Raw genomic sequence first — 101,164 nt, 5'->3', positions numbered from 1 at the left:
GTGTATATAGTTGTCGCATAATGTGAACATGGATAATAAATTTTAATCACGAGAAGAAGTATTTGCGACTACTGCACAGCTTGAGGTTGAGAGAGAGGATATGAAAAATTTGTTGAAACTTTTAACAAACAATGATATATGGGCAATACCTATTGTAAAAATGTTTTATTTAACACTGCTCCCCTATTCTTGTTTTAAAGTTTGTTTTTACAATGCAACGATTATAAAGGAAACGAGATTTTTTTCGGACTCTTGCTATACTCTTTGAGTTTTTCACTCTGCAGATTTTGCAAACAACTTTTCGACGCTATTCCCAACACCATTCGAGAATATGTTTACAGTAGACAGATCTACTTTCCGACACCATTCGTTATTGCACCTTTTTGGACTACCAATTTTTAAGTCGGATACGAAACCTGCGCAATTTTTACCGGTGTGTATGAAGCTTAAGCGTTGATTGTATCTGAATAGCAAGTTATAAATTAAGGCCAGGTTTTACCACTGAACTATCATTTCGTTGGCTGGGCGTTAGAGAAGCGTATCATTTGAGACGCTGGGAAATTTTCATTTCTGTCTGTCTATACACATGACATCTCGAAAACGAACTAATCTACAGCCTTAAAATTGTGCACGAAGCTTCATTTCTATATAAGGAACACTGAGTTTGATTATGGCGCATGTCACTCCTTGGTATTGGGCTGAGCGTTAGTGAAGATTTTTACATTAGTCTTATATCCAAAGATAAAGTAGCAGAATAAATAAATTTGTAAACAAACTCACTATACTCACAAAATGTTTTAAAATTTTGCATTATTAATATATGTAGCCTATTTATTCCAACACTAACAACATTTTATGATGACGTAGTGTCATGACATCTCGAAAACGAACTAATCTACAGCCTTAAAATTGTGCACGAAGCTTCATTTCTATATAAGGAACACTGAGTTTGATTATGGCGCATGTCACTCCTTGGTATTGGGCTGAGCGTTAGTGAAGATTTTTACATTAGTCTTATATCCAAAGATAAAGTAGCAGAATAAATAAATTTGTAAACAAACTCACTATACTCACAAAATGTTTTAAAATTTTGCATTATTAATATATGTAGCCTATTTATTCCAACACTAACAACATTTTATGATGACGTAGTGTGTAGACTTGTATTAATTAAACACCGGTATGAAATCCAAATTTAAAGTACTATGCATCAAATATGAAGTATTGTGTGACAAGATATATAGAGAAAGATTTAATCTATAGACTTAAACGTTGCATGAAACGTCAATCCTACATAGACAAGTATGAGCTCTATAACGTTGCATCTCCAGCCATGAAATTTGGCTTAGCGTCGTTGAAACTTATCTCTCAGTAGGCTGAAAATGTCTCTTTTGTTTGCTGGGGATGTAAACTTTCTTTGACGTATGATTGTCTGTCGCTCAAAGAGTTTCAGTCAATAAAGTCAATCTGTTAATAAAGAAGTCAGCTATAAACTTAAAATCTTGAACCTCAGTGAAGCTTGTTACACGACACGTGATGTAGCATACTACTCCAAGCTTGTTCGTTTATCATTTTAAATGACAACCCATTTGTACACATTTCATATAAGAATAATGAACAAGATGTAAAATTGAATACACATCATTCTCATGGCAAGTGATGAGTATGGTAAAAATGAGTAGTGAGAAAAGGTAGTTAATAATATTTAAGGACAGAGTATTATTAATGATACTTAGAGGGAAGTTTATTTTTTTAACGTGGAGAGTAGGATTACTATGGCGACGTGACTGCGAAGATGAATAAAGTACGATGAAGGCACAGTAAATTAACTATATTAGGAGTGCGGCAGAATTACATGAAGAGTCGTAAAATATTGTATTCTTTAGGATATACGGATACAGGAGAGGAAAGGATGAAGCAAAGAAGCACAAGAGGCTTGAGTACTTGAGGAACAGTAGTAGAAATTAGAACATTAAAAAAATCAAAGTTATGGTATCGTATCTTTTTTAACTAAAGCGGCATAATATATTACTTATTTTTGAATTATTTAACACTTCAACTCCCAAGCCGCACAGTTTCTGGTATTGGATTGTGCAGCACAGTCAGCATGCCAGAGCGTGTGCATATTAACACTACTCAGGTTATTAGTATACGAGATTAATAATTTAGCTCCCAAGCAGCACATGTCTAGTATTGAGCTAAGCAGTAATAACAAGCACAAGTATAATAAGCTTGTAAATGCTCTGGGAGTGAATGTGTTAAGTTTACAATGTACAATGATAATAATTAAAAATAGAAATAAAAACAAAATAACCAGCTTTTTGTTTGTAGTTTGTTTTTGACTATGGAAGGTTTGTGAAAAAACAGGATTTTCCGGACATTTGCCATCGTTTAGTGATACAACACAATCAGTAACACTACATTTCGAGATCTGCAGTCTGATATCTTCTTCAGGTAAATGATTAAATTAATGCGTTCCAAAACGCTCCAGAATGTTTTGTTTTCTTTAACTTAGTTTATAGTCACGCATTAGTTTGCCATTTACCTGAAGAAGAGATCATATTGTAGATATCGAAACGTAGTTTAATTGTTTGTATTGTATAACTGAACGATAGCAAATGTCCGGAAATCCTGTTTCTTTCAATAACCAGCTCATTTATCTTAAAAAGTAGTATTAATAACAGTAAAGATAGTAGCAATCAAGTTTTCAAATACAGAAAAGATTAGTTGAGATAATCTGATTTCTAGTCAATCGAAAAATGAAGCCCAAGAAAGAGGATACTCTGACTACGGCGCTGGCAATGTGGTCCGATGGATTTAATTATGACGTCACTTTACGCTAAGATTTCTTATACACTCCACTCAGCCATCTTGACATCATCTTTAAAATTTAATATACTACTGAGGTAATTTATGAAGATAATAAAGAATAATGGTGTCAAGTGAGAACCTTAAGAGACACAAGAAAGGACACGAAAAAAGTACTGAAAGGCTTCTCTCAACTCAACGATAAGTTGACGGTTTACGAGATAACTTGCTGACAACTTCAGGAGGTATCTACCACCTTTGTAGTGGCAATTAACAACCTATAGTGTACCTTTTCGAGCGCTTTCTAATACATAAATACGGTGAATTTGACAGGATATAACGGAAGCAGACATGATATATTCTTGAAATACGAGATTTCTTGTACTAACAGATTTGTAATATTTCATCAGTCACAAAGAAACTCGTAATGACTATCAGGTATACATATTGTTCACCAGATAAGAGTAGATATGTTTCAGAGCGATTGTTTCAAACACATTGGCCATAGCCGTCTGTGATTTAATTGGTTTATAATTTGCATCGTTGGCTCTTTCGCCATATTTGAAAATTGGCATGACAATTGGCTTCAAGACAGAGGGAAAATTCCCGAAGTTAGGAGTGTTGAATAAGGTAGCCAGATGAGCAGCAAGAACAGGAGCACACAATATGACTAGCGCCTTCGGAGAAATTTTGTCTGTACCACCACTCTTGGATGGGTCAAGGACTAACAGCTTTTTCTGGATTTGACTTGCAGATAAAGAAATGATCGAAGAAAGAAGACGACACTAACCAAAATCAATAGACTGCACAACAGTGTTTTATCACATAAAATAGAAGGAAATGCCAAGTAAAGAGTTCATACTTCCTAGAAGGATTGTATGCCTCACTTCAAAGGACTGTTCAAAGTCAAAGGTCGATGTAGTAGAGGTAAATGTAAGACTGTCATCTTGCGACCAAACTGATTTAATACATTGAGGGAAACTCTCGTTTATTTTCCCAATATAAACTTCATGACATTCAGAAACCAGAGCTTTACATTCTCTTTATTTACTGGAGAACCACCTGCGGACGTTTGATACAACAGTTTTCTTTGCAGGTGTACTCTGAGATATGATGATTTATTATATTATGTATTTTATTTATTATTCCATAAAAATGTGGAAGAGTTGAAAAATCTGCTTTAGCCAAACACTGCATCGAATCAGGACACAGATCATCAATTAAAAATCTAAAATTAATAAAAGAAGTAACAAAACCAATGAACATATAACTTGGGAAACACTACACATAAACACAAATAAAGAAAAACTCATAAAAAATAAAGAAGGCCCTATTGAAAATTCCAGTCTTTTTTCTTCTCAATGTATTCAAAAATTATACTGTAGCCATATCTAATTTTTCATACTGGCTGAAATATTTCTAAAATATTTGTATTTGCATATTTACACCATATGGTATTTTAATTGTAATAAAGATTATGTAAATAGTATTTGTGGAGTTGTCTAATGATGAAACTTTTGATTTCGAAAGGCCTCGTCCGAAAAATAAATAAATTGGGAAAGTATCAATATAAGTATAAATAAGTTTGACAAAAGTACTCAGTATTGAAATAGGCGGGTGAGTTATTATTAGCACGTATGGAATTGCGTACAGAAATTTTTGAACCTCCTCTACGATTCTTCTTACTGGCCAGCCTAGTTCGGCCATTCCTGAAAACAGTATGATTGTTGAAATCCTAATTCATAGGCCTAATTGCTACTATCGGGGCAGGTTTTATGTATAAAACTATTTTTCTCGTTTGATATGGCTTCTGGAACTTTGATCTCTGACTCCAGAATTATGGGTAAAATGTGTAAAACATGCCATTACTGGAAAAGGAATTACTAAGACCTACCACAAATTCAGCCAACAACTGTACATCTTGAGAGCACAACTCTGAAAGTGGTTGGGATGATATGGAGCTCCATTGTGACGACTATTAGTAATAAATAACATCATAAAATAAACAATAAAATAAAATAAAAAAATACACAAAGGTAATATATTAATACACGAAATATAAAACCATGTTTAAAGCTACCAGTGAAGGTCTAAAGCCATTGTTTGAAAGTAAAACCCGAAACGAAATGTTTGAAAGTATTCGGCCTATGAAAACGCAGCGTGGCAAACCGTGCAAACGTGACGACGATTGAATTTTCTGGTTCTGACCAGCCGCTGCATCATTTCATGATAACCGTAAAAATATAAACCATTTTACAATCGTTGGATTCATTAACTTGTATAGCAATGATGAAATATAACTGGATATTATCCAACTATTACAATGATGCCAAGAAAACATTTTGCGATCTCATAAAGCCAAGAAAAAAAATTATAAGCAAACGTATACCAACATTTTTTCTTGAAAAAAAAAAAACAACATTCACAAATTTATAAACTATGACATAAGGAATCTTGTTCTTTTTGTATTAAGTTATTAATGCAATCCGATGACGAATTTTAATGGAATAAAATTTAAATGCGATGTACGGTAAAACATATCTTTACTTTATCATTCCAGCTGAACATCAAATTCACCACAGCCATGTGAAACTACTAGTAGTTGATCTTCCTCAGTTACTGATAGGAAAGATGAGCTTTGATTTTATTAGAATTTTCCAGTAATAATATTATCCTGGTGCACTTTTTACATTTCAGGCATTTTTCTGCCTAGTTTTACTCTTTTTAATACAATTTACTGACGCTTGTTTTAGTTTCAATTAGAGTACAGTATTTTTGGACCTTATCGACAGCAATGTAAGATTTATTTCCTGTGTTTTAAGTTTCTGATGCTAGAGAAGTAGTGCAATGCAATTTGTATATGTAAATAATTTAGTAACATCTAACATAGTTTGGAAGCCAGGAAGTCACTTAAATATGTGATGAAAAAAATTAGATCCAGAATGTATCTTTCTAGCACGTCTCTGATTACAACCTTTGTACTAAATTGGTCTCGTTGAACTTTCGGAGCGTTAAGATTTATTTTTTAATAACATTTCCATTAAGAATCCTGAACAGTAAAATCCGGCTAGTTTAATAAATAACAATTTGATTACTCGTATTATGGAGAACACACATTAATATAGTAGTACATGAATGTTATTACATATCTAACTCAGTGTAGTGGGATTCTGTTAATTAAGTAACTGTGAGAATTTTGGTATATTCAGGAGTTATCCGATCAGAATGGATTTAAACAAGCCTAATTATTCTTTGCAGCCGTATTCGATTGCATTGTAAACTGGAGCTGTGGGTGTGGAAGTTTGTATATATGGCGATGGCTAGTTTATTTTTAAGATTGCTACATAAAAATTGCTTACTTTCCCATAGCTCAATCCCAGATCTCTCACTTTTTTGGTGGGCATGCTACATCTGCGCTACTTCATTTGCGTCGCTTTTTGCTATTTCATTTTGTATTTGGCCGTTTCCTTAAATCATATGTATAAGTAGGCTAAACCAATATAACATTTTTAAAAGGATACAAACATACGTAAGACAATATGTATATTATATAGTACACGTAATTATTCATTTGAAATTTAATAATGTTTTGAAATTCCCACCTGAAAAATTTGTTAACTCTTCAGATGGCTGTGGTATATTTTCAGCCAATAGCATTTCATGACGTCACTACGTCTTCTAACAAAGCTGCCTTTCCATTCGTTGACAACGTGAAACATCGCACTCTACAACCAATAGGAATCCGTCATAAACCTACCGCTCAACTGAAAATCTTTACTCATCACATGACCGACGATCACTTTAGGCCATATTTGACAGTGGGCTGATTACTTTGTGCTGTGAAGTGTAGTGTAGAATAGTTCTGCAGAGTCCTCCGAGCCTGTAAATACTCGCTAAAAAGTGAAAATGACAGAAGAAAATCCAATGTACGCACCCTTCTTTGGAGTTATGGGGGCTGCCTCAGCAATTATTTTCAGTTGTAAGTATCATTTCATTTCTGTCTGCTACGATTATTGATCAATAAAAACCCAATACTCGACTTCTAAGAATTGTGTAAATCTACTTTCACAATTTATATTGTTTAAGATTAACAATACCTACTTGGCAATTTAGTCACCATTTCTAAGTGAATCCAATTTTGTCGCTTTTGTAAAATTTGCTGCTATTAATTAATAATTATTTCCTTGGCTCAGCAAAGGGTTAGGCCCTCCCTTTTCCAATCCTTCCAAGTAGGTCAGTTGAATAAAAAGAGGTACAGTAATTTAACAGTTAATTTTTCCATAACAGTCTAAATCTTCCCTTCAAGGAAATCTCATTCAACCACAAATATGACAAATACAAATGTTAATTTTTTCCCCCAAATCTTACCTCTATTATGTAGCTTAGTCATATTTGATTGGACAATTCCCAACATGCTGGATTGGTATTTGGGAAGGGAAAGAGTTGGTTTGTAACATATGAACAAATCTTAAAGTTAGACTTAATTGGATTGTGTTTAAATTCATATATAATCTCAATTATACCCATATTAACTTTTTACCTAATTACAGTGTCTAGTTGCTTAAGCCATGTGCCCTCTTCTAATGCATTACACAGGCAATTGAGTCAATTTGTAATGGTTGGTCGAATTTAAAATTAGGCTCTTTACAGCCTTTTATATAATTTTATACTAATTTTGTCCACCACCACAAATATCAATAATATTTCTCTAGTTAGAAAAATTTAGGTCTATTTATTGTATAGCCCAGACTCAAGAAAAATTTGAAGTTATCAATAACAGTTGAAATGAAATGAGATATGTTTATCAATTTCAGATTAAACTTGTAATTTTTATTTGTTTCTGAAAACGTAAGCATATTAAAGATATAGGGTATCTGAAGAATTAAGGACCTTATAAAATATATAATAATAGCTCATGGTTAAAATAAGGATGTCTTAAGTAGGTCTAAATTAACTTTAAAGTAATTTTACTTCTCTCTAGCATCTGTTGAGCCTAATAGGCCTATGAAATTTAGTCATGTTTTTTATTTTGTCGCCATCAGTATGAGACTGCTTCAGCTTGCTCTTATGGGCTGAGACATTAGTGTTAGCCCTAGTAATTTTTATGAATATATGCTAATTTAAATATGACTGTAACCTATGTTATAAATATATTATTAGAGTACTCGGGATGGACATTTCTACAAAGCTATTAAAAAGTATCCTGAGCTATGTTTGGAGGGCTATCGCTGAATGTTTTGTTATATATATTTTGTGCCATCAGTTTGTTGTCTATTGTCAAATATGCAGTTAACGTAACTGTTGCAATGTTAAGTGCCTATAGGCTTTTGTTAATTTTTAGTTTGAAACAAAATGAAACTGGAATATTTCTCGCTAAATTAGAATACTATATGACGATTGACCTAAGTATTATTTGTTGCAAAAATGACCTGTATACCTGTTTCAATAAAACATTAAATATGAGTAAATTTTAAATTTCGGTTCTCTTTTAGTGATTTTTATTACTGACATGTAATTTTTTATATTTAGTACATTTTTATTATCGTTTTTTTAATTCCAAAGTTAAAAAATTTATTTGGGAAGCAACATTGGTTTTGTCATCACATGATAAATAAACTTTTAAACTTACTTATAGCCTATCTATGGTTTTTATTGTGTGTAGAAAAATTATAAAAACTTGTTTTTATTGAAATTTTCCTTAATTAGAAATGACTGTAAAATAAGTCTACAGAAGCAGAAATAGTTTTTCCACATTACAACTATATTTTTAAAATAAAAATTCAGATGAATAACATTTTTAACATTCTAGTTTTCTGTGTTATTGGAATTTTATGAATACTATTTTTGTATCTGATTTTACACAAAACTCGAACAAGAGAGTCAATCCATACCAAGTGGTCCTGCATGCACTGGTTGATAGACCATCAGAAAAATTCAATATTTTTATATATTTTATAAGAGCGAATTCTCTTAAAGCTGGTAGTTAAAAGATTTGTTTTCACTTGTTATAGGCCTAGTTCTATGTTTACAAAATGGCGGCCTTTTTGTGTTAGTCTGCATGTTACTTTTGAAGGATAGAGTATGATAAGTGAACTCGGTTTTTCGTATCGATATTATCAAAAGATATTTAATTATTATACCCATCGACATAATCAACCAATAGTGATTAATTTGAAAAATAACTAAACCAACTGTATACACATTTTCATATTCTAAACACAATTTGTTCTATATATTTCTTTTAAATAAAAAAAGATAGTGGGTAGGGTACAATAAGCGGATCCGGTTTTTATATCGAAATTGGCAAACGAAATTACTAAATCATAACCATTGATATAATCAATCGATACTGATTATTAATTTTGAATTATTAAAGAGTCTATATCAACAGCTGTAAACACTTTAAAATAACACACGTAAGGTAATATTTCAATTGTACATACATAAGTAATTGTAATTATTAAAAATGGCAGTCAATTTTAGAAAACTACAATACATTGCATTGAAAGATGATAAGACATACATAAATAAAATATATTGTTTTTGTGGCTTCAACATGTTGGACCCGTACCGAAAACCCCATTGTGTGAAATTTGTGGGAAAGAAACAACTGTAACTGTGAGAGGAGCGAATATGGTCGTCTTCAGTTTTCCTAATTTTTGTTATAATAATTTGTTTGATCACTATAAATATTAAATTCATATTTTAATTTAAAGCATATGATTGTTATTGAGGACTATAGATACTTTTATATCGATTGATAGACTAGGATTTGAGATGCGAATATTAGGTATCGAAGACTACATTCTTCGATATAAAAAACCGGGTCCGCTTATCGTACCCTACCCAAGATAGTTAACTTTAGAAAACTATACAGAATAACACTAAAAGGTGATTTACCAACTGTGTTTTTCTCGGTTTCAGGATGTTTGTTTTGTTGTTACGATTTCTTTATTATTGAAATGTCATTTTTCCTATCACCTGTCTTAATTTTATCATTTGATTAATAGTCATGGTTCCTTTATTATAAATGACATTACATCATTGTTTAAACTGTTTCTATTAATATGAAACGTGTGACTTTAATGTAGTATTTCGGATATGTTGATATCGATTGATAATTCTGTTATTCGATATATAATTATCTGTGATTTTGTAATGAGCGATATAAAAAACTGGGTCCGCTTATCGTACTCTGCCCCCTTTGAAGTCACTATGGTGAAGACTATTCATAGATTTTCATTGTTATTTTATCCCTGTTAGCTATGGTGCAACATCTAGACATATTTCAACGTAGCTTTTCCTGATTGGTTAGATTTAGTTGTGTAACAATATCTGTATATAGTCATTGTTTATTTCCTTGTGGTGCTAATGCGTGATGTTTCTCTGCATATTTAATGTAAAAATTTGTGTTGTGAGTATAACCAGGGTGTCGAGCAGCCTTGAAAATCGGGAAGAGCGGGAATTATGCTTGAATTATACTTGTATTTTGTAGAAAATCAAGAGTTTTGATTTTTTTAGACAACATATTTTTATAAATATCTTGAGCTAAAACAGTTTACTCCATTTGACCTTTGTTTCGTTTTCGTGTGATACACGAACCATAAGCACATATGTGGACGTGACTGTGACGAGAGAAAGTTAATGTCATCATGGGCTGTAGGGCTGCACGATTGAAATTGTTAAGTTCGGAACGGTTGGATTGTTTAAATCGTTCGAACTCGAGGTTCCATATAACGAGTTGAATTGCCATAGTCTGCCACTGCCGTTACTAATGCACGGCGCCCACTGCGACCGGCCCGGCTTTTTTGTAAAGTTGAAATACACGCAATCAAATGGACACCCGTCCACTGCGGCCAGCCCGGCAAAGCCCAGCCCACCCCGGCCTTTTTGTGAAGTCAAAAAATACACGTAATCAAATGGATACCCGCCAACTGCGACCTGCCCAGACCAGCACGGACCGGTCTTTTATACTCTGTCCTTAATGCATACGATCAAATAGACACCCGCCCTCGGTGAGCGGCACGGCCCGGGAAGACTCTGCCCACACGTCACCCGAAGAGCCGATCGAGGCCGGGCTGGGCTGGGCAGGTCGCAGTTGGTGGGTGTCCATTTTATTGCGTGTATTTCGACTTCCCAAAAGGCCGGGCTGGTTGCAGTGGGCGGTGCTATGCCGGATTGAGTCCGGCCCGGCCTTTTGTGAAGTCAAAATACACCCAATCAAATAGACACCCACCAACTGCGACCGGCCCGGCCCAGCCCAGCCCGGACCGGTCGCAGTGCTTAACGCGAATGAAGATATTGAAGCAACAGTTTGATTATGTTCACATTGATGTGAAATTGACAGAATACAAACGAAATTTGGAAGTAACTCGCTCTCGTTGCAGTCGCCAAAAATAGCGTCAGTTTAGTAGGTTTGACGAGAGTTGGTATTTGTATATGCTTGATGTTAAAGTAATTTTGTGTTCAGTGCCGGTCATTTGTGGGTTAGTAGTTAGTTATTGTGGACATTTGTTATCAAGTTTTGAACAAGTGTAAAGTAAGTTATATGCAATTTTACGTATTATAAAAACTAATTTTATTCTTGCCATTGGAAATGAATGTTGTTCAGTGCCGGTCATTTGTGGGTTAGTAGTTAGTTATTGTGGACATTTGTTATCAAGTTTTGAACAAGTGTAAAGTAAGTTATATGCAATTTTACGTATTATAATAAACTAATTTTATTCTTGCCATTGGAAATGAATGTTTATTAACATTTTCTTCCATTCTCAACCCAAGAGTGGCTAAATAACCTACACGACTATATATTGTATTTATAATATTCACTGAAGAGGTTGCCCAATTCTTTGAAACATAGTGATGAATATTAAATGTTTCAATTTAAGGTAATTAACATGCCCATTGGAAAACGTGATCATGTGATCAATTATGGTGTACAATTGGATGCCTATAGGAATTATTTTAAATTTATTTGAGATATATTATTAATACAACACTTTTAGTAATCTAGGTCTGTATTTACCCTTGCAATACTATTAATGGTTGTTATCATTTAACTTATTGTCAATAGCCTTCTTATTTGTTTAAATTAACTTGTGCAATGAGTAAAGTAATTGCAATACATCGTTAGTAATTCAAATGTTAGAGTTTTATGAGTTTCACACATGTTTTCTAAAGAGTAAAACTTTTTCTTTGACAAATTTACTTTTTAACACAAAATAAATTTGTATAAAGGGTTCAACATTTGAATAGCCCATGTTTTTCGACTTTTTGAATTTAATCCTTTTTTACAAAATGAATATTAATATATTTTTATTTATTTTAACAGTTATTTTGTTTTTATGAAACTTAATTCGCCTAAAACTAACCTAACCCTCAATTGGTTTAGAATAGTATTGGGTTTGATGTTGAAAGTGTAAGTAAAACTTATTTAACTTAAAAGTAAAACTGTTTCTTTACTATCCTGTGTTTTTGAGGGTTTGTTTTCAGACTTCAAATAAAAAATCTAAATCATTTACCTATTTGGATATTAAAGTGTATTTGTAACAAACTGTTACAATATAAACATTAAATTAGGCTTTGGTACTTTATCATAATTTTTTATAGGCCTACAACATTATTTTACTATTTTTTTTTTAACAGTAACATTACACTGAAATTCATTTTAAACTAAATCAAATGCCACATTAAGCATAGTATTGTTTAACCCTTTAAGGACCAACCGTCTGGTTTATCGCCAGCAGTGAACTATGCGAAAAGGACCAACCGTCTGGTTTATCGCCGGCGGACTTTTCATATTTTTTAAGAGATATTTTAATATTCTATATATAATAAGTATACTATTTTTCTATTCCCTGTATGTTTTTTACTATGATATAAAATTTTAAACGTCTTTGGAATCATCAGCTTGGTCAAAAAAATATTTTACGGCCATGTTGCATCGTAATGTTGTCAGAGTACTTTGGGATTATACCGACCACACCCAGACATGAATCGTTATTTGACATTTTGCTTCTACTGATTACTAGATTAGCATAGAACAAATTTCGTCAATATAAAACAGGAATTGTCTTATCGCAAACCCCTCCCCACCCTCAGACAGAGGTCAAAGTCGAACGGTCTAGTAGATAACGTGATTGCAGAGTCTCGCCGCCCGTTCAGCTGGTGCGTCGCTTTGTTGTACTTCCGTGTTTTATCCCTACATTTCTACAAACACAAAAACTAAACTCTTTATTGGAAAAAACACACACAACTTGTTTTTATGTACCGTGCAAAAAACTTAAATAATCATGTGATGCCGCGCGGCCTGCCGTAATCGGGATTCTCGAGAAAGATAAGATAACAGCGACAACAATACCGATCACAATACCTGGAAACGCTTGTTGATTGATGGAATGTTAGTTCTGTTACTCAACTACATCGTTTTATAACGTTCTAAGTTCATTGAAAAAATTTTAAGCGTTGGGGCCATATAACGGAATCTGACCCCATTAACAATTATTGATAATCGTTGAAAGTTTGTAATTAAAGAGTTGTTTTTTCGTTCTATCATGTTTGTTTCTATAAATGTATATTTTTGTGTTCTTCATACTGGTGTGGTCGGTATAATCCCAAAGTACCGAATAATATCCTTAGTAGCCTATAAGGTTTTGTATGTTAGGCTAATGCTGAAAAGTGTGTTTTAACCAGTGTTACAGAAAAATTTAATTCATTTACAAACTTTTTATTTTTTATTCCAGGGCTTTCAAATTTTGTACAGTTATAGAGAATTATATGTAGAACGAATAAATACCATTTCCCACAGATAATTTATTCTTATTTTTGGTAGTTATTGAAGATCAAACTCAATTTTTTAAATTTTTTTTTCTTTTTTTTTAAACAGATAAATTAAATTGTTTTTTGCTATATAATGACTTAAATTTATTTTTTCACAATGAACAGTTTAATTATAAACATTTTAAGCCTAAAACCAAATCTGTACAGTAATTAGTTATGAAGATATGATTTTTCTCTCAAACCCTTGAAAAATCGCACATTTTTAATATGCACAGTTCTTGGAGCATGGCCAGAAAAACGAAAAATTTTTCTTTGCACATGTCAAATTTTGGTCTGGTCCTAAAAGGGTTAAATAATTAAATTAACATATTTTATAGGTACGATTAACAGTTCAAAGTTTTTGAACATAAGGAAGTTCAATTATAAGTTATAGGTTATGAAAACAACCTCATTTACTTTAGATTTTTCAACAACGAATTATAAAATGTTGTTAAAAATGTATAAGGACATTAATAATTTAAAGAGGGCCTACTATCTTTGAGCATCGTCTAATAAAATGTTGTTATTAGGCCTTACATATTTGAGAAATCTTTATTTTTACATGGAAAGTAAACACTATTTTGTGACTTGATTTTGGCTTGTATAATTGTTAGTTACTGATAAAGAGCCAAAAGTAAACCGCGATTTTAGCTTTGAATTTTATAATTTTGAGCCTTGAAAACCTTGAAATCTACTTGAATTTTAGATTTGGTCTTCACTGGACACCCTGATAATGTATACTATCTTAATTGTGATTGTGTCAGAATGGATAGAAAAAAAGCATTGTTGTATTTTACTTCGTGATTTCAATTTAAATTGTTCTATAGTAGTGGCCAGTTAGCCATTGTCCTGCTACGTAGATTAATATGTTTAGGTGAGTTAGTATTTTAGCTCTCAAGCATTGGGGATCAACCTTTTGAAATTTTATATTTTACTAATCAACATTGTCTCAAGGGATGTTTTTTGTTGGTCGCCACATCAGTGCTGGGCAGCATTGATAATGCTATGTTAATACTGAAAAATAAAGTGTAGACTGAATAACCCACATATTGCAAATCTAAAATTCAATTTTACCTAAAATTAAAAACTTGAGACTGAATTTTAAAGTCAAAATTTATGCTACAGTTTCATATCATAAAGACCTTTTTGTGACAAAATTTCAATTTTTTACTTGGTCCCCCAACAGAAATAAGTTATTACTGGTCAAAAATCTTTACAAAAACTCAAAATTAAAATAATTTTTAAAAAAAAACTGTGATTTATGAAGGGTTAGTATTTTACTATTGATGTTGGTTTCACGGTATGTAAACAACACAATGTGGTGTAACAGTAAAAAAGCTGAAGGTTGAGAGGTTGTTCCTTCTTACAAAATTTCTTTCTGAAATTTTAATTTGGTTAATTTTTGTTCAATAACTTTAAGTTCTTATAAGTATCAAAATTATATGTAGCTCAGTAATTAGTTATTTAATTTGTTGGTCAGAGTGTAATTAATTTAATTCATTTGAAACCTAGGGCAGTCTATTGATGAATAATTTAAAAAAACCATAGATGCATGCAAATGCCAAAAATGGCATGCAGACAAACACAAAATTGGCCACCGGAAGGAGTGAACAATAAAAAATCTTTGTTACTATTATCGGAATGCCACTATTTTTGGTAATGTCTTTTGCACTGGGGACTTAAAAAAAACTTATTTTTAATTTTATTTTACTTTCGTGAAAATGATAATCTGTAACTTACCTGCTTTCTGTCTCCCTAAAGGAAATAATGTCGGGTGAGGACGCCACTCTGTCCCCATATCCTGTTGTTATTAGGCTGTTTAAGTAGGTAATACATATGTATGTATTATAAATTTGCAAATTTAATGATCACTTGTGTGATCTTATATAGTATCTCGAGGGATGTTTTTCTTTTGTCTACCAGAAAATGTGGAGTGCCTGCACTGATGGCCAGGGGCATTTCCGATCAGTGCTTTCTGTAAAACAAATAATAACTTTCTTCTGTACTTAAATCGGTGATTTCATTTGACAGGTGAACTATACAAAATTACCATTAAGACACTTTTTATCTATACTATAAAAACAAAGAAATAACATTTTTAAATAAATTTTTTGCTAATTTTTAACAAAATGTAATCCAAATCAAATGCTGACAGTTTTGTATACATTTTTAGAAAATCAATTTTTACTTTTCACTTTGTGTGGCTCCAATGCTAATATTTGGAAATAAATGTAGCATGTATGTAAAACCTCTGCGTGTGTTTGGGAAGTACTTTTGTGTAGATTTTTCTGTTTTCATGACTTCATGGAATTCAAACTTAAAAGAAGATGAAGAGTTTTTTTTTTATTTAATTAAAGATGTTGGGGATCTTACAGGACCAAAACAAGGCCTTCTGGAGAAGGTTATATGGCCTTGCTTTACATTAGACAAGCGGCATAGTGTTTAATTGTATACTTGACAATTATTCTAAACTATTAAATATTTTACCAAACAAAAACTAACAATCATTGCCAACATTACCTGCTATTGATATTACAGGTAAATAATGATAATGATGGTTTAGGTGTTGTAAATGACCAATACATTTAGTTATTTCATGATGAAATTAGTATTGAGAAAGAATTACTGTGTAAACTTTCACATACAAATGTTTCTGTCTGTTCAAATTGTACTGTGTGCGTAAACTTTATTACAATTTTTGAACCTGTGTGGTATTTTCTTTTTCAAGAATTTTTTATGCCCAAATTAAATTTTAAACCATATACAGGTAGTAGATGTTATTTATCCAATATTGAAGAATTCATTAATATTTTCATTTTAAAAACGTAATTTCAATAATCATTGTTAATTCCTTCAGGAAAAATTTACAAATGTTATTGTATGTATAGGCCTAATTATATTAGATAGTTGATGGCCATAATAAAAAAAATACTGTAAAATCTATAAATTTAATTTTCTTTTTAAACTTTTTTCCTCGTTAATATAATTATTGATAATTTTTTGTTAGTTTAAACGATAAAGTAGTGTGAGCTATTGAGCTTAAAGTTAAGGAATCGTGTCTGGGCAGATTGGCTACACTTTGTAAGAAGACTCTTTGTTGAACTGTGGCCAAAAGTCCATTAATTTGTTTGGTCAGAACCCAGTTGCTGTGGTATGCTTAGCTTGTGGGCCATTTGTCTATTCATTATCTTGTACCCTATCTTGTATACAATATCGTATCTGTGCGGGTACTGTCGGTTAGTAGTAATAGGTACATGTCTAGTTTATTGTAGGTTCTGTAATAAATTATTTTGTAAATTTAAATGATTATGTATGCAATAGAGAAAAATATTATTAAAAAAAAACAACCCAATAACCTTTTAGCCATTTAGTTATTTGGATTTTCAAGTAAAGTTAGCACCTTTGTGACACAATATTTAACTTCCCTTACTTTCAGACAAAATGTACAAAATATCTTTGCACTTACATGGTTTATAGCGTGAGTAATTTTGAAACTTGAGCATAAAAGTGTTGAAATCATCAATCAGAATTGTGTGGGTAAACCAGTGACTCAGACAACTGGGTGTGAGCTGCCAGCCCACCATGTGATAGGTCACCACTGATAAGCCACTTCACATAGTTTCCTGTAGTGGACAGCAATAGCAGTGTAAACTGAGATTATCAGAGTTCACAAATTTTTCCATTACTGTATTATCAGTACAGTGACTAACTAAGAAACGTTTGTTTATAAACGTAATGTAGTATTATAACCCATCATTGTAACCGAATGGCTCAGTAAAAGAAAAATTAGTATTTAAAACTGTAACAATGGAAATCTAGGATCACCAAACAAACTTGTTTATTACTGCTTTTGAGCTTTGAAAATAAAATAACACAGAACACATAATGTAATGTTAAAATTGGGAGAAATGAAGATTAGATGTAACAGATATTTTACAATAATTTTTCTGTTTGTAATCTTGCATTTTTCTTGCCTCCAAAGGTCCTAAGCGTTGAAGATAGTGGTTTTACACAATTTTGAGAAATATAAGTACAATAACATTGCAGAAACGGGTGTAATGACAATGATTGCAGAAAGTTATAAGGCATTCAAAAATAAGGTTTTTACAGTGGTAGTACTTGCACATGGCTTTGACAAGGTTGTTAACCAGTATCAACTAATAAAGTGTTTTATTGTGGTGACAAATATTTGTTTTTGTAGAAAGTGTTTATTTTGGATATTTCACACCAAACAAACATGACATATTATTGTCAAGGAATTTTTCATTTTACTAATTTTTCAAATTTCTTAATGTTTTATGATGGCCGTCATTCAAACACTGGAGAAGGAATGGTTGTATTTCCATTACTATACATATAGAGCAAAACTAAGAAGAGAAGGCTTCCTTGGTTTTGTACCAAGTATGCGATATGTTTTGTAGTATACAATAACATTGATTCTTTGTAAGTATGGTTTTACATACATGATATTATATTAGGTTGCAACTAAACCAAATCCAAGTTCTAAAAACATATTTATATTCTTAAAAACTACAAGATTTATTATCTAAGATGTCAAGATCATGGAGTTTTTAAATATTTATTTTAGTGTCTTAGAGTATATTAATGTGTCAACCTTTAGTCCCGTAAGCGCTACAGTACAAGCAAACTGTATAAACAGTTCTTGCATTTGTAGTTTGATAATTATATATCACAGCCACATGTGAAATTCACTTTTCTTCTAACTAAGCCGGAAGGGATATTTAAAAGGCATCTAAATTGTCAGCTAGCTAGAACTAGAAACAAAAGTAACTGATTTCACGTATTCGGTAAAACAATAATAATAAAATTAGGTATGCAAAATATTCTTTTATTTTCTGATGCAAATTTAAGACCTTGTACAAAATACATTTAACAACTTCCCTTAATATAACTGCTGAGTCAGTGTTACCACTTCCATTAGCATCAACTTAGAGGACTCATAAAACATTAAAAGAGTGGTATTATACTCCAATACATCCAAAGTAGGCCTTTGAACTTTTTACATTTTACATTGAAATTCTTTATCAGAGTAACGCGTTACATTGTAACGGGTTTAATACTTTGGCTACCATTATAAGTATGTTACATTCTCCAGTGGCCACTCATTATAAATTGAGCCCGATGGTGGATGGAAGATTCCAGAGCCATATTCACTGTGAGAATACACAAGAATGGTTTAACCTTGTGTTGGCCTTGGCCTTGATGTCAGTAAAAGTGGACTCTGCCTTTCATCTCGGCTTGTGCCCATTCATACCATCTTGCAGTGGATTGTGTCACATAACTGTCCCGCACTGAGTGTGCCACTATAATAGATCTCTAATAAAACTGTATAGATCAGTGGTTAGTCACCAACAGTTCAATCATTAATATATAACGATCCTGCTTGCCCAATTATTACCAAACTTAATCACTTAATTTTGGTTGGCATTGATTGTTAATTATTTAATTTCTATCTGTTGTGAAATAAATACTGCTCTAGTTCAGGTTTCCAGCTTGTAGGTATTGGTTTTATGGACTTAAAATAGGATCTTTAAACTAGAAACATTATTTTCATTTTTTTAAGCAATCCATTTACAAACAATCAATCAGCCTTAGTATTTTTGTTGTTAAATTTAAGTTAAAAAGTGTTTGTAGTCTAAGTCAAAATTCTAATCAGTGAACTAAACTAAATTGTGTTTGCTTAGAAATAGAAAAAATTGAAATTACTAAAGTGTAATTCCTTTCAGCCCATATATAAAAAACTTCACTGTCACTTTGAAACAATTTATTGGATAAAATATTCCTCGATTCATGTATCATTAAACTTTGGGAAATATCTTAGAATTAAAGAAATTTTACTATAGTAAAATTAAGTATTAGATTTAAGTGTTAATTACACTTAATTGATGTCAATTGAACATCTTATATCTTTTAATACCATTGGTTGGAAACCATCAACCATTGGTTGATGGATTTTTTTATACAAAACTAAAAACCTTTAAATAAAACCAGATGAATGTATCATTAAAAACTGTATTTATTAACTGACTTCAATAATATTTTTTACTGTGTTATGATTCAAAACAAAATAGGAGTTTGGTTGTGTAGGTAAATATAACCAAAACAAGATTTATAAAGATACTTGACTAAATATTAAACACTACAGTTCAAAGAGACCTTGTGTTCAAAGAAAATAAAACTGATGCCTAAATGTGTGGGTACAAAAGTCAAAGTGGGTACAAATGTACAGAACTGAGTGAGTCAGGAGAGCTGAGCTAAGCTGGCCTGGGCTGGGCTGTAGTAGACTCCTCCATTAAGTGAGATGACTGTACAAGCAGTTGTCCGTAATTACAGGCCTGTGCCTCACTCTGGTCCTCTTGAACTCTGTAACTGGTCTGATTAAATCCAACCTCTCCAGTCGTAAGCATAGGTACATCAATAAACAAGTCAAGTTCTGTACATTAGCGTTGCTCAGATACATCATTTCAGTAAATCAAATTGTTAGTCTTAGTTTGTATCGTATAACTTGGCGTTAATAAAGGCACTGGTTGTATTAAAAAATTGATTACGTCATTAGCGAAGTCAGGGGCAGCAGTATAATAAGTGGCCACCGCCACAATCGAGATCATCAAATGATATCCAATCATCGATGTTCATGACCATCCAACCATCTAAAGATACTGAGAGGAAAATGTGGGAACAAATAACGTAATAGATATTTCAAAGAACAATGTAGTTTTCTTGTTTTAAATCTTACAAATTAATATAACAAAATTAATATAAATTATTTTTAAAAAATTATATAAATTATAAATCAAAATGCACCTTTTGTTTTTAAAATATTTAAAAATACATTTGAGGCTAACATGTGCATATTCATTGCCATTGTTTTTCTGTCACTAATCTACTCACTACATAATCCAAATGACAATGACATCACTAGCCTACTCAGTACTTAATAAACTTAAAAAACAGCTGGCAATGATTTTGAATAGGTCAATGTTGTATTCGATAGTATCAATAATCATGATTCGATTGTGATGGTGACCACTTATTATACTGAACCCCAATCAGTAAGTCGCAGTGTGTCTTTTACATTGTAGAAACAATGAATATTACTAACTATGCTGCCAATGGTTATTTTATACAATCCATATTATTTTCACTTCCATAACATAAATTATGTTAGATTTTGATTAGTTTCATTCTTTCGTGTTGATGTAAATACCAATTAAAGACTATGGGATTCATTTAATATAGCCTATCATGATTAGTTGTAAATTAATTATCAGTTATTCTAGTTAATATAGTTCAAAGAGGACAGTTCAAAGAGGACTGTCAAACAACAAATGTGGAAAATAGTTTACCGTAAAGCTGTAATGTAATGTAACACTACTGCTCCTACTTTCTGTCTACAAATCTATTATTATATTATTCCAACAGGTATATGTACATTTTACTAAGGCTTAAATCTCTAGTAGCCGTGTCCTTTTCCCCATTTTGCAGGTTTTGCTTTATTAACCTAAATTTAATAAAAATATAATGATATAGCCTATATTATTAACTGATCTCTGAACTACTCTTTTCTTCAAAATTAATTGAAATTTAAATCTCGGTAATTCTAAGCAATATATGGGTCAACCTCGATTTTTTCTCATATTACAATATAATGTTCCAATAGTCAATTAGAAAAGGAAATGTCTAGAATTTCTTGCCGGAAAGCAGTTATAGGGAGCAGGCAACCGCCAGACGGTCATATATTGCTTAGAGTTACCTATTAATGATCAGGGGCACTGACGTGATCTGGGCTTCAAATTTGGAACTACTCGAGTAAATTTTTTTTTCTAAAAGAGCAAGCAGCGCGAAGCGCTGCGCAGCGGGCAGGCATCGTGCTTGATCCTTTTTTTTATTACAAATTTCTGATAAATTGTTATTACATATTACAATATAATGTAGGTAATGTATGTAAAACAATTTTAAACACATATTACATGATGGAAAGCAAAGTAAACCAATATAATCCGCCCAATACAAAATCTCCATAAAAATCTGGTAAAGGAATCTGTGTCATTCCTTTGGCCTGAATCAATTCAGTATATACGAAGATCACGCACGATGCTTGCCCGCTGCGCAGCGCTTCGCGCTGCTTGCTCTTTTAGAAAAAAAATTAACTCGAGTAGTTCCAAATTTGAAGCCCAGATCACGTCAGTGCCCCTGATCACTAATAGGTAATTCTCGCGGTTGCCTGCTCCCTATAACTGCTTTCCAGCAAGAAATTCTAGTCATTTCCTTTTCTAATTGACTATTGGAACATTATATTATAATATGAGTTGCCTGCTCCCTATAACTGCTTTCCGGCAAGAAATTCTAATCATTTCCTTTTCTGATTGACTATTGGAACATTATATTGTAATATGAGAAAAATCGAGGTTGACCCATATATTGCTTAGAATTACCTAAATCTCAAAGTACCTGCACTTCATGAATTAATTTATATCAGTTATCTTTTCAGTCTACTCTAGCACCGGTTTTACAATTAGGAAATATTCACCAGCACACACAGCATTGTCAACGTTTAAATCTTGACAAAAAACAATTTTGAAAAGCAATAATTTTGTTAGTGCTTTTTAATAAATAATTGTTAATTGTCACTCCAACATTCTGTTCTGTTGCAGCGCTGGGGGCGGCGTACGGCACAGCCAAGTCCGGCACCGGTATCGCAGCCATGTCGGTGATGCGGCCGGAGCTGATCATGAAATCCATCATCCCCGTCGTCATGGCGGGTATCATCGCCATCTACGGCCTGGTGGTGGCCGTCCTGGTGGCCGGTGCTCTGGAGCTGCCCTCCGCTGGCTACACCTTATACAAGTCAGTGAATCCTACTCTCTCAATAACTGGCTCTATTAACTTAAATAAATGAGTGAGTCAAATACAGAGGAAAATGTAGTCAAGGAGCATTCAGATGTCGATTAGGTGACTTTACCACTTCACTAAGAGTTAGAAATGTTGTACTGATGGGTGTAAGTGTTATGACACAAACCCATGTGATGGGTCAGTCAACCTGTGCCTCTCATCTGGTTATCAGATATTGTGCTTTTGCTTTGCAATTATTGTTGCAACACCAAGTATTGATCTTTTCCTTATTACTGAAATTGTTCTGATTCAGATAGGGCTAACATGTTGTTATTAAACTATCGGAACAATAAATCTTTTAATTTTAATCAATAAAAGCTCCGGTTACAGTTAATGTTGTCAGAATAATGGATTGAGGCCAGAATTTCAGTGAGTGAGATGTGGATTATACACATCAGTGTCTGAAAATATTGTGAATAAGAATGAAAATACATATTGGTGTCATCATTAAAAATGTATTGATGTATTTTGTAATAATAATTTATAAAAATTCCTTAAGGAAGCATGGAAAGTGAAATGAACTGTCAAATGAGTGAACTAATGCTGTAACTGGTTGTCACCTTATGACATAACCACTCTTATGTAAACAGTACACTCATTGTTTTCTTTATGACTCTTTGACACAGTGTATTGTGTTTGTAATGAATTAGAACGCTGTCATAAACGACTAGTTTATTCTAATGTAGGGATGAGTTGACGCTCTCTTAGTAGGTTATGAAGGTTATTATTTTAATAAGTACATTCTTCCAATCACAGTCTGTTGGATCAGCAGCTGTATTTTCTATTGTGAGTACTTTGTTCTCATGTAAAATAATATAAAAATACATAAGGCCTGAGAACAACAGTCATGCTTTTTAATAATTTGCAATTAGAGGCATTTGTAAATAGGATTGACCATTTCATTCTCATTAAAATATTTTTTTTTTATTTCTATAAAAAAGGATTTTTACAATTTCTTTTCGGATTAATTTCAGTATGTTATTTTTATAAGAACATGAACGCCAGAAACAAAGCTAGCTGTATGTTATTTTGCATTTAGAATAAATTAGAAGAGATTACAACTGGGCTGCAAATTGTTAGGAATATTTTACTAATGGCACTTATATTTTTTCTTCCTTACTTATATTACCTTTATTTGACAAATTATTTTGTTAATATTTGTATTAATATCAAATAAAAATAATACTCCAAGTGCCTCAAAAGTCCTGTCCCCCTATATCAACTTTTGAACACAAAATATATCAACCAATATCCATGGAGGGATCCGTATAAGATTAAGAATCATGGGTTTTTGGATAGATGAGAACTTAAACTCCCCTAAATGGAGGAATTGCAGGACGAGTTGCAATTCATTCTTAAATATAAACCCCATTCAGGTGACATCTCATTTTATATGACTTTCTAAAAGGAGAACAATATGACCAACCAGAAGTATCTACATCAATCAATGGCAGCCTGTCAAAATTTTAATTTTAAAATACCCTAAAAATTAATCATAAATACATTTTTTTTTAAAGTAATGAAATTTTTATCTATGATACATGATCTAATAACTGTTGCTTAAAATGAAGTGAGTTACTGTCTACCAATTTTATCCATGAAACATGATCTAATAACTCTTACTCAGAGTGATGTTATTTGGGTAGAAGACTGTCTGCCAAAATAAACGCTAGGATCACATATTTAGAAAGAAGTGCTATGTATCTGACAGTAGCAGGCGAGACCTAATGCTATTGTTTGTGTTTGACAGTCAGCCAGAATTACACACAACTGTTCCAATAGTACAGTGACTGCACCTGCAGCTTATCTACTCCCATCATGTAGCACAATCTTCATTAGTTCTGCTTAGAACATTGTGAATTGTTTATATAATTCTTTCTTACAACAGTTTTGGTTTTTGTCAAAAAACAACTGTTTCATTTTAATAAAAAGAGAACAACACTATCAGAATAATTAATTTGGAATTTTAAAATTTCTTTAGACTATTGAATAAAAAACAATAAATAAACTAGAAAAATGCGGCTTTGTTTGCTATTTGAACCTTTTTAATAAGAGACTGATCTTATAAGCCTTATTCTGCTCGTCCTCATGGGCCATTAGCCTTTACAAGGATTTTAACCAAGCAGAATAAAGGAAAGAGTTGATACAGGACAACTGTAGTGTTCAGTGAGTGGGTGGCAGGATTTTCTGTTGGTTTCATCCAGTATACCAGTTTGCAAGTAACTGACTGGTAGCCTCATTTTTGTGGGAGTAGCTCATCTATTCTGTATGATACTCTTAACTCATTGTCGTGTGATGTGTTACAGGGGATTTCTACACCTGGGGGCTGGGTTAGCTGTAGGGTTCAGTGGGCTGGCGGCAGGCTTTGCCATCGGCATCGTGGGAGACGCCGGCGTGCGAGGGACTGCTCAACAGCCTCGCCTGTTCGTCGGTATGATCCTCATCCTTATCTTCGCTGAGGTGTTGGGTCTGTACGGTCTGATCGTAGCCATCTACCTCTACACAAAGCAATAAGCCTGTGGCCGTCGTCTCATCATCCCCACTACCATCTGAATTTCATTGTTTTGATCGTAGGCAATTTAGAAAGAAATTGTACAACCTGGAAGCAACAAAAAATGTTGGAGGACTTGTTTTTTGAAATGGTGATTTCACATCATCAGATGACTTGCACAATAATTTATTTTAAATTAGTTTTTAACTTTATTTCATTAATTTTTTTCAGATTCCGGATCAGTTCTTTTAAAACGTTACTTTCATTGTTAAGGAACTTAGAACTAAAGTTGATAACCCATATCGATATTATTTCAGTGTGAGTACATATTGCTATTTTTGTAAATATAGTGGAGATATCCTCAGTAGACAAGCAGTGCTATGACCCGTGGTAGCTTTAAGCTTGTGTAAATTAATCTGAGCCGAGTTACAAAAATGTATTTTTATGTTGTACGTACAATTTAAAGCTGTAACGATCATAACCTTCTTAGTGTAATGTAGGAAAATTCATATAGCATTTGAAGTGTAAAAATCCTGAAGTATTTGTTAAGTGGATAATTTATGTAAACCAAATGAAGGACAGACGGACCGGAGCTGTACTTCGAAAAAGACTCTGTAGAATTAGTGATGATCGGTTCTGCGGATTGTGGCAAGTTTCGGGAGCAGATTATAAGGTTAGAAGCTTAGAGTGTTTGTAAGCTATGAATAATTTGTACATTCCATATTGTGTAAAAACCCTAATAAAGAATTATTGTTACGGCCTTGTGTGTTTGGCCTACTGTTGGAGTGTTTCTGTTCACCTTCACTGTATTGTATACCGTAGCATTGTTGTACTGTGCGTAGCGTGGTGACGTGTTGGGTGGTGTGCGCACCTAGTGTGCGATGACAGCTCCTTGCACGCCATCACTTCAGTTCACTGCCATCTAGTCATGGCCCCGCGGTGACTCAAACTTAGCAACAGTCATGTCAAATAAATTCAACATTAAATTAGGTCATTTTGTGATTTATTATTTTATTTTTGTAGTATGTTATATATAGTTGCCTGTTATTCTTTCTATGCTGTATGCAGTAGGCATGTCAGTCCTGTTATATTTGGTGTATGAATGGATCAAATGTAATAATATTATGAAAACAAAACTGTTAGTATTATTCTTCCTGGTCTTGTCTCTGAAAAGTGTTTAGAGCTTCTTCCCCTCTCAACGGCCGTCTTGATGTTTTTAATGAGTTTTTTATCCGTTTTTTGGTATGTTACTTAACTGTCCTGCTTTTTCTTAGAATTCATTGTTATTGTATTTGGTTTAAAGGTTTAATAAAAAGCTATCTGTTTTTATAATGTGTTTATTCATCCATATTGTTCAAATTCAAATAACCTAATTTTGCCAATTTTTTATGTCTTTGGCCACTTAAAAAATTAATAGTTTAAATAATATTATTTGCAAAACTGGTTTCCCTCATTTAAACTTTAACCAGGTTTTTCATGTGTATGTAATGTTAGGTTATAAAAGTCATTAAATCTATTTGCATTTTGCATTATTTCTGCAATAATCTTATACATTTTATATACTTTATAAACTGTTCTGGTAATCAGAAAAAAATTTTATTTCATAAAAATTGGGTAACTTATAACAATGAATACATGTTATATCAAGTAAATAAATGGCCTAACTGGAAGTAAAAAAATGTTAAGAAATAAAATGTTACATAAGTTTAAAACATTTCATATCCCTGCACTATTTTCTGAAAAAAACTTAATTCTTTTTATACAAAATAATTAACCAGCCAGAGGAAAATGTACCATTTTTTTCAATCCACAAAAAGCATCATAGTTTAACTGATGATCCAACTAAATTGAATGAAACCAGCTAAAATGTGTCTACAGTGACATACACGATTTTTCAAATTTTTTAGTTTAACTTCACATTGAAATAAGATCTGAGTACAACATAATACTGTATAGCACAATACTAGGTGTCTACAGTGCAGAGAAACAGAGGTGGCAGTGAGTTTGTCAATAAAAGGTAAAACTGCAGTTTCATATGAGCAAGACTAGTTTTATCCTGCTGGTGGTCAGTGTGGTTGCTATCAAGTGATTGAGGGTATTTATTATCTACAAACTAATTATATTTTGTTCTCACAGAAGTACACAATAAAATTGGAGTCTTGCCAAATATTGAACAATCCTTTTTTCAAATTAATTAAACACATTTTTAGTGGATGAACAGGGAATGTATTGACGACTGACTTTTAAATACCTTGGATAAGTAACCTTTTGTGTGTATTTTTTAATTGTGATATGCACAGTTATCTAAAACCTACAATTAAATCTCAGTGATGTTGTAAAAGATAAGTGATTGAATTACTGCCACAGATAGCATCTGAACATTTCAGTAAGGCTCATTGCAAATTGCTAGAAGACCTAATAACGTATAACTTTATAGTTAAAAGGCTTCAACATTTTAGTGATTTTTAAACTATATTATTCCTTAACAACATGCATAATTTTGTGCATTTAAGATCAAGCAATCAATATTTAAATTTTTTATTTTCAAGGCCTTTTGTTTTTGTAGAAAACATCTTTGGACCTGCATAATGGAATAAAACTGTTATAAATGAAAATAAAGTTAATATGATTTATAGTAATAATTTTGTTCAGTCATGTGGGACTGAAGTTGTTTCTTCAAAAACAAAATCTCTAGATACAAAAAATTTAATGTAAAAATGTGTTGGATTGTTAGATGTTAAATTCTTGAGAATTATATTTAATAATACAAGAGCATCTGTAAAGTATAAACACACTCGTCACTACAGCAAACTCATAATTGAATGATTGATTCAAAGAAATGACTTATGTTTGTTGTTTTATCAAACTAGGTTTTTGCCTTGCACATTATAACAGATTTTCCAAGTTTAATGTGTTACAGACATTTTTAAATTTATTTGGAGTATAATCAGAAAAGATGGACTAAGAAGTGAGTGGTTTTTGTTTTAGTCTGGAAATGGACACAATATTATATTCCTAGTATTTTTGTGAAAGGAAGGTAACATCTTATACCAAAACAAATAAAAAAAAGTTTTTTATAAACATGTGGTACCTATCCTAAAATTGTAGTTTTCCATATATGTGTTTTTACCTAAAAATAATAACTAATAATGGTTTTGAGTTACAAAATTACTACTTTGTATACTTATTTACAAATTAGGTACTTTGTTTTATAAGAACTAGTCTTATTTATTTTTGTGCAAGAAATGAATCATTTGCATCAATGACAGGAAAACAATGGGCATAGTAAGGGAAAAGCTGGGAAATCCATTGACAAATCATATGAGTGTAATAATTGACAACTGTGGAGCACCACAATTACCATATTCAACAAGTGTAGTTTTAATAGCATTATCCAAGTTTCTTAAACACTCCTCTACTATAACACTTGTAGAGTTTGACTACTATATCCTGGTTAATTAGATGGTCACGACAGTTGATGTCTAAACATCACATTCCAGACATTTCAAAAAGTAAAAAGGTAGGGTTTTGATTTGAGAATAAAATTGTCACTAATTGCCAAGAAGAAGGGGGGGGATATGTACCTTGAAAATCAATTTTTTGTCAGTATTAATCTTTCTTTTGGTGGTATTAAAACTATTTGTGGTTGATTATGCCAACTTCATGGCAGTTAGTGGAGTCCCCTGAGAAGAGTGTCTTAATATTTGAAATGTGTTAGTTTACCCAAAATTGGAAATACACCACTTTATTTGGAACATATGTCCAGTCCTCCATATCAACATTTAACATTAGAAGTGCTATACACTAAATTGCATATTACGGAATTTAAATCCAAGTTTTAATAAGTGCTTTTGACAATTTTAAATTTGTTGTATTTAGTTTGTGATTTCTTTCTTTAAATAAAATATATAATTTAAAAGTAATCAAGGTGTATTTAAAACAAAAAATTCAAATGTTGGCAGAATGCAAAATATTTTAATGCTAAACATCATGTCTTCCCCATGAGCAAAAATTATTTTACAACAAAGACAATTAATAATTCTAAGAGCAACCTAGGTGCTGATAATGCACAGCTAAACAATATGAAATATACACATCTGCATTATTAGACTTCGTGGGTCTAGTTAAAACTCTTCCACCCAGGTAGGCTATCTTGTCCTATTGTTCAGTACTCACGGGTAGCGGGGTTCGACAATTTGCTTTGGAGTGAAATCAAAAAGAGATTGTGTCCATGCTAATATAAAGAGCGTTCTTGTATCTAATAACATTGGTAATTTATTACAGTTTAAAAAATATTAATATATTAGTAAAAAATATATAGCATTTCATTGTTTATCAAGAAGAATACAGTTCACGTGTACAATTGTAGTCAAATGGGGCGTTTTGGGTTGGACTCGGAACTAAGAACTATCAGGTTATGGTTGAGGCAAAAATGACGTCAAACTAAAAGACTTCCGTTGTGTTATTCGTGCTAAGGGTATATAATACAGTCCACCTGCACAACTGTAGTTAACCGGGCATTTTGAGTTACAACTAAGAGATATCAAGTTTCAGGTTACGGAAGACTGTGACGTCAAACGATTAGATTTCAGTTCGTGTTGTTCATTACAAATAACTTTATTACTAAGGGTCTATCAATAGAATAAAGTTCACCCACACAATTGTAGTTAAACCGGGCATTTTGAGTCCGAACTAAGAGATATTAAGTTTTAGGTTAGGGGAGACTGATGACGTCAAACGATTAGATTTCAGTTCGTGTTATTCATTACAAATAACTTTATTACTAAGGGTCTATCAATAGAATAAAGTTCACCTACACAATTGTAGTTAAACCGGGCATGTTGAGTCAGAACTAAGAGATATCAAGTTTTAGGTTAGGGAAGACTGATGACGTCAAACGATTAGGTTTCCGTTGTTATTCTTACATAATAGGTGTAGTGAAACCGGGCAGTAATTCGTATCGAACCAAAGAACGGAAACTAAATACCTAAGCCAGCAATGGCATCATAGTTATACTTTCGTTGTGTTATTCATACCAAATAATTGTATTAAGTATTAGCACTCCCTGTAGAATATGAATATTTCATCCACAAAATTTTAGAAATATCAGGCAATATTGTGTGTGGAAGTTCCTGTTAAGAACGCATCTGAGTCACTGTTATGGTCGCGTCGGCTTGTTCGCCGGGAAACTCCGTGGTACATTTCTTTTTTGCGTTATAAATTTACCGTGTAAAACTTTTCTCACCTCAAAATATGTTGCTATTATTAACTCACATTTCAAATTGCTTTTTATATGAAGTGGTTAAATATAAATTTAATTACAGATATTGGTTTTGTTGGAATTTGTATTGTTGAAGGTCCTCTCTATTAACGTAAAAAAATGGAGTTTTATGTATTATTTTAACGAAACCCACAAGGAAAGTATAACAATATACTTAAGTTTTTTTATCTGTAATTTGAAATCAGTAAAAACTACTTTCTATTGGTTTAGAAAACAATAATCGTTGCATTTTTGTAAACTGACTGAGACTCTAAACCTCCTTTTTGTTGGAACAAATAAGAGAGCTGTAAAAGTTTGAAAATGTCGACAAAAATAGTTTTTTTAGCGCTGCGACTGAATGACGCGACCAATAATTAACTTAACAACATTTATTTGTTGACGCACAACTTTGTCCATTTCATATTTGTTGTATCTCTAATAGTTTCCAAGATCTCGACAGTGTGTGTAAAGTTTGGAATACCCAGTATACAGGGTGGGTCAGATAATGTGTCCTAAACGTATATTAGGAGAACGGTTAGATGTGCCAAAACTGGAGGTCCCTGGTTCGAATTTTAAAGTTTTCAAATATATATCTGTGACATATGGCACATTGTTATAAAGCTCTATTAAGCAGAAACGTTATAGCGAAGTTTGTTTTCCGAAATATTTTAACGTTCAAGATGGCGGACCAAACATAAAAAATTGGGCTTTTACACAAAACCATGAATTTTTTATAAATTTAAAAGTAAAAAGGTGAAACCAGCAAAATCTGCAATAGATAGTTTACCTTTAAAATGATATGTCACACGATCATGTTTTTATTTACTGAATTTTCCCTCCCCCCAAAAGTAAATATTTTGATAAAGGTAAAATAGGCGTATTTCAAAATATTTAAATGGAAGCTTAAGTCATGTTGTACCTCATTTTACATTCAATCTGTGTGTCCACGAGAGAGAGAACTAAACATTATTTTTAATGTTAAACATCATCGCTGTATATTATAATTATTATTAATTTTGTTCTGACGTAAATCTATATCATATGGTACGTAGAATTAATACCTGTACATTAGAAAAAAGAAACGTTTTGGTCCTATGCTTTCAATCAGTATTTTGTTATTTAAAAATAACGGATAAAAATAAAAAGTTTCAGGATTTAAAACTTATTTCCCTATAGGTATGCCCTTACAGCTCAAATAAGATATAAAAACTTTTAAATAGAACTTCTTTTAAAATTACATGGTACATGAATATACAGTATTTTACAAAATTTGGCCAACCTCAAAAATATAACTGTTTTGTAAAAAGTTGAAATGACCATAACCCCAAAAAACGTTCAACTATTTTCAAGACTCTGTTACAGTTCCAGTACATGTGTAGGACTCCTTAGCTGGCCTATCCTGATACTATATGTTCTACGTTACAATCTTGTGGTTACGGCGTTATTGCTCATGGTACTTATTTAAAAAAAAGTATTCAACCCTATTCGAAGGTCACTTTAATTATCCTGTAGAGAAATAGACCTCTGTATAGAACTGCAGTATCAGGAGGCATTGTCTCTGTAACCTAGCTAGAGTGTTGACCTGTCGGTAGCCTCACCCGTCTAACCGGTTACCAAGACCCAAACTTGGGCTCTGAAAACAATCAGCCCATTCTATCAAGGAAAATCCATTCTACGGACGATGGAAGTAAAGAATACTATAACTGACACAAAACTCAAGCATGTTTGTATCGTTAGTCTTGTTATCAGTCTGGCAGAAGGAAGAACGAGGATAATAGCGGTCGTGGAACATGCTTGTGTACGTTCCGTCGGTCAACGATGAACATTTCGAAGATCATTAATCTTATTGATGTGCAGAGTTTTTAGCTTTGCTTATAAACTACAAATTAATCTGCCATGTATACAAAGTACAAGTGGAACTTGGTGCTTGGAAATTCTTTAGGTCGGGCTGGAGAGGAGAAGAGCAGACACATTCAAGAATGCGAGTGTTCAAATATTAATATATGGCCGGTCAGATTGAAGTCTTATTTCACCTTGTAGCATTTGGTGGCTTAAATATTTTAGCAATCACCTCATCAAAGTTAAAAATGATATAAATATTGTCTTATCTTAGGTCACAAAGAGTATTGAAATCTCCAAGTAAATGTTTCTTTTGAGAATTGAATGTACAAATACATTTCTACATATATCGTGGCTGTGGTGGGAAGGGTTGATTCAATGTACAAATACATTTCTGCATATATCGTGGCTGTGGTGGGAAGGGTTGATTCAATGTGAATGCTGGGTTTAGCTCCAGTTTAGATTCCATGAACTGGAGCAGCTGACCGACCTTGGTCATATCAACTTCCAGAGCCGCCTATACACCTGTACCACCAGTACCAGCGGTGGCTGTGCCATCAACAAATCGTATTTTAAACAATGCATTAGTATTGGGACTCTAAAAACCTCTAAAAGTTTCTGAAGTCCTTATGGATTTTAGACGAGTTCCTATTTATAAGAGTTTCAAACTTTAGTCCCAGCAACTGTAAATCGGAGTCTCAGATTACTTACTAACTTGCTTGTCCCAGATAGTAAAGCTAAACAATCGTAGAGAGAGAGACTATAGAAAAACGACTTTAAGTTTCCCCCCGCAAGAACAACGTTAAACTCATTCAGCTTTACGCCCTTATTTTTAGTCGTAGTATAATGTGAGATGTCCCATTAAAAAAAAATAATTAATACGTATCCAGGCGCTTTTTCAGAATAGTTTATACTTTTTTAATATCTAAACGATAAGGCACGAAAGAAACTGAGTTTTCCCGAAATCCTATCGAAATAAAGTAAAAAGCGTTTGGATGCGTATTGATTGTATATTTCAAGTAAGAGTATCCCATAATTTCACGACTAACGATAAGTCCGTAAAGGTGCATGAGATTTAACATTGTTCTTGCTGAACTAAAATCAAGAAAGCTGCCAGAACAGCAGGCCTTTACTGGCCAATTCTCACCCTAACCAGATAGGTAGTTCAAAACCTTGTTATTAAATATTATGTGCGCATAAGACCACACAATACAATTTGAAATTTCGAAATAAAAAAAATGAAATACCGAAGTCTTATTATTCAAAGCGCGACAAGACGGCCAGACCTAGTACTACCACTGACGAGAACTATCGCAGCACTAACGAATTCTGTTGGCTGGGCCTAGTTGCTTACCTCACTGAGACGTCTTGGTTCTGATTGTCTTTGTTTAAAAAAAATATTAATTGATGAAGGATGAAAAAAGTTAAAATGTGCATAGTATTTTGCTTTCAGATAGATTTATGTTTGTAGCTGCAAGACGTTGTAGTCGCAATTAAAATTATTTTAGTTGAACCCAACAAGCACTTCTAAAATTGTGCATTCAAGTACTTTCAAGTGGCATGAACAGTAGGGCCAGTAAATATATGTTAAGCATTTTATGTTAATAATTTCAGAAATGAATATTGATGAAGTGTTTGATCGCTCTATTTATGCATACATGAACAATAAAAGTGTATGAGCAGGAAACAAAATTTCTGCACATCCTTCATTATTGAGCATATTAAAAAAACATTTGCTTTGTAAATTACGAGATATCCTCTTCTTTTAAGGCTAGAAGGATTTACAAACATGTGTTTATATAAAACCCAGTAAGCAATAACATTGAGGTTTATAGCAAAATCGAAAATACGATCATAAATGTTCTACCTAATTTCTTTCTCATATTAAAAAACGAGTAAAGTCCTATTTGTTAACTAAGTTTCAACAAAAAGTTCCACAAGTTGGAAATTACAGTTCCTGGTGGAAACGGCGCTAATGATTAATATTTGATTATAAGATAACCGACGATAAAGAAGAATGCATTATTTATATAGCAAACTGTAAGTAAATCAAAGTGAGCTCTTTTCAGTAGCTTACAGATAGTTAGTCGCATTCTCAGAAAACAAACGAACAAAAACGAAAACAAATCTAGAAATGAAAGTTCAAAACTAGTTTGGAAGGAAATACAGGAAGAAAAATAATTCAAAAGACTTGGTGTGAATGAATGAAACAGTATGCATGATGATTTAGAATAAACGAAGGTGAAAATAGTCAACAACAGACATTAGCGAAACAAAAGAATCAGAGACATATTTGCAAGTAGAAAGTGCAAACGTTAACAGGCTAGATGACTAAATAAATATTTTACTGGCTTTAACTCTTCGCTTGAAATTAACTCTGTATGCTGAAAGTGTATAGGTAATAATGAAATGGAAATTAAAGTTTTTATACAGAGAAGCAGAAGAAAGGTTTTATTATAATGTTAAATGGCACTAATACAATATGAGTTTATAAGGAATGCAAAAGAACGTGAAAATGAAAAACCCACGCTGAATCAACTTATTCAACCAGATTTGACACAATTTTTCTCCTGTCGTCAAATTTCCATAGATTCACTAAGAAAATGAAATTTATGTTAATGAAAGCAGTAAATAAATAGGTGTTAATGAAATGGAAATTAAAGTTTTTAGACAGGGAAGCTGAAGAAAGGTTTTATTATAATGTTAAATGGCACTAATACAATATGAGTTTATAAGGAATGCAAAAGAACGTGAAAATGAAAAACCCACGCTGAATCAACTTATTCAACCAGATTTGACACAATTTTTCTCCTGTCGTCAAATTTCCATAGATTCACTAAGAAAATGATATTTATGTTAATGAAAGCAGTAAATAAATAGGTTTAATGAAATGGAAATTAAAGTTTTTAGACAGGGAAGCTGAAGAAAAGTGTTATTATAATGTTAAATGGCACTAATACAATATGAGTTTATAAGGAATGCAAAAGAACGTGAAAATGAAAAACCCACGCTGAATCAACTTATTGAACCAGACTTGACACAATTTTTCTCCTGTCGTCAAATTTCCATAGATTCACTAAGAAAATGAAATTTATGTTAATGAAAGCAGTAAATAAATAGGTGTTAATGAAATGGAAATTAAAGTTTTTAGACAGGATAGCTGAAGAAAGGTTTTATTATAATGTTAAATGGCACTAATACAATATGAGTTTATAAGGAATGCAAAAGAACGTGAAAATGAAAAACCCACGCTGAATCAACTTATTCAACCAGATTTGACACAATTTTTCTCCTGTCGTCAAATTTCCATAGATTCACTAAGAAAATGAAATTTATGTTAATGAAAGCAGTAAATAAATAGGTGTTAATGAAATGGAAATTAAAGATTTTAGACAGGATAGCTGAAGAAAGGTTTTATTATAATGTTAAATGGCACTAATACAATATGGTTGATTATAAGGAATGCTGAAGAAGCGTGAAAATGCAAACTCAGGGTAAATGAACTTTTTCAAACATATTTGACTTAACTCTTTAACCGTTGTCAAATTTCTGATGTTTGAAATTTCAGCTTAAAAATAATATTTTACTATAGAAAACCTATTGAAATAGTTTATATGGTATATACTATAAATAACACTATTAAGAAATACGCTTGGTACGTGTGAATTAGAACGATTACGTAACACTAATGATGGTAAAATTATTGATTAAGAATAACGATTTTGGATGATTTTAACTTGCAGTACTTCTCCGTATATAGGCAAAATCAAAATTTACGTCTTATTTTATTGGTTTTTGTCATTATTTTGATATGCAACTGACTAATAGAGAAAATATTAAACAATGAGACGTAACGTGTTACATCTGTTTGAATACGCAGAAGTACTCATACATTTCGAAGTCCAGTGTAAATTTGTCTGATCTCTATTTAGTTTACATAAATCACCCACTTCAAGTACTTAGTGTTTCACAGATCACCACAAAGTGCATTGAACACTCCCAGTTGCTAAGGTACACAATCCCAAGTTACATGAATGTATTTTGAGGTTATGTTTCCAACAAAAAGGTGGCACTGACTGTTTTCATGGTAATATGTCAAATTTAGGTGGCCGAAGTGGATAATTTATGTAAACGAAATTAAGGACAAACAAACTTACACTGGACTTCAAAATGTATTGCCAAGATAATTGAAAACAGAAATTTCAAAACGAAATGATGATTATCGTTAACGAATATTTAGCAAGGTCATTAACAACTACATCATTGACTTCTGAACTTGCTTAAAAATTCTAGATGTAAAAAAGAATTTGAAGACAAGACGGCTGAAAATTTTATAATCTTAAAAACATCAAAACAAAACAGTGATCATCGCAGCTCAAACAGAATGATTTAGTATGAGTTTATTAACAATTCTAATACTATACAATATGATACATTTGAGGAAATGAAGAGCGAGAGTGCGAGCAGATCCTACGACTGGGACTTGGTGAACAAGTAGATGGCCACGATCAGCCCGTAGAGCCCGAGTACCTGTGAACACGCAGATCATATTGTTTACTATCCCCTCAACATATATACAATATGATACATTTGAGGAAATGAAGAGCGAGAGTGCGAGCAGATCCTACGACTGGGACTTGGTGAACAAGTAGATGGCCACGATCAGCCCGTAGAGCCCGAGTACCTGTGAACACGCAGATCATATTGTTTACTATCCCCTCAACATATATACAACGTGATACAGTTTGAGGAAATGAAGAGCGAGAGTGCGAGCAGATCCTACGACTGGGACTTGGTGAACAAGTAGATGGCCACGATCAGCCCGTAGAGCCCGGTACCTGTGAACACGCAGATCATATTGTTTACTATCCCCTCAACATATATACAACGTGATACAGTTGAGGAAATGAAGAGCGAGAGTGCGAGCAGATCCTACGCACATCTTCACGCAAAACAAATATATTCTATTTTATTTTTCAAACAGTCATGATAACATAATCTTGTCAACAGACCCTTAAGACCTTGGAACTAACAGGTTTCCTTATCAGCAGATAACAAGATATTTTAGTGAGATAAAATAAACGTCAGAGCAACAATCCATGGCATTTGGTCTAGTCAATGCCTACAATATCGTTTAGAGTAGTTTTGACTCATAAATATTTCCATACATCCACAAGTTGTCACTTTGTTTATTTAATGGTCACTTAAGTTACTCTATTGTTTTACAGCTCTGTTACGGATCTTAAGTCATGCCGCTCAACCCAACCTGGCAGACTTCCAGTCTGTGATACACATTTGTACTAGAGAAATCGATGTAACATAAGTTCAAAGATAGAATCTCAGATCTATACAAAATCCAGACATCTCTTTTATCTATACAGAATCCAGACATCCCTCTTATCTCTACATAATCCAGACATCTCTATTATCTATACAGAATCCAGACATCCCTCTTATCTATACATAATCCAGACATCCTATTATTTATACAGAATCCAGACACCCCTCTTATATATACATAATCCAGACATCCTATTATTTATACAGAATCCAGACACCCTCTTATCTATACATAATCCAGACATCTCTTTTATCTATACATAATCCAGACATCCCTCTTATCTATACATAATCCAGACATCTCTATTATCTATACAGAATCCAGACATCCCTCTTATCTATACATAATCCATACATCCTATTATTTATACAGAATCCAGACACCCCTCTTATCTATACATAATCCAGACATCCTATTATTTATACAGAATCCAGACACCCCTCTTATCTATACATAATCCAGACATCTCTTTTATCTATACAGAATCCAGACATCCCTCTTATCTATACATAATCCAGACATCTCTATTATCTATACAGAATCCAGACATCCCTCTTATCTATACATAATCCAGACATCCTATTATTTATACAGAATCCAGACACCCCTCTTATCTATACATAATCCAGACATCTCTTTTATCTATATAAAATCCAGACATCCCTCTTATCTATACATTATCCAGACATTTCTCTTATCTATACAGAATCCAGACATTTCTCTTATGTATACAGAATCCAGACATCCCTTTTATCTATACATAATCCAGACATCTCTATTATCTATACATAATCCAGACATCTCTATTATCTATACAGAATCCAAATATCTCTCTTGTGTCCACACTTTTTTACACATAATCTACTGTAAACTTACAAATTTCACAATCTTTTATGACATACCAATAATAGATTTGCATTTTTCCTGTTTTCACTTTGAACTTGATAAATAATTCGTATTGTATGTACTTTTATTCAAAGCTAAGTAAATTAGTGGAAATATTGTATACATTAAATGTACCTTTTCAAGGTATGCAGCATAAAACAACAAATTTTAAATAATTCCAAAATGTTCCGCAAAATAAAGATAAAGTTGTTCGTTTAGCAGAAATACAAATCAATCTAATAGCCAAATATTAAAAGTACAAAAATATACTTATACTTTGTGACATTAAAGTCGTTAGTTTTGAACGGAAATAAATGTATCGTAAGCAATATTTAAAATGTACAACTAGGTATATTAAACGTAGAAGTTAGTCTGGAAATTTAATATTTGAAGCTCAACTTAAATGAAAATATTTAATCAAGTATGGTAAATCTTGACGTTATTGTAGAAGTAAGGGCCTGTTCTCTTGCACGGATCGGTTATTTGAGTAAATACCAAATTGCAGTATTGTAGGAAACTTCAAGAACTAACTTTTCAGCTCCAAATTCATGTATTCTTCATCACATTGCACAGAGTGGTCAAGGAGGAATTATATGGCGTCTAATGTCTTCGTCTCTCGAGGTGAAAATCCACACTAGCTGTATTTTCTCCATTCAAAACTTTAATTTTACTTCATTCTGTATTCGATTTCTTCATACATTTTCTTATATTTTTAGTACCGTTCAGAGTCATGACAGCTTAAACATTATGTTAGTTAGATAAAAAAAAGGACAGGAAAACGACTCTTGGGGATACGGCGTTAGACTCAATAGCCATGCATGTATTGGTACATAACATAACCTAGGCATAGTCAAAGATAACTCGACCTTAAGAGGTTATTTTTCAGCTACGACTGGTTTTATTTGTTTTTCATGCACCTCTTATTAAAACTTACATATTTGTATCCCTTTCTTCTGAGTTTATTTACTTTTAAATAACATAGCTATATTCACCAATAACACAGGAACATAAAGATGGAAACCTAAGCTTGATAAAAGACAATTCTTGTTAGTTTGATCAGGAACAAGATGTGGAACAGCACGGCTACGTAACTAATACGGTTCAAGGCAGAGCTGTAAAATTCTAAATAAATAAACGAACTGAAGTAAAATAAAGTAAAGTACTAATTGTAATAGAGACGTTCACAAATGCACGGTCCAATAAAATTTAGAGAACACCGCACAGCACAAATGCTACGATGGCAACTGTCTCACATCTCGCCAATGAGGATCTGGTATCTCACAGCATCCCCTGTGTCGCCAACACGATGGCGGGTACTCTTGTGTGCAAATGACTCCAGCCTACAAATGAATAGACTGTGAAATCCATCCAAGCCAGCGGAGAAGACAAAAAGCGTTTCCCAAAAAGTTTAGAGTGACAAGTCCCGAAGGCCTGGCAGGAAATCCAGAAATATTCGTATTTGATGATAACAAAACATCATCTGAGTCCTCTGACCCTGGATATCCTAGATGTTTTGGCTCATATTATCCTTATATAAGTGGCTTTACTTTCGAGGCGGAAGAGGTGACCTAATGAGGCTTTAGACAGAAACGTCTCGACCAGTTCAATCAGGGCTAAGGATATTGGTTTAGTTTTGTTAGAGCAAGGTTATTCTCTTCTTTGGACCTACGGTAAAACCCATCCTTAACGGATGGGTTTTAGCAGCAACATAACGGAAACGCAATTGTGCTGCTCAAGAGGGTAATAACTTCTTGGAAGCTGATCGAGGACAAGACTCTGCTAGCATGGACAATTTATACATCACAAGGCTAAGAAAGTCATTCTGGAGTCTGAGATAGAATGTGGCATCGCATAAACTTTGCTGGAGGCTTGCGATTCCTAGCAATCAGTACTGATAAAATTTACGAGCATCCCATTCGCTCTTCTGCTTGAAGAAGAGACGTGAAATTCTTATGAAGGAAGTAATTTTCCTTCCCACAAACCCAAGTGTGTAAATAAAATTCCCAATCCTGGCTGGAAGTCCACGATGGTTTTTCCGAGCTGTACAATTTATATTATGATTCCTATAAAAATCCTCTGATAGTTTATCTGACGACCTGGAAGTAGCAATTTCTTCTAAGTAGTTGCTTTCTATAAAACAAACGAGAAAACTTTTAAATAATTGATACAACTATTTTGGTTTAAAAGACAATCTCTATTTTATCACTCCACTTCTTCACATGACTGTAAAGCTTTTCTTCGAGTTTCAGTGTTCAGCGATTCGTGCCTCACGTTCTTGAATAGTAGTTTTTTGGGATACACATCCTGGCTGGTGGAGCCGACGTTTGAGTGAAGAACAGTAACTGGTATTGGTTAAAATATCTTCCAGTACAACCTCATACCAATTTATCTCAAATATAATTAAGTCATGCCACATCACGTTCGTGGTGGTTGTATAGAAAACTGTTTTGTTCATATGGCTGTGCCTTCTTGGCCAGTATATGCCAATTTTGATTCAAATTCATACATACATAGAACATGCAAAGTGGCTGTGAGGAAAAAGCCTACGCAACTTAAGCTATATCCAGTTGGCTAAAGGAGCATTCCTAGCTTACCGTTTGCTCCGGAGGATATCTACGCCACTTTTGGTTGAAATCCCTCTTAACGTTGTTGGGCCTGGACCCCAATGGGCTCATGGATCATTCTCGTAAAGATTTGTTCCGTAGAAAGTTTTTTTTTATTATGTATTTGTAAAGCCATGCAGGGGTGTTGTGTGGAAACCTTTTTTGATCTGGAATTCCACCAACTTGTCTTCAAGTATGACAAGTAAATATCCTTAGTCAATCAATATTCAAGTTAGACATAACTTGGACATCCGGGATTTTTGTGTAGAAAATGGCAATAGCCTTGGTATTGTAATCCCTTCGGTCCAAAGCCGTATGCATATGAAACTGCCTTAGTGACAGTTTATGTCGATTTTGATTTATTTCTATATTTTATAGCGTCGAGAGTAGCACTGTTGAAAACGGGGTTGGCTCTGTGGGTGTTCCTCTTCGACCCAATTACGAGTATCAAACACAATCCTGCAATTTACTTAAAGAGCATCCTCGCGGAATTTCGTTGAAAATTCGCTAAGAACTCCCTCGTGAATCATAATGATTACAGGCGCATTTCTGTATCAATGTAGATAGCGACTTGTATACACAAACACTGTGCAATAGATAGATTAGATATCTACCTAGAATAACTGCATCTAAATGTGTGAAGTTTCTAATAATCGTTTATTTTAACTTTCTACTCATAGTTTTAGTAGTAACCTAAAAATACGTATGATTTGTACACGAGCATGACATACCGTATTTGGCAATACCAATGTGTAATGCCCTATATGATCCTATGGATCATCTCTTCTAGTTAATGGATAAACACTTAATTAAAATTTACTGATAAGACTCGATAAAACAAGAATATCTCGCTGTTGACTCAACCAAGGTTTGTGGATTTTTAATGTACTTTTAAGTACTTTTACCAAGAACGTCAATGACCATTCGTATAAAGGTCTGCGTAGATCTTGCATTTAAATTGATAGTAAGCTTTATAATAGCTTCACCTGTCACATAATGTTCACCTTCACATGTTCACCTTCACACATTCTTGTGTGAAGAACGTGTACTGACCTCAGCAAAAATGAGGATGAGGATCATGCCGACGAATAATCTAGGCTGCTGCGCTGTGCCTCGTACTCCCGAGTCCCCAACGACGCCGATGGCAAACCCTGCTGCCAACCCACTGAACCCTACTGCCAGTCCAGCACCCAAGTGAACCAGCCCCCTGGAACATCCAGAATGTCAACACAGTTCAAGTTTGAAAAGATAGTGTGATTCCGGATATTTGCCATTATTATATGTTACAAAAACTAAAACCACGTTTCGAGGATTGAAATCTACCACTTCTTCAGGTTTAAAACCCTTTAATACACAAAAACGTACAAACTGAACATTACGGTAGCGCACTGCCACTCAAACAATGGCCAATGTTCGAAACCATATTATCCTTTCAAATTATCCATCGTAAACAACAAACTTAAGGTTTCTTATAACTAAAGTTTCATATACAAAAAGGAACTGCAATACCACAAGAAGCAGTAGAATCATATGCTGGCTTCAATTCCTGTATGTTTTTAACTCAGTCAAAGAAGACTTGCTTAGCGGAATACCTACCTGGGTTGTCAAGTTTTGTCACAATATGCTATGAGATATACTTTATCTCCCCTTTCGTACACAAAAAGATTTCTTATCGCTTTAAGAATTCACTGGTCATAACAAAAACTTTACCGATAAGATAAAGCATAATGATAGAGGATAAACATGTGATTGCCTGAGATAGGAGGATCAATTGTAAAACATAAATATAGAGTTACTGCTTCAACAAACAGAGGCGTTGACTTATATATAAAATATATACTTGTATATACAATTTCAGTATCTCGTAATTATGTCTTACTAGAAAGAATTATACGCCGATTGTATTTATTCAAGCGATTGTGGATTTTCAATAACATTCTATCATTAATACTACAGTAAAGTTCTTCATAGTTTAAGCTTTATAATTGTATTCAGAAACAATAGTAATTCTTAAAAGGATTATTTTTTAAAGTCATTATGTAAATTTTGGAACGAACATTGTAGTGTCAGTGAAACAACTTACACATGGACAAGTTTTAAATGATTAGATGTCAACTATACAGCAAATCTTGAACATTTAACCAGCATGTACTCACTTAAAGATGGTGTACTGGCCGACCGTGAGCTGGCCAGCGATGAGGACGGCCACCACCAGTCCATAGATGGCGATGATACCCGCCATGACGACGGGGATGATGGACTTCATGATGTTCTCCGGCCTCATCACAGACATGGCTGCGATACCGGTGCCGGACTTGGCAGTCCCGTAGGCCGCCCCCAGAGCTGCAACCGACAGGATCATTAGCCTACAATATTCTGAGGACTCTTCACAAACCCCTGCCACGTATGGTGTCTAAAATAAACGGTTGTCTAAAAATAATACTTTGATTGAATGAAGGTATATCTTTTTTACCCCATCGTTTATAGTCACTGTAATACGAGTAAGCATTTACGGCTGGAGGAGAAACTAATATTTTATAAACACTCGTAAAGAATTACAGTCCATGAAATCCGATGACCCTGAAGTCCATGTCGTAAAGCTGAGCTGTTAGGGCCAGAGGGGTTGACCCATGTGGTACTCAACAAGACTTTCCATACTTCCTCTGCCACACGAATTATGCAGATTTCAGTTACAATTCATAAGATCTGGAATTTAAAACTTTGGGCACTGAACCACGAGGCTCCTGAACGCCTTTAGAGTATTCATAATACTACCTCTGAAATAACATAACCTCTAAACTATAGTAGAATCACCCATGTGTTGCTTTCTGTATTTACTAGAAACGCCTAGCATTTAGGTCCAGCTTATATGTTGACTATCACGTTAATTCTGAGCTCAGTATCTGGAAAATCTAGCTAAGAATACGAGTATACGAGTATGCAACAGATTCCTAGGACTTGGAGTCAACATCCTATAGCTTTCGGTCTATTGCATCTTCCGTTTTGTGTGTGCCTTGATCTCTTAAAACTCTCATAGATCAACGTTTCCCTGAATTGCAGATGGGTTTTTTTTAATAAGAGTAATCTCGGATAATAGAATGCATTTCGATTCAAGGTGACGGTGCTCAAAGACGGTATCAATGTATCAACTGTTTTTAAATACGCTGATTTAACCAAAACTGATGTTTAAGTCGTATAGAAATTACGTCTAACAAGGATATTCTTTTGGAGACTGGGGGTGAAGCCCAAGGTACTACTACCTGACACGTACGCCTACACACACAAAACACACATTTATTGACCGGTTTAGGCTGAATGACGCGGGTGAACAAATTTCTCTGTCAAATACACAGATACCTTATACCTATCAACTGTAACATGTTTGTTACTACTGGTTTGTACAAACGTACCTTTAAAGTGGTCGTATTTCATCGGTTATGCGACGAAAGATTTCGTTAAAAAGTACCGTTGGAATTTTGATACAAATTTTTAAAAGTTAGCATCTTGTCCAATCTTTTATAATTGATGCAAAACAGCTGATAAAATCTGTGTTGCTCCCAGCTTGTGCAGACCTATACACTGATCGTCCTTACTTCGTTGCCGGATTACGTTTAAAAATTATCGTTGGAATTACTATAAAATTTACTAAATATTTGGTATCTCTTACATTTTTTATAACTATACTGTTTTTTATTTGACTTTAAAAATGTTGTTAATACTAAAGTAAATTACACCATTATTTATTTTACTTTTCCTCTTATGTATAGCTACCTATCTGTGAGGCTTGGTATCTGTAGCTGTACTAGTTCCAAAGATATTATTTTTTCTAAACAATTCAAAACGGCGGCCAGCATATAAACGACACATTTTTGACCTATTATAAGCCATAGAGGTTTGTGACGCCCATTTACGAACATCCTGTACATATTTTATAAATTTATGCGATTTAGAGATTACTCATTGCATATGTCGTTATGACAAATTGACACATATTTTATGAATTACACGTTTGCCAAAGAATGTTAGAGCATCTTCGTTGCCGAGGAAGCAGCTATTTATTAAATCTCTTTTAACAAATTAATTGCTAGTAACTCCGATTTCCGAGGAGTTTAATGCCGTCTGTATTACATAATAGACTTTTATTACCATGTTGTAGATACTTGTATTCCTGTCCAAGTAGATACGCAATTTCTCAAAAACACTATTTACGACTATTTGTAGCATAGGCACACATGACAGAGCTCATCACAAAAAATACAAAAAATACAAAAAACGAACCAAACTTTCCTCTCTCATTACAACCCATTACGTCTCAGACATTTCACGTGTTCTAAAGAACATAACCTTACTATTAATTAATCCCCTCTCAAATCAATTTGGACACACGGAAATCAACTTACCTACATACAGGGTTATCAGTAAAAGTGTTCTAATACTTAGAGATTTTGTTCTACACATCAAAATGAGCAAAAAAGGTCCTGTGAAGGTATGTCCTAAAACTTTTAGTTTTCCGTCCATCTGTCTGTATATGTTTTTTATAAAAAAAGTTATATCTTTTGAACCAGTTGAGATAAAGTTATGAAACTTGAGAATTGTATTAACCTTTGGTAGACCTTTTTGAAAATAAAATATTAACAAAATCCGTTGATCCGTTTCAAAATAGCGTTTGTTTAAAGTTGTTAAAATAAAAACAAAACAAAAACTGTGTAGTTATAAAAAGTTGATAGGATACCAACTATTTAGTCATTTTTATACCAATGCCAACGGTACCTTTTTCAAGAAATCCGTCAACGCTAAGCGAGCACGATCGCTTTATATGTATGCTTGTACAAGCCAGGAGCAACTAAGACTTTTGTCTTTTGAAATAGGCTTCAGCTGTTTTAACAGGTTAAACCAATCTATACAAGATACCAACTATTTTGAAATTTTTATGACAATTCCAACGGTACTTTTTCCAACGAAATCCGTCAACGCATAAGCGAGCACGGCCACTTTAAAAATACGCTTGCACAAGCCGGGAGCAATCAAATATGTCACAGTTAAGAGGTATCAATTGTTTGCTGCGGAGATGCAGAGGGGAATATACTGAATGGAAACTGACAATACTGAAGAACTTAAATGGAAATTTAACATTTTCTGTTACTAACTCTGACTCATAGCCACTTAGAATCCGGCAGTTTAATAAAAGCTCGTGTTTTACTTATAAATTCTACATAAATTAATGCATTTCACTCTCTGATCGCTCGTTAAAGTAACTATGGATAATTATTGTCAAGATTAAACATTTTATGTCAAGCGAGCGTTATTTTTGTTGTCTAACAGTACGAAATTGTGCCATAGACTTGGACGCAACGGCTAAGTTGTAGGTTATGGTGCTTCGTACGAGTATGTTAGTAATATTTAATCTGATCTCACAATGAAACTCAGATTAGATTCATTTACAGGATACAGATTTATCTTATGGTAACATGATTGTGTAGTGTTGTACTGTAGTGTATCTACAAAAAATAAAAACTTCTCTTTGCTGTGTTTCTTGTTTTAATTACATGAGAAACTTAATACGTAGTGTTCGTGCGAAATAGCAGGAAGAAGCGAAATATTTGCAAAGCGATGACAACCGTAAATTGAAAAGTTAATAATAATAATAATTTTCTAAATTTTTCCCTTTTTATATATTCTGTGAGGTAATTAATAGCTATCATTACATTAATTGCGAAACCTCATCGAAATTGCCGTTTGTGAGTTAATTTTTTTTAACGGCGTGAAGAAAAATTCATAAAAATGTCAGAAGTTTAAATTGAAAATCGTTTATTAAAACCCTCAGGAAAGGTTAAGTAATGTAGGTTACTACATTTTTAATCCTTAGAATATTAGTCAAACTGAGTGATAAAGTTCTGTAGTGTGTCCTTTATTTATAGCCCATAATTGGATTTGAAATGCTTACAGGATTTCAGGTCTATGCTTATAGAAACTTCAATACTGTGCATTTCAAGAATTATTTCCTGTCCTCTTTTCATATGTCAAAAATCAAGACATACAGTAAATCTTTAACAAAATATAGTGAAGTGTACCAAAGTAATATGTGATAAAAGAAAATCACCGGCCTGACCTTAATAAGAGCTTACCCAATAAATCATAAAAATTTTGGATTTATTTGAAATTTCGCTATTTTATCCAGGACACTTACCGCAAAGAAATTACGTTTTTGGTATTAGTACTTATAACAATTTCTTTGTTCTCTGTTAAAACAACTTATTTTCGGTATAAATATTACATAATTTACCAGTGGTGAAATACGAAACTTGACTATTATTGAATATTTATATGGTAGTGTAAGTGGACGATAGTTACATTTTAGTGTTACACTTCATGATAAGCCATGTTTCGCTACAACATAAGTATTTTTGAAAAATAATCCCCTTTCAGTAGCGAATTCCACTTGCTTAAGCCCCTTGGGTCCTCTCCTCCTAACCTTTTGTGAAAACTGTTCTACCAAAAGGTGACAAAAAACAAATTTGTAATTATCGTAAAATATATTATTATTGAAGCATTTAAAAAGAGTTTTTATATCTTTTAAGTGATTTTTATGAGAACAAAATCATTAGTGTGATAGCAATAAAAAGACTTGGATTAAATGTTTTCGACCCCTTTGGGTGTTCGGCCCGTAGGGCCCGCCCAAGTGGACCTATTGTTTTAATCCTCCAATGCCGTATAGATTTACAAGAAGGCATACAGAGAAACTGGATCGTGTGATGGCAAATTAATGAATTAGCGGTCATTTGAGATTTTTTTAGAAGAACTCGTTATTTGTGAAAATAAGAGTTTTAAATACTATGCAAGGTATAAACTTTAGACCCTAAGTAGGTTACCACGTACCGCTAAATATGATGGCAGAGGCGGCGCCCATGCTGCCGAAGAAGGGGGCGTATTCGGGGGTATCCGTCTGAGACATTGTGATCCTGGGTCTGGTCCTGGTCCTGGCACTGTGTCACGTCCTCCGCCGAGCTGGTGGCTGGTTCTGGTGTCGAATCCTGGGCAGACGATCGCGGTTTGGCCGCCTATCATATGATTGCCTCACGCGCCATCTCCTCATTGGCTGACTCGAGTATTTCTTGTCATGAGCTCAGACACTCTAGATAACTCTTATCACAAGTATTTACCAATGATTTATTGTTTTGGGTTACAATTCTGCTACAATCACTCGTCGTACTCTTGTCGCTCGTTCTTGGGCTTCCCTGAAAGTGACTTCAGGTCTGGAAGCAAGGTTGCGCAACTTTCGTGGAACGCTTCCTGTGCAGGGTTGAGAGTTGTAGCGTCTCCCAGTGTCCTCTGCGTTTGGCAGATTTGAGAGCAACGAAGAAGAAAGCTCATAGAAGAAAGACAATGATAGAAGTTCAGGGAGCCAAAAAATAAAGCAGCTTTTAAACGTGTATTATTAATACTAACGGTTATCCGCGGCTTCGCTTCGTTATGAGAAACAGGGACACCATGAGATTTTCTTTTAGTGGCATTCCAAGCAATCCTGAAATAAGTGATAATCACTGAAAGATATTCCAATCTCTTGATCTGTTTTATATTTAAGTTTATAGATGGGGACCATGGTGTCGGAGAGTGAATGAAACTGTTTTGAGAAAATTTATCGAATTTAACTCCAATATTTCATTATACTTTATTGATTTGCTCCAAGGATTTCAGGAACAATTGAACTACTTTATTCCAGTGTTAGGAAATTCTAAATATAAGAGGAAGGCTAAATTCGTAGTCTTTAGCTTTCCAGATAACTCAAATTCAAATTCACATTTTTATTCACATACAAAAACAATAACATATACAGCAACTTCTACAATTTAAAATGAACAATTCCCCATGTAGACTACAGGTCTGTGTATGGGGAAGAGTCCATAAATCAGTCTTTTACTGATTAAAAGTTTTATAGTATGGTTTCACTTTAAACAGACTTTTACATCTTAAAAGGTTGGTTTAAGATTGCACGAAATACATTATTCTGAAAATCATATATTTATATATATTCAGTTTAGGCATCGCTTAACCACCATATCTACTGTTGATGGATAAAAACAATTCAACAACACATCCAACAATAATGATTCTTATGTACCCAATATTTCCAAATAATTTGCTGTTAACAGGCTTCTACATAATTTATTGGTAACGCGAACGATTCAGTGTCTCTGCAGCAGCATCACCCAGGTTGAGCAACCACCGACCCACCCTACGCTTGTACTCGACTACACTTCCACCCTCTGCCTCCAATATGTGCTCTGGTAGATTTTTATAAAGCACTTGAGCTATGTAAAAAGAGTTAAATTTTTCTATGGAAAAATTTGGTCTTGGTATCTGATATCCAACCTGTATTTTGTGTCTGGTAGAATAGTTCTGGTGAAGCGCTATAAAGATAAAATCTTTGAGATTTTATGTACAATTGCCTTACACTTAAAACAGGAAACTCATGATATAAAAGATTAGAAGGATATCTGCGGCTTCTTCTCAAAATGATCCTTGTTGTACTTCTCTGCGTGACCTCAAGTGGTTCCAGTACAGCAGACGACACTCCTCCCCACGCGAGAATACCACCACCTATGATGTTAGTTTACTGTAGCTGAAAATGCTAATGAATCAATCCCAAACAAAGGAATGCTTCTGCATGTGTAAAGTTTAACTGACTTTGTCAAATAATTGACAACAAACTAAATTTCACATGTTTAAATGTATATAAATTATTATACTTGTTATTGTTGACTTTGACATGTAATGAACACAACATTTACTGTATGATTATGGATTCAAATCTATAAATACAACGGATGGTGGAGTGTTAAAGGAGTTTTCACGACCAGTATGAAGTAGCTCGGAGGGACTTTACATGGGCCTATGTTAGCTAGGGACCCTAAGAATGTCTGTGTAAAGTTTGAGTACAATCGGTCCAGAAGTTTTACATAATTAACAACACACAAACAACATGAACATATAGACAGACACCGTCAAGTTTTTGTATAACAGTATAGATGCACCCAGACGCACTTTAGTTTGTTCGATATTTGTAAAGGTATTTAGATACAAATCCTATCGAACATTTTGAAATACTGTATACCGATTTAAGTATACAATTTAGAAAAATAAATAAAAAGCGTTTAACTGCGTATTAGTTATATCTTGCCAAACATTACAATAAAATACAGGACGTAAAGAGCATGCGGTTTTTAACATTGTTCGTAGGAAGAACTCGAAGTAATCCCATGCAAGCTGTTGTTCTTAAGGTGAAGAACTCGGGTAATCCATGCATCTGTTGTTCTTTAAGGGGGAAGGAGATACTTCGAGGTATTCCCATGCAGCTGTTGTTCTTAAGGGAATGAAACTCGAGGTTGATTCCATGCAGATGTTGTTATTAAGGGATGAACTCGAGTGGTAATTCCATGCAGCTGTTGTTCTTAAGGGAAGAACTCGAGGTAATCCCATGCAGCTGTTGTTCTTTAAAAAAAAAAAAATAAAAAAAAAAATGGAAGAAATCGAGGTTAATCCATGCAGCTGTTGTTCTTTAAGGGATGAACTCGAGGTAATTCCTGCAGCTGTTGTTCTTAAGAGATGGAACTCGAGTAATTCCATTTGGCAGCTGTTGGTTCTTACGCGAGAACTGGAGGTAATTCCATGTCAAGTTGTTTTTCTTACGGAAGGACCAGAGGTAATTCATGCAGATGTTTTTTCTTACCGGAAGGACACGAGGTAATTCCATACAGCTGTTGTTCTTACGGGAAGACTCGAGGTAATTCCATGCAGTGTTGTTCTTTCGGAAGAAACTCGAGGTAATCACATGCATCTGTTGTTGTATTAAGGGTAAGACTCGAGGTTAATCCCATGCAGCTGTTGTTCTTAAGGAAAAGAACTCGAGGTTTATCCCATGAAGCTTGTTTTACTTACGTGAAGAAAACTGAGGTTAATCCCATATGCAGCGATTTAATTACGGTGAAGAACTCGACAAGTATCAAGGATATATTTTTTATATTAGTGGTTTTCTTCATTTTTCTTAATATTTGTCTTATGTATTCTTCCTTCATTTAGTGTTACCACTTTTGTTATAGGTACTCTTAAATTGTTTTTTCAGTTTAGTGTTATTTTTACTTGGTTTTTTTTCTTTTTAGTTTTTTTAATCTAATGCAGTGTTGTTCTTACGGGAAAGAACTCGAGGTAATCCATGCAGCTGTTGTTCCTTAAGGAAGAACTCGAGGTAATCCCATTGCAGCTGTTGTTCTTAAGGGAAGTACTTCTGAGGTGTAAACCCATGCAGCTGTTTGTTCTTTAGGTTGAACTCGAGGTAATTCCATGCAGCTGTTGTTCTTAAAGAGTATGAATCGAGGTAATTCCGATGCAGCTGATGTTCGTACGGGAAGAAACTCGAGGCAATTCCATGCAGAAGTTTTTCTTACGGGAAGGACGAGTAATTCCATACAGCTGGTTGTTCTTAGGGAAGAACTCGAGGTAATCCCATGCAGCTGTTGTTCTTACGGAAAGAACTCGAGGTTAATCCATGCAGCTGTTGTTCTTAAAAGGGATGAACTCGAGTAATCCATGCAGTGTTGTTCTTAAGTGATGAATTCGAGGTAATTCCCATGTGGCTGTTGTTCTTATGGGATAGAACTCAAGGTCATTGCACACAGTTGGACTCGTGACACTACTAAAACTTGTTGACTACGTCGTCTTCTCTCTGTGACACGTAACGTGCAATACTTTGTCCTGAAACAAAACTGATGTTAAATCAATATACGAACATCTCCATGAGTTACAATTAATATTACCTGTGTAATAAAACTTTGGTTATTTTCAGTAAAGGTTAGGTAATATAGGCTACTTAGCATTAGCGCCTACGTTGTACCTCATTATTGGCACTCTCAAATGTGAACATCAAGAACATCAACAATTATACCACATTTCCTGTAATTCTTCAACTGCATGTAATTAGTGCCGCATTATTACTCATTTGTTACTACTTATTACTCACTTATTACAACGAGTGGTTTAACACATAACAATGCGAGGCAAAGAATGAAATTTTCGGCTAAATTTATGTATTAAGTTACAGAATACATTGGGGTCTACCGATGGAAGTGCTACTCCATGTATAATAATATAATGATGTTACGGCATTTGAATTTTTGCTTTAATATAAGGCATGAATTTTTTAATCCCTCAAAAAATTTGGGTGTACTTGGAGCTTGCAGGACCTTCTCTGATTAAAAAAACGTTACTTCAGTTTATGTGATATCTAATACCTATATACAATTCCTCCGTTTTAGACCTTATTTAAGAAATGAGTACTAATTCAGTCCTCTTATCATTGTGACTAATGATTTTTTATCCTATGCTTTTCATATTCTTAAATTGTGCTTTTAGGATTTCACACCTGAAGAAGGAGAGCAGATATCAGCCGAAAGTACTCTCTTTTTGACAAAACGATGAAAAAGGGAGCATGTTTATGTGTCAATAGTTCGGTACACAAAAATCTCTTACACCAGCTGTTATATTACGTTACCAACGAGTGTTGGATGGCCAACATATTAAGGCGGGATTAACAGTTCCGCTGTTGACATGCACGCTTATTATCCAGCGACTGTCTTAGAGCAGAGGGAACGGAATTTGCGTTGTGTGAATGAAGGAAACATCGGAACTCTACCGAAAAATTCCACTAGAGGACAAATCGGCCGTTCTTTTTAGTTTAGGCCAGGGGTTTCATATTTTTTTTTTTTCTTTTTTTTTTTTTATTTCATTGTTTTTTTTTTTTTTTTTTTTTATTTCGTTCTCTTCTTTTTTTTCTTTCTTTTGTTTTCAAATTTCAAGTTTTTTGTTTTCTTTTTTGTTTTTTTTTTTTTTTTTTTTCTTTTTTTTTTTTTCTTTTCTTTTTTCTTTTGTTTTCTTTCATGTTTTTTTTTTTTTCTTTGTATTTTTTTTTTTTTTTTTTAGTCTATTTTTTTTTTCTTTTTCTCAAATTTTCTTTTTTTTTCTTCATTTTTTTTCTCAATTTTGGTTAGTTTTGTTTTTGTCTTCTTTTTCTGTTCTTTTTTTTTTTTTTTTTTTTTTTTATTATTGTTTCATATTTCATTTTCTCATGTTTTTTTTTTGTTTGCGTTTTTTTTTTTTTTTCTTGTTTTGTTTTGATTTTGTTCTTGACTTTTTTGTTTTGTTTCTCTTTCATTTTTTTCTTTTTTATTGTTTTTTTTTTTTTTTTTTTTGGTTTTTTCAAAATGAAAGGACCATTTCCGGGTCTCTTTAACTTGATTGTGAACAATGAATGAACTGTTATTTAAGAATGTGACGATTTCGATTTTGCGTTGTATTCGACCAAAAATAATAATCTTTGGAAGAAAAATTAATCGATTTGTTATTCCATCTTCCATTTCGACATCCGCAGTAAGGGGTTAAATGACGGATCTTATTCAGTTCAGCAAAAAATATTCTATTCAGTACGGTGGACATTATCTTGGGTTCCAAAGCTCAAAAAACAATTTACACCCTCCCCCGCCTTAAAAAAGGGTTGTGCAGTTTTGTTTAAAAATTGTTCTACAAACGAACATTCGTACACATACCTTAGCTAAGGTAGCGAAGGGTTGATGCAGTACGAATTGGCTGAGTCAGCCCAGTTCACCTTCCGCTTACTTACCACACAGATAGTCATGTGCAGAAAACACGGTTGTTTTACTGTGATTTGGGATCGGGTCTGAAACACCGTAGTGCACCTGATGAGACAACGATAAGACTTCTTCATTTGGATTACGATTGCTTGAAGACCATAGTGTCTCTTGTGTCGAAACGATGTAAAGAGTTTGTTATGAGCTTCTGCGTCGCCGACTCTTGGATCTCTTTAGATGGACGCTGACTACAGACTCCAGAAGCCAAGTCTGTGACGGACGCTGACTACAGACTCCAGAAGCCAAGTCTGTGACGGATGCTGACTACAGACTCCAGAAGCCAAGTCTGTGACGGACGCTGACTACAGACTCCAGAAGCCAAATCTGTGACGGACGCTGACTACAGACTCCAGAAGCCAAGTCTGTGACGGACGCTGACTACAGACTCCAGAAGCCAAGTCTGTGACGGACGCTGACTACAGACTCCAGAAGCCATGTCTGTGACGGACGCTGACTACAGACTCCAGAAGCCATGTCTGTGACGGACGCTGACTACAGACTCCAGAAGCCAAGTCTGTGACGGACGCTGACTACAGACTCCAGAAGCCAAGTCTGTGACGGACGCTGACTACAGACTCCAGAAGCCAAGTCTGTGACGGACGCTGACTACAGACTCCAGAAGCCAAGTCTGTGACGGACGCTGACTACAGACTCCAGAAGCCAAGTCTGTGACGGACGCTGACTACAGACTCCAGAAGCCATGTCTGTGACGGACGCTGACTACAGACTCCAGAAGCCATGTCTGTGACGGACGCTGACTACAGACTCCAGAAGCCATGTCTGTGACGGACGCTGACTACAGACTCCAGAAGCCAAGTCTGTGACGGACGCTGACTACAGACTCCAGAAGCCATATTTGTGACGGACGCTGACTACAGACTCCAGAAGTCAAGTCTGTGACGGAAGGTGGAATGGAACTGAACATTCGTATTATAAAACATCGTCCTTTTTATGAAATGTGTGTTTTTTTAAATAAACTAGAAGTACTTTAAAATGAAATACATGAATTTTTAATAACTAAAATATGACAAAATTATTAGTGCGCACTTATAAGAGCAATAAACAGCCTCTAGCCCGGACGTAGTGGTGGATCCGCCACTAATTCTACTACTATCGTGAAAACTAAGTTGTGTTTTTACAATGCAAACTGGTTTCCCCTATGCGAAAGCTACATGGAAATGCACATCCAATCATTGCTAAATACACTACACGCAAGATTGCATAACTCTTGCCTTATCTGAACTTTGTTACTGTGATTTTATTTTCATGACGTTTGATTTTTAAAAAATGCTATCACTACTATCTATACGATAGTTTTGTTCCCGAAAAAGAATATCAGAAATAAACCTTAAAAGCTCTTATGAATATGTCCATTAGATGCGAATTAGTTAGAGTAGAGACTATTTCAACAGTTAGTCGGACGAGATTTCTGTTATCAAAACATACTGTATAGGATTTTCCATTATTACATTAAACAAAAATCTATTTGATATTCTTTGAAAGTAAAAAGATATGCATCAATTTAATTTAATATATGATTTTTCAGGAAATTTCAAATTTTGTCACATTATGTTTAGCACGAATGTTTATTTAGAGCATCATAAATTAAGAATTAGCTCTAAATAACTACCGGAATCATGTTGCGTTAAAATATATTTGTAAATTGTAACATACGAATTTTTTTTGAAAGAACAGAAGGATTCGAATAACCCAACGAGTGACTAGTTTTAGTGCAGTTTTAATTTACAATCACTCCTATAAAGTCGCGATTTAGAAAGTGACACGCCCAGACACGCATACGCACACGCACGGACTCTGGCAGAGAAAGCGAAGTTGTGCCCGCGTCATTTGCTTTGATATACGTCGCCGACCTGTGTAAAGACATCGGGTCTTTTGTGTTATGACGCGTGAGATATTACAGCTTTTACAAACCCAATTAGGTAGGAATCCTCACAATTTATTTACACTGGTTCTAAATGCAACGAGCTCGCCAGAAGTTCTTGGTTTGTTGGGTTTAATAATAGGATCCCCACAATTTATTTATATAATAATGAAATCCTCACAATTAATTTATACAGGATTGAAATGAATAAATCTCACCAGAAGATCGTGGTTTTTTTTGGTGTAATACTGGCATTTTGACAATTGATATAGGATGTAAATGCAGTCGAGCTCGTCAGAAGTTCGTGGTTTGTTGGGTGTAATAATGGAATCCTCTCAACTTATTTATACAGTAGCTAAAACAGTCGAACTCATCAGAAGTTCGTGGTATGTTGGGTGTAATAATGGAATCCTCAGAATTTATTTATATTGGATCTAAATGCAATCGAGCTCGCCAGAAGTTCGTGGTTTGTTGGGTTTAATAATAGGATCCCCACAATTTATTTATATAATAATGAAATCCTCACAATTAATTTATACAGGATTGAAATGAATAAATCTCACCAGAAGATCGTGGTTTTTTGGGTGTAATACTGGAATCCTGACATAGGATCTAAATGCAGTCGAGCTCGTCAGAAGTTCGTGGTTTGTTGGGTGTAATAATGGAATCCTCTCAACTTATTTACATAGGAGCCAAAGCAGTAGAACTTGTCAGAAGTTTAGGTTTTGTTGGGTGTAATAATGGAACCCTCTCAATTTATTTATACAGTAGCTAAAACAGTCGAACTCATCAGAAGTTCGTGGTATGTTGGGTGTAATAATGGAATCCTCAGAATTTATTTATATTGGATCTAAATGCAATCGAGCTCGCCAGAAGTTCGTGGTTTATTGGGTGTAATAATGGAATCCTCACAATTTATTTATATAGGATCTAAATGCAATCGAGCTCGCCAGAAGTTCGAGGTTTGTTGGGTGTAATAATGGAATCCTCACAATTTATTTATATAGGATCTAAATGCAATCGAGCTCGCCAGAAGTTCGAGGTTTGTTGGGTGTAATAATGGAATCCTCTGAATTTATTTATATAGGATCTAAATTCAGTCGAGCTCGCCAGAAGTTCGAGGTTTGTTGGGTGTAATAATGGAATCCTCTGAATTTATTTATATAGGATCTAAATTCAGTCGAGCTCGCCAGAAGTTCGAGGTTTGTTGGGTGTAATAATGGAATCCTCTGAATTTATTTATATAGGATCTAAATTCAGTCGAGCTCGCCAGAAGTTCGAGGTTTGTTGGGTGTAATAATGGAATCCTCTGAATTTATTTATATAGGATCTAAATTCAATCGAGCTCGCCAGAAGTTCGAGGTTTGTTGGGTGTAATAATGGAATCCTCACAATTTATTTATATAGGATCTAAATGCAGTCGAGCTCGCCAGAAGTTCGTGGTTTATTATTTGTTGGGTGTAAAAATGGAAGCACGCAGTTGAGGAATATGTACTCAGAAAGTTTAGTTTTAGTAGAGGTCGAAATGAGAGGGAAGCAAGAGGGTTACATTTTTGAAACTTTAATCGATTATCAGATCATATTTTCTTCTGAACTTATTTACCTTCTCTTAGATGAAACCTTCAGAAGCACAAGCAATAATAGTTGTAACGCCGCCAGACAACTGGAAGAATAGACTGAATGTCGCCTTTTAGTCGGCCTGTACATGACTATCTGACGCTGATTTCAAATTTATATACGTATCTGACGATTACTTGCAAGTGTGTCAATATGAACAAATATTATGTGGAAAATAATAATAATTTAATATTTTAAACCTTTTGATATCCCCATCAAAACTAGCGTGGCGTTCTTTAAGTGAAATTCCTCTACCGATTACAAGAAAGACTACGTTGCTGCTTATAAGGTGGAAATTACTCTCAGCTCCTACATTATTTTATGTTAATAACTTAAAAGGTACATTAGTTGAAACCTATCTGTCCAACAGACGAAAAATTCTTAATTGCTATTTTTAAATAAAAGTACACATTTTAATAAATTAGGTAAAATATATTTAAATTTATAAAACAGTAGGATTTAAATCTAAAATAAAAAATTAACCATGAAAAAGTAAAAATATTATAGTTTTAATTAAGATATAACATTACACTTTTAAATAATTTTTATTGGAAAACAACACAATGTTTTCATACACATAATTACGTGGAAATTATTGAAACTTGAAATAAAAATAGCAATATAGTTTATTGTTAAATTGTTGTTGCAATGATCCAACTTTATAAAATGTAACCGTAAGTAAATAAGAGCGTTAGGGTCATACACGTGTTTAAACTATAGTATTTCAACTCAGCAAGCTTTTGAATTTAGAACCATAACGAACCATTTATTCCGGAACACAATCTGACAGACACTACGTCCACCCCATTTCTGGTGCGGACTTCCGGAACGGAGCGCATAGAGCGTTCGGATAACGGTGCAATTGACAACGGTGCTAGTGAACATTCGGTTACGTTCGGCAAGGTTCGGCTCGTCGCGATCGCCAGCCAATACACGTTCGCTTCAGTCGCTGTAATGTCCTCCATTTTGTGCCGACCTTCGTTACGAACAGTTCCAGAACGTTCCCATCCATTCGCTTGTTTACAATTAACGTCGGTGTAACGTGTTTTCTAGTCGTTGGCTATGTAGTGTCCCGAGTTCTCAGTGAAGCGACTAAATCAGTGTTGTTTTTTTACGGAGCAGAAATGAAAGCGAGGTGGGCTGACGCCAAAGTGCTGATGTTGATAGAGGAGTACAGATCGCGGCCATGTTTGTGGAGTCCTTCCCATCCGGAGTACAAGCACTTGACTGTGAAGAACGAAGCGTGGAAAAGCCTTGCTGAAGTTTTCGACATCGACGTCGAGGACGTTAAGATGAAGATCATGTCTTTACTGGCTTCTCTGAGGAGAGAGCGAGCAAAAGAGAAAAACAGGACGAGAGCTGGAGAAGTCTACAGACCTCGGTGGTTCGCTTACAAGTCACTGGCCTTCCTCAGGGACAGATTCAACTCCAAGGACACAAGCAGTGCTAAGGTAATATGGTTTTTTTATATAAAACAGAATCTTATTTCAATTCTAGTAGGTCCTATGTTGATTTGGACATGGGAATATTTCAATGTCATATACAGGGTGATCGGTAAACCAATAATCCCTTACATGTACTTCACGCGTTTCTATGACATTGAACCATTTACTATGACCAATCGTAGGTGCCTAAAAACTAAAGATTCGGACTAATTTTTGTCTTAATGGTTTCAACACAAATTGTGTCCGCTATATAGTATTAAAACGGGCAATGTTGAACCTCTATACTGATAAGGCACTTTTGGCGTCTTTGCAAGGTGTATTAATAAAATTTATTATTAATAAAAACTATTAATAAAAAATATGGGTTTTGTACTTACCCCACCACGTTGCATACAATTTTATTCACAAGGAACGCTCTTTAATTTTATATCATAACAATAATTATTTATAACCATTTAGACAGTCTTCTAATTTGTAAAACAAATTTTATCGTTGAACTAAAATTTCAAGTTTAGCCCTTTGAAAAAAATGGTAAACATTGAAAATATAGTATTGTATGTAGAGTTTAATATATACAAAAATAGTTAAACGTACATTTATAAGAATTCCAAGTACAATTTATATACTTTTATTTGACGAAAGTAAAATTTGAAAATTACTAAATACCCACTTAGCTGCAAAAATGTGTGCAATTTCTTTCATAATTCGAAAAATAAATTATTATCATAAAACTTATTATTTATTCATTCAAACTTCAAGAATATGAGTTAGGCACAGGAATCGTAATAATTCTACTACATAAATTTGTAATTTTATTTTTACTGCTAAATCTGAAGTTTAACTTTTTAAATAAAACGATTACTATAAAACAATATAATTTCTCTAAAATAAATTCTAAATTTATTGAACACATAATATAAAGCTTGCTACATTTAAAGTGATTAAAATGTATGCATTTAAGTAGTTTGGATGTAATGTTTTATTTCAACCTAAATTATATATAAAATTATACAAATTTACATATTGCATACATTACATCGAAAATATAAAACAAACACTAAACTATCTGATTAAAATATGATATAATGTAGAGTTGAATTTAATATATATTTATTGTCATGCCACATATATAGAGACGTACGTAACTACACAGTTACACATACGTAGCTGTGCACTCTAATCAATTATCAAACACAAGAGGGATCGACTATCAATATAAAGTAACAATATGTTCTATGGTACATGAAATTACTGCCCTATATTATAAGAATTTACATATAATAACTGCAATGTATAAATAGAAATAGCCGTATAACAATAATAAAATATCTAACTTCAACAAATATGTAACTATAACACTACAGAAAAGATTTGCGTTCCTTCAGGATATACAGATGTTCATAAAAGTCAATAAGTTAAATTTAATTTTATATAATATATGACTGTATGAAAACAAAATGTACAAATTTATTCTATACATGCTATATTAAGACACACATTTGAAAACTAGGATTTCAGTACTAGGCCTGTAATTTTGACAGCAACGATATGGATGGAAAATGTTACAATAAATACTTTGATGTAGGGTTTCAAATAACTTCTAAAAAACTAGAACGTTACAAAAACTAATTTCACCTGACTGCTCTGGCCGTCCAGCCGTGACGCCGCCTTATTCAACAATCTATATTAAGGATGTATATTAGCGTATACGTGTATGAATTTATATGAAACCATTCAAGTAACATACACAACATACACAATTTACGACGATTGTAAAAATATTATAGCGTGGATTTATCACAAAACGTGTTCTCCATCTGCAGTATCGACTTGAGTTAGATCCTCTGGAAATTGTATCATCTTGAGTGAACATTGATGCCGCCACTTAGAAGTACGTAGCCGTCTGATTGTAAAAATATTATAGCGTGGATTTATCGCAAAACGTGGTCTCCATCTGCAGTATCGTCTTGAGTTAGATCCTCTGGAAATTGTATCATCTTGAGTGAACATTGATGCCGCCACTTAGAAGTACGTAGCCGTCTGATTGTAAAAATATTATAGTGTGAATGTATCGCAAAACTTGTTCCCCATCTGCAGTATCGTCTTGATATAGATCCTCTGAAATTGTATCTTCTTGAGTGAACATTGATGCCGCCACTTAGAAGTACGTAGCCGTCTGATTGTAAAAATATTATAGTGTGAATGTATCGCAAAACTTGTTCCCCATCTGCAGTATCGTCTTGAGATAGATCCTCTGGAAATTGTATCTTCTTGAGTAAACATTGATGCCGCCACTTAGAAGTACGTAGCCGTCTGATTGTAAAAATATTATAGTGTGAATGTATCGCAAAACTTGTTCCCCATCTGCAGTATCGTCTTGAGATAGATCCTCTGGAAATTGTATCTTCTTGAGTGAACATTGATGCCGCCACTTAGAAGTACGTAGCCGTCTGATTGTAAAAATATTATAGTGTGAATGTATCGCAAAACTTGTTCCCCATCTGCAGTATCGTCTTGAGATAGATCCTCTGGAAATTGTATCTTCTTGATTGAACATTGAGGCCGCCACTTAGAAGTACGTAGCCGTCTGATTGTAAAAATATTATAGTGTGAATGTATCGCAAAACTTGTTCCCCATCTGCAGTATCGACTTGAGTTAGATCCTCTGGAAATTGTATCATCTTGAGTGAACATTGATGCCGCCACTTAGAAGTACGTAGCCGTCTGATTGTAAAAATATTATAGTGTGAATGTATCGCAAAACTTGTTCCCCTTCTGCAGTATCGTCTTGATATAGATCCTCTGAAATTGTATCTTCTTGAGTGAACATTGATGCCGCCACTTAGAAGTACGTAGCCGTCTGATTGTAAAAATATTATAGTGTGAATGTATCGCAAAACTTGTTCCCCATCTGCAGTATCGTCTTGAGATAGATCCTCTGGAAATTGTATCTTCTTGAGTAAACATTGATGCCGCCACTTAGAAGTACGTAGCCGTCTGATTGTAAAAATATTATAGTGTGAATGTATCGCAAAACTTGTTCCCCATCTGCAGTATCGTCTTGAGATAGATCCTCTGGAAATTGTATCTTCTTGAGTGAACATTGATGCCGCCACTTAGAAGTACGTAGCCGTCTGATTGTAAAAATATTATAGCGTGAATGTATCGCAAAACTTGTTCCCCATCTGCAGTATCGTCTTGAGTTAGATCCTCTGGAAATTGTATCATCTTGAGTGAACATTGATGCCGCCACTTAGAAGTACGTAGCCGTCTGATTGTAAAAATATTATAGCGTGGATTTATCGCAAAACTTGTCCTCCATCTGCAGTATCGTCTTGAGTTAGATCCTCTGGAAATTGTATCATCTTGAGTGAACATTGATGCCGCCACTTAGAAGTACGTAGCCGTCTGATTGTAAAAATATTATAGCGTGGATTTATCGCAAAACGTGTTCTCCATCTGCAGTATCGTCTTGAGTTAGATCCTCTGGAAATTGTATCATCTTGAGTGAACATTGATGCCGCCACTTAGAAGTACGTAGCCGTCTGATTGTAAAAATATTATAGTGTGAATGTATCGCAAAACTTGTTCCCCATCTGCAGTATCGTCTTGAGTTAGATCCTCTGGAAATTGTATCTTCTTGAGTGAACATTGATGCCGCCACTTAGAAGTACGTAGCCGTCTGATTGTAAAAATATTATAGTGTGAATGTATCGCAAAACTTGTTCCCCATCTGCAGTATCGTCTTGAGATAGATCCTCTGGAAATTGTATCTTCTTGAGTGAACATTGATGCCGCCACTTAGAAGTACGTAGCCGTCTGATTGTAAAAATATTATAGTGTGAATGTATCGCAAAACTTGTTCCCCATCTGCAGTATCGTCTTGAGTTAGATCCTCTGGAAATTGTATCTTCTTGAGTGAACATTGATGCCGCCACTTAGAAGTACATAGTCGTCTGATTGTAAAAATATTATAGCGTGAATGTATCGCAAAACTTGTTCCCCATCTGCAGTATCGACTTGAGTTAGATCCTCTGGAAATTGTATCATCTTGAGTGAACATTGATGCCGCCACTTAGAAGTACGTAGCCGTCTGATTGTAAAAATATTATAGCGTGAATGTATCGCAAAACTTGTTCCCCATCTGCAGTATCGTCTTGAGATAGATCCTCTGGAAATTGTATCTTCTTGAGTGAACATTGATGCCGCCACTTAGAAGTACGTAGCCGTCTGATTGTAAAAATATTATAGTGTGAATGTATCGCAAAACTTGTTCCCCATCTGCAGTATCGTCTTGATATAGATCCTCTGGAAATTGTATCTTCTTGAGTGAACATTGATGCCGCCACTTAGAAGTACGTAGCCGTCTGATTGTAAAAATATTATAGTGTGAATGTATCGCAAAACTTGTTCCCCATCTGCAGTATCGTCTTGAGATAGATCCTCTGGAAATTGTATCTTCTTGAGTGAACATTGATGCCGCCACTTAGAAGTACGTAGCTGTCTGATTGTAAAAATATTATAGCGTGGATTTATCGCAAAACTTGTCCTCCATCTGCAGTATCGTCTTGAGTTAGATCCTCTGGAAATTGTATCATCTTGAGTGAACATTGATGCCGCCACTTAGAAGTACGTAGCCGTCTGATTGTAAAAATATTATAGCGTGGATTTATCGCAAAACGTGGTCTCCATCTGCAGTATCGTCTTGAGTTAGATCCTCTGGAAATTGTATCATCTTGAGTGAACATTGATGCCGCCACTTAGAAGTACGTAGCCGTCTGATTGTAAAAATATTATAGCGTGGATTTATCGCAAAACGTGGTCTCCATCTGCAGTATCGTCTTGAGTTAGATCCTCTGGAAATTGTATCATCTTGAGTGAACATTGATGCCGCCACTTATAAGTACGTAGCCGTCTGATTGTAAAAATATTATAGCGTGGATTTATCGCAAAACGTGGTCTCCATCTGCAGTATCGTCTTGAGTTAGATCCTCTGGAAATTGTATCATCTTGAGTGAACATTGATGCCGCCACTTAGAAGTACGTAGCCGTCTGATTGTAAAAATATTATAGCGTGGATTTATAGCAAAACGTATTCTCCATCTGCAGTATCGTCTTGAGTTAGATCCTCTGGAAATTGTATCATCGTGAGTGAACATTGATGCCGCCACTTAGAAGTACGTAGCCGTCTGATTGTAAAAATATTATAGCGTGGATTTATAGCAAAACGTGGTCTCCATCTGCAGTATCGTCTTGAGTTAGATCCTCTGGAAATTGTATCATCTTGAGTGAACATTGATGCCGCCACTTATAAGTACGTAGCCGTCTGATTGTAAAAATATTATAGCGTGGATTTATCGCAAAACGTGGTCTCCATCTGCAGTATTGTCTTGAGTTAGATCCTCTGGAAATTGTATCATCTTGAGTGAACATTGATGCCGCCACTCGTAGCCGTCTCTGGGACCCTGAATCCTCCCATCCTAAATTTCCGATGAAGTTGGCCTGTTGCCAAAGTATGGGCTTTTAATTTTATTTAATTTATTTATTTTATTTATAAACGGCGACGTCTCTACATACAAAACTGTACATGCAAATTCATACGTGCAGTTGATTATGTAAATTAGTGTCCATCAACAAAGCCAAGAAACAATCAATCAATAAATCAATATAAACTTAATATTATGAATAACAAATACTATATGTAACTAAGTAACACAATGTCTAATGTCCAGTAACATGATGTCTCCCAAATAACGTGTCAGATTGTCAGAAGCCTGCCATAAGTAACACAGTGTCTAATGTCCAGTAACATGATGTCTCCCAAATAACGTAGTGTCAGATTGTCATAAGTCTGCCATAAGTAACACAATGTCTAATGTCCAGTAACATGATGTCTCCCAAATAACGTGTCAGATTGTCATACGCCTGCCATAAGTAACACGATGTCCAATGTCCAATAACATGATGTCTCCCAAAAAACGTGTCAGATTGTCATACGCCTGCCATAAGTAACACGATGTCCAATGTCCAATAACATGATGTCTCCCAAATAACGTGTCAGATTGTCATAAGTCTGCCATAAGTAACACAATGTCTAATGTCCAATAACATGATGTCTCCCAAATAACGTGTCAGATTGTCATAAGTCTGCCATAAGTAACACAATGTCTAATGTCCAGTAACATGATGTCTCCCAAAAAAACGTGTCAAATTGTCAGAAGCCTGCCATAAGTAACACGATGTCCAATGTCCAATAACATGATGTCTCCCAAAAAACGTGTCAGACCAAACCATATTTCAGACCCGAGACCACAACGTTCTCCACTGAAACAATATAATACAGAAAGCAAACTATGCAAAACCATCCAAAAAGAACTGGAGGGAAACCAATTAAGGGTGAATGTGTGTGCTACATGACTACAACACACAACTGAGTTACAGAACTACTCTGCGCTGTTAACAACTTTACCCGGTGTGTATCACCAACACTGTGATGGATGTGTAACGCTAACATATACGTAATATAACATGACATACAGTATGCGCCCTCTACACCGTTCAGAGTAGAATACTCATGTAATAGTCGAGCTAATTCTGTATTTGTCCCTCAGGAAATAACGGAGAACCCTGAAGAAGAATTCATGGTAGAGAACTTGGACTCAGAGTCTCCTGGATGTGCCAATGTCGACGCCAACTCTCCCACTCCTCCACAAGACACGGTCGTCTGCAGAGAACCCTCTGGACCTCCCTCCGCTACTGCCAGGCGGCCGAGTGCTGCTGAACCCCAACATCCTTCCAAGACGAGGAAGTTGGACGTCGAACTCAATGGAGCTGACGATACCACTGAGGGCACAGGCACGGCGCCGAGACCGAAGACCACGACGGATATTTTTGCAGAGTACGTCGCGGCGAAGTTACGCGGATACCCGGAGTACACGAGGAATGTTGTTCAACACAAAATAAACAACATATTGTTCGAGGCTGACATGGGAACGTACGCCAAACCGGACAGCTCCTGAACCAACTGCTGTATTGTCTCATTGATGTTACATTTTTCCTATAGGCCACAAACTCGTATTTTCATTTTTGCCAGATTCACTCTTTATAAATTTAATTTAAGTAAATTTGCAGATAGTATAATTTGCTCAATATTGTGAGTTATAAAAAACGTTTGTAGTTATTCATCTAAGGTTAAAGGACAATGCTGTGTATTTAAGAACCATGTCAAACGATTTGTAATACTTCAATATTTAAAGTGTATTAAAATACTAATGTAAATACAAGTCAAACTTAAGTGATTAAATTAAAAATTATACCCTTAATAAGCAGTTCAAGGGATTTGATTTTAGCTATAGATTTTGTATTTCTAACTATGTTAAGTTTTGCTTTACCAAGCGTAATTGTATCGACTTCAACCGTTTTACTAGCTATATGACATCTTTTAAATTTTATGCTGTTCATTTTGTTAGCTAAACATTGTTTAGGTTGACTTGAAACATTTGTTATACAATAAAAAATACTGTGAAATATTTTCGTAAAAATAAATAACTCTTTTTCAGCCTATCTAAACAGTGTTATGACGAACTTGAACAGGAACAACAGCCTGAACAGGTAGGTTCTTAAACATCGTATCCGTCAAATAAGAAAAATAATTTAGCAGAGCTCTGAAACTCGAGCTGGAGTCCTCAAGGATGAAAGACATTAAAAGCTACCATGGTCTAGTTATAGTACTATGACTATCTCTTACATGGAAAGCGTATTTTAGTGATTTCCATAGCTTTTTGGGTGCGCTAAAACCGCGTTCATTTATTTCCACGGCCATCTCCACGTAGCCTTTGATAATACATCAGTCTATGAGAAGATATTGCATCTAATGTTAGGTTTTAAGTACTTTTTGTGCATCAAATGTCTTACACAGTATACACAAACACTTTCTGATTGTGTTTACCAGTTCAATTCCAATTTTATTCAGTAACAAAAATCTGTTGCCATTTATACATTGTGACTACGCAAGCCTTGCGGCGAACGAAAGAAATAGTAATTACAAGAAATTACAAACAAGTATTAAACTCTTGCTTGTTATGAGGAACAAACTCTAAAAATCGGAAAAAAATATCCAACATTTCAAATTGTAATCATAAAAATTAGGTAATTACCTTAATATTGTAATGATATTTAAAACTAAAAAAAAATGCGTGCTAATATATCAATGATGCAGCGTAACGTATAGGATATCATACTATTGTTTCCTACGGTATAGTCAATAGTGCTTTCCTAGTCAATAGTCAATAGTGCTTTCCTAGTCAATAGTCAATAGTGCTTTCCTAGTCAATAGTCAATAGTGCTTTCCTAGTCAATAGTCAATAGTGCTTTCCTAGTCAATAGTGCTTTCCTAGTCAATAGTCAATAGTGCTTTCCTAGTCAATAGTCAATAGTGCTTTCCTAGTCAATAGTCAATAGTGCTTTCCTAGTCAATAGTCAATAGTGCTTTCCTAGTCAATAGTCAATAGTGCTTTCCTAGTCATTAGTCAATAGTGCTTTCCTAGTCAATAGTCAATAGTGCTTTCCTAGTCAATAGTCAATAGTGCTTTCCTAGTCAATAGTCAATAGTGCTTTCCTAGTCAATAGTCAATAGTGCTTTCCTAGTCAATAGTCAAATAGTGCTTTCCTAGTCAATAGTCAAATAGTGCTTTCCTAGTCAATAGTCAATAGTGCTTTCCTAGTCAATAGTCAATAGTGCTTTCCTAGTCAATAGTCAATAGTGCTTTCCTAGTCAATAGTCAATAGTGCTTTCCTAGTCAATAGTCAATAGTGCTTTCCTAGTCAATAGTCAATAGTGCTTTCCTAGTCAATAGTCAAATAGTGCTTTCCTAGTCAATAGTCAATAGTGCTTTCCTAGTCAATAGTCAATAGTGCTTTCCTAGTCAATAGTGCTTTCCTAGTCAATAGTCAATAGTGCTTTCCTAGTCAATAGTCAATAGTGCTTTCCTAGTCAATAGTCAATAGGGCTTTCCTAGTCAATAGTGCTTTCCTAGTCAATAGTCAATAGTGCTTTCCTAGTCAATAGTCAAATAGTGCTTTCCTAGTCAATAGTCAAATAGTGCTTTCCTAGTCAATAGTCAAATAGTGCTTTCCTAGTCAATAGTCAAATAGTGCTTTCCTAGTCAATAGTCAAATAGTGCTAACCTAGTCAATAGTCAAATAGTGAATAATCAAATCTGTAGTGAAGCGACAATACAATTGTATAGCAAACGATATGTTACAGTAAGTGTTACTAAAATTTGTACTTCCGTTCCAGGATTCTCTCACACAGACATACATATTTTGTATTCGTTCAATTTCCATTCGTTCTTCGTAAATTATTCCCACTCCAATCCGGGGCCATTCTAATGGTCTATAGTCTCCCAGTTTATTGTCATATCTTGTCCACATTACAAAATGCGTAGGGGGGTACACAGCATTGGGGCATTTTTATATCATTTGGTAATCTGATGATCAAATGAACTCAGTCTGCGAGGGCAAGCGATGCTGAAGCGCCGTCCTGTGTTCGCAGACCGGTAGTCCCCCTCACTCAGTCTGATACGAGTGTCTCGACCATTGGCCAATGTACATTTTGTCATACAATGCGTCCAGGATATTGAGTCTTGGCAGAGTCAACAGCTGCACAGTTTTTAAAGTTAGCCTGCACGACTCTCTGTACTTCAACTTTGCAATCACGCGGATTGGTTGTTTCTGCAATTTAAACACTCTCAGGCGTAAACACCCCACAACACCAGTCCGTAAGTGAGTTGGGATAAATCAAGTCATAATAAGCTGTCTTCAGAACTTAGGTAGGACAGTATTTGACTAAGGACCTCAAAACTTGGAATACCTGAGGATAATTTTGGAACAGACGTGGTCTACACATGAGCGTTCCATCTCAAAACTCAATCTAAGTGAATTCCATGAAGTTTTGTAAGTTACCTTCATCTAGTAAATCTCCATTGGATAAGACACAAATATTCGAGCACTGTCTCAACGACAAGGCTGACGATCAGCGACACTGATTTTTAAATGAATCATGTTCGGACTATTCGATCTGAAAAATATTTTAGATTGAATAACAAATACTAGAGTAGTTTTTTAACGGGATGAAGTTAATCAGATAAATTGTGTTCAGAATTTAAAGACAAAGACATGAGTTCACAATCAGTGGTCTAATGCAACGCAATCCGAGTGCAAGATTTCCTTAGTGTACTGGAGAAAGCGTGATTACGTTTTCTGTTCCTAAGTTCTAACTAAGTGTTCTAACTGGTGCATCAACAGAAATTGGAAGAGCAAACACTCTGTTATTGCGTTGGTTTGTGTACACAGTATTTGGTAAATATTTATAACCTAAAAATTGTTAACTTACCAACTCAATCATATAAAAAGGACAATGATTCTTGTAGGTTCTCTTTAGTAATTTATAGCCCAACGGAACTTTCAAACCTGTATCGAAACTGTTCACTTGCTCTGCTTGATGTTTCAAAGACCAATGTATTATATAAACAGGTAACATATAAATAGAATAAAACAGAAATTATTCATTAAGATTTCTAACAATCATTAACAAGATTCTGCTCGTTGTTCGTGTACGTTCACCGCTAGTGTTCGCGAGTGTTCGCCGCGAACTGTTCAGCCCGAACAGTAAAAGTTCAGTTCGCTTACGTTTGCTCAAGAACATAATATCTAAGATATTTGCCTAGGAAATGCTCACATCCTCCATGGCGCCAACAGAATAGAATATGTAATATGTATGTCCAGGGCCATAATAATATTTAATAAACCTACCGCTGGGATCAGCATTATCTGCAATGATTTCAATATAACTATTCAATGTAACTTAACATGAATTATCACTTAAGATAAGTTATTTAACTTAAGTTGGTACAACAGGTGTTCGATTGTGCTAATGTCTGTGTTTTTTCTTACAGATATTTAAAATACCTGTACCGGTACTGAATCCATGAAAAAGCATTGTTGACGATGTAGACTTTTTATTTAGTATTTAAGGGCATCTTAAAAAATTAGGGCCAAAAATAAAATGAACACGAGATGAGGGCATGGATCATTATTGTACGAGTATAAAGGATGACTGAAGAGGGCAATTTTTTAGTAATACTTTCCTAGGTAAGAGTGAGCCACACCACGTGTCACGTAACACATGGGGTTCGCTGGGGTTGCATGCAAAATTGCAAGTCTATCGCTCATTTCATTAGGCTACATGCGTTTCTATGCCGCATGTTAAAATGTTGTCACTGCACAGGATGCAACGCCTGGACTGGACTCCAGGCAGCTTTTGGATGTGTTTGAACCCTTTTCTGTCCCTTACTTCTTTCTGTTCGTTATGTTGTATATATTAATACCTCCCCCACCTGACGAAGATGATAGATTCCAATCCTCTAAACACTGTGTTTATACCTTATAAAACCTATAACGATGGCAAATGTCCAAAATCATGTTGTCCATTCAACCCTTCCATCGCCAATAACAAACTTATATGCAATATTCAATCGGTTTACATACGTACTTTCTCTATTATTTTCTCGGTTTCCTATAGCTTACCCATAAGATCAATATAGAAAAGTTCGCTAACGCTCAGCCAAATCCCATGGAGCGACACGCAACATTATCTAACCCAGTGTTGTTTATTAGTTCAGTTCGTTTTCCAGACATCGTGCAACACCAGACAGACAAGCGAACATGTTTCAGCCCCACGAGTGATAGCTTTGCTAACGCTCAGCCAGTAACCCTCATACATACTGCATTTTATGTAATAAATCCGCATTTTATGTTTTGACATTTTTATGTAAGTTTAAATAAAACATTTTTCAAACGTCCTACGTACTCTAAATGAAAATAATGATTTATTTCTCCTTTTTTATACAAGCAAGGTACATGTAATCATTTCTTAGGCATTAAAACTGCCACGTTATCAAGTTACGTGGCAGATATTTAGAAAAAAATAACAAATGCACAAAAATAAAATAGACAAATAGTCAATAGACTTGTGACAAACTGAGAGTCCAGTAACATAATAACTAAAGTATTTAGCTCAGTGGCGTCAGCTAAATTTTAACAAATATACTCTAGTATTAAGAAGGATAAATGATAAATACAAATACAGATAGTAAAATAAAGATCAGTATCAGGACAATGTTGTAAATCATATTTATAATAATAACCATACTATATTACAAAGATTACAAAAGATTATCAAAACTGATTGATTAGATATTTGCACTATTACACACTCCCTTAAGAAATTCCAAGCTTTCATGCTCAGGTAGCCAGATCTTAAACTTCTTGCAAAACTTTGCCATAACTTTGAATAATCTTAAGATGCTGGGGCAATTTATTAAAACACTTGGGTCCAGCATACTGGAATGAAAATGGATTTATTAATCTTGGGTAATCTAAAAATCCGTTGTCGAGAACTTCAGATGTCATGAGGAATATTTATGTTACCCTTATTGCCACTTAAATAAAATAACAGCAGTACTTTGTGCTCGTGGAGTAGTGAATTTATTTTAGATACCTCTGCCTGAAAGGAAGTTACTTAAAGAATTCTAGCTCTATAATGAAAAAGAATAACATATTAAAATTCAATTGCAATAAGTACTGCAAGTAAGTATTTCACCCGAGGCGAAGTACCGATAGTGAAGTTGTATCAAGCAACTTGTAGCGACTCGATCATTGATCACTCTGACTCTTTGTATCTTGCCAAGTTGTCTCAGTTCGAGACGAGACGGCCCCTGTATTCGTTACTACCCATGATAGCACAATACACGATACAATATTATCTTAAAGTATTGTTAGAACGTGATACTAATCCTTTACACAACATGTATCCATTTACATAAGCGTAACCAGGAGGGTTGTAACCGGGGGGGAGTACCGATAGTGAAGTTGTATCTAGCGACTCGATCATTGATCACTCTGACTTCTTTGTATCTTGCCAAGTTCTCTCAGTTCGAGACGAGACGGCCCCTGTATTCGTTACTATCCATGATAGCACAATACACGATACAATATTATCTTAAAGTATTGTTAGAACGTGATACTAATCCTTTACACAACATGTATCCATTTACATAAGCGTAACCAGGAGGGTTGTAACCGGGGGGGGGGGGGAGTACCGATAGTGAAGTTGTCTCTAGCAACTTGTAGCGACTCGATCATTGATCACTCTGACTCTTTGTATCTTGCCAAGTTCTCTCAGTTCGAGACGAGACGGCCCCTGTATTCGTTACTACCCATGATAGCACAATACACGATACAATATTATCTTAAAGTATTGTTAGAACGTGATACTAATCCTTTACACAATATGTATCCATTTACATAGGCGTAACCAGGAGGGTTGTAACCGGGGGGGGAGTACCGATAGTGAAGTTGTCTCTAGCAACTTGTAGCGACTCGATCATTGATCACTCTGACTCTTTGTATCTTGCCAAGTTCTCTCAGTTCGAGACGAGACGGCCCCTGTATTCGTTACTACCCATGATAGCACAATACACGATACAATATTATCTTAAAGTATTGTTAGAACGTGATACTAATCTTTTACACAACATGTATCCATTTACATAAGCGTAACCAGGAGGGTTGTAACCCCCCTCCCCCATTGATAAAAATATTCAAGGTATAGTTTAACTACGTTAAACTGAACTGTTTTGAAACAACAACTATAACAGCTGACATTTAGTAAAGCACAAGACTCGTGCTTCGTAATTTTTCGGAATGACGAGTCCGTCTGTGACCCGTAGGTGTTTACAAACATAATACAGACTTAACTTCCCGCGCTTCGGGCGAGGGAGACAGCGAGCAGTGGCCATGAAAGTCCGTCTACCAGTTAGTTATCTCTTTGAACAGCTAAATTGTAAACAATCTTAACGTAGTTCTCGTCGCTTTCGTTGTTGGCACTAGTCGTGAATTGGTGACTTATTCATGAATACCGAGTGTTGGTAGTACTAATAAGAATACAATAAAAATACACAACCTCTACATTGCTGATTTTACCATTTAGAAATATTATAATTCCTGAAAGTGATTACATTTTACTTGCTGTTGTTGTTACACTTCTCCGGTATTGTTTCAACCCAAATTGTGTAAGACGTAGGCTATACAAAATTAGATGTTTATCGAAACTTGTTTTGTAGTTGACCTACCTATAAAAATAAAATAATGAACTTTCAACTCTTTAGTGGTGGACTTCTGATATATCTGAGGTTATGGAATAATCCATTTATTATGAAACAAATCAGTCCGATTACACCACTGATCGTTGGGAAAACGACCCTCTTATTTAAAACTAAACTAATGTTTGGGTCGTTGGGCCAACGAATCGGTGGAGTAATCGAACCGGACCAGTTTTACAACATATTTTAATCAAATGTTCCAAAAACTGTAAGTCCACAATTAAAGTAAAGAAATATCGTGGTCATTTAAGTATACTTGACTTAAAATCTTCAATGTTTTATTTTACGCATTAGAACATGTTTTGTTTTCATCATATACAGGAGTAAAATATAAATAAATAATAATTTTTAAAAATAGAATTTGTGAAAGTGTTCTATCAATTGCGTGCACTACGATGTTTTAGACACGATGTCTAAGCATAGTAAAGCAACGGAAGCATGGTTATTATTCCGAAGATGCGGGCTGACATTACTATTGTCATTGTCACAATCAGATTCACAAAATGAAATGATCTCTATAATCTGGGAATGGACCAATTACTATAAGGTCCCCTCTATTACAGGAATCAATTCTGATTAATCTCCAAGGGCGCGATTACTATTGTCAGCTCATGATCACATTGACGAAGTGGAATGATCTCTATAATCTGGAAATGGACCAGTTACTATAGAGTCCCCTCTATTACAGGAATCAATTCTAATTTAATCTCCAAGGGCGTGATTACTATTGTCAGCTCATGATCAGATTGATGAAGTAGAATGATCTCTAAAATCTGGAAATGGACCAGTTACTATAGAGTCCCCTCTATTACAGGAATCAATTCTGATTAATCTCCAACGCGATTACTATTGTTATTTCGGGGAGTTCGTATTACAGGAATCAATGTACGCGATTACTATTGTCAGCTCATGATCAGATTGGTGAAGTGGAATGATCTCTATAATCTGGAATGGACCAATTACTAAAAATTCCCGTGTATTACAGGAATCAATTATGATTAATCTCCAAGGACGCGATTACTATTGTCAGCTCATGATCAGATTGTTGAAGTGGAATGATTTCTATAATCTGGGGATGGGCCAATTACTATAGAGTCCCCTGTATTACAGGAATCAATTCTGATTAATCTCCAAGTACGCGATTACTATTGTCAGCTCATGATCAGATTGGTGAAGTGGAATGATCTCTATAACCTGGGAATGGACCAATTACTATAGAGTCCCCTGTATTACAGGAATCAATTCTGATTAATCTCCAAGGACGCGATTACTATTGTCAGCTCATGATCAGATTGTTGAAGTGGAATGATTTCTATAATCTGGGGATGGGCCAATTACTATAGAGTCCCCTGTATTACAGGAATCAATTCTGAATTAATCTCCAAGTACGCGATTACTATTGTCAGCTCATGATCAGATTGGTGAAGTGGAATGATCTCTATAACCTGGGAATGGACCAATTACTAAAAATTCCCGTGTATTACAGGAATCAATTCTGATTAATCTCCAAGTACGCGATTACTATTGTCAGCTCATGATCAGATTGTTGAAGTGGAATGATCTCTATAATCTGGGAATGGGCCAATTATAGAGTCCCCTGTATTACAGGAATCAATTCTGATTAATCTCCAAGGACGCGATTACTATTGTCAGCTCATGATCAGATTGTTGAAGTGGAATGATTTCTATAACTTGGGAAATGGACCAGTTACTATAGAGTCCCCTGTATTACAGGAATCAATTCTGATTAATCTCCAAGGACGCGATTACTATTGTCAGCTCATGATCAGATTGTTGAAGTGGAATGATTTCTAAAATCTGGGGATGGGCCAGTTACTATAGAGTCCCCTCTATTACAGGAATCAATTCTGATTAATCTCCAAGGGCGCGATTACTATTGTCAGCTCATGATCAGATTGATGAAGTTGAATGATCTCTATAACCTGGAATGGACCAGTTACTATAGAGTCCCCTCTATTACAGGAATCAATTCTGATTAATCTCCAAGGACGCGAGTACTATTGTCAGCTCATGATCAGATTGATGATGTTGAATGATCTCTATAATCTGGGAATGGACCAATACTATAGAGTCCCTGTCCCCTCTATTACAGGAATCAATTCTGATTAATCTTCAAGTACGCGATTACTATTGTCAGCTCATGATCAGATTGGTGAAGTGGAATGATCTCTATAACCTGGGAATGGACCAATTACTATAGAGTCCCCTGTATTACAGGAATCAATTCTGATTAATCTCCAAGTGCGCGATTACTATTGTCAGCTCATGATCAGATTGTTGAAGTGGAATGATTTCTCTATAATCTGGGGATGGGCCAATTACTATAGGGTCCCCTGTATTACAGGAATCAATTCTGATTAATCTCCAAGTGCGCGATTACTATTGTCAGCTCATGATCAGATTGTTGAAGTGGAATGATTTCTATAATCTGGGGATGGGCCAATTACTATAGGGTCCCCTGTATTACAGGAATCAATTCTGATTAATCTCCAAGGGCGCGATTACTATTGTCAGCTCATGATCAGATTGATGAAGTAGAATGATCTCTAAAATCTGGGAATGGACCAGTTACTATAGAGTCCCCTCTATTACAGGAATCAATCCTGATTAATCTTCAAGGGCGCGATTACTAGTGTCAGCTCATGATCAGCTCATAATCATGAAGTGGAATGATCTATAAAATCATGCATTCCATATCAACATTTTTAGTCCAGTCAATGATCATTTTCGCGTGCTTGTATCCCATACAGCACCAATTTTCATAAAAATTTCCATTTAGGTTCTACTTGTGGTCTATTTTAAAGTCTACCCTGTGCCTGGAGGTGGATGGGTCTCCTTCTCGGGGTGAGCAATTTTTCACTAAAATTAATTGCGGTAATCTATAAACTGACTTATTCTAAGCAACTTTTGCTCTGTGAAGTTTTTTCTGAAAGTCAGTACTTTTCGACTTATTCGCGACTGTAATTTTCCGTTTTCAGGCAAAAACCACCTTTTTGAGACGTGTTTTCGCGAGTAACTGGAAAAATATGCCATTAATAAAAAAACCTGTAGAGAGGAAAATCATAGCTTATAAAAAATTCATCGTGTACTTATGATATATGCGGACCCAATACTAATGGAAGTATTTCTGTTGAAAATTGATTTGCATTTTAAACGCCAAAAATGGAAAGTTTCTACGTACAATAACCAAAAATAAATGCAATTTTCGGTAGAAACTCATACAACCTTTTTTAAAGTCCTTTAAAAACTCTTTATATTAATAAATTCTTTTATGAAAGTTCCTAGTATCAAAACTAAGTGAGGTATGAAGGGAGTAACGTCGTTTCGTATTCTTTCGTTGGAAAGAAAATAAAACCCTGCCCTCTCTTCCACCCCATTTGAAAAAATCGTTTGCGCCTTTACAATTCACTTAATTTATGTTCTTATAATACGTTCTAAGTGTTTGACCAGTTTAAAATACTTATTTTTGAAAAAATTAACTTGAAATGAGAAAACCATTTTTGTAATTTAGCGAAAAGGTACTATTTTGAGTACATTTAACTATTTATTTTAAAATTTATTGAAATATATATTGATTGCATTAAAAACGTAGATGTCTCAAATGTAACTGCAATGTTACAAGCAATGTTCTCTCATGAAAACACGATTGAACTGTAACTGTCTTCTACATCTTCCAAACAATAACTGTGGAAGCTGCAATTCACGGTCGATGCCAGATACTCTCGCACTAAATCCGAGCAAGCGTAAATAGTCTATTGTCATCGAGCAACGTATCCGATCCAGCCATTAATATGTTCAGAAACTCGTATCGTCTACCACCTCAGTAGCTACCAAGCTCAAATAACTCCTCCCAATAAATGTTTCACCAATGTTGTTTTTATACTTTTTACTGTCAACGAAGACAACAACGTTGTGTTACTAACGATATCAAGTCGGTTCAAATCAACCATCACAAGTTATCACAGTCAAGTCAACCCGGTTAGCCGCATTGACGATAATGTTTAGTGTCTTGGTTACTTACTGTAGTCGCTGGGGAGTCAGTGAGGCGTAGCCCCGAATTCAAGATGGCCGCTGTTTATTAGTGCACAGCACTGAGGTAGCATGAGTGTCACTCGTATCAGCTGTTTCAGTATTTCGTGAAAATTTCACTTTTAAAACCAGTTGGCACAGCTGAAACCGGAAAGCATATTGATTTGTTGTGACCTCGTAACAATAAGGTTGCCAAAATCATGTTGGGTATGCATTTCACTTGCAGTTTGAGCATAATGGTCGCTTAATAATAGATTAGATTAATTAGGTAATTCATACGGTCAGACTTAAGCTCAACGTGGGACGCTTCTCGCCTACAGCAGACAGCAGCTTGGCTCAGATATGACTCCCAGTGGACTGATTGATATATACTATTATACTATAGATGTACAGGTAGTAGAAGTGAGGTTACACTACACGTGAAACCTTAACCCTTTAAGTTCGATACACATCAGAATACAGAAAAAAATCGTATTTTCTTCATCAATTGGCAGAGAGGCTTCGCTTATCGCTTAGCTACCATATCATGTGTTATACATATTATGTACATGGGAATTAGAGCCGTAGACATTTTTAAGATGAACCACTAGGTCAGCAACTGATGTGTGTGGCCTACTTATTAATTCATAGATTTCTCTTAAAATACGAATGTCTACTAGTGACCCACAAATGGAGCGGTGAACATAGAAGTTGTTAACAAGCGCTAGGACCTCTTTGTACAATTTGGGTCAGGACCTGTGTCGGCAGAAGACAGTTTTACCGAAGAGGTTCCCCACATCATACTGCACAGTAGGCTTGACGGTGGGTGACTATAATAATGTAATGCAACATATTGTGACAGTGCGAGGTTTGGCAACACTGCCGCAGCCCCGACACAAGGACGAGGCCGTGACGTCACGGGCACGGGACTAGTCACGGGTTCAATGTAGGTCACAGTGACCTCGCAGCTCAGCCGGTACTGTGCGCCACGGCCTCCCCAACTGTCAGAGTCGGAATGTCTGGAATCTACAGTCAGTGTTTGTTTAACACTGCGGATCCAATTTTGTGTACTTAATAATAATAATAATAAATTATTTATTGCGTAAAACATAAAACACAGTGTTATAGCAATCGTCAAAGTTGTTTATCTAAACGTTCCATTCATTCTAGCATCAAAGTCCCTAGCTTTCTAGCTGTCAAACGTACAATTTTTGCATTCACTTTCTCTTATTCATTCGAATTTATCCACCACTTCCCCGGTCAGTCAACAATTGTGTGCCATAAACTCGTCTATACTGCAGAACGCGATGTGGTCAATGTTGTTTTTAGACGAGATTTGAATGCCTACAGCATGGGGACACTTTTGATCGAGTTCGGCAAGTTGTTGACAATTCCAACTCCTGCCTGAGAAGGCAAACGCTCGTGAGCTACCGTCCTGTGTCTCCCAGTTCGGTAGTCGTCCCTGCCTCTCTCTAGTTGCATAAGAATGTAAATCACATATCTTATGTGTTTGCATTTAAATTTGAAAAAAAAACACGTTTCCAAGGTGTAGAGGCAAGGTAATGCCAACAGTTTTAGATTTTTGAAAGCTGGCCTGCACGACTCTCTCTATTGCAGTTTTGCAATTGTTCAAACTGCTTTTTTGTAGGATGAAAATTCTGGAAAAGTTTCTGCGCTTGTGCAACCTCCCCACAATGCCAATCCGTAAGAAAGGTGTGGGTAGATCAGTCCATAATATGCTGTCATCAGTACCTGCGTTGGGCAGTATTCGGACAGTTTCCTCAAAATATAAATGTGTGAGGATAACCTTTGAACAAACATGGTCCACATGACAATCCCAAGTCAAACCGCGATCTAGGTGTATTCCAAGGAATTTCATTGATTAGACTTTAGTGATTTCGGTTTTATCTAACATGACTGTTGGACTACAATCTGAATCAGTTTGTCGCAAACTAAATTGAATGAATGTCGATTTCAAAGGATTTTTGTTACGAAACGACGTACAAATTTGCAGATTACCAGGTTCTCATTTGACCAGAACTAAGTGAGGTCAAACAATTTACACACGCACATATTTCTTTGATATTTATATTGTCGTATTAAGTCCTTTTCTAAGCAGGCATTGTGAGTAGACGTGGTTGCAAATGTACAAATCGTGGCTTCTAATTTCCTCTGTAGCCGAGTACAGAAAATAATTATATATTTTGCAATTCAAACATTAGTACCTGCACCATTAATATTTCATTTCGATTAAGCAATAAAATCTCAGCTGAGAACTGGGTTATCTGGATCCGTATTTGGCAAATTGACGAAAGAAGATCGCCCTTACTCTGTTCAGTGTTATAGACACGGCTGACTCTAATCTCAAATTGCCACCAATGAAACTCTATTACTTAAATACATTCCAACATTATTAGACTATTTGTACGTATACTGATAATAATACTGTCAAGAACCATTAGGCTTAATAGTTGCTACAAAAGTACAGGAAATTACATTTATCCTGTACATAACATTTTTAGCAGTAATAATTTTAATATCACTCTTTTTAAAACTCCGACATCGTTGCTTATCTACGCATATTTCCGCCCCATACAATGCTAGTTGTATTTAATTCCTAGATCTATACTGCCACACGGCAAGACCGGTGCGGCAAAGGACATGCCGCAAAACCGCAGCGGCAGCGACGTACAGACCGCACAACCAGTCGGTCTTGTCTACTGTGCAGATATGCGGTTAGTGCTGACGTGTCGGCGTTTTCAAAGCCAGCAAAGGTTGCAAGAAAAGTCTCCACGTCCACGTGCACTTGACTACAGCCTTTGTTCGCTGAGTGTCTGTGAAGCCTGGAGTGAGAGATTCCAAGAAATTTATTTATCTCTGTTTGTCCGCAGATATCTTTAGAACGAACCGACCTAGATTCGACATTTTCGATGTAGCTTCCTTTCTATGTTGGAAACATCGATTCGATGATGGACCATGTCACTTCAAGGATTACGCTGAACTTTAATGCACGTTTTTACATGGTCTTCTTTGTAAACCTTAATGGCAACGGGAAATCGCCGAATAAATAAATATGCAAACAATGTAATTACAGCCATTTTAAATTGTGACATAAAAACACGTGAGGCCAAACTGTTAGAATGAGAGGAGCTATAAACTTGGAATTTTCAACCAATCTCAGATTGAGGCGTACTTCTAGCTTGTTAAACAACGTACCCTGCTGCTGGGTTTGAAACTGCGCTACTGTTAGTTTATTGTTTTCAAGCCAAAAGATTGTCCACACTGAACATCTTTTTTCCACTCTGTTGCAATAACAATGTAAAGTTTGTACAGATTACAGCAATAACAAATAAACCCAAAGTAAACGGGGTTTAAGCTGTAAGTTATTGGATACTAAGCATATATAACTATATTTTAATGATAGACAAATAACACTTATTTGGAAGCATCCATCATAAACAAACTTGGTAATCTCTGCCACTGGAGACAAGAGAGAACAGAAACAGTAAATGCAGAACTGATGGCAGGTGTTACATGATTGTACTTTTCTCATCAAAGTAATGACAGGTACGAGTCCGCTTTGTCCTGAACTATATTTCTCCATCCTCCCTCAGATATTTATAATACAATGTGGCAACGTTATTTAAATCTCTTGTAGTTCGGATATGTTACGTATCAATCAGTGTGAAGCAAACAACGAATTTCATTGTAAGTGAGCAAGAAGCTAGCAAGACAAGGCCGTTGGCTGTGAATCGAATGTAATAACTTTCAGCGAAGCTCGTAGTTGCTTAGAGGGAAAACGGAAGCTAAACTTTTTTCATCCTGGTCTCCAAAGTTTAAAATGGCCTTTCATACCACCAATATCGGCTCCACTAAATGTTCCAAATCGTTTTAGAGCGAAGCGACCTCTAATGATCGTCATGAAGACAGTCTACTTCTGTACCTCGCAGTTTAATCCAAGAACACCTCATTTATGTCTACCGGATCACAAAATTTATACGAGAGAAAGAGACTATACCTCGCAGTTTAATCCAAGAACACCTCATTTATGTCTACCGGATCACAAAATTTATACAAGAGAAAGAGACTATTCGTGTATAAATAAAATCCGGTACATTCAAAGTTCATATCAGACTTTAGTATCAATGATGAATGAATATTAAATGTTCGACTACATAGGCAACAGGATTTTTCGTCCATTTGCCGTCGACAAGTAAAACAAAGTACAATAATTAAACTACGTTTCGAGATATGAAATATGATGTCTTCTTCAGTTGAACAACTAAAATGCCACACAAGCTAAACTACGTTAGAATGATCAAATCATACCGATGCGTTATGACACTCGGAAATCACAACAAAGGCGCTGTGTGTCATGATGAAGCAAAGGAGATATTATCATGGTGTGTCATACTCTTCATACAAACGGTATAGCCAGCCCATGTCCACAAGGAAGTCAGCATGTAGGTGTGTCATACTCTTCATACAAACAGTACAGCCAGGCCATGTCCATAGCCAGCATGTCCAGGAAGTCAGCATGTAGGTGTGTCATACTCTTCATACAAACAGTATAGCCAGCCCATGTTCACAAGGAAGTCAGCATGTAGGTGTGTCATACTCTTGATACAAACAGTATAGCCAGCCCATGTCCACAAGGAAGTCAGCATGTAGGTGTGTCATACTCTTCATACAAACAGTATAGCCAGCCCATGTCCACAAGGAAGTCAGCATGTAGGTGTGTCATACTCTTCATACAAACAGTATAGCCAGGCCCATGTCCACAAGGAAGTCAGCATGTAGGTGTGTCATACTCTTCATACAAACAGTATAGCCAGCCATGTCCACAAGGAAGTCAGCATGTAGGTGTGTCATACTCTTCATACAAACAGTAGCCAGCCCATGTCCACAAGGAAGTCAGCATGTAGGTGTGTCATACTCTTCATACAAACAGTATAGCCAGCCCATGTCCACAAGGAAGTCAGCATGTAGGTGTGTCATACTCTTCATACAAACAGTATAGCCAGCCCATGTTCCACAAGGAAGTCAGCATGTAGGTGTGTCATACTCTTCATACAAACAGTATAGCCAGCCCATGTTCCACAAGGAAGTCAGCATGTAGGTGTGTCATACTCTTCATACAAACAGTTATAGCCAGGCCCATGTCCACAAGGAAGTCAGCATGTAGGTGTGTCATACTCTTCATACAAACAGTTTATAGCCAGCCCATGTCCACAAGGAAGTCAGCATGTAGGTGTGTCATACTCTTCATACAAACAGTATAGCCAGCCCATGTCCACAAGGAAGTCAGCATGTAGGTGTGTCATACTCTTGATACAAACAGTATAGCCAGCCCATGTCCACAAGGAAGTCAGCATGTAGGTGTGTCATACTCTTGATACAAACAGTATAGCCAGCCCATGTCCACAAGGAAGTCAGCATGTAGGTGTGTCATACTCTTGATACAAACAGTATAGCCAGCCCATGTCCACAAGGAAGTCAGCATGTAGGTGTGTCATACTCTTCATACAAACAGTATATCCAGCCCATGTCCACAAGGAAGTCAGCATGTAGGTGTGTCATACTCTTCATACAAACAGTACAGCCAGGCCATGTCCACAAGAAAGTCAGCATGTAGGTGTGTCATACTCTTCATATAAACAGTATAGCCAGCCCATGTCCATAAGGAAGTCAGCATGTAGGTGTGTCATACTCTTGATACAAACAGTATATCCAGCCCATGTCCACAAGGAAGTCAGCATGTAGGTGTGTCATACTCTTCATACAAACAGTACAGCCAGGCCATGTCCACAAGAAAGTCAGCATGTAGGTGTGTCATATACTCTTCACACAAACAGTACAGCCAGCCCATGTCCATAAGGAAGTCAGCATGTAGGTTTGTCATACTCTTCATACAAACGGTATAGCCAGCCCATGTTCACAAGGAAGTCAGCATGTAGGTGTGTCATACTCTTCATACAAACGGTATAGCCAGCCCATGTTCACAAGGAAGTCAGCATGTAGGTGTGTCATACTCTTCATACAAACAGTATAGCCAGCCCATGTTCACAAGGAAGTCAGCATGTAGGTGTGTCATACTCTTCATACAAACAGTATAGCCAGCCCATGTCCATAAGGAAGTCAGCATGTAGGTGTGTCATACTCTTCATACAAACAGTATAGCCAGCCCATGTTCACAAGGAAGTCAGCAAGTAGGTGTGTCAAACTCTTCATACAAACAGTACAGCCAGGCCATGTCCACAAGAAAGTCAGCATGTAGGTGTGTCATATACTCTTCACACAAACAGTACAGCCAGGCCATGTCCACAAGAAAGTCAGCATGTAGGTGTGTCATATACTCTTCACACAAACAGTACAGCCAGCCCATGTCCATAAGGAAGTCAGCATGTAGGTTTGTCATACTCTTCATACAAACGGTATAGCCAGCCCATGTTCACAAGGAAGTCAGCATGTAGGTGTGTCATACTCTTCATACAAACGGTATAGTATAGCCAGCCCATGTTCACAAGGAAGTCAGCATGTAGGTGTGTCATACTCTTCATACAAACAGTATAGCCAGCCCATGTTCACAAGGAAGTCAGCATGTAGGTGTGTCATACTCTTCATACAAACAGTATAGCCAGCCCATGTCCATAAGGAAGTCAGCATGTAGGTGTGTCATACTCTTCATACAAACAGTATAGCCAGCCCATGTTCACAAGGAAGTCAGCATGTAGGTGTGTCATACTCTTCATACAAACAGTACAGCCAGGCCATGTCCACAAGAAAGTCAGCATGTAGGTGTGTCATATACTCTTCACACAAACAGTACAGCCAGGCCATGTCCATAAGGAAGTCAGCATGTAGGTTTGTCATACTCTTCATACAAACAGTATAGCCAGCCCATGTTCACAAGGAAGTCAGCATGTAGGTGTGTCATACTCTTCATACAAACGGTATAGCCAGCCCATGTTCACAAGGAAGTCAGCATGTAGGTGTGTCATACTCTTCATACAAACGGTATAGCCAGCCCATGTTCACAAGGAAGTCAGCATGTAGGTGTGTCATACTCTTCATACAAACAGTATAGCCAGCCCATGTTCACAAGGAAGTCAGCATGTAGGTGTGTCATACTCTTCATACAAACAGTATAGCCAGCCCATGTCCACAAGGAAGTCAGCATGTAGGTGTGTCATACTCTTCATACAAACAGTATAGCCAGCCCATGTCCACAAGGAAGTCAGCATGTAGGTGTGTCATACTCTTCATACAAACAGTATAGCCAGCCCATGTTCACAAGGAAGTCAGCATGTATGCCTAAACGTCCGGAAAGTAATACAAACTGGCCGAACCACAAATACCACAAGCCACAACCTGCCACAATCTGCCTCGCAACTCCGCTTCATGTATTTATCACATTGCTTGTATATACGGGTTTTCCAACCGAACAAAATTTGGCCGAACATTATTGATATTAAACATTGGAGATAAAGTCAACATTCAAATACAATTTTGTTTTGTTTTAGGAGCATGCGGTACAATATACAGAGTGTCCCACTAAGAGGTTTAAATGTTTGATTTCGTATTACTTGCCAAATTTATGCACCGAACATTTTCAAACTCTTCACAATTAATAAAGTAGGGTTTGAAAATATTCTGTGAGAATTAAAGCTCCCTAAGAGTTGAAATTTGTAGTAATATAAAATCAAACGTTTAAACCTCTTCGTGGGCCACCCGGTACAGAGTGTTCCAAGTTTTATGCACACTGAAGGGATCTTAGAAACTATAAGAGATACGTTAAATATTAAATGGACAAACTTGTGCCTAATAACAACACAGGCAAATTAATTCGTTAGTTTAATTATTTTTATATGACGATTTTTTATCTTTATACAATTATTAATTATGGTACAATTTGAAACTGACATGCTATTTTGCTAATTAATTACAAAATGCCAGTTACAGTCATTTTTAGACTGACCTTGTTTATGTGAAGGAAACAGGATATCCCGGACATTTGCCATCGTTCAGTGAAACAAGAAATCAGTAACACTACTTTTCGAGATCTGCAGATCGTTTCCTTCACAATCCTTCCATCGTCAAAAATAACCTTGTTTATGTCCTCCTCCGTAGACTACTGGTTATAGTCTCGGCTCTCTAACTGAGAGATTACGGGTTCAAATCCCGGGGAGGGCCAATCTTGTATAGAGAGGAAGTTGTGTGTGTACTTTGAAAATAAACCAATGTACATCGAAGCCTACATAGCTGAAGCTGAGGCTTAAAAGAGAATAAAAAAGACCTTGTTTAATAACGTCTACGTTTTACTAAACAGCTGATTCACAAACTGTGTGCAATTAAATATCAGTCAGGTTTACCAAGTACCCAAATAGTAGAATAGAAATTCTCTTCACACAATAACGGGTTTTTATGAGTAGTTTGATAAAAGCCACGAGGAAAGTATATCATATATGGAAGTATTGAAATCTGTAAAAAGATTACTTTCTTTTGAATAAGTAAACCATGGATGGTAGGAGCTGTGAAAGGTAGAAAATTTTGGCCAAAACAGCTTTTTGAGCGCAGCGAGTGAATGACGCCAATAATCAACTGGACCACATTTGTTGGTTTTATTTTTACGCAAAACTTTGTCCATTTAATCTTTGCTGTATCTCTCATAGTTTTCAAGGTGCCTTCAGTGTGCATAAAATTTGGAACACGTTCTATAATATTTCTGTTGTATACAGGTCCACGAAACACTTACAATTTGGTTTTGCATACGTATGATAACAGCAGACAAAACTATATATACAGCTGTTTCTGCATGTAATATCCTGTTTGTTGGCTGAGCGTCAGTGAAGCCTTTCTTTCAAGGGTTGGAAAACTTTCACTCCTGTCTGTCTGCCCGCACAGTAACTCCAGAACTAACTGATCTACAGACTTGAAATTTTGCACGAAGCTTCATTCCAAATAGCAAGTCGAGTTTGACGATGGTGCATTTTAATCCACAAGATTTGGCTGAGCGTTAGCGAACATTTTTTACATCGGTTTTATGGGTAACCTCGATGGGATCGAGAAATGTTCGAATACATACATTTGCAAATAAAATGTGTAAATCATACAATATTTTAACATGTGACACAGTTACCCACGTTTTTGCAGCCTCAGTGAAGCCTGCTACGCGACACTTTGTGTGGCGTACTCCTAGCTACGCGACACTTTGTGTGGCGTAGCTACGCGACACTTTGTGTGGCGTACTCCTAGCTAGCTACGCTACGCGACACTTTGTGTGGCGTACTCCTAGCTACGCGACACTTTGTGTGGCGTACTCCTAGCTACGCGACACTTTGTGTGGCGTACTCCTAGCTACGCGACACTTTGTGTGGCGTACTCCTAGCTACGCGACACTTTGTGTGGCGTACTCCTAGCTACGCGACACTTTGTGTGGCGTACTCCTAGCTACGCGACACTTTGTGTGGCGTACTCCTAGCTGCACGCACATATTTGTTGTAATCAATACAGTAAAGTTTTATATCAACTTAGTGAGGGGTTATAACACATTTTCTACGTCATCAACGAGTGAGTCTTACTCTAGTCTGCTATAATAACTCACAACTGACAACTTGTCAGATTAAAGAGTTCCAGATTCCTAAGTTTATTGCTTCAACTGCAACAAGCCGCTACTACAACTACGGTACGGTATACAGCTTTGTGGTTGGACTCTGCCTGCGGAAACAAACTGAAGGAAAACGGTCCGACCTTGAATTATTTCCCTCCATTGTTGCCAAGTGCAGTGTACCGAGGAGTCGCAGTGTCACAGACGTGGGTCTGGGATCTGAGATACAATGGACTAGCGGAACTTAAATTTCTTACCGAAGCCAATGGCAAACAACTCAAATATTACACCCTGAACCACCACAAATATAAAATGGCCTGGTGTTCGAGTAGGTGTGCAGGATCATCTCCGGTCACCATCCAAGGAACACGCACACTCCACGCTGGTAGAGTCTCGGTTAGTTTGTGATAATTGTAACCACAAGACAAGGCCATTGGCCGCGAACCGAATGTAGACACATTCAGAGAATCTCGCAGTTGCTTGGAGGAAATAGAATCTAAACCTTTCTCATCCTGGTCTCCCCACAAGTTTTGAAGGCACTTTCATGCCACCAATCATCGGCTCCACAGAAGACTCCAAATCGTTTGTAGAGCGAAGCGAACTCTAATGCTCGGCATGAACACCACCTACCCATCCTGCTTGTCTACATTCCCGTTTAATCCCAGATCACTTCATTTATTTCTACCGCATCACAAAATTTGTGCGACATAAATCGATCACTCGTGTATAATTAAAATAGGTACATTCAAAGTACAATTATTGTTCATATCGGACTTCAGTATTACTGTTGAAATCTTTGACCGCGTTGGTAACAGGAAATTTTTGTTCATTTTCCGTCGACAAGTAAAACAAAGTACAATTAAACTACGTTTCGAGATATGAAATCTGATGTCTTCTTCAGTTGAATAACTAACATTCCACACGGACTAAACTACGTTAGAAGGAGCAAATCAACCGATGCGTTATTTTAAAGTTTGTTATTGACGATGAATTCTAAATTCACTATATCATCCACAACGGACTCGAACAATTATTAACAGAGTGGATTGAAACCCTGTAATTAGAACTTCATTTCAGATCTTTATTTAAGCGCTCTTTAATATTTAAGTATCATCTTTGATTTCGTAGGCGATCCTTTCGTTGCGTTCGTGAAAGTGTCTTACGAAAAAGCTCCTATAAGACGGTAAGGGCATTTTTCAGATATTGGCCTGTTAATTAAAGATCGCTTGTGTGGGGTTCCAATGGGAGGAAATGTGGGGTGTAGGGGGTAGGTAATTCGACCCTTCTCTTTCCTTCGACATCATCGTTGTATTTCCTTTCCATATTTTACAGCCAAGCGCATGGCTTAAAATTCGGGATCAACATATTTCTTCATTAACACAATCCCGATGAAGAAATAACAGTTTGAGACATGAAAAATTATGTTAAATAACAAATTAGTTTTGTTATCACTACTAATATGACAGAGTAAATATGAGAAAATCAACTTTTACAGAGATAAACGTTTGCAAGTAGTATACAAGAAATATAAACATACACATTGTTAAGGCAACTTCGTTAAGTGTACTTTAAGACATATAACGTAATAATAACCAGTTTTCGAAATTTGTCCCCAACTATTAAAATTCTAAGTTATGGTCCATACACAACCTCGATTACTCAAGAACCTTTTAGTAGTAAATATGTTTGTGTTGCAAACATAATTGTTTTATCCATTAATTTCATCCTAAGAACTGAGAACTTGGGTGTAGGATGTAAGAAGGCATATTTTATTATTCCTACAAATTAATTAAAGCTATAAATATTTAATATTTTATTTTATTTTAACTGTGAGTATACTTCCTACTGACAAAATGGCGGCTAAAACATTTATTTTTAGTAATTTTTAAAATGATTTTGGAGTATAACATTTTTACACCGGTAATGTACTGGGAAAGATAAATGTACTTAATATATAACAATGTTTTAAACGTATGGAATAAAATCCATTCCTATTTAGTATTTTACAAAAGTAAAAGAGAGTCTATACATTTTCTAAGAAATCACATTTTCTCGTAACAATGATTCAGATATGACTGATTAGCAACATTCAATGTGTAATATCCAATATTATTTTCCAACCCCATTGCTTTGATTACAAACAATAAATATGTGACACATTTAATGCGGAGGTTTAGAATACTCCTCCATAAAACGGAACACGGAGTTTGAAGAAAAGTGTTTCAATGTTCACAAACCATAACAGACCTCTGTAATGAAACAAACACATTTAATGACGGAGGTTTTGAATATTCCTCCATAAAACGGAACACGGAGTTTGAATAAAAGTGTTTCAATGTTCACAAACCATAACAGACCTCTGTAACAAAACAAAACTTAATAGAAAATTGTGTTTGTTAAATTTCTTAATAAATACAGCATAACATAATTTTGTATCCATTGTGTGGCTCAGAAACTTCAACGTAAAAACCGAAATAGGTGCTGAAAATAAGGTCCTTGCCCGTATGTTTTTTACTGAATCAAGTTAACACTACATTGGTTTCGTTTTAACCATCTTGAATAGCATGCAGTAATACTATTCACTTTGCTACCTACTTAAGTCATGTGTAATTTTTTAAGACATGATTTTACGTGGTATATCGTTGTAAAAACTCATGTAAATGCTTTAAAAATGCTGGTATTCAGTTCTATGTATTTCTGAATCCCATTAAAAAACGATTTCCACATAATATTTAATCACAAAAATAGACTAGAAGCAAAGATCTTCAAATGATGAACTTAATAAACGGTTATATTAAGCTTTTTTGAGAATCTAAACCATGGCCTAAAAGTTTTGGGCCAGCTTGTAGCGGAATAAAACTAAAGCTTAAACGATTTCTTGGCAATTGATTTAACGTAAGCACATTTTGAATTAAACTTCTAAGCCATGTCGTTTGAGCGTAAAATATAGTGGACGGATATATTATATGTATAATTGCATTTCCTCTCGAAATTAAGGTTAAATATTACGTTTGGTGCAATGAAAAACCCAAATTATTATTTAATCTCAACTCAAGACAATAAAATATGTGAAACTATGAGTCAAGAATACACGACAAATAATGTAAAGTTGTATCTGCAAAGTTCTAGGTAGACACGCTAATCAGCTGGCGAAGCAGTAGGCTTGTTATCAGTTGTGATAACGATAAGCAGGTGACTGGGCTGTGCCTGCCCCACCCGACACAGTCAGCTGATTAGCCTCCCCCTCCCACTCCCCCCACAGCACAACCCGTCACGTTGTACTGTACTAATGTACTCCACTTGCAATCCGCCTACTCCAAGTTTCTTGTTAGGCACCAAGCTGCAGAAGTTGCTGCGATATTATGATCGTTTTACAATCCAATACGTGTTGGAATTGTATTCCCTGTAGTTGTCTTTCATCCTGTACAACATGATCTCTTTAGTTTCAAATTAATGACTTAGAAAATTCGTGAGTGCTATTATTCTCATTCATTCAATCCCTTCTATTGTGTCTTTGAATAGAGCTTGGATGAACCCCAAAGAGCTAAAAATAAATTTAGTTTTCCTTCTGAACTTCGCAATAGAGCACTGTTATAAAACTTATTTTTACATTATACGTGAAGAACTAGTTCATTTTTTTATCATTTTTTTAATACATTTGGGAGTCACACAATTCTATTGTAAATGCGTCTTTACCTTTCTTACATCAACATCATTGCAAAAATTCTAGAAAAAATATTTCTAGTAGATATTATGTATACGTCGATACTTCATATTTCATGAGTATATGTCCAAATGACGGTTTCTAAAATATTTTTTTCGTTTCCCATCCTAGGACATTTTCTCTTAGAGAACTAAGTTTGGCTAAGATATCGTTTGTGCACACATAATATCTATATTATTAAACCTTTGATTAAGAAGAGAACCTGATTCTTTTAGTACAAACAGTAGGCTTACTGTAATTATTATACTGAAGCTAGCAGCCCAGTCAAAAAGTACTTTGGTGTAATAAAGTAGATAAATTAGTTCAATGATAGGTCTACCTATTCCTGTTTGAAAATGCGTTTGGAATAAATCCATTCCTTCTCACAAAATATGTGCATCGACACTTAGATAGTCTTCCTACAGTACAAACAACGAGTCAGCCATCTTGCAGATACAAAGGAGGAAACCGAGGAGGAACGTGGAGAAATATTCCCAATCTTTGTCAGGATTCTTGGAACGAGACATAATCAGGATAGGCGTGAATTCCAGCCAGCAGCCCAGTGACGTCATATCGACCTGTCTGCCCGCCTTTGCGCATGCGCACGGTCCGCGTCAATGGGTCGTCCCTACACTTACACTATAGACCTGTTGCCACCCATTTACTATACCTTATCGTAACATACGGTTACAGCTTAAGTGTTATTTCGCTGAATAAAAGTGTAACCTATGGTACATTTAGTGCTTTGTAAAATCGTTCTAAAGCTTATCATCGTACAAAATGGTCGTTTTATCTCATTATCTACTCATAAATGTTCAAAGCAATGACAGAAATTCTCATTAGGACGTTACTTCAAATCGTATTTTTTCCTTTAAAACGAGAATTAGTTAAATTTTATTGCTACGTTGATTCGTAAAGTGGTCTTATTAGAGTTAGCAAGGCCGTAACCCCTGTGGGGGGTGAGTTAGAGTTCAACACCCCTCCCTAAATGCACAATAATACTGCTGGATTTCATAAACCAAGTTTTCATAGCTAGCCACACCCCAATTTATTCTGGTTAAAGCTTTGAGCGTTGTTGATCGGCTAATTGTTATCAGAATGCAGATGAAAAATAATTACAAGTATTCTAGCTGTTTTTTAAGCTTTCAGTGCATGAATTAAAACTGAATCAGTACGCCATGAGAAACAGAGAAAACAAAGAAAAATAATGATACAATTGATGCGTATAATAAAATTACGAGTGTTCAAATTCATTGAGGAATTTGGAAATAATAAATGTATTTGTGCCCTAGCCTTAGATATAATTTATTTGACGTACTACAGTGTGTTTGATGCTGTAGTACGATCTGTCTACAAGCTGCTCGGATGTCAAGTTATGGTCACTAATTGATTCGGTGAAGTCACAGTCGGTCTGGTTCACTGTCACGACCGATGATCAAAAGGCCCGTTGAATTGATCCGTTCACTGCTCTAGGGTTTGGTCATTAGTCACGTGCGACTCCAGGAATCGATCGATACTAGTGGACAACAGAACGTCAAGTAACAACGGAAGTAATCAAATTATGTAGTAAAATTGCTTTTCTATCGTCAAACGTGTCATTATTTACACATTTTATATTATAGAATCAAGAGGATTATATTTTATGTTTATTGCATATTATTATTACCACAATCTTAGCTGACTCTCTCAGCGTCTAAGAGTGGTTGGTGCGATCAGTTTCGTCAATTTATTTCAATTTCATATAGTTAAAGAGAAAAACTGTGGTCATAGTTGTTTAAGATACTTCTCACAAGTACAGAAAAATGTATTTTTAATCTGTCCATAAGGCAGAAAATTACGTGTTTTATACAAATATTGTTACTTCTTAAGTCAAATTTAACTTAAAAACATCTCTTTTCCTCAAGTCAATGTTCATATGCATGTACATACTGTAAAGCAAATCATATCCTTGAATTTAGCCTCTTTTCATTGGATTGCGTCACAACATTGCTCGACTAATTAAAAAAACCTTTAAGACCTCGTGGAGTCATATAATAGTTTTTATCTATTTTTCCTAATTGCAAAGATCTTAAAGTGTTGAGACCATCAAATCTACAAATTCAATTCAACCGAAGACCAATAATAATATTGTTAAACCAAGCCCTTATTAATAAAGAAGTATTAGCATTTTATTCAAATTCAAAATAACAATGAAAACTACAACTAAATGAATTAAAAATGATAAATTTAAGATAATATATTTAACACATCAATGTTCTCACTAAAATTGTTAGGATCACCATGTTTATGTTGGCCAACATGCTCAGTCTCACTGGTCTGGTGTGAACGATCAGCAGCTAAATGAAGTGAACAAATGAATTGACCGATCTCCTCCCAAACTCGTCTGGTCTTCGGTGCGTTTAAAAGAAAACATTACATTCATTTATTTAGTGAGAAAACGTGAAAGAAACTGAAAGTATATTTTTCAGGACCATTAGTATAAATCGTTCAAAGTGAATGGGGTGAATTGACCTCAGAGCGGAAAAATAGCAACCGCTCTCTTCATACGAATATAACCTTCATCTTTGAACCCGGTTGCTCCGAACAAGACATAAGAATCTGCCTCCAATTTGCTTTCACCAGATGAATACCTAATCTTGATATGTAATGATCCAAACTAATACCGGTACGTGTAAAGCAGCCCAGACGAATATTCTCTGCTCTGGAACGATTCTCTAAACGAAAAACGAGTAAGGTTTATCCTGCATCCAACCTGCAACAAGCAAGGGAGACGAATTTCCTTTGCCCTCAACATACTCTAAGTGATGGACGACCTTCATTCATCCACGATGCTCCGAACAGAGTTACTATCACTCATCTTTCATCCAAACTTCTCCAAGTACGTAGACAGATAGTATTTACTCTCCGACGAACAATATTCGTCTTTGATCCTTAAACTCCAAGTCATGCTGTATAATATTCTCTGCTGTAGTTTGCTTTTGCCATATGAACTACCTTACACTTTCGTCGCGCTCTCGTGCTCTTTACAAGGCAAACAAACAACCTCTGCCTCCAATTCGCACATACCAGATGAATGATCTTGAACTATAATTCTAGTATCTCCGGACTATGTAGTTGAATTTGCATTATTCACTAGCGGGTCTTTTAATATGAACAAGCTCGCCAAAATCGCTACGAAGGTCGCGAACGAGTGGCTAACGTTATATAACGTATCTACAATCTACAAGGAGCGATGAAGTTGATTTAGTTTGCCTTACTATTGCCAAGGGAATGGGGCAGATATTATTAGGTGTAATGATAGTTTGAGGAAAGTTGTACACAGCCTTCTGTATTACAGCTCGCTAAGTTAGCGAAGGACTGGCGACAGCACAATTAACAAGGTGGCGGTGGATTAGCACTCGACTTTGTAGGTTACATAACCTAAGTTGGACAGTCTATACGTAACATGTGATAACGCCTCGGCAAGCCCCCCCCCCTCAGTTTCACACAGCGAATACTCGACATCACTTCAAACATTGTTATATAACACAAGCCCCATTGCAAGCTAACTAACTACTAACTATAACGAAATAGCCTAAGTGCGAAACTCACTGATTGTGCGTATCTATACTGTTAGTAATATATCTATGATTACTTTGTCATTGATTACGTAACGGAAACAAAGTAGTGTTCAATAAATTATGACAAAAAAACTTGATAAATGGAATTTACACAAACCAGTGCAGCAATGGAAATACACAAATTCTAAAACGTTTGGTTTTTTTTACAACTACCACTAAGAACTGATACACAAACTTATTTTGTACGGTTGTCATCTCATGTATTACGAAAACTTTCTCCTGGGCTCGACAATGTCGGTGAAAAACGTTAGAGATCATGGTATTACAGCATTATTTTATATCATAAAAACTGCTTCTGAACTAACAAGTGATGCAGGTGTCTTGACAATTATTTTAGGAATCTTTTTCATTACTTTCTCAATTGTTCATTTTTCTCACAGTGGATTTTTAACAATGCCAAGAGTGCTGTGGCAAGGTTGGAGACAATACTCTGAAACTACTGTTCTACCACAATTTACAACCGGACTATAAGCTTGGTAGCCTATATCTGGGGAGTGGAACCACACTACGTAAGCCTAATTAGAAATGGGGTCCTCGTATATTGACACGAACAGTAACTAGAGACAGGGTCCGAAATGGTTGAGACACAGAAACGCGTACGGGATATTGAATTGACCAGTTTAAGACCCGCATTGGTCACTGACAGTTTTAACGGGGGCACAAGTGGGGGCTTAAAATGAGAATTTAATAGAGACTTTTAGTGCACACTTTTGTCACAGAAATAAAATGGAGAGCAGGGCGTGGATACACCCTTCGGGACACCAATCAATGTTATGATAGTGTGATCTGGTTCACACGATTTAAATTTTCCAGAAACAGCGCCACACTGTCGAATCCAGTCACTGTCCTCATGCACATTTTTATATACCTAGGATTTTTAGTAAGATCAGAAAAGCGCCAAAGAATGCCACTGCACATATCAAAGGTTTTGTAAACAATTTAACCTCGTGCGATATGTTGCAAGATTATCTTTTAGTTTAATAATCGTAAAGATAGTGTATCTGGCGTTTTCCACAAACATTAACTTGTTTTTACTAGATAATCAGTTTCTTACAACGTTACAGATAATGTCAGCCTTCGCAAGAAATGGCAAATACGTTATCTAGTCCTCACCAAATTCGACTATAAGTTATAGTACCAGACATATCATTGGAAGCCTGGGTTGTGGCAAATAAACTGATGATTAATACATTCAGGACTGAGATATATTGTTTAAAATTCGAATGAGTACAGAAGATTAGTTTCTTGCGATAACACTGTTATTAAAATTATAATTGAGATATCCCTAAATTGTTAATAAACGACAAAGCTAAACGGCCAATCTTTTAATGATGTCTCGTATGATAAGAGTGCCAAAGTCAGCTGATCCATCTTTCACTCTTCTCATCTAGATGGTGGACCAGAGCTACCAAGAATTGCCTTGATTTGAGTGCACAGGAGAAGAGCCGTTCTTTGGAAGCCACGGGTTCTGACATGCCCAATAGGTCCTTGATAACTGAAATGTTCGGATAAATAAAATATACAAAATCGCACAAGTCATTTTATCAAGAACAAGCAGATTACCCGAGCTATTGTAAAATAAGTCAGATATCGTTAGATTTACTTCGGAAAAATGTCATCTACATCTAAGGTATATTATGTATTCTGCTTCCAATGAGCCGATTTTAACCCATTCTAGCAGAGTTGTCTTATGACAACCTCTGTTGCATGGCAGCGCCAACAACTACAAAATTATATATATATATATATATATATATATATATATATATATATATCGCAAAATTAACATTAACAATGCATTATCAACAATAACAGTAAGTAACTTGCAATTAAACTAAGTTACATAACTTTCAAGGTAAACACGTATTATCATTACTATTTTTCAAAAGTAACTTAATGGCTACCTAATAATTGCACAAAAGGATATTCTACAAAAAAAGTAATATGTGTGTATGTATAATATAGATTATCGTTTACAAATTAAACAATATTGTCTGAGAAAAAAGTTAAACATGTCAAAGACGTCTTAAAAATGTATATTTGTATCGAGACAGAAACTCTCCCGCCGAAAAAAGACATCACGTTACTTAAAATTTGCTTGTCTGGGATGCATTTCAATGATTCACCACAGAGCTTCCAAAAGCGCCTGGCACCGACATTGTGCGGTAGACTTGCCGCCAATGAGGATGGTGCGAGGTCTGACGTCTGACGAAGGATCACTCGAGCACGTTGTTGTGCCCGTGTACTGAGAACCCGTCAGTAACTGCTATGGAACTTGGTGTTCATAATGGTTTCAAAAATGTATAAAGAAGGAAGAGTTAGTAAATTGAATACTACCCGAAAAGCACTTCCACACGAGTCTCTTTTTCTTAAACCCGCTTCTGTAGTACCAAGACTCTTGGTCGTCAAAGTATAGTTGCGTCCCAGACCAGTAAGCCTTATCTTAAGCGTGTCTCAATGACAGCTTATTCGTGACTGAAATGTCCACAGTTTTTATCTATATTTTACTTTTGTTACCACTCGTCTTAGAGAACTGGCTTTTCGTAAAACAGTGTAAAAGACAGTTCGCTAAGACGAGTGGTAACAAAAGTCTATAATCTTATCCGAATTTTAAATTAAGCAGGAATTTGGGTTTGTTATGGCACATTTCAGTAATAGCAAACTTGTGAGAGGTTGTCTTTTAACTTACAGAGCGATTGTACGATTCAAAAATCAATGCACGTTACACAATACATCTGCCTGTATAGCCGTATAATAGAAGTATTTAAAATCTGAGACGACATTTTAATACTTTCAGAAAGCTGTCAATGTGGGCTTTGATGGCAAACTGCAGTGTTGGTGTGTCTGTCACCGACACAGCAGCCTCAGTCCAAGTCACTGTGTCAGAGAAGCGAGAAGGTCACGGATACATCTCCAAGGTCAGCCTCACCGCCGCTGTATTATAGCCCATTGAATTCGTGCACTTTCCGCCTCCACATCACTCTTATCTGTTCCCTGTAACTTTTTACAATTGTTACTTATTCACAGCGTTACGTTTTACATTTCCGATAACAGTACGAGATTAATTCATCTATTCAGACACAATGATTGTTATTTGAACAGTTAATTAGTCACAGTGAAAACTTGAAGTTATTATTAATCAATGATTTAAAGGTCACAATGGTTTTATTCCTTACAGCAAGCCAAAATATTCTGAATAAAACCTTAAGGATTTGCTTCTTTGTCGATGAGCTTATAATCTATAAGTAAACAATCTCAAGATGGGAGTTTTAAATTTTATTGTGAGTTTATGTTGTAAGCCCATACCACCAAACCTTGCAAAGTCTTATACGGTGTACGAAACTTTCAAACGGTAATGGTTTTTATATTCTGCGGAAGTATAAGTTATCTTCTTTTGCAAGATTGGGTCGGGTAACTTTCTTATCTTATCTAATCTACTAATGCCTCCGGCGACGAAAGAAAAACATCCGCCGAGATAGTGAATATCACTTTACAGAATAAAATTCTAGAGTCTGATCACAAATGCCTGAGAAATCAATGTAACAAACCATTGTGATCTATTAGAATATATACAAACCTATAGAAATGTTTTAGTGGTTTACTGTCGGCTGATAAGAAAGACCCCAAATATGTTTTCTTTGTGTAATTGTTACCCAAAAATCTTTACTATACCTGCTGCAGGAGTGACTTCATTCACAGAACCAAATGATAATAATTGTTACAAAACTTCGAATCGTTTAAAATAATAAATTTCAGCTGACTTTAAATTTATAACACAGCGATAAAGTAAAATAAATACATTGGAAAACAACGCGATAGTTAAAAACTCTCCAAGGGATATTTTACATGTTCATGCTACTGCGTTAAATTTGCGTTTTAAGTTCTACTTCGCAAACTCACAATTTATCCGATGTAAATTTTTATTTTTTACTTCTTTATAGGTAACAGGAAAAGATCAATTGTGTGCTGCTGTAAAACGGATAAATACAGTAAACATATATTATACGCTTTTTACATTTCAATACGTGTATCGTTTATATATAAGAAATGTAGTTTTGGATTAATTTATCAAATTTAATCAGATATGGGCATTTCGCAAGTTATGACTAAAATTAATTTTATTACTATGTTTGTCAAAAAATGAATTTAGGTGTCCTTTTTATACCCAGCAGTGTCGCCAACGAATTCAATCCAAATTCAAATTATGGTGATTACATTCGTAAAGCTAGAAATGTAGAAATTCAAGATACAAGACACCAATGTCACCTAGCAGAGCGTAGCGATATACTTGTAGGCGGGAGGGGAGGGCGGGGCTGTCAGGTGACTCTTGATCAGCTGACCTGTTAAACATTCAGTCAGCTGATCCCCGCACAGCTGACTGGCTTTCCTTGACACATTTGCGTGTCTGTGTGGCACTCTTCTCTCTTCTTTCACAGGCGGTTACCGACTCCTGATTACTTCATTTTCTAACCATCTTTCCATTTTATCAGCTATGTGTTAAATTTTACTTTCCAAACCTTAATAACGTAAATTTGTCCATTCACAAATACAAAAGAAAGATTGTTACATTATGTAACATCCAGTAGGTTATTGGTGAATTATTAGGATTCAAACTTCTACCAGAAAATTGATACTGATTAACTAAGGAAATAGCACTTCATGATCTATTTCTCCTAAAGCAATGTATAAAACATATGATTAAAATATCATTATTGCTATGAAATATTAAAAACTGTTTTTACTGTAATGAAGATTACCAGTTCCAAAATTAATCTTTTTTCCAAAAGTTCTTTAACAATTTGGACTTTTATGCTACATTTTTCAAAGCACCATGATTGGAGTGGTTTTTATAAATCCCATTTGTGACACCAAACAATCTTCTTCCACACTACAACATGCAACACTACCAACTCTCTTTTGATGATGACTACTAGGTTGTTACACCTTGGGTTGTTTTATTGTATATGGATATGTAACTGTTATTTGTGCACCCAGAGAGGAAACAATTTTGTTTTTATTTCTTTTTTTCTTTCCATCTTACAGAGAAGAAAATTATGTCTGAAAATTATTAACCGGTATTCAGTTTACGGATTATATAATCTTTGACACAAGCAGTATAAAGAAGAATGTAGTGAATGAAGTATATTAATGAACATTATCAATGTCTGTTATACTTTGAATGTCACCTCTACTATTGGTACATTATCTCTACTAATCAATCATTCATTTACTGTCATGTCAGCCACTCATATGCAAACACCAACAAATATGATTATTTTATTGGATGTTAAATTACACACTTTTGACTTAAGTCTACAGAAAATTATCAGTCTGAAAGTAAAATTAATTTACAGTATTTTGAAACATAAAAAAATTATATGTACAAAAGAGAGTTCATGTATGTACTGAGAATTCCTCAATCAAGTAGTAACTCATCAGTCAATGTCTGAGGTGTAAATTTAATTATTATCTGTTGTGTCTGTATTTGCGTAATTAAGAATACGGTATGTATAGCTTAAAAGATTATAGAACTAATTAAAATATGAATTATTTAAATCACCTGTTAATTAAAATATATCATTTCATTATAAAATTCAGAATGCACAGAGATCCTGCAGTAGTATCTATCATTGGAACATATTAATTATTTAAATCACCTGTTAATTAAAATATATCATTTCATTATAAGATTCAGAATACACAGAGATCCTGCAGTAGTATCTATCATTGGAACATATTACTTTTTAACGGTTTAAGTTGTAAATAATATTGAACAAGTTTGTTTCTAAAAAACTCATTTTCATGCTATTAGTAATCCACTTAATAAGGAATCAGTGAAAAATCTTTACAATAAGCTAAACCAAATTGCATTTCATTTTTAAGGCCATCCATAAAATAAGAAGATATGAAAAAAAAAACGGAATGAAATAGTGGTTTCATTCACTAAACTTTTTGAATAAAGCCTACAAATATAATATTTTTTACGTTATGCATATAAAAATATTAATGTACCAATAAATGTTGGATAAAGAAAACCGAGATGTTATGAAAAGTTGGATTTTGTTAAAAATTACATTTTTTATTCAGACTAGAGCTGGAGATAGGGTGTAAAAATCTGTTTCATATCCTTATTTTGTGGCACATAGTATTTAGTTTGTTTTAATCTGGATCAATATTGGTAGAATTCCGTCCAGATGATTTCTCTTTTTTAACTCAACCCCATGTGCACCAGTTGAATTAAAAGTTCTTAAATAATACAAGTCTTAAACTTGCAGAGAAGTCGTAAGTTATTTTTACAGAACAGAACTGCCAGATGTTTTCTCGACACTTCTCAGCTGAGTGTACAGAGGGGAGCTTACCTAGATAAGTTATCAGGCAGAACACTTCATGGCTTTACATAACACAATGTGACAAACAATTATAATGATTTACTTACTGATCCTAACAGACCCATCATCCACACCGTAGATGTTACTACAATAGCGTACTACAATCTGTAGTATTACAGCAATAACGGTTAAAAACACCCACATAAAAAATAACATGAAATATCAAAATTAATATATCTTACAAAACAAATAGCAAAATACATTTCTCTTTCATAGAAGTGTCAGAAAGAATTTTATAGAACAAGTCTTGACAATCTAGAAGCCAAAAACTAATTTGCACTTTATAAGCAACACATAACCTGGTTTTTCCTGAAATTGACAGGAATTTTTCTTAAGAAAATCTTTGACCAAAGCCACGCTAGTTTTGGTAAAGGTCCCAATGCAAAGGTATCAAAGGGGTTACATATATCAAACTATAATTTTTCTGAGACTATATTTTGTATAACTTAAACCAACAGTTAGACAGAAATACTAGTTATATAACTATCAGATAACTAGATAAAAGACTAAAATTCACCATTGTATGTGGTTAGTTGATGCTCATTTAAGATTTAGTTATGTATCTGATGATTGTTTTTAGTGTGTCGAGCTAAGAAAAATATGATCTGAAAAAAAATTACAATTTCATATTTTTAACACTTTTGATACGCTACCATTTTGACCTCTACCAAAGCTAGGCCGGCTGACGATCATTTCTTTCTCATCGGAAATTTACCTATTAATTTCAGGTATGTTTATACATACGCATGCTCTCAGCTTATGAAATATTACATGCGAGATAATCTTGGCTTCAATAAGATTGATGATTAGAATTAATTGTCTTAAAAAATAATGAAGCAAAATGAGCAGATAATTTATTTTTTTAATCATCATATCACTCTTTTAAGCCACTTTTATCTCTTGCCATGTGAAAGATATCGTACCTTAAGAACATTGATCTAATTATGCTTTATGATACCTTGAACACGATAATATGTTGAAATGAAAGGTTCCTTTA

The 101,164-nt window shown here is 35.1% G+C and overlaps 3 protein-coding genes across 5 annotated transcripts; 2 read left to right on the top strand and 1 right to left on the bottom strand.

Annotated features, from left to right (window-relative positions):
• Positions 1 to 6,591: 6,591 nt before the first annotated feature.
• LOC124357929 (V-type proton ATPase 16 kDa proteolipid subunit) lies at positions 6,592 to 26,356 on the top strand. The gene is made up of 3 exons (XM_046810053.1): positions 6,592 to 6,787; positions 22,299 to 22,491; positions 24,843 to 26,356. Exons 1-3 carry the CDS (start codon positions 6,715 to 6,717, stop codon positions 25,048 to 25,050), a joined length of 474 nt encoding a protein of 157 aa, XP_046666009.1. The 5' UTR covers positions 6,592 to 6,714; the 3' UTR covers positions 25,051 to 26,356.
• Positions 26,357 to 35,524: 9,168 nt separating this feature from the next.
• LOC124357927 (V-type proton ATPase 16 kDa proteolipid subunit-like) lies at positions 35,525 to 48,032 on the bottom strand. 3 transcript variants are annotated; one of them, XM_046810051.1, is made up of 4 exons: positions 47,832 to 48,032; positions 43,112 to 43,298; positions 42,009 to 42,162; positions 35,525 to 36,656 (listed from the first exon to the last, which is right to left on the bottom strand). In XM_046810051.1, exons 1-4 carry the CDS (start codon positions 47,905 to 47,907, stop codon positions 36,597 to 36,599), a joined length of 477 nt encoding a protein of 158 aa, XP_046666007.1. In that variant the 5' UTR covers positions 47,908 to 48,032; the 3' UTR covers positions 35,525 to 36,596. The 3 variants fall into 3 exon arrangements, with proteins under 3 accessions (XP_046666007.1, XP_046666006.1, XP_046666008.1); XM_046810050.1 differs by having other exon boundaries at positions 35,525 to 36,810; positions 47,832 to 48,030; XM_046810052.1 differs by lacking the exon at positions 35,525 to 36,656 and adding an exon at positions 36,836 to 36,964 and having other exon boundaries at positions 47,832 to 48,030.
• A 10,065-nt stretch (positions 48,033 to 58,097) lies between these two features.
• On the top strand, positions 58,098 to 66,126 carry LOC124358778. The gene is made up of 2 exons (XM_046811074.1): positions 58,098 to 58,603; positions 65,209 to 66,126. Exons 1-2 carry the CDS (start codon positions 58,277 to 58,279, stop codon positions 65,614 to 65,616), a joined length of 735 nt encoding a protein of 244 aa, XP_046667030.1. The 5' UTR covers positions 58,098 to 58,276; the 3' UTR covers positions 65,617 to 66,126.
• Positions 66,127 to 101,164: the final 35,038 nt, after the last annotated feature.

This window comes from Homalodisca vitripennis, chromosome 3, assembly GCF_021130785.1.
Source record: "Homalodisca vitripennis isolate AUS2020 chromosome 3, UT_GWSS_2.1, whole genome shotgun sequence".
NCBI classification, from domain to species: domain Eukaryota; kingdom Metazoa; phylum Arthropoda; class Insecta; order Hemiptera; family Cicadellidae; genus Homalodisca; species Homalodisca vitripennis.
Note: the sequence above shows the minus strand (reverse complement) of the source record. Positions and strands in the feature narration are given on the sequence as shown.

Coding starts and splice junctions, on each gene's coding strand:
- LOC124357929 (XM_046810053.1), top strand. CDS start 6,715: ATGACAGAAGAAAATCCAATGTACGCACCCTTCTTTGGAGTTATGGGG. Junction 6,788..22,298: donor CTCAGCAATTATTTTCAGTT/GTAAGTATCATT, acceptor GTTCTGTTGCAG/CGCTGGGGGCGGCGTACGGC. Junction 22,492..24,842: donor GCTGGCTACACCTTATACAA/GTCAGTGAATCC, acceptor GATGTGTTACAG/GGGATTTCTACACCTGGGGG.
- LOC124357927 (XM_046810051.1), bottom strand. CDS start 47,907: ATGTCTCAGACGGATACCCCCGAATACGCCCCCTTCTTCGGCAGCATG. Junction 43,299..47,831: donor CTCTGCCATCATATTTAGCG/GTACGTGGTAAC, acceptor TGTCGGTTGCAG/CTCTGGGGGCGGCCTACGGG. Junction 42,163..43,111: donor GGCCAGTACACCATCTTTAA/GTGAGTACATGC, acceptor TGGATGTTCCAG/GGGGCTGGTTCACTTGGGTG.
- LOC124358778 (XM_046811074.1), top strand. CDS start 58,277: ATGAAAGCGAGGTGGGCTGACGCCAAAGTGCTGATGTTGATAGAGGAG. Junction 58,604..65,208: donor AGGACACAAGCAGTGCTAAG/GTAATATGGTTT, acceptor TTTGTCCCTCAG/GAAATAACGGAGAACCCTGA.